Source organism: Salmo salar, chromosome 16 (assembly GCF_965601325.2).
Source record: "Salmo salar chromosome 16, fSalSal1, whole genome shotgun sequence".
Classification (NCBI taxonomy): Eukaryota; Metazoa; Chordata; class Actinopteri; order Salmoniformes; family Salmonidae; genus Salmo; species Salmo salar.
Window position 1 is genome coordinate 30,012,120 of NC_138306.1, and position 106,063 is coordinate 30,118,182.

Consider the following 106,063-nt stretch of genomic DNA (forward strand, 5'->3'; position numbering starts at 1 on the left):
TGTTTGCTTATATGCCCCCTTTATTTATCCCACGTTTCTGACTTGGTGTACAGGGAGAATACTGTAAGATCGGCCCGTGTTCTGAATTCTGTCGCTGTACATTTCAAAAGTGCTGAACAAATATTGACTACATCCGTCCTAGCTCACTCATTAATGTCTTAATTAAAACTATCTTGTTGTCCCCTTATGCCATAGTTTGTACATCTCAATTGTCAGTATAAACCACATTTGTTGAAGCAAGTCAGCCATATCAGCTATGTTTTTTAAAAGGCAGTAAATGAGGCTGAATGAACTGATTCGCTGCCAGACAAGGCTCCGCTGATAGCCATGTGTAGCAGTGGTAAGGATTCACTCCATGGTCCTGAAATAAAGCTCTGCTATTCAGACAGCTTTATGTAGGCCCTAACAGTTTGTGGGCACCGTTTGTCACCATTACAGTGCAATTAATGTATTGTTCAGTGTTTTGTAGTGCCTTTGCTGGTATGCTTCCAAAAAAGAATTGCCACTGAGCATTACAAAAAGCCACCATTAATCTAAAACAAATAGGTACCATGTGCCAGGCCAGCTTGACAGTGATATGATATATATTTTATCATGCCCTTACTAGGTATGTACTGTACATTAGGTTATAATTATTTTGTAATTACAGGTGAAGGCAAGACTATAACTTCCTGTAAGTTGAAATTCAGAGTTGCCTGAAGGTGATGAGATGCATTCTGGTTAATATTGGCACATGAAAAGGCATGCATGCATGCATTCTGCCCTTCATAGATCATACCAGTCTGTTTGGCCTTAATGGCCTGTTTGTTCAAAGAGTCTCCTAACGAAAGATAATCAAATCAAATTCAAATCAAATGTATTTATATAGCCCTTCTTACATCAGCTGATATCACAAAGTGCTGTACAGAAACCCAGCCTAAAACCCCAAACATCCAGCAATGCAGGTGTAGAAGCACGGTGGCTAGGAAAAACTCCCTAGAAAGGCTAAAACCTAGGAAGAAACCTAGAGAGGAACCAGGCTATGAGGGGTGGCCAGTCCTCTTCTGGCTGTCCCGAGTGGAGATTATAACAGAACATGGCCAAGATTTTCAAATGTTCATAAATGACCAGCATGGTGAAATAATAATAATCACAGTAGTTGTCGAGGGTGCAACAGGTCAGCACCTCAGGAGTAAATGTCAGTTGGCTTTTCATAGCCGATCATTGAGAATATCTCTACCGTTCCTGCTGTCTCTAGAGAGTTGAAAACAGCAGGTCTGGGACAGGTAGCACGTCCGGTGAACAGGTCAGTGTTCCATAGCCGCAGGCAGAACAGTTGAAACTGGAGCAGCAGCAGGGCCAGGTGGACTGGGGACAGCAAGGATTCATCATGCCAGGTAGTCCTGAGGCATGGTCCTAGGGCTCAGGACCTCCGAGAGAGAGAAAGAAAGAAAGAAAGAAAGAAAGAAAGAAAGAAAGAAAGAAAGAAAGAAAGAAAGAAAGAAAGAAAGAAAGAAAGAAAGAAAGAAAGAGAGAATTAGAGAGAGCATACTTAAATTCACACAGGACACCTGATAAGACAGGAGAAATACTCCAGATATAACAGACTAACCCTAGCCCCCCGACACATAAACTACTGCAGCATAAATACTGGAGGCTGAGACAGGAGGGGTCAGGAGACACTGTGGCCCCATCCGATGATACCCCCGGACAGGGCCAAACAGGCAGGATATAACCCCACCCACTTTGCCAAAGCACAGCCCCCACACCACTAGAGGGATACCTTCAACCACCAACTTACCATCCTGAGACGTGGCCGAGTATAGCCCATAAAGATCTCCGCCACGGCACAACCCAGACAGGAAGACCACGTCAGTGACTCAACCCACTCAAGTGATGCACCCGTCCTAGGAACAGCATGGAAGAGCACAAGTAGGCCAGTGACTCAGTCCCTGTAATAGGGTTAGAGGCAGAGAATCCCAGTGGAGAGAGGGGAACCGGCCAGGCAGAGACAGCAAGGGTGGTTCGTTGCTCCAGTGCCTTTCCGTTCACCTTCACACTCTTGGGCCAGACTACACTCAATCATAGGACCTACTGAAGAGATGAGTCTTCAATGAAGACTTAAAGGTTGAGACCGAGTCTGCGTCTCTCACGTGGGTAGGCAGACCATTCCATAAATATGGAGCTCTATTGGAGAAAGCCCTGCCTCCAGCTGTTTGCTTAGAAATTCTAGGTACAATTAGGAGGCCTGCGTCTTGTGACCATAACATACGTGTAGGTATGTATGGCAGGACCAAATCGGAAAGATAGGTAGGAGCAAGCCCATGTAATGCTTTGTAGGTTAGCAGTAAAACCTTGAAATCAGCCCTTGCCTTAACAGGAAGCCAGTGTAGGGAGGCTAGCACTGGAGTAATATGATAACATTTTTGGGTTCTAGTCAGGATTCTAGCAGCCGTATTTAGCACTAACTGAAGTTTATTTAGTGCTTTATCCGGGTAGCCGGAAATTAGAGCATTGCAGTAGTCTAACCTAGAAGTGACAAAAGCATGGATAAATTTTTCTGCATAATTTTTGGACAGAAAATTTCAGATTTTTGCAATGTTTCGTAGATGGAAAAAAGCTGTCCTTGAAACAGTCTTCATATGTTTGTCAAAAGAGAGATCAGGGTCCAGAGTAACGCCGAGGTCCTTCACAGTTTTATTTGAGATGACTGTACAACCATCAAGATGAATTGTTAGATTCAACAGAAGATCTCTTTGTTTCTTGGGACCAAGAACAAGCATCTCTGTTTTGTCCGAGTTTAAAAGTAGAAAGTTTGCAGCCATCCACTTCCTTATGTCTGAAACACAGGCTTCCAGCGAGGGCAATTTTGGGGCTTCACCATGTTTCATTGAAATGTACAGCTGTGTGTCATCCGCATAGCAGTGAAAGTTAACAATGTGTTTTCGAATGACATTCCCAAGAGGTAAAATATATAGTGAAAACAATAGTGGTCCTAAAACGGAACCTTGAGGAACACCGAAATGTACAGTTGATTTGTCAGAGGACAAACCATCCACAGAGACAAACTGATATCTTTCCGACAGATAAGATGTAAACCAGGCCAGAACTTGTCCATGTAGACCAATCTGGCTTTCCAATCTCTCCAAAAAAACGTGGTGATCGATGGTATCAAAAGCAGCACTAAGGTCTAGGAGCACCAGGACAGATGCAGAGCCTCAGTCTGACGCCATTAAAAGGTCATTTACTACCTTCACAAGTGCAGTCTCAGTGCTATGATGGGGTCTAAAACCAGACTGAGGAATTTCGTATACATTGTTTGTCTTCAGGAAGGCAGTGAGTTGCTGCGCAACAGCTTTTTCAAAAAATGTTGAGAGGAATGGGAGATTTGATATAGGCCGATAGTTTTTTATATTTTCTAGGTCAAGGTTTGGCTTTTTCAAGAGAGGCTTTATTACTGCCACTTTTAGTGAGTATGGTACACATCCGGTGGATAGAGAGACGTTTATTATGTTCAACATAGGAGGGCCAAGCACAGGAAGCAGCTCTTTTAGTAGTTTAGTTGGAATAGGGTCCAGTATGCAGCTTGAAGGTTTAGAGGCCATGATTATTTTCATCATTGTGTCAAGAGATATAGTGCAAAAACACTTGAGTGTCTCCCTTGATCCTAGGTCCTGGCAGAGTTGTGCAGACTCAGTACAACTGAGCTTTGGAGGAATACGCAGATTTAAAGAGGAGTCTGTAATTTGCTTTCTAATGATCATGATCTTTTCCTCAAAGAAGTTCATGAATTTATTATTGCTGAAGTGAAAGCCATCCTCTCTTGGGGAATGTTGCTTTTTAGTTAGCTTTGCAACAGTATCAAAAATAAATTTGGATTGTTCTTATTTTCCTCAATTAAGTTGGAAAAATAGGATGATCGAGCAGCAGTGAGGGCTCTTCGATACTGCATGGTACTGTCTTTCTAAGCTAGTCGGAAGACTTCCAGTTTGGTGTGGCGCCATTTCCGTTCCAATTTTCTGGAAGCTTGTTTCAGAGCTCGGGTATTTTCTGTATACCAGGGAGCTAGTTTCTTACGACAAATGTTTTTAGTTTTTAGGGGTGCGACTGCATCTAGGGTATTGCGCAAGGTTAAATTGAGTTCCTCAGTTAGGTGGTTAACTGATTTTTGTCCTCTGACGTCCTTGGGTAGGCAGAGGGAGTCTGGAAGGGTATTAAACAATCTTTGGGTTGTCTGAGAATTTATAGCACGACTTTTGATGATCCTTGGTTGGGGTCTGAGCAGATTATTTGTTGTGATTACAAACATAATAAAATGGTGGTCCGATAGTCCAGGATTATGAGGAAAAACATTTAGATCCACAACATTTATTCCATGGGACAAAACTAGGTCCAGAGTATGACTGTGGCAGTGAGTAGGTCCGGCGACATGTTGGACAAAACCCACTGAGTCGATGATGGCTCTGAAAGCCTTTTGGAGTGGGTCTGTGGACTTTTCCATGTGAATATTAAAGTCACAAAAATGTGAATATTATCTGCTATGACTACAAGTTCAGATAGGAATTCAGGGAACTCAGTGAGGAACGATGTATATGGCCCAGGAGGCCTGTAAACAGTAGCTATAAAAAGTGATTGAGTAGGCTGCATAGATTTCATGACTACAAGTTCAAAAGATGAAATGTCTGGATTTTTTATAAATTGAAATTTGCTATCGTAAATGTTAGCAACACCTCCGCCTTTGCGGGATGCACGGGGGATATGGTCACTAGTGTAACCAGGAGGTGAAGCCTCATTTAACACAGTAAATTCATCAGGCTTAAGCCTTGTTTCAGTCAGGCCAATCACATCAAGATTATGATCAGTGATTAGTTCATTGACTATAACTGCCTTGGAAGTGAGGGATCTAACATTAAGTAGCCCTATTTTGAGATGTGAGGTATCACAATCTCTTTCAATAATGGCAGGAATGGAGGAGGTCTTTATTCAAGTGAGATTGCTAAGGCGAACACCGCCATGTTTAGTTTTGCCCAACCTAGGTCGAGGCACAGACACTATGCTAGTGGCAGACTCCACTAAGCTGGCAGGCTTAGTTAGAGCCCTGTCTATGTTCGTAGATAAGATGAGAGCACCCCTCCAGCTAGGATGGAGGGGGCCAGGCTTGGTCCTGTTTGTGGGTGAGTCCCAGAAAGAGGGCCAATTATCTACAAATTCTATCTTTTGGGAGGGGCAGAAAACAGTTTTCAACCAGCGATTGAGTTGTGAGACTCTGCTGTAGAGCTCATCACTCCCCCTAACTGGGAGGGGGCCAGAGACAATTACTCGATGCCGACACATCTTTCTAGCTGATTTACACGCTGAAGCTATGTTGCACTTGGTGACCTCTGACTGTTTCATCCTAACATCGTTGGTGCCGACACGGATAACAATATCCCTATACTCTCTACACTCGCCAGTTTTAGCTTTAGCCAGCACCATCTTCAGATTAGCCTTCACGTCGGTAGCCCTGCCCCCTGGTAAACGGTGTATGCTCGCTTGATGATTCTTTTTAAGTCTAATACTGCTGGTAATGGAGTCGCCAATGACTAGGGTTTTCATTTTGTCAGAGCTAATGGTGGGAGGCTTCGGCATCTCAGACCCCGTAACGGGAGGAGTAGAGACCAGAGAAGGCTCGGCCTCTGACTCCAACTCGCTGCTTAACCTCTCTAGGGTAGGTGGCACCAAATCGTCCCACCTACGTAACAGCCAGTGTAATCCCGTGGCGCGTTATTCAAAAACCTCAAAAATGCAAAAACTTCAATTTTTCAAACATATTACTATTTTACACCATTTTAAAGACAAGACTCTCGTTAATCTAACCACACTGTCCAATTTCAAAAAGGCTTTACAACGAAAGCAAAACATTAGATTATGTCAGCAGAGTACCCAGCCAGAAATAATCAGACACCCATTTTTCAAGCTAGCATATAATGTCACATAAACCCAAACCACAGCTAAATGCTAAATTTCTCATAAAAAAGCGATAATATTCCGACCGGGAATCTGCGTTTAGGTAAACAGACGAAAGAAAATAAAGCATTTGGTCGACTCGGGCACGTGCCTAAGCCCATAGTACTCTGATCGGCCACTTGCCAAAAGCGATAATGTGTTTCAGTCAGAGGCTGCCTCGATATCGTTCAGCTTTTTCCCGGGCTCTGAGAGCCTATGGGAGCCGTAGGAAGTGTCACGTTAGAGCAAAGATCCTCAGTCTTCAATAAAAAGTGCCAAGATGAAACACAAATTGTCAGACAGGCCACTTCCTGCATGGAATCTTCTCAGGTTTTGGCCTGCCATTTGAGTTCTGTTATACTCACAGACACCATTCAAACAGTTTTAGAAACTTTAGGGTGTTTTCTATCCAAAGCCAATAATTATATGCATATTCTAGTTACTGGGCAGGAGTAGTAACCAGATTAAATCGGGTACGTTTTTTATCCGGCCGTGTCAATACTGCCCCCTAGCCCTAACAGGTTAATGGGGAGAACCGGTTGAAAGTTTCTGTCGGCTGAATGAGCGACACCGGTTGAGCATTCCTACAGCATTGCCCTCCTGAAGCCATGAGAAAGTTGTCCGGCTGCGGGGACGGTGCGAGGGGATTTATACTACTATGTGTACTTACTGGTGGCACAGACGCTGTTTCATCCTTTCCTACACTGAAATTACCCTTGCCTAACGATTGCGTCTGAAGCTGGGCTTGCAGCACAGCTATCTTCGCCATAAGGCAATCTTTCTCCTGTATATTATGAGTACAGCGACTGCAATTAGAAGGCGTCATGTTAATGTTACTACTTAGCTTCGGCTGGTGGAGGTCCTGATGAACCACGTCCAGATAAAGCGTCCGGAGTGAAAACGTTGAATGAAAAAAAAAAAGTTGAGTGAGGGAAAAACTAAAAATATAAACGGTAATTAAAAAGTAAAAACCGTAAAGTTGTCAGGTAGCAAAGTAAGGTTAGCAACAAAACGCACAGCAGCACGTAAACAAATCTACAAGTTGTGACCGGAAATGACTGCATGTGAGTGAATCCATTACAGCGTCATACCATTTCTCCTTGCCATCATACAGCTCATGATTCCCTGAACAAACAGCAAGCAAGTCTAGCTGGAATAGTCCCACACAGAGGACAAATCCTGCTGGCTTTTCTGGGAAAGAAAATTCTGATATTCTAATTAGCTGTAGGCCCAGATGACATATGAGTTGTTCATCCACCATCTCAGATTGTTCTGAAGTCATTTCTGTAGTTACCCACTTGGACCACACTGGTTGAATCAATGTAGTTTCCAAGTCATTTCAATGAAATTACATTGAATAAACGTGGAATAGATGTTGAATTGACGTCTGTGCCGAGCGGGTAGTAACAGATACAATTAGCATTGCTGAAATATTATTTTGTTGTAATCTAATTTGATCTCTGAGATATTAAGCTAATTGATTGCACCTAAATTGGCCATTTTAATTTATTGTATTCAGATAATATTCAATAAATATAGTACCCAACAACTGATTTGGACCATACTTCTTCCTACTGTTGGATTCGACATTTTGAACATTGAGATATTAAATAAATGACAGACAAGAAGCATAGAATATTAGGAGTGAAAGAGACTGGGTTTCATGTCAGAAGTTAATGGTTCTCTGTAGAAAGACAGATGGCTTTGGAATGTGTTGGGTGGATGGGAGGAGAGCAACGTGTTGATATAGGGGAGACAGATGGACATCTGTGGATTAGGTGAAGGAGGGGTTGAGGTCAGGAGGTGAAGTCAGATCCCCTGAAGGGAGTAATAAGGGTTTAGCATCCTGTTACTCTTTTCCTGTAGAACCATAAGATGTAGGATTGGAGAGAAGGAGGAGTGTCTTAAGTGGGATATATATATCTGTGATGGGAGAAATGTTGGGCTGTCTGAATTACAGCTGTACATAACCTTTGGGAAGAATTAAACTTGGTTAATGCTTCTCTAGTGTCCGTGAGTTATTTACTCTGAAAAGTAAGAACCTAACAGATGGCGCTGCGAGCAGGGTTCACCCCGATTTGTAGTCAAACCAAAGAGTCCAGATCAGTGGAGCAGAGCTGGCAACAAACAGGGAAGGCTAGTTCCTATATCTGTTTCCACTCATTTTGACATCTTGAGGAGATGAGAATTGTTGGCTGAACTAATTATGGGATACGGACCTGGAGAGCCTAAGTTTAATTCTATAGGCCCATTGTGTAACGACCGGTCGTAGCTTTATAGTAAATGGTAAACTCATACAGGCTGGTACCTGTAGGGTCATCCTAGGGGGTAAATACCTAGTAGGTTGGTTCCTGCTAGTACTATAAAGTCATTAGTAAATCCCAGTGGGTTAATACCAGTGATTACTATAAATATAGGGTGAGTCCAGAAGGTAAGCCCGCGGAGGCTGGAACCTGCGAAGGGTAAGTCCTAGGGGTTAAATTCCGGCGGGGTTGGTTCCCTGCACAACCTATAACGGGGTGAGAGCCTAGTTGTAGTAGCCATAAAAGTGTGTGTGTGAATGGGAGATTAGTTGTGTGCCCTGTTGGGGTGGTGAACCATGGCAGATTATGTGGAAATAGGAAGACAAGTGTGAATAATTTTGGTGATGTGTGTTATCAATAATAGGGATATTGGAGGACATACGGCACAAAGCCATTAAGTAATCCGTATTCTCCAGTAATAAATTCGTAGACGCAATGGTATCGGTTCTAATACAAAGTATTAAGTGCCGTGACCAATTAATTATTATCCGGGGAAGTGTGTAGTGCTATCTTAGAACATAGTTAATAGAAGGTGGGTAATATAGACGGGAGTGAAGAAATCTAAAATACCCTGTACACTGTCGGGAGTGTTTAGGGAATAATATCTATTGATATGGCGATAAACGGACCCGTTTCTCCCTGTAAAATAGAGCTAGCAGATTTTACTAAAGCCATAGAGGCGCTGAAAGAATCGCACGAGCATTCTACCAATTCGGCTGGAATATGGGAAAAATTGAGCAAATTAGATAACATTTTCTGCTGACTGAGAATTCAAATCTAATAAAGAATTCAGGGAGGCAATTATGACTTGGCATAAAGACATAAAACCAGAATCAAAAGCTCAAAATAGCAGCGTTTTGATGTCAGCATTCTATCAACAGAAATGCATCACGATAAACCCAGAATGAGTACGAGTACGCTACTACAGAAGGACTGAGAACGGGAGTGTATTGATAGAATTTGCATTTCTGTTTTGATGGCAGGTTTGAACCCTGTGATCAAAACGATAATTGCGGGGGTAGTAGATTTAATTCAAGACAATGTTTTGAGAGTGGAGTACAACTCCGCTCACCTCACAGATGTGTGAGGGGTTAATAGGGCCATAGAGAAAATCACTAACTATAGTTTCAATGGCCAGGATAAAACTAAGAAATGTAGCGAAAACACATCAAAGTGTAAGGGGATAGCTCCCTGTTTTAGATGTGGGACTATCGGGCATTGGAAGAATGAGTATAAGGTGATACTGGAACCTACTGCATTAGCAGGAAATGCCGCTATACAAGAGTTTGCATCTTTTTCAAAAGAGCAACAACTAATCGTTTTGAGATTAGCAAGAATGGAACTTTCACCTAGCGGTGTATAGTCTCTGTTCGATCGATAAGTAGTTCATCGAGATTACAGTTTCTATGTGATGGAAGACGTATGATATTTTAGTAGAGTGCCGATGGGACTTACAAATAGTCTCACTTGGTATCATTTTGCATTGAAACAATCGTTAAAAGGGTGTTAATAGTTGGTTCTGTGTTGGTACAATACGTGGATGATTTGTTTTTAGCGTCCAAAGACGAAGAAACTCATATGCGAGACCACACCACATTGGTAGACAATTTGGCGGAACAGGGTCATAAAGCTTCGTATGAGAAAGCACAACTAGCAAAGCAAGAGGCAACATATGTGGAGGTTTCAATTTCTAAGGGCAAGATACACATTACCCGGGATCGGGTAGAAACTTTAGGAGTTTTCAATTTTGTTAGACATTTTATTTCGTCATTCTCTGAAATTGCTGAGACACTTACTTTACCACTCCTATCTGAGTCCGAGCCATAAACCGGGGCCGGGGTGCTGAGAGCGCATGTGGAGTGAGCGTGGAGAGAGAACAAGCTCAGGTAAGAGACTCGTGTACGTGGGAGGAGTGGAAATATCTACTTGGATATTAAAATCGGGACATTATCAAGGGCCATGAAATGTGACAGGCAAAAGTGACATGTGCCGTTGGGAAAATGAACTGTAAACGATATCTGAAGAAGACACACTAGAATGATAAGTGCCGGGTGAAGGAAGGGGGGGTGGTATACGCCCTGCTAACTATTTAGACTGAGAATGCATTGAGATACTGATCTTTCTTTACCAGGCCACTCATGACAGGAAAACAGGGACAAAGGGGGGCTGTAATGAGAAGAGTTATGACCGGCAATAAAAAGTTGTTTATAAATGTATGTTCTAACAGGGATGATGTGTGCTAAGTTGATAAACTGGAATTTGAGCCCTAGACTCAAAGTAAGCACCTAGGTCAGTCATTCTAAATTTGGGTTGGATAATTTATAAAATGTTTTAGCTGTGATTGGGATACAGTGAGAGAGAGTTGCTAATGCATGATGAGGGGTGGGGGCGCTGATAACATTTATTTGGCAGAGAGAGTCTCCAGAAACGTATCTCTAAGTGTCATCCTGAGGGGAGGTGGTTTGTTTGGGGGAATCACTGGATGGTAGCTTGGGACAACCATGAAAGTTTTTTGTTCTTTTTTGTTTTACCCTGTATTCAGAATTTTTAGGTTACATTGCATCAATGAGTGGTGCTAAGTTATTAAACATGTACTTTGTTTCTCTTTTCTTTTCAAGTCAATATGTTTTTAGGTTTCGTAGAACATGAGGGTGTTCATTGTTCCAGAGGAGGGAATGATGTATATTGACTAACTGATTTGAGAATGTGTTGGTATGTTTATAACTGTAGAAAATGCATTAGGAGTATAGTGTGCTATGGGTTGATGTAATAATAGAGGAGTATCATTCCTAGAGACTGTATATTGTTACAGGAGATAGCTCATAGAAGAGGGACGACAGCTAACTGTACACAAAATGGGGATTTAGTTGAACATTACACATACCTAGATCATGGAGAGAGTAGAAGAGATACCAGTGGCATGTCAGACACTATGGTAAACTTTCAGGACACCTGTTACTCAGAGTTTTGTTAGGTTGGATATTATTCCCAACTCATTTTGTTTTTCTCCAATTTCTAACAGCCGGCGAACATTTGACAGAATGCATGCAGGAGGTATTCTCACGGCAGGCGCTGTAGGGACAGTAAATGAAGGAGCAATACTAGTAGCAAAGGATGCTATATTGATAGCATGGAATTGCGCAAATGAGTGGTATTGTGAGACTATAGTCATGGGCCATGTTGGAAGTAGCAATGGTTACTTTAGTAGCATTGTTGGGATATCAGTTTATGACAACTCATGTCACATAGATTGGTAACTGGTAACTGGGGGACCGATGGGAGGACAGGGGATGCGGTTATTCAAATATCACAAATTATGTTGTCAGGAAATGACCCATGTGTTGCTGTGTGCATATCCTTAGGTGAAAGCAGAGATGTAACCAAGGGCACGGCTGAATTCTGGAGATTGAGTGTATATCAAGAGACACCAGGTGGGGGTGTTGGAACAGCATTGGTTTGGGACACACACTACTCCGTACAGTACCTGCAGTGGTAAAGATCATCATGTCTCTCCTTGGGGGGTGCATAGTTCTCATGTGAAGTGAGGTACAGCTGCAAAATGGGTGAGTGAAGACACCATGACAGAGGAAGCAGAGCGAGAGAGAGAGAGAGAGAGAGAGACTAGATTCCACTAAGACATACAGATGGGTTGGGTCTGGGAGCTACTTTAAACATCATAGTTGGGTTGGGTTAGCTGCTTTATTGGTTAATGCATCATACGATAGAGTATAGAGGGGTAATTGTACTCTGAACAAAATGTTGAAGGCATTGATGTGAAAGCATATACAGTGCTGAGTTACCTCAAGAGGATGTAATGTTGATTAGGGATACACACTTGCATATCAGGTGAAATGGAGGAGATGGGGAACAAATGAAAATGACATGACTTGGGAACACCTCTCGGAACCTGGGGCCAGAAAGGGGAAGACTGGGTGAAAACACGAGGAAGCTTTGTAGAGCTTTAATTTTTGTTGAACCCAGCAGGAAAGTATGCTGGAGGCATGTTATATTTTGTGTGTCTTTTTGTTGCTTTCCAAGTCTTGTGCTTTTACTCTCTTATGAACCAGAAGGGGAAAGTGGAGAAACTAAAAGCTGCTCCATCTGCCATAGAACGAGAGAGCAGATTCAGCTGGAATGGCATTTTGCTGCGTGATCATAGTACGGAGGCCATAAGTCTCTGAACTTGTACACCTTACGGTGGCTGTTTGTTCATTGTTTGTTCATTTGTTTGTTTGTTCAATTCACGTTTTATAATCATTTGTTAGTTTTTTTTAATTCATGTTTTATTATCATTGTTTATCAATTTATTAGTAATTTCCAAGTTTATATTAATTGAACATTAAGATGCTATTGTTCAAGAGGAGGGTATGTTGGATTCGACCATTTGAACATTGAAATATTAAATAAATGACAGAGAAGAAGCATAGAATATTAGGAGTGAAAGAGACTGGGTTTCATGTCAGAAGATAATGCTTCTCTGTAGAAAGACAGATGGCTTTGGAATGTGTTGGGTGGACGGGAGGAGAGCAACGTGTTGATATAGGGGAGACAGATGGACATCTGTGGATTAGGTGAAGGAGGGGTTGAGGTCAGGAGGTGAGGTCAGATCCCCTGAAGGGAGTAATGAGGGTTTAGCATCCTGTTACTCTTTTCCTGTAGAACCATAAGATGTAGGATTGGAGAGAAGGAGTGTCTTAAGTGGGATATATATATCTGTGATGGGAGAAATGTTGGTCTGTCTGAATTACAGCTGTACAGAACCTTTGGGAAGAATTAAACTTGGTTAAAGCTTCTCTAGTGTCCGTGAGTTATTTACTCTGAAAAATAAGAACCTAACACTACCAATGAGTAATATATGAGGAATCCCCAAAAAATTGTCAAAAGCCACCCATGCCGCAGCTTCATACTACTTGTCAAACATAGAAAACTGATACTGTATACTGGTTGTTGGGGTGGGATTTGATTGGCATGAGTTGTGGGGGCTTCGTGGCTGGCTTTTGACCATGTTTTTATTCCTCATGTCTTACATATTGGTAGAAATTATTTTAGTCCACATCAGATGTTGGGTACCATATTTAATGAATATTATCTGAATCCTATAAATTAAAATGGCCAATTTGGGTGCAATAAAATAGGTTACATAGTTAAATTTCTACAAAGTAATGTTTCAGGACTGCCAATCTTACCTGTTTCTAACTACAGAAACAATTTCAAAACAATCTGAGATGGTGGTGTCATGGCTTGCTGAAATGACATGGATCGACTCACATGTCTCAAATGCGTAATAGCAGGTTATTTTGAGGAAGTCATTGTAGACAATTACCTAGGAGACTATGAGGAAGCCAGCAGGGGAAACACACTGTCACATTTGTTCCTGCCACACCCCCTAGTGGACATCCGGTGTCTCCTTGACTTGCAGCCATTCCCCCAGTACACTCTCTCCCTCTCCCTCTCCCTCTCCCTCTCCCTCTCCCTCTCCCTCTCCCTCTCCCTCTCCCTCTCCCTCTCCCTCTCCCTCTCCCTCTCCCTCTCCCTCTCCCTCTGTGTATGTGATTGTGTGGTTGGAGACAGGTGTGCTGGAGTCAGAGAAGATCCCCACCAGCTGCTACCCATTCCATAATCAATGCCTCTACAAATACTCAGTCCTGCCACTTCCACTCTGCCAGATAGTAATCTCCGTTCATTCTGCTGCTCTGACTCTGGTTCCTGTCTCCTGTTCCACAGCTCACCACCCTGCTACCCTGTTCTGGATTCAGCTCACCACCACTCCCTTGGATTCCCCTCTGGACCCGTTTACCCTATCCCAACCCAGCTCACTCCAACCTCAGCCTCCACATCTGGTTTCCTACAACTCAACTGAGCTTCCCTGGATCTGCACTCCATCTCTCCCTGTGTTACAATAAATACCTGGGTTCATTCATCCCTGTTTCCTTGTCTGAGTCTGCTCTTGGGTTCCCCTGTGCTGCTCTGCCTAACACACACAGACCTTGTCATTAATTCAAACTAAGCCTGTGATGGTCATTAAATAATCCCTGTAGTAGACAATAACCAAAAAAGTAATGATTCAGATAAAAGGGATTAGAGATAGTCGTAATTACTTGGATAAATTGCTGAAATCTGTCAGATGTTTACAACAATGTGTCAGTCAGGGCATGATATAAACATTTTTAACTTGTTTTTGACCATGTCTGGTTGCTTGAAACAAAGTATTTTGACTTCTGCTGGTTTAGTCTGTGGTGTGTGACAAATTCAAGCTGAGTCACATTTTGGAACTGAACTTAGTATTGTCTCATGAGTGCTGATCGTGTTGTTTAGACTTCCAATGTTTTTGTTTCCAGGAATGAAAGTGTATCTGTAAACTGAGGAGAGATTAGGGTGTGCAGTTTCTTGGAAAAGCCTGCATGTGCACGTCCTTACTAAGAACAGATCTCCAGAGACCTAGCCATGTGGAGCAAGGACATCTATGACATCTACAGTGTGTGGTGTTAAACAAACTGAAAGCCAACTGCTCATGCACACTAACTTGTTTTTGGGATTGATGTTCATAGTCACATACTCACATATCTCTCTCAAATGCAGTAGTTACATTTTTTAAATAAAAAATACATTCCCTGTTCGTCTTTTTGGTAGCCATTTCCCTCTTACAAGTACTACATATCCAGTCTGGTGCATAAAGCAGTGAATAACACCAGAGTCCTGCTGAGGCATGGTCTTTAGGGGGTCAGGGAATGTGACAGTGAGCTGTTGGGGCCACAGACAGATCCAGGTCTGCTTCATTAACCCCTGGCATGTTCCTGTTTGGTACCATCACACATCCAGACAGACAGGGGATACCAAGGGGTCTGGCACCAGCTTACCTGCCGTGCAGCCTCCCAGGCTGGTGTCTTTCTGTCTGTCTGCCCATGGGCCGGTCCCCTGGGAGTCCTCTGGGCTGAGGTGTGAGGGAGGCTTGCTTGTCTGGAGGGTCAGACCAAGTTTACTAGAACACTGCACACAACAGTAGTGAACTGGAGGAATTCCAGGGGAGAACAGTATCCTGGTTGGAACAGGTCTGTTTGTATAAGGCCAAACACATCTGTGGGAAGAACAATGATTTTTTGAAATGCTAGTAACTAACATCTACTAGTTGTATAGTCTGACATGCATACAGAACAATCCTCAAAACCATCAATAAGTCTCCAATGTTGTATCATGGTATTGTTTTCTTTGGACACAGGGTTATCCTCCTACAGGGGTTCCCGAGCCTGGCTGCAGTGCTGGGGATGAGGAGCAATGGAAGCTCAATATCTCTGATGAGGCCCTGCTCCTCAAGCAGAGTGTCCTGTGGCAGATCACCCAACAGCAGAGTATGATACTAGGCCAATCCTACAACTCTGTCATTACCCAGCACATCCCACAGAGAGGAGAGATCGCTATGAGGTCCCACAACTCCTTATGCTCTTTGCATACCAGCCACTAAAGCCCAATCACTAAATACGTTGTCACTGTGGAGCCCATTCAGAAGGATACAACTCAAATGTATGATTAACAGTGTCAACTAGCAGCAATGTAATACGCTTACAACAATGCTGTGATTCAGCCATTGCAACAGTATTTGTAGAGCTTTATTGCAATCAGGTGTGTTGAAGGCCCTTGAGTAGGACTTGCTGTACCAGTCAAAAGTTTGGACACACCTACTCATTCAAGGGTTTTTCTCAATTTTTACTATTTTCTACATTGTATAATCATAGTGAAGACATCAAAACTATGAAATAACACATATGGAATCATGTAGTAACCAAAAAAGTGTTAAACAAATCAAAATACATTTTATATTTCAGATTCTTCAAAGTAGCCACCCTTTGCCTTGATGACAGCTTTGCACACTCTTGGCATTCTCTCAACCAGCTTCACCTGGAATGCTTTTCCAACAGTTTCGAAGGAGTTCCCGCATATGCTGAGCTCTTGTTGGCTGCTTTTTCTTCACTCTGCGGTCCAACTCATCCCAAACCATCTCAATTGGGTTGAGGTCGGGTGATTGTGGAGGCCAGATCATCTGATGCAGCACTTCATCACTCTCCTTTGTGGTCAAATAGCCCTTACACAGCCTGAAGGTGTGTTGTGACATCGTCATGTTGAAAAACGAATGATAGTCCCACTAAGCACAAAGCAGATAGGATGGTGTATCGCTGCAGAATGCTGTGGTAGCCATGCTGGTTAAGTGTGCCTTGAATTGTAAATAAATCACAGAAAGTGTCACCAGCAAAGCACCCCCACACCATCACACCTCCATGCTTTACGGTGGGAACCACACATGTGGAGATCATCCGTTTACCTACTCTGCGTCTCACAAAGACATGGCAGTTCGAACCAAAAATCTCCAATTTGAACTCATCAGACCAAAGGACAGATTTCCACCAGTCTAACGTCCATTGCCCGTGTTTCTGGGCCAAAGCAAGTCTCTTTTTCTTATTGGTGTCCTATGGTAGTGATTTCTTTGCAGCAATTCAACCATGAACGCCTGATTCAAGCAGTCTCCTCTGAACAGTTGATGTTGAGATGTGTCTGTTAATTAAACTCTGTGAAGCATTTATGTGGGCTGCAATCTGAGGTGCAGTTAACTCTAATGAACTTATCCACTGCAGCAGAGGTAACTCTGGGTCTTCCTTTCCTGTGGCGGTCCTCATGAGAGCCAGTTTCATCATAGCGCTTGATGGTTTTTGTGACTACACTTGAAGAAACTTTCAAAGTTCTTGAAATTTTCAGAATTGACTGACCTTCATGTCTTAAAACCTCTCTGGGCTAGGTGGGACGTTTGCATCCCACCCTAGTCAACAGCCAGTGGAATCGTGTGGCGCGAAATACAAATACCTCAAAAATGCTATAACTTCAATTTCTCAAACATATGACTATTTTACACCATTTTAAAGACAAGACTCTCGTTAATCTAACCACATTGTCCGATTTCAAAAAGGCTTTACAGCGAAAGCACAACATTAGATTATGTCAGGAGAGTACCCTGCCAAAAATAATCACACAGCCATTTTCAAAGCAAGCATATATGTCACAAAAACCAAAACCACAGCTAAATGCAGCACTAACCTTTGATGATCTTCATCAGATGACACTCCTAGGACATTATGTTATACAATACATGCATGTTTTGTTCAATCAAGTTCATATTTATATCAAAAAACTGCTTTTTACATTAGCATGTGATGTTCAGAACTAGCATACCCACCGAAAACTTCCGGTGAATTTACTAAAATACTCATGATAAATGTTGACAAAATACATAACAATTATTTTAAGAATTATAGATACAGAACACCTTTATGCAAACGCTATGTCCGATTTTAAAATAGCTTTTCGGCGAAAGCACATTTTGCAATATTCTGAGTACATAGCTCGGCCATCACGGCTAGCTATTATGACACCCACCAAGTTTGGGGCTCACTAAACTCAGAATTACTATTAGAAAAATTGGATTACCTTTGCTGTTCTTCGTCAAAATTCACTCCCAGGACTTCTACTTCAACAACAAATGTTGTTTTGGTTCCAAATAATCCATAGTTATATCCAAATACCTCCGTTTTGTTTGTGCGTTCAGGTCACTATCCGAAGGGTAACGCGCGCGCATTTCGTGACAAAAAATTCCATTACCGTACTTAGAAGCATGTCAAATGCTGTTTAAAATGAATTTTTATGCTATTTTTCTCGTAAAATAGCAATAATATTCCAACCGGGCAACGTTGTATTCATTCAAAGGCTGAAAGAAAAAAATGGAGAAGTCTCGTGAACGCGCATCTCAGTCTCACTGTCCCCAGGCTGACCACTTACAAACTCTGCTGCTGTACTTTGCCCAGAGACAGCAGACACCCCATTCCACTTTCTGGCGGCTTTAGAGATCCAATGGAAGCCTTAGAAAGTGTCACATTACAGCACAGATGCTGTATTTTCAATAGAGATGCAACAGGACAACAAATTGTCAGACAGGGCACTTCCTGTATGGAATCTTCTCAGGTTTTGGCCTGCCATATGAGTTATGTTATACTCACAGACACCATTCAAACAGATTTAGAAACTTTAAGTGTTTCTATCCAAATCTACTAATTATATGCATATTCTCGTTTCTGGGCAAGAGTAGTAACCAGTTTAAATCGGGTACGTTATTTATCCGGCCGTGAAAATACCTAGCCCCAACAGGTTAAAGTAATGATGGACTTTTGTTTCTCTTTGCTTATTTGAGTTGTTCTTGCCATAATATAAAATTAACTCTATATACCACCCCTACCTTGCCACAACACAACACAACACAAATAGATTTTCTCAAACGTATTAAGAAGGAAAGAAATTACACAAATTAACTTTTAACAAGGCACACCTGTTAATTGAAATGCATTCCAGATGACTACCTCACAAAGCTGGTTGAGAGAATGCCAAGAGTGTGCAAAGCTGTCATCAAGGCAAGGGGTGGCTACTTTGAAGAGTCTCAAATATAAAATATACTTTTTTTTGTTTAACACTTTTTTGGTTGCTACATGATTCCATCTTTGTTATTTCATAGTTTGATGTCTTCACTATTATTCTACAATGTAGAAAATAGTAAAACATTTACAAAACCCTTGAATGAGTCTGTGTGTCCCAACTTTTAACTGGTTGGTACTGTATATGATGCGTGTGTCTTTGTGATATGGCAAACATAAGACGAGGGCCAAGACTTTGCTTGAAAGAATGCCTCTTATTCTGTTGTCAAATACCCAATAGAAGACATATAAGCATGTCTGAAATAATGTGACTGTGCTCATTAGCTTTAAATCATTAAGAACAGACAGATCAATGAAGCGACACGCCTTGATCCTGTCCACATTGAGCTCTGTGTCTTTACCGCTGTCATTAGAGGGATTAATACGTTGGATTTGAGAAAAAATCTGACTCTGGGGATCCATCTTTCCTTCTTACTACCTACCATGGGAAAATGTTGAACAAAAGACTGTCTTGAAGAAATAACCCACATTTTTCACGATGAGGGACATGCATGAAATGAAATATGACACTTTCATTACTGTTTCTTAATAGCATGTATCTATGTTTACATATCCTCACTTCACATTAAATCCTTACTTGCCTTGAACTGGTGGGATGATTAACGGAACAGTTATATTTCTTCCATCTGTCATGTTCGGCTCATTATTCTGTCTGGGGTAGGCTGGAATTTTCTCATCAACAGGGTCAAATATTCCTATATGTCCTTATATTCAGAGGATGTTGTATCTTGACAAGTGTTTGACTGGTGATTTAGATTGTAGCATAAGCTGCTACTGTATTGGTTGCTGACGTTACAAGAAGAGTAATTTACAAACTATACTGGACAGTCAATATTTATTCCAGTATTCCCATACATAAATTCAATAAGATGTCAATAACAAGGCAGTTAACCCACTGTTCCTAGGCCGTCATTGAAAATAAGAATTTGTTCTTAACTGACTTGCCTAGTTAAATAAAGGTTAAATAAAATTAAAATAAGATGACGGTATAGGGGTTTTATTCAGCTCATAGCAATAAAAAATGTTTTTATTTCATTTCAGTATAGGAATATAAACATAAATGTATACATATTGTCAGAGTCTAGGTGATGTGGGTAAGGTGGAGTCAGGCGCAGGACACAGAGATGAGTACTAATAGTAACTTTACTCAAAATCAATCTTCCAGCAAGGAGAACGAAAATCCAGAATCGCATAAACGAGACAACTGACAACAATAAACACGCACAAAACCATGATGGCTGCAGAGGGTTAAATAGGGAAATAATTCAAACGAAATGGGAACCAGGTGTGAACAATACAGACAAAACAAATGGAAAAAGAAATGTAGATCGGTGGAGGCTAGAAAGCCGATGACGTCGACCGTCGAACGCCGCCCGAACAAGGAGAGGCACCAACTTCGGCAGAAGTCGTGACACATATACTTATCTCAAGTGTTTATCACTTAAGCTACATCCCAATATTGTATTAATTTCCAGGAGCCTTGTCACTCATCTTGGTGACAAACAATATTGATATGAAAAGTGCTCATGTTGGTTTAAAAAAGTAATTTTTGTATATGAAAGTAATTATTAAGTGTTTGCCCTGCAATAGTTGATAATGGGTTAAGGATAATAGTAATTTGATCAAATATAATTTATCTCTTTATGAGCTAACTTTGGCACCTTTTCCCAGACGGCCACAGAATGTCACTGGACTGGTCACTGGCCATGATATTCATATGCATTTCTTTGCAAAAGTATTCAGTGTAAAGAGCAGCTACTAGACAGTTAAATAAAGGAATTGTTTCATTGTAAATAATATACAAGATCTACAATTTCTGTGGATAGTGTGCTCTCTCCAAGTCAGTCCTTTCCTGCAGCAGTCAGCCACAGCTAAAGCAATAACTTTGGGTACTAGTCTCCATTTCCCAGTAGTGTTAAGTACTTAAGTAAAAATATGTTAAAGTACTACTTAAGTCGTTTTTTACTTCACTACATTCCTAAAGAAAATAATGTAATTTTTACTCCATACATTTGCCCGGACACCCAAAATTACTCGTTACATTTTGAATGCTTATCAGAACAGGAAAATGTCCCAATTCACACACTTATCAAGAGAATATCCCTGGTCATCCCTACTGCCTCTGATCTGGCGGACTCCCTAAACCCAAATGCTTCGTTTGTAAATGATGTCTGAGTGTTGGAGTGGCTATCCATAGAAAAAATTTTAAAAATTGTGCCGTCTGGTTTAATAAATATAAGGAATGTAAATTAATATATAAGGAATGTACATTTACTTTTGATACTTAAGTATATTTAAAACTAAATACTTTTAGACTTTTATTCAAGTAGTATTTTACTGGGTTACTTTCACTTTTACTTCAGTCATTTTCTATTAAGGTATCTTTACTTTTACTCAAGTATGACAATTGGGCACTTTTTCCATCACTGCCATTTCCACAACTACAATGCCAACTGCCCCTGTTTCTGCCCTTCATTGTCGTGTGTTAGCCATAAGGCAGTCTCTGGATCCCTTTGTCACATACCAAGTCATGTCCTGATGCCAGAGCACAGACATCATACAACAACTCATGTCAGACCTATGCATACATTGATTACAGTATACAATGTCTTCCTCCCTGTGCCATAGTCTCACAGCGAATCCGTCCGTCTCCTGGCAAAAACTGCAGACATGCTTTTCACAATGTCTTTAATTCCAGCTTGCTTCTTGATGGCAGACTTGGACTTCCATATCCTGTCTATTAGTCCGTGAAACACCATGAGGACACTGTAGTAGTTCTCAGCAGCTGAAACCACATAGAACTGGCAGTCTATTGTCAGGGTTAGCATTCTGCCCTCCTCACTGAGGACTGTCCATCTGTGATTCAGGTCCCTCTTGTTGTCTACGATCACCATGGGCACCATGACCATGCCCCGGAAGTCCTTAATGGACTGGATCAGCTTGGTGACAGAGTTGAAGCTGGCCCTGTCACAGATGCTGTAGACCAGGACAAAACCGTTCGCCCACTGGACTTTCTTCTCATATGGGGAGGTCTCCATGGACAGATCCTGGAAAAGGTTAAAAGATATAAAAAATGTATAGGCTTGCTTGGATCAAAGAGTGATAGGTTATGTATTGGGAAAGGAAGAATCTTGGGATAAGTTAGTCAGTCCATGTAAGCCCTATTTCTCTGGGCCGATTGTGTCCAGTCATTGTGGTCGTGCATGGTGCTAGTAAAAGTGGACTCATTCATGCCAAAGACAACCAGGTGCTTCTCTGCAGTAATACTCACTGCAGTATGGGAAAATGGCAGCATCATAAATCTGTGTCTACCATAAAGGCACTTATAAATAAGCCTATGATTAACTGAAGTGCTCTGTATAAGATGCCAAATATACTGAATTCTTGCAGTCATTTCAAAGGACTGAATACAGTTTCAGACATCATGATGATGGCATATTATAACAGCAGGTTGGCGTGTCTTGACATGAGGCAGAACTGAGCGATTTTCCCTTAGATAAGTCAGCTGCAAAGTCAAATTTGTCTCTATTGTAAAAATGCATGAAAATAAGTTAGCTTTCTGACCTTCATTTAAGGTTAGGGTTAGGCATTAGGGTTAGTAGTGTGGTTAAGGTTAGGGTTAATATTAGGTTTAAATTCAGATTTTATGACTTTGTGGCTGTGCCTGCTATTGACCACTCTGCAGAGCTGCCTCTATAACAAGATTCATGATGAAACACACTAACCTGCATTATAATAGATTGAATGTTAACATTTCGTAATACCTGACAACATGGTGAATCCCAGATGTTAAAAGTTATGTCCCTTCCATCCATGACAACATTGTGGCTGTAGATTGATTCTGAAAGCAATTAACAGACAAATAGTAATTTAGTTGTACTGTATAGGCCTACAATAGTCAAATGTTAGCTTGATATTACAATATCTGGTGATGACAGACAAACAACACTTACCAATATTCCCATATTCTCCAATGAATCTTCTACTTAAAAAGCGGACTGTCAACGCTGTGAAACAATAATCATCATCATCATCATCATCGTCGTCATCATCATCATCCTACTAAGTATGTTGAGGAAAGGAATGGATCCAGTTAGAAATGCCAGAATGGTCCACTGACCATTGCACTGTAGACTTGAATACATTGCACAAAACGATAAATAATGAGAGATTTGGTCTCACCAGATTTACCAACCCTGTCTTTCCCAAGAACTACTACATTAGCGTCCAATTTTAAAGCGTTGAGGCCTGTCATTATTCTTTCTGCTGTTTATTGGTCCGACTGGCTCAAGACCATCTAAGATGTTGAATAGCAGAGAGGAGTTTTATGCCCCAAGGAGTGGTGCGCACACTTGTTAAGGGGGACATTCCGGACCATTCCATTCTGGATTTTATTTAGCATAGCCTAAAGACTGAAGAAAACTATTGTCTTAGCGTAAAGAATATCTAAACCTAACCCGACTTTTGAATAACCAACACATTTGCAGCACACGTATTTACAAAATATACCTCACATTATTTTTTAAGTTTGTGGATATAATCATTGTATCTTCCAAATGGCAATTACGCATACGCATGAGGATAGTGTCTGTTGAGAATTTGCATACAGTATTGGGAAAACTGTTGTTGTGCTTTACTATTGAGTGGTGTAAGATAAGGTCTGATTACTTTGCTACCAAAGATAATCATTATTTTTTTAAGGACAATGTCAAAACGTGTTTGCATGCAAAGGGTGAGTGGAAACTAATATTTTGCAAGTGTGTGTAAGTTATACAATAGGCCTACAAGATTGCATTTTATGTATACTGTACACTTACTATCTGAATATGATTATCTAAATGTAAATAATTGCGAAACATTGTTTTTGTTTATATGTAACTAGCAGCAAACAACACAATGAAACTTTTGAGTCGTTTGTAAAAGCTACAGTACTATGTAACCAAACGTGTGCTGTGATATTACAACCAACCACTAGATGGAAGCAGAACATTTGATAATTTTGGCATCAACAGGTATGACTGTAGCCCACTAGATTTTGAATGTTCTGGGAACTTTCACAGAACCAAATTTGGTTTGCTGGAAACACACTTTTCAAATATAACCTAAAGACATTACTGTGACTGACGTTTTTTCCCTTTTCTAAATGAAAAGTTGAGGTGAAGTATTTGCCATCCTAATTTAGCAGGAGTGAATGATAGAAAATAGTTCAGAAGAGTAACCAATAACCACAATTTGAGTTGTGTTACTGCTTTGTAATTGGAAGATATAGCTAATAGTGTATACTTTAAATGTATTTTGGTTTCACTTGAAAAGGGCATGATTTTTTTCTTAGAATAATAACAGGGCTCCTCCTCACTGACTGCTTTATAACATAAGGAAAGAATGTTGAAATGACAGGTTGTAAGAAGGTTTAGTCCTTTAGATCTTAGAGGTTTAGATTAGGCTTAGATCTTTGTTAGCTCAAATCACAAGGCACACTGATAGTTTACTGCAGGCTGACTGTATATACAATAATTCCATTATCAGAAAGCTGGGTAATGTGATATTAAGATACACTACATTACCAAAAGTATGTGGACACCTTCTCGTCAAACATCTCATTCCAAAATCATGGGCATTAATATGGAGTTGGTCCTCCCTTCGCTGCTATAACAGCCTCCACTCTTCTCTGAAGGTTTAACACTAGATGTTGGAACATTGTTGCGGGTATTTGCTTCCATTCAGCCACAAGAGCATTAGTGAGGTCGGGCGATTAGGCCTAGCTCGCAGTCGGCATTCCAATTCTGCCAATGGTGTTCGATGGGGTTGAGGTCAGGGCTCTGTGTAGTCAAGTTCTTCCACACCGATCTTGACAAACCATTTCTGTATGGACCTCGCTTTGTGCACGGAGGCATTGTCATGCTGAAACAGGAAAGGGCCTTCCCCAAACTGTTGCCACTGTTGCCAAGTTGGAAGCACAGAATCGTCTACAATGTCATTGTATTCTGTAGCGTTAAGGGTCCTATCCCGAACAATGAAAAACAGCTCCAGACCATTATTCCTCCTCCACCAAACTTTATAGTTGGCACTATGCATTGGGGCAGGTGGCATTCTCCTGGCGTCTGCCAAACCCAGATTCGTCAGTCGGACTGCCAGATGGTGAAGCGTGATACAATACTCCAGAAAACTTGTTTTCACTGCTCCAGAATCTAATGGCGGTGAGCTTTACACCACTCCAGCCAACGTTTGACATTGCACATGTTAATCTTAGGCTTGTGTGCGGCTGCTCGGCCATGGAAACCCATTTCATGAAGCTCCCGACGAACAGTTATTGCGCTGACGTTGCTTCCTGAGGCAGTTTGGAACTCGGTAGTGAGTGTTGCAACCAAGGACAGACGATTTTTACGCGTTAGGCGCTTTAGCACTCGGCGGCCCCGTTCTGTGAGCCGTTGTTGCTCCTAGACATTTCCACTTCACAATAACAGCACTTACAGTTGATCAGGGCAGCTCAAGCAGGGCAGAAGTTTGACGAACTGACTTGTTGAAAAGGTGGCATCCTATGACGGTGCCACGTTGAAAGTAACTGAGCTCTTCAGTATGGCCATTCTACTGACAATGTTTGTCTATGGAGATTGCATGGCGCTGTGCTCTATTTTATACACCTGAAATGGCCGAATCCACTAATTTGAAGCGGTGTCCACATACTTTTGTGTATATAGTGTATTTGGCTTTTTGTACATAGCAGTTACTTTTTTCTCTGCAAGTAGAATTGTACTCGGATGCATTTATTTCCCTTCCTTTTATTAGTGTAATGTAGAATGCCAATATTACAGATAAGATAGATGCTCTGACATAGTGAAAACGTCTGTATTATACATGTACATTTAGAAAACAGTGTTGTCTTTGATAATATGCCAACATTTTATAAAGCAAATAAACATATTCATATGATCCTTTCAATATGTTTGAAAGAAATGCACCATATTTGTCCACGCAAAGAAATCATTGTCGATCCCTTGAGATACAGCACCTTCGCATAACATATTGCTTATGAAATAAAAGCTCTGCAAATTGTTACATGAAAGGGAACCTTGCTGGAAATAGGCCCCTTAATACAACTGCCTTGTACTTTGATAGGAATTGTAAGCTTGTTTGAAAAGGTCATAGGCTAGCTGTATTAAATAGTCAAACATAATATGTAATATGCAGTTTTAGAATGTTACTTTCTTCAGAACTGAAGTATCCACACCTCTTGTCTTGGTATAGTTTTGATAGTCATTTAGAAATGAGGCCAACAGATGGAGTCAATCAACACAGAGCATGTCATTATGAATAATTTATTTCAGGTAATTAAGAGCAACATGTTATGGTCTGGATCAAATGTATTTAGTTTGAAAAAAGGTGTTGGAAATTAGATGATAGCCACCAGTTACCATGCATACTGCCACACAATAAATCAGAATACTTTAAAATATTAGCTCAATAAAAAATCTGATCGTAGTCTGTGCACTTAAAAAAGCAACGAGTACAAATGGATACCAAAAATAGGATCCGAAAAAATTATATTATACATACACAACTCTCGGGTATTTTATGAACGAGTAACTTGGTTTATTGGACCTACTGTATATGCTAACGATTACCATTGAGAATTCAGTTGCCACTGTCTTCCACCTGAAAACAGTTATTTCATTTCCCATGCTGTCAGAAGCCATAACATAGTTGTTATTATTATTGCACCTGTGTGTGAAATACAACACGGGTGTCAGAGGCACATTTGTTTCCCTGTCAGTGAAGTGATACATTCTTTCTCAGATGAAAAAGGGTCGTATTTAAGCGATAATGCCCAAGAAGCCAGTGTTTGGAGAATATATTGGCACGGCTGTTCGACTCCCGGACAAGTTCATTCTACTATTGGACAGCTGGAGATCGAATTTGAATATTGAAACAATGTTGCAAATGTCGACAGCAAGGTTTATGCAAATCTCCGCTGTTAAAAAGTAAAGGTTTGTCTAAAAGAAATGTAAGATAATGTTTAGATGCTTTTTATAGTGGAGATCAAGTTTAGAAGTAGCCTGGCTGGGCTGATGAGACAGTGGGTTGTGCAGTCAGATGGACAGAGTAAATAGGCATTTTAACGTCATAGATTTAGATTAGAGTCTGACAACATTATTGGCCTCTCATTGCCAATGCTGAATATTCTGTAGACAGTGGACTTCTGTAGTCAGTGGGTATTGTGCAAATAAAAAATATAGAAAGTCACTATGATTGTGTAATGACTTTATAATAACAAACCAATTATTTTATGAATGTTTCCTGAAATAGATTTCCATAATTGTGCATGCCACAGTCCATTTAACTGTGTACCCTGGGAGTATTAGTCTATTTTTGTCAGATTTGTCTCTTGAAGTCAACTGAAGTACTTAAATGGCATAACACTGATTATTCATTAGTGTGACAGTCATTAGGCACAGCCAAATGTGCTGGATGATGTGCAATGATTGGAATCTGTGTAGACAGCAAACTGAGGGTGAGGGAAAAGTGTGGAGGGAACTCGATTCATCTGCTGTATGGACAGTGGGTCTACAGTATATTCTCTGACCTGGGTGGCAGTGTTATTGTTGTATGAACTGATACTGTCTCTAAATGTTAAAGTAGGCCTACAGTCTGTGATGCTAAAATTGTTAATAACAACTGCAGTTAACTGTAGATAACACAGGCCCAGAAATAACAAAGGAAAAACAGACCCTTGGTCGTTAAATGTTGTATGACCTGTTTGAGAAAGCTATGTTGCAATAAAGACATGCATTGAATTTCAGATGGTAAATCCACTCTCAAAATTCCTCCCCTTACTTTAACAACACATTAAGAATGCTAAAAGGGGTTTTGACCATGCGTTTCTTACTACTGTATTCCTTTTAGACAGGTTTTATTTGGAATGTAAAAGACAACCTATGGCAACATGGTAATTTAGCATAGGGAAACTGCACGCTGTAAGCATGAGCTAATAATTCATTCATTGCTGTAAGTGCTAATGGTCCCTTATAGTTAACAGTACTTTGGGCAGAGATTAAAACCTCTTAAGGAACGGACCTTTTTTTTTTTGCCTAAAATGACATGCCCAAATCTAACTGCCTGTAGCTCAGGACGCACTTTCAAGTTTGTGGAAATGTGAAATTAATGTAGGAGAATATAACACATTAGATCTGGTAAAAGATAATACAAAGAAAAAAACATCCGTATTTATTTTTTATTGTTTCATCATCTTTGAAATGCAAGAGAAAGGTAACCATGTATTATTCCAGGTTAGGCGCAATTTCGATTTGGCCACAAGATGGCAGCAGTGTATGTGCATGGTTTTAGACTGATCCAATAAACCATTGTATTTCTGTTCAAAATGTTCTATCAAGTCTGCCCAAATGTGCCTAATTGGTTTATTGATTCATTTTCAAGTTCATAACTGTGCACTCTCCTCAAACAATAACATGTTATTCTTTCACTGTAATAGCTACTGTAAATTGCACAGTGCAGTTAGACTAACATGAATTTAAGCTTTCTGCCCATATAAGATATGTCTATGTCCTGGGAAATGTACTTGTTACTTACAACCTCATGCTAATCACATTAGCCTACGTTAGTTCAACCATACCGCGCGGGGAGACCGATCCTGTAGAGTTTATTAAAGAAGTAGTACAGTATTTTTCTCTACTTCTCATTATTTCTGACGTAACTGCTTTCGGCTAAAAGCTGAGAGAAGAGGTTGGATGTCTCCTGAACAGAAGATTGGTTGCTTTAATGACATATACAGTAGACCTACTGATTGTGGTTGGCTCCCTGTCCATGGGAAACTGCTGCTGCCGCTATTTTCCATTTCATAACCAATATACAGACGTACGGCTTAATAATACATTTATTTATATGGTAAATATTAAAATCAGTATGGTAATGTTTCTTTTTTCAGAGTTACATTTTTTTTTGTCACATACAGTATGCAACTGTCAACAGTGAGCACATTGAACATTGAAAATAGCACATCTCCATTGAAAATATGTTTTTATGTAAAGCCAGTTGACCGGAAGCTCCCTCCGCTGTGTGTGTGCTTATGCAAATAAATCTTCTTATGGACATAGCTCACACTTACTTTAAATGGTTGATAATTCCACTTATCCCTGATACAAGGGTGTGTTAAGAAACATAGAATGAAAAGGAAATGAAAGGCCAACAGTGGCAAGCAAGCCTGTATGAAATTTACATTGGATTTGTAATTCTCTCTGAAAAATCCTGCTGCAAATAAAAGAGACTAAAACTGAGCCAACTGCAGTTGTGATATGATGCCATATTCATTTGTTATTGGTAAAGCCTTGGCTTCAACAAAACTATTTCACAGTCCTGATGTTCTTTTGAAACCAAGCGATGCTAATTCAGATATCCCACATTTAACTGCCATTGTAGACTACTCACCTGACTGGCTGTGTCCAACCCATCCTGTAAGGACACTAGTACAGAGAAACCTGCAGGACACCTTACATTTACACAGACATTTCACTGAGAACAGTATTTTACTAGTAAAGTTATGTTCTGTCTTGCAAGTGATACTTTTGACGACAAAGGTTAGATATGCAAGAATCTGTAAAAATCTAGAATCTGTCGGAGTCCGGAACAGTGTGCTCTGTGGCTTTCTCTGTTGCCATAGATTAGATTGTATATTTTCATTGACGTTTTCAGCAGGGCTTCCTCGCCAGCCGAATTGCAGGAACCATTGATTTCTCTGAAATATCGCAATGCCTGTGCATTTAAGATAAATATGCGGCTAGGGAAAGCAATGTGTTTGCCCGTCTTTACAAACTGATCTAACAGCTGCCATAATGGATGGTGCATTATGCTGAATTATTGGACATGCACTATTTCACGACTAGCCAGGACAACTGAGTGTGGCTCCGTGCTATACATCACACCTCTGCTCGGTCCCTGACTGCACTGTACACAGGCAGAGCCATAAACTAGAAGGAGGGAGTTCTTTATCACTGCAGCCCTGGCTAGGGTCATTTGTTCTTCTGAGAGGTGGAGCTTCAGACAGGCTGAGGGAATGACAGCCCCACAGATCCTCCCAGGCCACTGAAGGGACCTTGGCTAAGAGATGCTCTGGTGACTGGTCTTCATCCATTCATAAGTCACAAGCTTCCCTCTTGATATATGTTTTTAGGATAATTTATTAGGCATTTGAATCTCATATACTGTAGGCTTACATCTGATTCCTATCTGATTCTAGCTACAGGCTTCCTTCTCCGGCTGTATTGGAGTCTAGCCAACAGACTTGCTGTAAAACCTTCACGCAAAATGTCATTTTTGCTGTTTGTTTGGTGATACAACAAAATCAGCATGAAGCCAAATATGTATCTTTGTAATTGTATTATTTCCTGATAAAGATGCTAAAATTGTTGGACTTAATTATGCAGTAAAGAATGTTGGAGTGCCTCTTTACAGACTTAAACCAAAGGACAGTTCTTCGGACCAGTTGTTACATTCATTTTTGGACTTATAAATTAATGATATTTACCCATTGACTATTGAAGAATATAACTTATAAATTCCTCATGAGCTTAGCTCACCTGTCATACCCCATCAGAACCCCAAATATAAGCTTGTTTTACTCCAAAGTTTGTAAATAATGTAAATGTAAACAAACACTTTATAGCCTCAAAACGTGGTTAAAACGATATTGTTGATCTCATGGATGGTCAGTTCTTGCATCCATAGTTCTGTCTATGAATTTGAGAATGGTTCCATTTCTCCAGGCCCATCCCTCAGCTTTTTATCAAAACAAGGGTCAGGGAGAACGCTTTCTAATTGTTTCTACTGCTGATTGCAGCTGTAAAGACATAATTCATCAGAGGCAGATGATGCCTTCATTAGACAGCTGCAGTACATGCAGGGTTGGATGTAAGGGAGGGAAGAGGAGGCTATTTGCATGTCATTTCCCCATCAGGAAGGAAGCTCTCTCAACTGGCAACTTCAGGATTACAGGCTGAGCAGAAAGGACTGGACCACCCTGTCTTTTCATATGCAGCTGAAAATAAACTACTGCTCCAAGAGGGGGGAGGAGACAGTATCTTCAGTGTGTAAATATGCTGTTCATGTGGCGATGAGTCTTTTATTATTTTCTGCAAAACTCCCACAGATGAGTCCACATATTATAATAGCTGAGGGATTCTGGTTGTGGGTAGGGTATTGGGTGATCTCAGAACCATCTACTTGATAGAATTACAATGGTTATGGTAAAGCTATTGTAAAAATGCCGTATAACATACTTACGATGAGTAATTTCAGCAATGAATTGTGATAATATGAAGTCAGAATGCATGAAGACTGTTGAACACTGCTTTGTTACTGATGTAGTCTTAAATTGCCTCAAGGAAATCCTCGTTCCAAGCTGTCAACCTCTCCCTGGCTGACTTCACTTGTTGCTTTTAGTTCAGTTACACTTGACTTCTGAAATGGTTGTTACTCAGGGAAAAGCAGCCAATGAATATTTTATGGCATAAATATGGTAAGTGTTTCATAATGGTCCCTAAACGGTCCCTAAAATTACCCATAATACCCTCCCCCACATTCCCTCTCAGGTTGCATTCCGTCAGATAGGCTGTGTGATTGATTTCCTGCAACAACACCTGTTTTTATTTTCAGTCACTCGAAACTAGTACTGTTTGACATTCTGCCAGTGTTGTGGAGTAGTGAACTACATGTAGTTCAACTAGTAATTTAACTACATTTTGTAGTAGCTTGGTGGTAGTTGAACTAAATTCTAATTTAGGTAGTGTTTTCAGTAGTTAATTACTTTTTTGCCATGTAGCGTGTAGCTAACTACTGGAACTACACACAATTTTTGGTGCTACAAAAAAACCCCCAGAAAATATGGGTGTAGTAGGCAAGAATTTCCTTTCTTTGTTTAAAGATCAGAACTGCCTAATTCACACTTGGAACATAGGTTTTGTGTGTAATAAGCTAAATTATACATTCTGTTAACAGCTGACTCCAGAGTGAGTGTTCTTGCAATTTGTAGCCTATGACATTTCAGATTTAGATATGATAATTTTCCACAAAGTAGTTTGGATGTAGTGAACTTCTTTTTCAAAGTAACTTTGGTTAAGTGAACTTAATTTTTGTTAAGGGTAGCTTTAGCGTAGCTTAAAACGTATTCTAGTGTGAAGTAACTGGTAGTTTGTGAAACTATATTTTCAAAGTAGCTTCACCAACACCACATTCTCAGTGGTGAAACCTAAACACTATCACTGAAACATGCATAGATGTTTGAAAGGTAATCAGGAGACTCAACACAGTCGAGAAACTAAAGATAGCTAACGCTGCCTTTTTCCCTAAATGTGTTCCTTCCCTGTCCAGCATAGAGAGATTTCTGACATGGTGAATAAAAGGAAGAGTCTCAGTTAACTAGCACTCACTAGATTATATAAGTCATGGTGGGAGTAATGAAATGTTCCATGTTGTCTTCCCAGTCAAGCACCACTGAGCCTGCTATTAAAACAGAGCAGAGGAGTGATTGTGGATGGAAGGCAGCCTGGCTCTTGTCACATTGTAAACAATGGAGGCTCCTTGCTCTCTTTCCATGCCTTCCCGTTTAGCTAGACAATCTTACTTAAGTGGTTTGGAATGGATTGGGTTGACAATCCCAGTGGTGTAAAGTACTTAAGTAAAAATATGTTAAAGTACTACTTAAGTAGTTTTTTTGGCGTATCTTTATTTTCACTATTTATATTTTTGACAATGTTTACTTTTACTTCACTACATTCCTAAAGAAAATAATGTAATTTTTTCCCACACATTTTCCCTGACACCCAAAATGACTCGTTACATTTTGATTGCTTATCAGGACAGGAAAATGGCCCAATTCAGAGACTTATCAAGAGAATATCCCTGGTCATCCCTACTGCCTCTGATCTGGCGAACTCCCTAAACACAAATGCTTAGTTTGTAAATTATGTCTGATTGTTGGAGTGTGCCCCTGGCTATTCATAAATAAAAAAATAACAAGAAAATCGTGCCGTCTGGTTTGCTTAATATAAGGAATGTCACAGCAATTCTGGGAGAGGCGCCACCTTCTGTGGACGTTGTGACAAGGAATGTGAAATTATTTATACTTTTACTTTCACTTTTGATACTTAAGTATATTTTAGCAATTACATTTACTTTTGATACTTAAGTATATTTAAAACAAAATACTTTTTGGTATTTTTCTGGGTTACTTGAGTCATTTTCTATTAAGGTATCTTTACTTTTACTGAAGAATGACAATTGGATACTTTTTCCACCACTGGACAATCCTCTCTGCACTGTAGTCATGGAGCTAGAGGCAAAGGGAGCACAGTCAGCAGCTTTGAAAATTCCATGAAAATTTATAGCAGATTTTCTGGAGTGAGACCCCCCTGAATCATTAAGCATGTTTGCCTCAAGTTCCCTCTTTTAGTCTAGTCTCCATTCTGAATGCTAACCGCAATCATACTAACTGGAAGTTTAGTCTGTGGGAATTTATAGTATTTCATTGCTAAACAAAAGTCGATTATACACTTCATAATGCCCCATTTCAAATCTACAATTACATGCTGATGCAAATATTAGTCACTTTGTGTTAGAATGTAGGCTTATTGTACATTGTACTGAAACTCATCTTGTGTCCACATGGAGGGATCAAGGTCTATTTCCATACATTAAGTGAAAATATGTTACAGGCTTGCTGTTACTGTGGCAATGTATCTACAGTACAACTCCTATATAGCCAAGTTTGACATCATAGTAACGCAATGCAAAAAATCTTGACACAGTGAAGTCCAGGAATAGCATAGCTAGTAGACATATATCATACATTTCCAGTTATTCTAATGGACTGCAGCGGAGCAAAATTAGTCAGTAAACCTCATGAAACGTTAAGCAGCGCACGGGACAGCTTGCAGGGTTTTGTGTCTACTGTGACAGTGGGCTTTTTGGATCTGGTGTCCTCTTAAATGGCTTTTCGACATTAATTATCACCACTCATGTCACACGCCAAATGCATACTGCCTGTCAGTTGATGACTTATAGACCATACACAGGACATGGAATCTTCTGTTACCAAGGAGATTAATAACCTTTCAAAACTCGACAACTTCACAATTATTTTATACCCTCTTATGATCTAACACTATATCGCACGTGGCAGTGATAGTTTGACACCTCTTCCCAGAGAGACCGTGAAATCCCACCCACTTGGTGGATAATGCCTTCAGTCTCACAAACAGCTTAGCTCTAAGTTCCCCTCTGAATCCCTTGGATGGCTGAGGAGACAGTTGATGTATAAGTCTGTTTCTCCTCATTTGCCAGTTCTAACTGTGCTCAGTGTGCCAGGTGGGGAGGGTTTAATTAAAGAGATTACTGGTCCGTTGAAATTAAAATTTGGGAATATGTCCAAACTCCATGTTGCGGAAATGTCGTTCCTGCAGTAAATGCCTAATATCCCTCTTAATCATTTTTATCCAGAGCTCTGATATACCATTCTGATGTCTCATTACTGCAGCCAAATGTACACAAAAGCAGAGAAGAGCAGCGTTGATAGGGACATCATTTCCCCCTCTCATTCTGCAGCAATTAGTGCACTTCAAAAGAGATGATCCACGGTAGTTAAGTCATAAAGCATGGGGGTTTTCTCCAAGGAACACTTACCTTTTACCTCAATAAACAAACCCTAGATAGTAATTTACACACATTTGTTTCTAATTAATTGCCTCTAAATGTTATAAGAAATACAACTGATGTATAGACTTCAGTCCAGTAATATGGATGTATTGCCACCTGATTCAAGTGGAACAGCCACATTAAGAGAGCTTTGAGGGCCTTGTTCATGCATCAGTCTTTTTTTACCATCACAGGACCAGAGTAGTGTCTGTCTGTATAATTCTCAGTGAGACAGTAATATATGACAGATCTGCAACCAATGTCCCTATTTGTGAATGAGGTTACAGCAATAGCTCTTCCAAAGCAGCCCTTTTTGCTATTGTTTTCACTGTGGCCCTCTGGTTATTCAAGGTACCGTACCAACAGGTTTATAATCTAGGTCCTGGACTTTCCTCTTAGCTTAGCAGTTCACTTTGACTCCTTACATATGCAGTTCAACTTGTCCTTCCAGTCCAGTGGCTTTGCATTTCATCTTCTCTTCTGACTGCTTCATAATATCATGGTCATTTCTCTATGCCATGTCTATTGAACAGGCAAGTGCTGAGCTAGAATGCCCACGAGCATTTGGCTATGAGCCAAAACAAACAAACACAAGCATTTTTTGACTATTTCAGCTGGGCTTATAGTACACCACAACCGTTGTAGAGTAAGTACAAGAACGAGGTGTTTGTGAGTGTAGCCTGAGAGGACTTAGTCAGGGTACAGTAGCCCAGCCAGATCACTGGGAGATGGGATGAGTAAACAGCAGGCCGCCCCATATCTGTGGAGCTGACCTGCATCTGGAAATAAGCACTGAATCCCTTAACCTACCCTGGGGAAGAAATCAGACCAGGTTGCTAGTTCATTTGAACTACAGGGTATGTGCCATGTTTTAAACACTCACATCAACAGTACAGGCGATAGAAGTTGAAAACCACACGCTGCCCCTTTTACTGATACTAGTCTAAAAATAGACAGAAAAGTCTCAGTGTGACATGGTTTGAACAAAGAACACTGACACACTATTTTAAGACAGGCCACAATCACTAAGCCTCCTAAAATGTTTTAAGTAACTCCTGAAGCTAAGCTGCAAATAGCATTTTACTGTCTTTATAATCATTGAGTATTTATGTGCCTCGCAGAACTCTCTGGTTTCTGAAAAAAAAAAGCTGAACTTCACATTTAATTGCACTTTTGGTCAGTACTGAATATTATACACTTGGGTACAAAGGGAGGGCAGCACACTGTTGTACTATGAATCTGATATTATTGTCTGCGTTATACACTGAGTGTACAAACATTATGAACATCTTCTCTTTCCATGGCAAACTGACCAGGTGAATCGAGGGGAAAGCTATGATCCCTTATTGGTGTCAATTGTTCAATACACTTCAATCAGTGTAGATGAAGGGGAGGAGACAGGTTAAAGAAGGATTTTCAAGCCTTGAGACAAATGAGACATGGATTGTGCATGTGTGCACTTCAGAGGGTGAATGGGTAAGGTAGTAGGTGCCAGGCACACCGGTTTGTGTCAAGAACTGCAACACTGCTTCCCATGTGTATCAAGAATGTTCCATCATTCAAAGGACATCCAGCCAACTTGACCCAACTGTGGAGTCAACATGAGCCAGCATCCCTGTGGAACGCTTTCAACACCTTGTAGAGTCCATGCCCCACCGAATTGAGGTGTTCTCTCACTGTCATGAGTGCTGTGGCAAAGGGCGTGCACACTGTACACCATGCACTCAGTGACCTTTTAATTGTAAGCTGCAGTCCACCGCCACTAGAACTCATTCCAGTAGTTGAAATACTGCATTTCAGCCCTGACTTGCTACACAGCAGTCTTTATACTTACACAATACAGATGGGGCCTTAACTGTTTGGTTTGTAAAGCAATACAGCAGAGTGATGTTTATAAAAATCCTGAGTTTGTCTAAGCAACGCTTTGCTGCAGGCAAAAACAGATCATAGTTGAATGTGCAATAATATACCGTGGCCAATGCAAGTCAGGAACATTTATATGCATGGGTATGAGTGTAGTTAAATGATCTTAGGGAGAAGGAGTTGTGGGGAGTTGGAGGCAGGTAGGAGTGATGCTGTGGGTTTCCTACTAAAAGCTTTGTGCTGGTTATCCATGGGGACAATGGGGGCCTGGGCCTGGCTCACTCCTCCCTCCAGGTGAAATTCCAGCTCTGCTGTGGAGCACTTGATTATGTAGTGCCTGAGGCCAGATTGGCCCAGTATCTCTGTGCAACGGCTGAGAGGGGGAGCTGTCATTGTCTGCGTATGAACATGCAATAGAGTCCATTTCAACGACAAAATAAAAAGCATTATAAAAAGCCACAGAATCTTAAACCTTAACGATCAATAAATAAACCTCAGGTATGTGACTAACTTATAATAAATATGAAATGCATCTTCTATTACTGCTCACGTTCTTTCTATGGAATGAAGAAATGTTTCAGGTTTTGTGATCAGTGACAGCGGATTGAAGCTTTGATGAAGTGTTTGTAGATTTTTGTTTACGAGGCATTGTTGTACAGTGGCTCCATTTGGGTCTGAGAATATGATATGTAGCTGGTAATAGCATCCTTGTGTTTGCTCCATGGAACACGTTAGTGTAATGGTACAGTAGATCCAGATATCTGGATTGTCATTAGTGAAGCCAGTGCTTGTGAACACCCAATATTTACGTTAATGCTCTCTGTTGACTGTCAGATGGGCTAATACAAATGTATAGTCGGGTCAAGACCTTGAAGTTTCTCATTTGAGAAAAATAAATAAACACTTAATTTTGAACAGGTTTATCAGTGTTGTTCATAACACTACACTTCCTGTTTTATGACATTGTCAAACATTAGTAGGGTGTGATTACCTTTTCAAAGAGGTGAAGGGAACTTTACTGACACTCCCAATTCTAAGATATTTGAGGATACCCTAGGATAGGGGGCGCCACAGCGCATTTTGAAAAAAAATCGTTCCCATTTTCAACGGCCTACTAATCAAACTCAGAAGCTAGGGCATGCATATACTTATTATATATGGATAGAAAACACCCTAAAGTTTCTAAAACTGTTTGAATGGTGTCTGTGAGTATAACAGAACTCAAATGACAGTCAAAACCCCGAGACCGATTGAAACAGGAAGTGGAATTCAGAACTGTGGACTCGACTTCTCATCTTTCCCTATAAATCACACCGTTAACCATGGTTCAGTGAGCACTTCCTATTGCTTCCACTAGATGTCGCCAGTCTTTTCACAGTGGTTTGAGCCTTATACAGTCGAAACTCAGTGAATGAGACGCGTTGGAAATTGCTCACAGGGGATGGGCCATCACCATTATGACGCCGGCGGCCATGTCTACCCCCACCTTTGGAAACGGTTTTAAAGCCAATGAAATCATCCCCCTCGAATCTTATTGGCTCTCTTGGTGTTACAGGCCCTGAAGATTAATGTTTTACAACGTTTGACATGTTTGAACGAACCTACAGGCGGGAGAATCTCATTTTATCCGGAACTTCAGCCCTGCGCTTGGAGAGAGCCATAGGACGCGCTACCAACAGCAGGCTAATGGAACGTGAAGTATGGACTTTTTTACCGAAAATACATCTGTTGTGGACCTGGGATGCTTTCTGATGAAGACAACTAAAGGTAGGCGATTATTGACAATATTATACAAGATGAGATGTGACATGCGATTGTTTCCAAGATGGCGCCGAACTCTGTATATTAGCTCATTTTCTGAGTATCGCATCTCCTTTTATCGCAAAGTGTGATTACCCAGTAAAGTTAATTTAAAATCTGGTATGACAGGTGTTCTCAAGAGATATTCATCTATAAATGTTAGATTGACAATATAAATGTAAAAAATCGTTATCGGATAGTAATTTAGGGAATTGTAGCATTGTTTACCGGGACGCATTTGAGGGGAAATTATTTAGTCAACGTCAGACGCCGATGTAAAATGCTGTTTTTATATATAAATATGACCTTTATTGAACAAAAGAATGCATGCATTGTATAACATGATGTCCTAGGGGTGCCATCTGATGAAGTTTGTAAAAGGTTAGTGCTGCATTTAGCTGTTTTTTGATTATATGTGATGCAAGTGGTTGGTCGGAAAATGGCTATGAAGCTGCTTTTTACGATGGACTCATCTAACATAATCTAATGATTTGCTTTTCCTGTAAAACCTTTTTGAAATCGGACGACGTGGGTCGATTCAGGAGAGGTGTATCTATAAAAAAAATATATATATATAAAAAAAAAAAAATTTTAATTATGATTTTTTTTTAATGCTAATTGGCGATATGATTTTTCGCTGGATTTTGATCCCGCTGACGGGATGAGACGCTGGAGAGGATATGAACACACAAGGTATGAGTCACTGCTTGTCTTCTTAGCTCTACAGTATGTGCTTGAACAGTCAGGGCATCAACACTGATGGAAAAAGCCCAGGAACCATTTGCACATAGATAACCCACAGTGCCTTAGGTCCTGCATGGTTCACTGCATTACAAAGTTCTCAGAGGGAGGCTGGGAGTTTGTAAGATGTCTCCTCCTAAAGAGCCTTGCGGGACAGAGCAGTCAGCCTCTCCTCCCCTTATCCCTCTCTCCTCAGCTGTCAGCCCGGTGTTTTCCTCTGCCACCATGGTAACCAGGAAACACACAAACAAACAAAAACATGGCGGCATGCACATGGAAAACACCTGGACTGCTGAGACTTTTACTGCCAACTTTATAGTGGAAATTGTTGACGAAAAAGGCACACCAGTAGCTGGTTTTAGATTCATCTTGGTTCAGCAGTTGGATCTATTTGACATAGTCTGCTGTATGCCTAATGTCTGGTTGTGCAGCACTTGCATATACTTTATTATGCCGGTGTTGAGAAATCAGCATTTGAGAAATCAGCACTTCAGAGGACAAACGTAACTTTGTTTGACATGTTTGCTTTTACATTTTCTTTGTTGCATATACATTGTACACACATTTTTCATACATGGTACTGTTTTTGCACAGTAGTTACCAAACAAAGGTTGTTTTTTTTATGTACATTACATATGGATAGAGAGTATGCAGACATTTCCAACATACATTATATATAGTGTTTTCAGTCATACCGATTACACATCATGATCCTTTAATCCCACCCCTCAGCTATTCTCATCTCATCACACATACACTATATATACAAAAGTATGTGGACACCCCTTAAAATTAGTGGATTTGGCTATTTTAGCCACACCAGTTGCTGGCAGGTGTATAAAATCGAGCACACAGCCATGCAATCTCCATAGACAAACATTGACAGTAGAATGGCCTTACTGAAGAGCTCAGTAACTTTCAACGTGACACCGTCATAGGATGCCACCTTTCCAACAAGTCAGTTTGTCAAATTTCTGCCCTGCTAAAGCTGCCCCAGTCAACTGTAAGTGCTGTTATTGTGAAGTCAAAATGTTTAGGAGCAACAATGGCTCAGCCTAGAAGTGGTAGGCCACACAATCTCACAGAACAGGACCGCAGAGTGCTGAACCCCGTAAAAATCGTCTGTCCTCGGTTGCAAGACTCTCTACCGAGTTCCAAACTACCTCTGGAAGCAACGTCAGCACAATAACTGTTTATCGGGAGCTTATAATGAAATGGGTTTCCATGACCGAGCAGCTGCACACAAGCCTAAGATCACCATGCACAATGCCAAACATCTGCCTGGAGTGGTGTAAAGCTCGCCGCCATTGGACTCTGGAGCAGTGGAAACATGTTCTCTGGAGTGATGAATCACGCTTCACCATCTGACAGACGAATCTCTGTTTGGCGGATGCCAGATGAACTCTACCTGCCTGAATGCATAGTGCCAACTGTAAAGTTTGGTGGAGGAGGAATATTGGTCTGGGGCTATTTTTCACGGTTCAAGCTAGGCCCCGTAGTTCCAGTGAAGGGAAATCTTAACGCTACCGCATACAATGACATTCTAGACGAGTCTGTGCTTCCAACATTGTGGCAACGGTTTGGGGAAGGCCCTTTCCTGTTTCAGCATGACAATGCCCTGGTCCGTGCACTAAGCGAGGTCCATATGTAACAGTGTAGGTTCCGTCCCTCTCTTCGCCCCAACCTGGGCTCGAACCAGGGACCCTTGCACACATCAACAACTGACACCCACGAAGCATCGTTACCCATCGCGCCACAAAAGCCGCGGCCCTTGCAACGCAAGGGGAACAATCACTTCAGGTCTCAGAGTGAGTGACGTCACTGATTGAAACGCTATTAGCGCGCACCACCGCTAACTAACTAGTCATTTCACATCGGTTACACATACTGAAATGGTTTATTGAGATCGGTGTAGAAGAACTTGACTGGCCTGCAAAGAGCCCTCATCTGAACCACATCAAACACCTTTGGGATGAATTGGAATGCTGACTGCAAGCCAGTCCTAATCGCCCAACATCAGTGCCCGATGTCACTAATACTCTTGTGGCTGAATGGAAACAAGTCCCCACAGCAATGTTCCAACATCTAGTGGAAAGCCTTCCCAGAAGAGTGGAGGCTGTTATAGCAGCAAAGGGGGGACCAACTCCATATTAATGCCCATGATCTTTGAATGAGATGTTTGACGAGCAGGTGCCAATTACTTTTGATCATCTATTGTATCTCCGTAGAACACCCTGTTTTGATTTCCAATTGCCATATACAAGCTACATGGTGGGTAATACCAGAATAAACATATATACATAGATTTTTTTATAATTATTATTTTAACTTATACATATGAACAACAACTTACAGACACACACAAATCAAATTCAAATCAAATCAAATGTATTTTTATATAGCCCTTCGTACATCAGCTGATATTCTCAAAGTGCTGTACAGAAACCCAGCCTAAAACCCCAAACAGCAAGCAAAGCATGTGAAAGAAGCACGGTGGCTAGGAAAAACTCCCTAGGAAAAACTCCCTAGAAAGGCCAAAAACCTAGGAAGAAACCTAGAGAGGAACCAGGCTATGAGGGGTGGCCAGTCCTCTTCTGGCTGTGCAGGGTGGATATTATAACAGAACATGGTCAAAATGTTAAAATGTTAAAATGTTCATAAATGACCAGCATGGTCAAATAATAATAATCATAGTAGTTGTCGAGGGTGCAACAAGCACGTCCGGTGAACAGGTCAGGGTTCCATAGCCGCAGGCAGAACAGTTGAAACTGGAGCAGCAGCACGGCCAGGTGGACTGGGGACAGCAAGGAGTCATCATACCAGGTAGTCCTGAGGCATGGTCCTAGGGCTCAGGTCCTCCGAGAGAAAGACAGAAAGAGAGAAAGATAGAATTAGAGAGAGCATATTTAAATACACACAGGACACCGGATAAGACAAGAGAAATACTCCAGATGTAACAGACTGACCCTAGCCCCCCGACACATAAACTACTGCAGCATAAATACTGGAGGCTGAGACAGGAGGGATCAGAAGACACTGTGGCCCCATCCGATGATACCCCCGGACAGGGCCAAACAGGCAGGATATAACCCCACCCACTTTGCCAAAGCACAGCCCCCACACCACTAGAGGGATGTCTCCAACCACCAACTTACCGTCCTAAGACAAGGCCGAGTATAGCCCACAACGATCTCCGCCATGGCACAACCCAAGGGGGGGGCGCCAACCCAGACAGGAAGACCACGTCAGTGACTCAACCCACTCAAGTGACGCACCCCTCCCATGGACGGCATGGAAGAACACCAGTAGGCCAGTGACTCAGCCCCTGTAAAAGGGTTAGAGGCAGAGAATCCCAGTGGAAAGAGGGGATTTGGCAAGGCAGAGACAGCAAGGGCGGTTCGTTGCTCCAGCCTTTCCGTTCACCTTCACACTCCTGGGCCAGACTATACTTAATCATAGGACCTACTGAAGAGATAAGTCTTCAGTAAAGACTTAAAGGTTGAGACTGAGTCTGCGTCTCTCACATTGGTAGGCAGACCATTCCACAAACAATGATTACATCTCATCTGCCCCGACCCACATGCTCACACCCCCATCCCTAGCGCCTGTATTATTGTTTGCCACTTGGCCTTTAATTGTACCAATTTGATTTTCTCCGTGCTATTTCAATATTTAAATACTAAATCGTTAGATTTTTCCATTGTGTCAATATGGAATAGATTGACTTCCAAGTTTTTAGAATAAATGATCTAATGTTTGTCTTTTGGCAGCAAATGGTTATATGCCCTTATATATAACATTCTGTTGGCAAGAATTTTGTAATCAGCATTAATACTCTTGTTGTATGCCCCTCCTATTTTGTCAACTGAAATATTTTAAATGCACAGTAATTTGTCTCTAACTTTGGCAGCATTATGCTCGGATGGTCAGTTTGGGGAATTTTACAGCACAAGCTGTAATTTCCAAGCCATTTTGCGGCCTGTATGTATTTTTGCCTCTAAGATATTTAACAACCAAATGGATGCTCCATAATCCTCATCTCATCTGTCACAGGATCCCAGCATCCCCCTGAAAATCTTCAGCCCCGCTCGCTCTAATGCCACAGCAGTTGCCATGGAGATGGCTCTAGGAGGGGATGGGCAGTGGTATAGTTTACAGGGACTTTAAGCTTCTCTTGTAGACACTGCTGACATATTCAATTGGAAACAGAATGTTGAGGTTTATAGTAACACTGTATAAATTATGCCCTTTTTGCTTCATTGAAAGTGTTATGCATATTTGCGGAGACTGTACAATCAGCCAGGTCGCCTATGATACAAGTCAGTATTCGATATCCATCCATGTCTGAGGACGTCGAGAGATGAAACCGGCCACTAGGGGCAACCGTGAGTGCTGTTACCTTCAAGTAGGCTTTGGTGTTGTGGATGGAGACGGTGGACAGTCATAAGCAACTGCCTCTAATTTCAAATGTTGCATGTTCAAATCCAGCGAGAGAAATGTATTTTTGTTTTAAGCCCATCCCAAACCTTAACCCTTACCTTACCCATTCAGAGTTAATGCCTAACCTTAAGAATTTGGTGTTAATGCCTTAACTTGACCCTAACCTTAAAAATTCTGAGTTAATGCCTAAACTTTACTTTGATGATTGGAACAACTTCAAACTTTGACGTTTGAGAAACATGGATGAACGTCTAATACTGATGTGAGACTGTGAGAGCTAGTTGGTACAATTATACACTGTTCATTAGTATATCTTACTCATCTGTGAATTCTAATGACAATCACATAAATAATATCAATACATTCCAGGTGATATTAATTGATGAGAGCAATATGAATGCATCTACATAATGGGTCCTGTCAGTCAAGCGAAATGATATGTGTGTTGAGTCAATGCTGTGTATGACACACCATCTCCATTGGAAATGGAAATCTTGATGTGTGTGGACACAGGAGTGGATTACTTGGAACCCAGAGACAGAAAGCTATTTGCTATCTCTTTGACAACTCTTTGTCACATCCTTTTCTAACTCACACAAGACATATGTGTGCCGTATGGAGCATCATCAAAAGGTTAATGATGTTATTGTTAGAATGTCTCCTCTTAACTCTCTGACTCTTGTATTCTTATACAGAAGAGTGAATATTCTAAGTGATATACTAAAATATTGTCTAGACCCCACATTGGGTTCTCTCAGAATAGTTGCTGTTACAGTTCATTCCATAGCATGTCAATCCCTGACTTCCATCTATTGTTCATCTTGTGCAATTGAATATAAAGCATGTACTTTGATTTACTCTCTTTGTTTTGTTGATTTGATTAATAGTGTAAGGACATGTTATGCCTCATCTTACAGGTATTGTAGTGGTTTAGGTGTGCACATCAACAACTGATGACATGAGCAGTGGATAAATGCTTTTGTTGGCACTATTACAGCCCCCAGGACTGTGTGTGAATAAGAAACACCTTGAGAAGCAGAGTATGTTTTGTGAACGCATCCACTTCTATGATGTCATATCTCCAGGGTCATGCTGATCCGGTAAAATACCCCAAAAGGCACTGTGTTAAATTGCCTTCTCTTCAGCATCATTCTGAGAGGTGCAGATAATGACGACAGTAATTCACCTGGTGCCACCTGAGAGCAGTCAGGGAATCATAATGCCTTACTTACCTACATACTTTATGGCATAGTTATTAAAATGTCATTTTACCTTTCAATGTTTAACACAAACTTCCATCAAAAAGAGATGAACACAAAAAATAAATGGTTCTATAGAGTACCAAATAAGAGTTATTTGGCTTGTAACCATAGTGGGACCCTTTTTGGTGCTTTAAATAAGAAAATGGAAGGTTCTATAAAGAACCATGCTCGTAAGGTTCTAAATGAAACCTGTATGGTGCTATAAAGAACCCTTTCCTAAAGTTCTATAAATAATCATAAAAAAAGGTTCTATATAGCACCAAAAAAGGGTTACGCTATGGTTACAACCCTTTTTGGGGCTATTTAGAATCCTTTTTTCTGGTTCTTTATAGAACCTTTATGAAGAATGGTTCTATAAAGAACATTTCTCAGTATCAAAGGTTCTTTGTAGATCCTTTTGAAGAGCCATACAGTGTATTTTGTTCTGGTTATCTATATTATATTGTTAATATTCCATAAGTGTTATTATTGTTTTAATTGACAAGTTGAATCAGATGTGTTAGCTCTGGAACAGCTGGGGGTTGCTGAGGAGAGAATAGAGAACCACTGACTTAGTCTACCGTTCTCAACTGACACATGGCCGTACGTGAGTATTTCACAAGACACCTTCACTGGTCATAGTCATATATGAGAGGTAATAGCATAACACAACAGATTATGTGAACTGGATTGACACTCTCACTCACGGTTGCACAAAAAGAGCCATGAGCAAACCAAACAAGCAAATATTCTAATGAGTCACCATCCCTACATTTTAATTATCACAAAAAGAGCAAAGAACCATTTTGTTAACAGCAAAGAACCATTGAAGGGCTCAAAGATGTATTTAAGTCATTATGGTTCCTCATAGAATCATCACCCTTCCCAAATAACCCTTGAACCCTCTTTTCTTAGTGTGTAGCAATGATTTACATTATGTTAAATTCATCATTTGAATGAAGCACATAATCTATGTGGTAACTGTGATACATTGAAGAGCACCTTACTTTGGCCCATATTGTCATAGATCATTAAAGTAAAATTCAATTTCAGGGCTCTTTCCCCATTCACACTCCAGCTGAAATATAGAGCCCATGGGGCACATTCGCCACAGCCCCCATAGCAATAACATAAGAGCAGTGATTGTCATTCACAGAATCAATGCATTGCAACCTATCTTGCTTTTTGGATTAATAACCATGCTGCCAAACAACTCTACACAAGTTAATAACAACTGTGTTTAGGAATTCTGGTTCTGTTTGTTATGTTTTTTTAAATAACAAATAATGACCAAGGATGTATTAATTAGTCGATTAATTCATTCTAAGTTTACAATTGTATGTAAAATCACTGTGTTTTCAGAGTACTTTGAGTATTTATTTAGTCATTGTTCCTCCCTTTCCTGCTTTTCCCTGATGGGACCGGACAGAAGGGCTGGGCTGTTCTTTGGCGGTCCGCCCTTTTACAAATCCTATAAATAACCGCTATTCCTAAGAGCAGCACCATTTTCCATTCATACATTCCTGGCAGTACCAGTCAAGTCCACCCACTCACTTCTGCACCTCCAACCTGACTCATGTACTGAGAAGACTGTTGGGAAAGGGTGTGTGGCAGGATGCTTGAACACAACACACACACAGGCAAATCGGCAGGCATACCACTTCCATATGCAAACAGACACAGACTCTATAAGCTTTTACATACTCTCACTCATTCATGAATTCATTTATTATCTTCTCTATTACATATATACATCTAACCACTAAAACAAGCAGCAAACAAGCTGAAAGTCTAACCCTTTAAAATTAGAGGTTGAATTACAAATGACAAATTGATTAAGTGACCAAAAAAATCAGTCAACCATGGATTGATTATTGACACACCAAATGATCTATTGGTGTCTTCTTATTGATTAACTGTAGTTGAATAATGTTGATCCTGACAAGTGAAATTACTGTCAGAAGCTAGTCATCGAACAACACTTGTGAGGACTCTACATGAATGAAAAACTATATGCAGAATAGTTCTGTTGAATATTGATAGATGTCCCACTTGATAAATATCCCCAAACGTTGACCCAGAGTTAGTGATTTAAATACACAAGTAATCGGCAATGTGCCAATAATTGGGCAGAGTTCATGAAATGTTTATTAAACAAGGTTAATCTTTCACCTGTGTTTTGTTTTAAATGATATAGCATTGCCTGAGTTCTCCTCTCTCTCCATGCCCTCTACACCATAACTTCATTTGAATTAATGGGCACCCAACAGAATATGATCTTCTGGTGTGCAGGCAATTATTAATCGCTGGCAGAAGCAAATTACCTTCCTCTATTCACCTCAGTGATGTTGTTACTCATGCAGAAAAAAGGGTAGAGGGAAGGAGGACATCCATGTGTTTTAATTACAGCATTGATTTCATTATTTGCAACATTTGCTTCAACGTGTTTCACTGAAAGAACTGTATACAGATTAAAATAAATGACTTCGCACTGTGAAATCACACATAGGCAGGCATAACAGTGGAACAGCATTTCAGTTGGACTGTGACACACTGTTTTAATTTACAAAATCTCACCTATAGAATTGTAAATTAAATTGCATACATTCCATTTGTATCTCGATCATTTCCTTGAGTGCTGTCAAAGGGTCAAAGCATTATTATTTAGGAACAGGCACACAGGAAAGCAATGGATATAAACTGTTGTAGAATGTTAATCAGCATTTGTATACTTCTCTCACCATGAAATGCTACTGTTGAAGGCCCTGCTTATCACATCCCTTACCAAAAAAACCATGAAAAGATCATGTGGAAAAAACGTCATGGGACCGATATTAGCTTTTTTGCGAATCATGTTCAAATCGTCTATTAGGGACTTTGTTGAGCTTCACAATCAATTTGAGATACTTTCAGATGATTTGGACATGATGGAAAAAAAATACTAAAATCGGTCCCACGACTTGAATGGGATCTGTACTATAAATGCTAAAACGTTAGCATGTGGAAACAGAGGCAGGGAAATGAAACCAAACCATTAATTGCTGTCATGCCTTGTCCATAGACTGCTTACAGGGTAAGGAAACGAATGTATAATTTTGCAATTTGGGTGAACTATCCCTTTAACAAGCACTAGTTAAACTGACCAGGTTTATGGAACCACCAACACTAAACTCCTATATATTTTCCCTTTGTAGATTATCACCTGTCATATGGCTCTCTGTTGGACACACGGATGTCCACTGCTTGTGGGCTTGGGTACACATAATGACAGTGTAAAAAGGTAGAGGTTAGAGGTTGCTGGAGTGTCAGATAAGAGGGTATTTTTTTGCTCATAGAAGGCCAGCTGTGATATCATTTAGAGGCAAAAGGTCATGGTTCTCAGTCCTGTCTACTTCTTCTCGCTTAAAGACCATTGACTAAGCTACAACTAATATAATCATCTCAGACCTCAGTTATGTGGGCAAACAGAATAATAGGATGGATGATTTAATGTGTGCATGTATATCATACAGGAAGGATTTGTTACGGTAATAGTTAGCATCATGAGGGCCATTTATTTAATCATGTTCACATTTTCTGTTCAACATTGAGTAATCCATAGCAACACACAATGTGTTGCTAATATCTTGAAATGGCCCTTTTGCTTTGAGCTCAATATGTGAAATGATTATTATTTTAAATAGGCCTATAAATTAGAATGAACAAATTTCCTATATCAACGTGTATGTTTTATAGAGAGAGTCTATTCGAACGCAAATTAGTTTAGAATATGGTGCATGCTACACATCGCCACGATAGGCCACGTCTCTTAGTGGTTGGAAGAGGCGCGGATTCAGAACATACTAGTAGGCTACACAAGTGGTGGAGGGAGTGAGTGTATGCTCGCATACTGTACAGCAGGCTACAAGGACCATGCCAAGTATAGCTGGAGCAGCGACGCCGTGGCAAGGTTCTTATCGATTCTTTTTAAAATCTATGCATTGTTACGCTTAACATTCGTAAACGAGCGTCAAGATTCGGAAAACATGTTATTTGAGAGAAAACCCAGCGTCTCTTATTCTCGTATGCATATGAGAAAATCGTCGGTGAGTTCATGTGTCTTATTCGACGAAGTGGACATTTTTAACGCTTGTGGAGTGGAAGCCCTTTGGAGTCTGGCTGTATATTTACAGTCATAGTTTGTAAGATGTAAAGCATAGGTTGAAAGAGAAAATAGACAGAGACCGTGCGTCAGACACCCACTGAATGTAGCCTACAGGGGAAACATAGTCGGTGTCTTCTATGTTTATCTCCGGGCTGGCCGGTTACCCTCTGGCTTCTGTTTCTCGCTGTGATACAAAATAGCGTCTCAAAAGGATGCAGGTGAAAAAACAAATGTGTTCGGACAGGAGCCCTGGAGAGGGCATCCGTAAAAAGTCATCATGCTTCTCAAACATCAAGATATTCTTGATATCGGAATGTGCCCTGATGTTGGCACAGGGCACTGTTGGAGCCTACCTGGTGAGTGAAACATTTTAAACTGTGTCATTGTCTGTCATGTCTCTCATGAGAACATCTTGCCAGACGCATGTTTTATATGCATTTTAGTATTTGGCCCATTTTATCTTAGCTATAACTCTATATCCGTGCCAGTACTGTGCGTGTAAGCAAAGTGTCTGTCATGAAACGTGCAACAGCTATGACATAATGAGATAATGTGTAGCTAACCGGTTTAAGAAGGCTTGACATCCACCGGTGTTTTTTTATACGCAGTAGCCAGTGCCCATACACATCTGGGAGATGCAACACATTTTCGCCTGGTTGCAGAGTTTAACATTGTCCATTTGTCAACAGCAAACATAGCATATTTCTCCTCTGTCAACAAAACAGTTGTTGATGATTTAATCTCCTAATGCCGCACCTAAATAATCCAATTGTCCAAAACAACACTCAGATTCCATAGAGGACAAGAATGAACAGGTGACTTGTTAGTAGTCTATGCGGCAAAGGGCTCCTATAGCTGTAATATACAGTAGTGTAATGTACTGCAATAACACCATTTATTCATGTAGATGAGTGAAATGTTAGGTCCCTACCTGTATTATCAGTGTCAGGCTTGAAAGCAATCCTATCTTGATTATGAAGAGCAGGCATGCCTATTCAACTCTTATCTCTAGTTCAAACTTGATGCTTTTGATATTCTGTAGGCCTACTTGGTTGAAGCTTTTACATCGTTTTAGTCCTGTAGGTCATCCATGCAGAGTTATTCAATGGGTTTATGGTGATCAACATTTTTTACCACAGTTCTCATATCAAATGAAAGAACAAATGATGGATGAGTAGGTTATTTTAGGTCACATGCTGGGCTAGTGACACTTCCCAGCGGAATCAAAGATGTAAACTGAAATGCTTTAGCCTTATTTGGAGTGGAACATGTTATCTGTTCTGTCGCACTGAACCGAAAGCCTCCTCCTGACCATGGGAATAGTGTTGCCTATGTGGATGAAGCATGTTGGTATACAGTCAGAATTTCCCCTGTAAGGAGAGGACTTTAAGCCAAAAGTACAATTAACGAGAATCCATCACATCCTGCTTTTGATAATGAGTTTAATGACCCCAAATGATTGAGTGGAATGTTTTCCCACGTACTTGGTACTTTTTTTTTTCTTTTTTCGATCTCTTTATTCTATTTTTATAACATGTTGTTGTAACATGTTTCTTAAATCTATTTGGATTGACTAACTTTATAACACTACGTGGATGTGAAGTAAAGTTCTTGTGAAATTAGGCCCTATAACCAGTAGTCTCCACCCTTTCTCTCTCACTTGGATTGAACATTGCAGTCATTTTTCTGTGATGTGTCTCTGCTATGTACACACTTGCCAGTCACAGTGGAAGGAATGGTTCTATCAGGACTCCTCTGTGATAATTGGTTCAGTCATGTCTCATTTCATTAAAATGTAGTTGAAACGGAATATGGCACATCTGCAGTAGTGCCTCCACGGGACTGATGGCTTTGTGTCCTTGGTTATACATAGGCACTTATAGCTTAGTTTAGCTCAAATGTTGACGCCTACAGTAGAACTGCCATTTAAAGCCCTGTTTCACTTTGACTATGTAAATGTTTTCAACTACAGTTTTCAGGAGGTTATTCTAAAGAAGGTTAACAAACATTGAACTAAAAAGGGTGTACTTTAAATTGGTAAGCAAAGATGAGTTGGTGGAAGGCTAGTCACTCAGCAGGTATGTCTGCTTGTAAAGTATACTCTGGGGGTCAGGCAGGTATTTGCCAATGATGGATCTGAGAGGGAAGCGCATGACTTGCCTAAGCAAACAGGACAGGCCTTCTGCATGCGCTATGGTCGTCAGCACAGGTAGTCTCTTTCACATGGCACCTGCTCCATTTGAATGGGCTGGAAAGCAGGCACCAGCTCCAGGGACAAGCTGATGACCCTGTCATGACCTCATTAGATGTCCTCCTGTCAGAGGTACTCTTGTGTCCATGATAGGATGAGGCGACTTAAAGTGTTTTTGTGCTGCCAGGCAGCCAGCCTGGAAGTCAGGGGTCGTGGCCTATGCTCTTGCTCTACGTTAGCAGCTTACAGTGGACGGGGCTCTTTTCCAGGCAACATAGTCTCTGGGTAAACAGTCAGTGCACATACCTGCATGGACAATTACTCTCAATGCTATGGGGTTGTGATATGACTGTCAGCTTCCCTAGTTCATTTTGAGAAGTATCTGGAAATGGTGTGTAGGCCTACCTTTAATTCTCAGTTCTCGGAAATTCAACTGAATGTGGTTTCAGCCTTTGTAGTCCCATGTTCTATGTTGTGGTAATGAGTGACAGCGGTGAATGTGTTTCCTGTTATGTGCTCCACCTACTCGTGGGAAAACAGGCTGAACTAGCTATGTATTTTATCATTTTCCCCTCATATATTTGATTTTCAAACCCAACTTAATAGTTGATTATGATAATTAGACACCAACTTTTTCGAGACTTTAATCCATTCAGGTTAGGTGTTAGTTAAAGTTTGTTGTTACTACCATGCAGTCTCCAATCTTGCAACTTGCAGATTGGTAAAGCTTAGAGAGTACAAACAGTCAGTGAAATATTTAATTGCCAAGGGATCAACTTCATGTTTTGGAATTAGATAGGATTTTGTCAGAAAAAGGCCTCTGGCAGACTCTGAATTGTCCTTTTGAAAGGCCTTCTATACAGAATAGGAACCTGAGATGCACCTCAACACTTTTATTTAGCAATCGGATGTTGTTATGTCTCATACTGTGCTTACACAAGCCTCATCCTCCTGTTTAAAAAAGGGATGTCTGTGTGGGGCTTGGTTCCTCTGAGGTAATGTTGAGGTGACAGTCACATTGTCTACAAAAACGCAGCCAGACAAGTTTGCATTGTAACCATGCTGCAATAAATAAACAAACTTTCGTGACTGATTGTTTAGTTTTTGGTTCAAGGTTCCAGGTCTATCTTTAACTAGCTTACTGTAGCCAGGGTTACTCTTCTTTCTGGAACTAAAGATATTTTTGTCAATTATTGAGTATCTCAGAATGCTGTGCCTACTCTTTAGTAAAATGCTTCGCTGGCAGAGTGCATTGGAATTTAGGGGACAGGTACTCTTCTAAATTCACTGCATTTTTCAGGGCTCACTAAGCTGTCAGGCCAAATGCTGCCTGAGTCTGGCCTGGGCAGTAGATGACATGACATGGTCTATCTGGCCTGGCTGCCATTCCTCTGCTGTGGTGTGGTGGTGAGGTGGAGGTTCAGTAGTCTGTGCTGGTGTCTGCTGAGTGCTGAGAGCTCCAGCTGTGCCGTGAACAGGTTGCATTGGCTTGGAATGGGCTCTGAGGACAGGAGCAAATGGTGATGTTTCCAACCCAACTCTTCACGCTTCCAGTATTGCTGGGAAGCCACGTTACATTCTCTGGCAACTCAGATGATACTGCAAGCCCATTTTGGACACCCATAGCATCCCTATTGCTGAGCTGTAGTTTTAGGAGAATAAAACATTTTATAATAGGCCTTGTGCAAAGGATGACATCACTACATTGTTCAACCTGTTGTTGTATTCACATTTACTCAAAGCGTAGCTAGTTGTATTAGTATAGTTATTACTCAGTCACACCAACTATTTAAAGTCATTTAAGTCACTTTGTAATCACAGAGAAAATATCATTTTTCCTGCTGGCATCTATGTTAGCTGTTATTTTCCTGTCTCCACGGGTCCTTAGAGGAGCTTAACTTAGCCTATTAGCCTGTTTGACATCGCTGTGGGAATGGAACAGGACCATGCCCTTTCAAGGGCATTTTGGGACACATCTGAAAATAGTTCGAAACATTTGTGAAAATGTGACGGTGGGATATGGCTCAGCAGTTGGTTCTCAGTCATTACAAACCCACATTATTTGTTATGAAATCCTTCCAGGCAATACTTAACAATTGAAGTAAAGGCAAACGAGGATGCTGCATGCAAAATTAGATACATCGGAGGATCCACACCTTTGAGAATGGGCAGCGTATTATACGTCCTGCAGAGTAAGGGATATTGCCCCTCTTCATTATGGTAGAGCATTTGTGTGTATTCCATACATGTCTGTTTCAGAGTCTTGTCTTGGTCTGTCCATACATCGTTGTTGCATGTACAGTGTTGATACAAATGTGTGGGTGGTTGGCTATGTTCTTTAAGAATCTTTCTACCCTATTAGTTGTGGGTGTTCCATATCACCAACTAGGAGGCAACCAATGCAGGTAGCTGGGCTTCAACCACATTCTTGTACCAAAAGCAGAAGACTCAGTTGGCCAAATTCACCAAGGTCATTTTTATCAAACTATGTACAGTCCTGAACCTGTGTGAAGTTGTTTTTTGTCATTCAGGTTGCGTTCATCATTGAAATCAGTGCTTTGTAAAAAAAAAAAAATGGTCATTCACTGTCTGCTTTCATGATAGTCTGTGATGGAGCGCATATCACATGAAGAAAATCTAAATGAAATGGAGATCAATTTGATCATTATATTTAGTTAGGATCTTATCTTATGAACTGAAATGCAATCCGTAATGTCTGACTTCCATGTATTTTACCAACAATGGCAGAGGGGAGACAAAATCCCCTGCTGCCCCAGCTTCCATCTAGAGACAGTGTTATGCTCTTATCTTTCACTTGCATTAAATGCTGCACCATTAACTCAGAGAGAGAGAGTGAGCGTTAGGGGAGAAGGCACTTTCAATAAAGCCTTGGGAGTAAGTGCTGCAGTGCCCAGCTAATGAAAGACAGGGATGGATCTTGGCAAACGGGATTTTACTCAGACCACAATGAGAAACATCTGAAGAGGTCTGTGAGTCAGTATATCCAAAGGAAAGGGATTATGTAAAAGGACACAACCTCAATAACATGGTTTTTTCATAGCCGTGCTTTATTTCTCTCATCTCTTGCGGTCTGTGCTACTTGATTCAAAATTCCACCATGCAAATAATATCCTATTTTCTCTCATTTGCATATACCGAAAGTTTGGAAACCCCTTGGCACGTTAACCCTTATTATTCCAATATATAGAGTTTTATTCAAAAATACAAAAATACCCTAAATACAAATGTATTTATTTTCTCAATGTTTAGGCCTACAGTCTTGGTTATTTGTTTTTAAATTTCAACTGTAAAATACTGCATGCATCTGTGATGTGATTCCTTATACCAAAGGCCATTCATTCAAATGCATCAAATGTTTCAAGTGATTCTAATTTTCTTACTCATGGTAAAACTGTAACCTATTTATTTAGTTGCTATTTGTAAGCTAGGTGTTTTCATGTTCCTCTCAATGACATAATTCTCAGCTAGTGTGAAAGCAATAGGCTTTAAGCCTGGTCATATTTCAGCCTCATAATGATGATACCCTGCCATTTACAAAGTTCATCAGTTTTGTGAAGTTAGTTATAATTGCCTTTTATGAGTAACATATTTCCTCCGCTGTTGCTTTCTCAGGTGAGTGTCCTGACAACCCTGGAGCGACGATTCAACCTCCAAAGTGCCGACGTGGGTGTGATCGCCAGCAGCTTTGAGATTGGCAATCTGGCTCTCATCCTATTCGTCAGCTACTTCGGGGCCAAAGCCCACCGGCCAAGGTTGATTGGCTGTGGGGGGATCGTCATGGCGCTAGGAGCTCTTCTGTCAGCACTGCCGGAGTTTCTAACCAAACAATACGAGTACCAGCCAGGGCAGACATGGAGAACTGAGGTGGGCAGGAATGGGTGCGCCAACAGTACCAGGAATGGTGGGCAGTACATAGAGGAGATGTGTTCCAACAAGGCCAACACCAACATGATGTACCTGTTGCTGATTGGGGCCCAGATGCTGCTGGGGATTGGAGCCACCCCAGTTCAGCCCCTGGGTGTGTCCTACATAGATGACCATGTGAAGAGGAAAGACTCCTCTTTGTATATAGGTAAGTGAGGTAGATGCATGAATACAGAGGTTTTCAAACTGGGGCCGCCGAGGTAAAATATATATTTTTTAAATAGGGACAACCTACAAATTCTCAAAACCGGGCATTCAGGGCACATTCCCATTGGTTTTGTTATAATGTCCGAGAAGAGGAACACAGCATGAGCTATGGAAAAATGCATAGAATTGCAGGAAATTAGCTTTAAAACTGAAAAATTGTCTCTCAGCTCCATGCCAAACTGTGTAGATTTGCTGGAAAGTAGCTTCAAAACGGCAAAATATTTTGTGTGGTCCTCTATAGCTCAATTGGTAGAGCAAGGCTCTTGTAATGCCAGGATAGTGGGTTTGATTTCCAGCACGACCCATACTTAAAAAATGTAAACACGCATGACTGTAAGTCGCTTTGGATAAAAGCGTCTGCTAAATGGCATATATTTTATTATATATTGAAATAATATTTATTAGAAGGACATTGTTATCACACTACCATTTCAAAATGAATTTGTTCCAGCACCAAGGGATTCACAAGACTACTTAAATTGGAACATCTGTATGGTGGAAGGACTAACAGCGGTTGTGTTTCTCTCACTGCGGGAAGGTGCCGTGTGTACACATCCCTGCCTCTGAGTCAATACAGTGTGAATGTATTCTCTGTGTTGTGCTCAGTCTTTCTTTTGTCCCCAAGCACAATCTGACCTAAGTGACCGCCAGGTGAGCAGATCTGTGAGGGGTTTATAATCTCAATTACATTTGTGCTTGTGTCACAGTCAAGTGCAGACGCCAGGGATGGAAAAGGAGCATTAAAGTGCAAAATATCTCCACTCAGCTGGCTTGCTCTCTCACGCAGGTATTTCACTGCTGACGTGGCTTTTCAAGGTTTTACAGTGCATTCAAAGCACTTTCTGAGATAACCTTAAATAGCAGATTATTATTTGTGAATGTACCTTAAGGATACTGTAAATGCCCATGTTTTGACATCATTGTTGAAGGCACATGATCACTGATGTTTTTCTGCCTAACTGTAAAGCTGGCTGGCGTACATTGAGCATTCAGAATGTGTGTAATCTTAACATGAGACCATCTTGTATGACCACAATTACACACCATGGCTTAATACTCCATTCTGATTGGCTGAAGGGCGAACACAGGGCATGTTACAGCACAGCCATTAGGCTAGATGCAGGCTGCTGGCTCAAATCTGCTGCAAGAGGAAGACCACCTACAGAGATAATTCACAGTCAGATGAAGCACAACTTATTTCTCTGACTGCAGCTCGCTTTGAAGACCTACAGTTGTCAAGGTGACAAATCTTTGAGGGATTATTGGACATTTCCCTGCGATATGTGCTCTTTCTTTTTTTATTATAATTATTATAATTATTATTTTAATTTTTTATTACACCCCTTTTTCTCCCCAATGTCGTGATATCCAATTGGTAGTTGCAGTCTTGTCCCATCGCTGCAACTCCCGTACGGACTCGGGAGAGGCGAAGGTCGAGAGCCATGCGTCCTCCGAAACACGACCCCGACAAGCCGCACTGCTTCTTGACACACTGCTCACTTAACCCGGAAGCCAGCTGCACCAATGTGTCGGAGGAAACACCGTACAACTGGTGACCATGTCAGCGTGCATGCGCCCGGCCCGCCACAGGAGTCAATAAAGCACGATGGGACAAGGACATCCCGGCCGGCCAAACCCTCCCCTAACCCAGACGACGCTGGGCCAATTATGCGTCGCCTCATGGTCTCCCGGTTGCGGCCAGCTGCGACACAGCCCAGGATCGAACCCGGATTTGTAGTTACGCCTCAAGCGCCGCAGTGTTTTAGACCGCTGCGCCACTCGGGAGGCCCAACATGTGCTCTTTCTTCTGTATTTTTTGTTGATAGTGAGAGAGAGAGAGCATTGTTAACCTGGTATATACAGTACCCAATTCTCATCAAAGCAGGCAGGTTTCCTATTTTGATAGAGGCATGGCCATAACTTGTTGTCCATGTATGGACATTAGTAGCCTTTGGTGGGATAGAGACGACGTGGCTTTGTGAATCAGCTACTGGCTGCATACGTGGCCATGTTTGATATCTCAGCAGTACAACAGACTGAAAGGACGGCTGAACGGGAGACAACCTCCGGAAACACTCACAACATTAGTAATGGGGATGACATTTGTTAGTGTAACTAGGATGTGATGGTCAAACTCAAGGATAAAGGCCTTCAGTGTCTTGTGTGATCTTAGGCCAGCAGCGTAGACCTCCCTAACTTTCATTCTTACTCATATGCGCTTTGTTTCAAGTCCTAGCTATTTTTCACAGGGAGTTATGTTTTTTCTAGAAGTGACAGAAACAAACAAGCACAGAACAAAACAGTGTTGACGTAATGTACAACTGCAGCGCCTTGTTAACACTGTACAGTAGGAAGTGGACTCTCATTGATTAAAGTTTGGCAGGCACAGAGGGAGATTTGGTGCTGTTCTCCTCAGATAAGCTGCAATGAGAGTTGGAGGAAAACAAGTGGTGAGCGTTGGAGAACAATGTGTTATTGAGTTGGGAGCATGTGCTCAGCTGATCGTTCTAATCCCCATGCTGTGGGCATGTCATGTGCTTGTAGCAGCATGAATGGACGAGATTGTCTGAATCTTTCGAAGATTTCTTTTCACATGCTGATTATGTATTCAATGATTGTTCATTAATGTTCACATCATTGTATGCAGGGAACATATACATTGTTAAGGTAATCAGAAAAAGTTTTACTTCAGTTGTATTTTTCCTTTGCTAAATATTTTTCAAACACTTTTGCAAGACACTCCGGATTCAGCATGACAGCATTGAATTTCACTGCCTCGAAAAACTGAAATACTGTAGATGCTTCTATATTTCCACATACAGAAATATACAAATATATTTAAAAAAAATTGACCCCAATTTCATGGTATCCAATTGGTAGTTACAGTCTTGTCTCATCGCTGCAACTCCCGTATGGACTCAGGAGAGGCAAAGGTCGAGAGCTGTGCATCCTCCGAAACACAACCAACCAAGCCGCACTGCTTCTTGACCCAATGCCCACTTAACCTTGAAGCCAGCCACACCAATGTGTCAGAGGAAACACCGTACACATGGCAACCATGTCAGTGGGCACTACACCCGGCCCACCACAGGAGTTGCTAGTGCACAATGGGACAAGGACATCCCTGCCGGCCAAACCCTCCCCTAACCCAGATGACGCTGGGCCAATTGTGCACCGCCCAATTGGTCTCCCGGTCACAGCCGGCTGTGACAGAGCTTGGACTCGAACCTAGAATCTCTAGTGGCATAGCTAGCACTGTGATGCAGTGCCTTAGACCACTGCGCCACTCGGGAGGCCCTACAGAAGTATATTATTGTTGACGAATGTAGACCAAACACACCCATAGACGTTACAACAACAACAAAAAATGTAACATACAGCACCTGCACTGGAGAAGGCTGAATATGTTGTTTTATATGGGCTTAATAAATCACAAAGGCCCACAATATGAAGGTTAATAGCTGGTGTTATGGTAGCCTAATTGATTCTGTATGTTTAATGACTAAAACAGACAGTCAGCATAGTGATTACCCTTTAGCCCCCTAGTCTCCCGCAGTCTGTGTGTCTGTCCGTCTGTACAGCCTGAACATTCTATTACATGCTCGTTATGGCAGATTTGACTCTTTATATTTCACTACTATGCATTAATGCTGTAAGGATAACCTGAATGAAGAGCCTCATATACTGTCCATAAAATGGATGGAGCAGTGCGGTGCATTTAAAGGGTTAAAGGGCATAGAAACCGTTGACAGAGGAGGAAGAGATGGTAGTAGGATAGGCTGTCAGAGAGCAGTGAGAGAGGATGGTACTCCTGCAGAACTATGCAGTGTGATCCTTGTAAAGGGCGAGAAAGTCATATGTACTATTTGAACATGTTAAAGAAAGCTGCTTGCAAGATTTATCACTGTCTTGAGTCTGTTCTCAGTCTGACACAACCAGGTTCATACTGTACATCAATGTGTCAGGAGACATGAATATTAATCTGCAGCTCACAGTAACACATTGCCTTGTCTCCTCGTAGTGCAGTGGGACCCAGTGTGTGAGATGAAACTATGGTGATTAGAATAATATACTACCACTATCACACCATTGGTAGAAGTCTCTGATCAGATGTATGTTCTGCTGTGATATGTTCATTTCTAAATGATCGATGGCAATGACACCACCTATAGCCCCAGGCATAGCCTATTGGAAATAGCCACCTGGATAAACTGTTGAGGTAATGGCAGGATGACATCAGTGGAAGGCCCGTGTAAATGTGAGAGTGTGCTATGGGGAAGAGAGAGGAGAGAGAGCATGGGGTTTGTAGGAGTGGAGCCATAATTACAGAGTGAGGTAGGAATGTCAACCAGCCAGCCGGGTCTGAGCGGCCCGACTGCACATGCATACCACATAGCTCTGTGAAAAACAACGCCTACTAACTCAGCGGCAGAGCTGGGCTGGCCTGTCGACCAGGCAGGAATTATAGTGCTTTAACAGCAGATAAAACGGATTCAAACTATGTTAGCATTTTCTATATATTCTTTACTTTGAGTTTTGTGATCGGTCACTGTTGAATTTGCAGGTCCAGTCATGTTGATCACTGAACATGGTATTATTTTGCTCAAATGTAATATTGAGGGTTGAAAGGATTTGTCTAGGAAGGAGTGAAATGGCTACCATCACGACATGATGTTGAAAGTGGTGCTGCGGATAAACACCGTGTTTTACGAGTTGATCTTGTTTTCCATGTCGTTTGGGCCAAAGGAAACAAATATGATTAGAGAGTTAGTGTCAACAGGATATCCGTCCATTCCCACTGCTCTATGATCCTTCACCTTCTCATTCTAACTATGGCTCTTCCCACAGGGCCTCAGGTTGCAAATACATACATACATGTATGAACTGACTGTAGCTTAGCAATGATGCTCCCTCCATAAAGCATTAACTTAACCACACCCATCCACCTCTCACAGCTTTTGAGGCTTTTTCCATCCTGGGTAATCTCCTGTAACACGAGAGGACCTAGATAAAGACTGAAAGGATCACATTAGTTTATTCAGTGTCAATGTATATATTGGATATGTGCTTTGTAAAAGGCTGTGTTTCTATGATATGGGGTCTATAACACATAGTTGTTTGATGATTGGAAAAGTGTTATCACTGCTGTCCATCTTGTAACTGAAGATCATATTAACTTCACAGGTTTCAGAGCCGTTTTCCTAGATGTGAGGGGAGGCCATAATAGGATGAACTCTCAAGCTTGGATCTTTTCGATGTTGTGTTTTTCAATTAATGCTGCATGCATTTTCATTGATAAAGATAAGGTTCAAACAAAATACTCTATCAGAGAGGTGTCGTGAAATGTGGCTTGTTGAAATGCAATTCCATTGCGTGTCAAATCGTCACTCTTAAGCCTATGTCACACGAATGCAATTTGGATGCACTTTCTGTTGCAGATGCTAGTTGTAATTGACATGATCTCAAGCAACTTTGCTGATACACGAAGAAATTCAAATGCAATTGAAATTGATTGCAACATCCAATCCTGTCAAACATCACATCATGGTTTCATAAATTATTTGTTTAACTAAACGATTGGTAATTGTAAAAGCATCGATATAGACAAAATGTTGACTGTACAATTTCGCTAGCTATCCAAAATGTTGCCTATTTGCCAACCATGTTTTACCAAGCTAGATTAAAATAAAAAGGAAAACGCTGCACACTTCCTCAGGCATCCATCTTCTTCAGCTTTTTTACCAAGCTACAGTGCCTTCAGAAGTATTCATACCCCTTGACTTATTCCACATTTCGTTGTGTTACAGCCTGAATTCAAAAGGGACATTTGCACATTATTCTTTTTTAAATTCTTCAAGCTCTGTCAAGTTGGTTGTTGATCATTGCTAGATAGCCATTCTCACGCCTTGTCATAGATTTTCAAGCCGGATTAAGTCAAAACTGTAACTAGGCCACTCACTCTTTACCTATAGATGTGATAGGTAAATACCTTTTAGAGTTTAATTCGGGAGATTGTTACATGATTAATTTAATCGGGTAACAATTAAACATAGTTCATTAGATAAATACATCTTCAGATTAATATTAAAGTCAAGTCGCAACAATATCGTTAGGGGATGAATCACTTCAATACATGCCTAAAGAGGAGGAAGGAGATGTTTACATATGAAGAACAATATGAGAACGACAAGACAGGTTTTTGTTTAATTTAAAACGTTCTTATTTAAAAACATATACAGTGCATTCGGAAAGTATTCAGCCCCTCGACTTTTTCCACATTTTGTTACGTTACAGCCTTATTCTAAAATGTATTAAATACATACACTACCCCATAAAGACAAAATGAAAACAGGTTTTTAGAAATGTTTGTACATTTAAATAAAAAACAGATACCTTATTTATGTAAGTATTCAGAACATTTGCTATGAAATTGAGCTCAGGTGCATCCTGTTTCCAGTGATCATCCTTGAGATGTTTCTACAACTTGATTGGATTCCACCTGTTGTAAATTCAATTGATTGGACATGATTTGGAAAGGCACACACCTGTCTATATAAGGTTCCACAGTTGACAGTGCATGTCAGAGCAAAAACCAAGCATTGAGGAAGAAGGAATTGTACGTAGAGCTCCGAGACAGGATTGTGTCGAGGCACAGATCTGGGGAAGGGTACCAAAAAAGATCTGCAGCATTGAAGGTCCCCAAGAACACAGTGGCCTCCATCATTCTTAAATTAAAGAAGTTTGGAACCACCAAGACTCTTCCTAGAGCCTGCCGCCCGGCCAAACTGAGCAATTGGGGGAGAAGGGCCTTGGTCAGGGAGGTGACCAAGAACCCGATGGGGCAAGGTTCACCTTCCAACAGGACAACAACCCTAAGCACACAGCCAAGACAATGCAGGAGTGGCTTCGGGACAAGTCTCTGAATGTCCTTGAGTGGCCCAGCCAGAGCCCGGACTTGAACCTTTCTGGAGAGACCTGAAAATAGCTGTGCAGCGACGATCCCCAACCTGACAGAGCTTGAGAAGAATGGGAGAACTCCTCAAATACAGGTGTGCCAAGCTTGTAGCGTCATACCCAAGAAGACTCGAGGCTGTAATCGCTGCCAAAGGCGCTTCAACAAAGTACTGAGTAAAGGGTCAGAATTCTAAAACCTGTTTGTGCTTTGTCATTATGGGGTATTGTGTGTAGATTGATGAGGAAAACAAACAATTTAATCAATTTTAGAATAATTCTGTAACGTAACAAAATGTGGAAAAAGTCAAGGGGTCTGAATACTTTCCAAATGCACTGTACTCTCCTGAGATATCAAGTCACTTCACAAGACAATTTCGCTCTTATATTGTACTGTATCTATGTAGTATAGTACTGTATTTACAGTATCAACATCCACCACATTTTGCGACACAATGTAGGTTCATGTTAGCTCTGTTACAAATGTCACTTCAGCTTTGGTTCTGTTGCAGTGGCATAAACCTCAGAGTGATTCTAGAAAGACACGTCAACATTCTGCTAAAATGTTCTGAATCCAATCAGTGGCTTCCGCGGGGCATGTTTAAAAGCTACTTAAACTCAGCACTGTTATGTCATCTTGAAGGATTAGATTCTAAATGGGTTTTTCCATCTCTGTGATAAGCTCCATGTTGAGAGTGCCCTAGCAACACCAGTTTGTTTTATTCTAAGGCAATAAACAGCATGGATTCATCAACAGGCAGCAGAGAAGTTCTCTTCATCCTTCTGTTCTGCGTGGACCTGCACTTCCACTAGCCTGATGGCAGGCTTGTCATCACCTGCTTGGCTGCATAATTCCCTGGATGCTTCAGAGGCACCGCTATAGTAACTACACACCAGTTGTCAGAGCACAGTGGCCTTACTGAGCCATGTCAATTGGATCTAACTGCACAGCAACATGGTAGCATGGCAGGAAAGCGCCTAGAAATTACAGCTACACATACGTTGGAAAATGAAATCATGGGAAGCAATCCCATAATGCTGTGTTTGAGACAATAAGAAGCAGGATACCTTGTACCCAAAGGAGCACACATGCTGGTAAATGGCAAACTGTACTACAGTGATTGATAAGTGATAGCCATTATTAACAGTGGTCATTAAAATAGGGCGGGCGTATAACATCATTATCATTCGTTTTACTCTGCTGTCGTTAATTAAACATAATGATAGCATTTATCAATGCTGTCTGCTGATGAAGCAAAACAAATGCCATGCAATGCAAGTCAGTCACCTCCTGTGCCCTGTATCAATGAAGCAGGAATAGGCTATACTATATAATGTGTAGCAGCTGCCATTTGGGCATTCCTCATGTTATCCTTAAGTTATCCAACACTATGATTTTACAAGCCCATCGTTTATACAGGAATCAGTACAACTGCCCATGGCACAACTTTGTTGATGTGTGTCTGGTTTGGCTGCTCTTAGTTAGATGTTAGATGGTGTCACTAAATTCCTTTGTGTGCTGTTAGGGTGTCTGGACACAGAATTGCTGCCTACTTGTTAATCCTCAGATTCTGTATGAGATGAAGCCTGGGATACCCTTTAAAAAAAAAACACATGAAAAAAATCATGTGAAAAACTCGTGGTTTTCGGAACACACTAGGGCTGGGAATTGCCATGGACCTCACGATACAATATTATCACAATACTATGGTGCCGATACAATATGTATTGTGATTCTTACAATTTTATATGTATTGCGATTCGATACTGCGTTTTTATTGTGATTTGATGTTCCAAACATTTTGCTACAGAGAGACAAGAGAGAGCATGAGAGCTGGTTTTGATCAGGGAAATAAAAGAGCTGAAAACATGTTGACTCACTGTTTAAAAAGAAGACGGAGAACAATCTATAGGATGAAAATTACCAGTTTTCGCGCAAGTACTACCAACTAGCTCTAGCTAATACTACCTACAGTAGCAAAAATACAAATAGAATTATTTTTTTATTTTTATGAACCAATACTTGAGTCAAATATCACTATAATATCATTGAAAAATAATATTGTGATATGTAACTGTATCGATTTCCCCCCCCATCAGTAGAACACATGTGTGAACAAATCACATGAAAAATGTCACATGTGAAAAAGGTGGTGTTAACATTTAATATATGTGAAAATATGGTTTCACGTGTGAAATTTAAGCTCAACAGGTGAAAACAGCTATTTCACATGTAAAACGTTTCATGTGATTTGTTCACACGTGTGTTCTACTGATGTAAGGGTAGCTGCAGCAGTAAGGCCGGTATCCGCTGTATGAACCTGCTTTCTGCTGTTGTCCCTTATGTGATACTACATTGTGTGAAGGCTATACTTTCTGAGTGGCCATGAATATATGACAAATGTGGGCATTAACTTGTCACCCAAGCAATGATGTCTCAGTGCTCTGTGTAAATTTAGATGAAGGTGAGGGATAAGAGCTGAATGGTTTCTTTATTCATTTATGCTACTATATCTTTATTGATGCCAATATAACACAGCACCTTTATTGCCAATGTTTATAGCTATGTATCTAAAAGATGTCCTTCAACATGCCTTAGAATTGTGCTTTAAAAGGTTGTCTGTGTGCCAATACTGGTATCTCCCTTGTAGCTCTTGCTAGTGCTTCTATCATTTGAGTTAGAGTCTAGTCAACCATGAAGAGTTACAGATGACTGACCAGAGCATGTTGCACTGGTGTTAACAGGTTGTCTGGAGCCTTGACCATGCCCTGCTCCCCTGCCCTCACCAGACCCAGAGCACTGAGCACTGACCCATGTATGTGCTGTCAAGCTGCTGTCCAGATGCCCTGGTATATCTCTGCTTTGGAGACTTTGAGCACTTTACTCAAAGCTGCAGTGTGGCTCACACTGCCAGATGAGCACCATGCATCCGTCCCTTGAATTCCAACTGGTCTCACCAGAGAGGGATGTGGAGGTTGAGTTTGAAGCCTCAAAATAGGTCAGACCTTTGAATGAAGTGGGTCAGTGTTGGATAACAGATGTGGCCCAGAGCCCCAGAGGGAGGCCTTAACACGTTAACACCAGAGCAGTGTGCTGCCTGCCACCCATGGCCTGCCTCTCAGCATATCACTCACTGTACAGTATAGGCCGCCATCTGCAGCACCGGAGAGTAGGGCCAGTGGCCTGGTCCACTGTCCGCACACTTCCCACCCATCCCAAACCACCGCACCCCATCTCTGGCCCCTACTGTATCTTTCTGAGCCCTGTTACTGTAAGACCCGTCCAGCTCTGTGTCTGAATGCTTAGGGAAGGTAGAGTGGATGTTTGTTGGGCTAGGCAGAGGGGTGGTCGTCATAACGTTCTCATCTCCCTCTCTATCTCCAGTCCCATCAGTAAACCTGTCACCATGCAGCCTTCTCAAGGCAATCTGGGTCAGGCCCTGTCATAGGGCTGGCCGATATATCAAATTCATTTGATTAAGTTGCATGTATTGTTTTGCGCGATATTCCAGATGCCTGTATTTAAAAAATATATATATATATTTTTTATTTCCGCTTGTTTTCATATTGTCTTTTTGGTCTCGTCTCCTTTCATTATTTACCTTTATTTAACTAGGCAAGTCAGTTAAAAACAAATTCTTATTTTCAATGACGGCCTAGGAACAGGGGGTTTCAACTTCCTTGTTCAGGGGCAGAGGGACAGAGTTTTTATCTTGTCGGCTCAGGGATTCGATTTTGCAACCTTCCAGTTACTAGTCCAACAGTTTAACCACTAGGCTACCTGCCTGCCGTCCTTCACTCTTTCTGTGCTGTGCCAGAGGCCTGCATATAATGATGAGATGCTCATGTCGCCGAATTAAAAATGGGAGTCGTTGTTCCAAAGGCGGGAAGGCAGTTGACAAGCTTGTGTCACCTGGGGGAAAGTGAAACCTCTCGCTTCGCTTCATCCTCTCTAGCTGTGTGCACCTTCCGCTGATTAAAAAGGGGACACGGTCTGGGGGGGGTTAAAGGGATAAAAGGGGGCAGAGGCAGATCATAAACACAGCAACATCAGCAAGCCATTGCCACGGAAATGCCTGTTTGTCTAGCTGGTTTTGACTATTGGGTTGAGATGCTCAGCCTTTCCCTGGCACGGCTGTCGGCTCTGGCCATATGCCTGCTGGGAAGGATGCAGCTGTCAGAGGGCTGAGGCTGATGTGAGAAGCGAGCCTCTGCTCACAACCCAGTGACACAGAGAAGTGTTCACAAATCACAGCCCAGGAACTGGCACTTCCGCTTTAGAAGAACGCAAGATCCACGCAGGCTTCTGGTTAGATCAGTTCTTGGATGCACAGTAGCTGTTTATTTTCTGAGGTTAGGTTGACCTTGTGGTTGGTGGTCAAAGTGTGCAGATTCACTGTCCTCTCCTGGCATTAACACAAATCCCCAACCTCATTGATTGAGTGGTCTGTAAGTAGTGGCTCTGCAGGCTCCAAGGATTACCCAGTAGCATGTTCAGCACTTCATCCCTGTATCAATGCTGACGTGGAGCGCAGGATAACATTGCCTAATTAAATGGACTTGAATCAATAGGGTGGGCAGTAATTATTACAAACAATCAGATGTTTGATTGAATCAACTTTTATTAAGTAGCCAGGCTCAGGAGATCCCTCTCGCTGGTCCTCCTGTATTCTGTTGGTTTTTAATGAATTCACAGGTGTTTCGTATGTGTAATCCCTATATCCGAGAAAAAATAATATGTGATGCAAAACCTGATGAACTGTAGGCCTATCTATTTTCCATTCAATAATGCCTTGGGGAAAAATATTCTGGCCTCACCACATTACAATATCACTTCCATATTTCACTTTCAAAAATGAGCTCACTGTGGATAGTCAATAGCGCTGAGCGCTCTCCACATTACAGATCACTGCCAACCTCTCCCTCTCCATTGAACAAGCCTCACATTTGGCAAACCTCATCAATTTACCCTCTTCCTCAGGATGCAGAAAAATGACTACTTAATTGTAATTTGTGGCAGATATTCTCTTGTCCAAGCAGCTTCATTATATTTTCCTGGTTGAGGAAGGAGGAGCCGTGCTGTTGGCATCTTTAGCCTGGTAATTAGGCCAAGCCACCTGCTGAAGGAGCTGCTACCAGCTGCAGTCAGTCACTGATCCCTTTACCCTGCACTGGCTCCTCCTCTCCTTCTATGTGGCAGCTGGGGGCACTCCAGTAGAAGAGAGCAGAGCGCTGCACCCCGCCTTAGCATCCCATAGACCGCCTGATGTTCTGCCCTGCCTGCCTCCACCCATAAGCACAATGGACACTGTGTGTGTCACACTCCAGGCCTTAGGAAAACATCTGAGTCAGCATAACAAACAGATCATACAAATTGCAACAAGGCCCAGCACAGGGTTGCTATGGATGTTAAACTGTTCTCTCTCTCTCTCTCTCTCTCTCTCTCTCTCTCTCTCTCTCTCTCTCTCTCTCTCTCTCTCTCTCTCTCTCTCTCTCTCTCTCTCTCTCTCTCTCTCTCTCTCTCTCTCTCTCTCTCTCTCTCTCTCTCTCTCTCTCTCTCTCTCTCTCTCTCTCTCTCTCTCTCTCTCCTCTCTCTCTCTCTCTCTCTCTCTCTCTCTCTCTCTCTCTCTCGCTCAATTCAATTTCAATTCAATGTAAGGGCTTTATTGGCATTGGAAACATATGTTAACATTACCAAAGCAAGTGAACTAGATAATAAACAAAAGTTAAATAAACAATAAAAATTAACAGTAAACATTACACTCACAAAAGTTCCAAAATAATAAAGATATTACGAAGTGCATATTAAATAAACATAAATATGGGTTTGTTCTTCACTGGTTGCCCTTTTCTTGTGGCAACAGGTCACAAATATTACTGTTGTGATGACACACTGTGGTATTTCACACAATAGATATGGGAGTTTATTAAAATTGGGTTTGTTTTCAAATTCTTTGTGTATCTGTGTAATCTGAGGGAAATATGTGTGTCTAATATGGTCATACCTTTGGCAGGAGGTTAGGAAGTGCAGCTCAGATTCCACCTCATTTTGTGGGCAGTTTGCACATAGCCTGTCTTCTCTTGAGAGCCAGGACTGCCTACGGCAGCTCTCTCTCTTTCCTTCTCTCCCTCCCCTCCCTCCCTCCCTGACCTGGTACTGACACAGAGGTGGCAGTCAGACAGAGTCCACCAATGTTCCAGTTCCACATCAATGCCCTGTTTGCAAACATTCTGAATCTGTTTATGCATTCTTACAACACAGAATGACTATAATTATCATTGTGAAAGGGCTCTAACCTAGCATTATTCAAATAATTGCAAATCACAGGCTGTAAACAAGAGAATATCTATTTTTTTATTTCTCAGCAGGAACGTGCACGTTTTGTTTTTAGCCCTAGCACTACACAGCTGATTGAAATAACCAACTCATCATCGAGCTTTGATTATTTGGTGACACAAGTTTATGATGTTGACTTACAGTGTTTAGAAGATAGAACTCTTCACACGTATGTAGGCAGACAACAAACAAAACAGGAACACACACACAGACAGTATGTACGCACACATAGACATACACACACATACAGTATGTACGCACACATAGACATACACACACATACAGTATGTACGCACACATAGACATACACACATACAGTATGTATGCACACACAGACACACACACAGACAGTATGTACGCACACATAGACATACACACACATACAGTATGTACGCACACATAGACATACACACACATACAGTATGTACGCACACAGACAAACACACACATACGGTATGTACGCACACATAGACAAACACATATTTGATTGATGCTAAAAGCATGAAACATGACGTATGACTCCTTTTTGAAATACCAAGTTAGGAACTATGTGGTTCAGTATATACTCTCCCAGATTAACACACAGGATGACACTTCAGTGACTCATTTTCATCTCCGGAGCCAGTGTGACTGAAGCGTCCCCCCAGTTCTTCAGCCGGGTGTGTGGATGAGACTGTGGCTCACAGAACATTATCCCTAACCAAACAAACAGAAACATTCTGGGAACCAATTTCTTAGCTGGGTATCGTCAATGAGGGGAGAGGGAAAGCTTAGGACTGCAAGCTATTGTCCTTAAATGGTCTCTCTGGTTTATACAGGGTCATGCTGCTGGTGTCAAGCTCTGTCTTCACCCAAACTGGATTGTTCAATGTTAATGACAATCCACGTTTAGAATGTTAACACGAAGGTGATTTCTAATCATAGCAAAGACTTGATATAGACAAAAAGTGCCTGCTGCTCTGTTTCTGTCTTGCTCTGGATCTAAGTGCTACATAATCCTTCTGTCCCTGTTACGTATTATTATTCTCCTTTAATGGAAGCCCCACACAAAGTACATCAATAGCCGCACATTGTCTCTGAATGACTTCAGTGGGCATGTTCTTTTATAGATCCAAAGAGCATTTATTGCCATGACAATGTCCTGGAGTGTGTCATGTGTCCATTCAATAAATTGCTGTTTTCAGCCTACAGCAGCTTGTAGTGTCTTACTTAAGTGATTTTGTTCTTTGTTGACATCCACACTGTCACAAGATGGTCACAAGCTATAGTGTTGCATCCCCAAAACAATGAAATAGGACTGATTCAAATAACATTTTATTTGTCACATGCTTCATAAACAACAGGTGTAAACTAACAGTGACATGTTTACTTACGGGTCCTTTTCCAACAATGCAGAGTTAAAGATAAAGATACAAAAATATAAAATACAAATAGTGACATAAGGAATAAATAAACAGTTAATAACGAATAGCAATAACGAGTAAAAAATAAAATGGCTATTTACAAGGAGTACCAGTGCCGAGACGATGTGCAGGGGTACAAGGTAATTGAGGTAGCTATTTACAAATACAGTACCAGTCAAACGTTTGGAATCACCTACTCATTCAATGGTTTTTCTTTGACTATTTTCAACATTGTAGAATAATAGTGAAGACAACAAACTATTAAATAACACATATGGAATCATGTAACCAAAAAAGTGTTCAACAAATAAAAATATATTATATATTTGAGATTCTTCAAAGTAGCCACCCTTTGCCTTGATGAAAGCTTTGCACACTCTTGGCATTCTCTCAACCAGCTTCTCTTGGAATGCTTTTCCAACAGTCTTGAAGGAGTTCCCACATATGCTGAGCACTTGTTGGCTGCTTTTCCTTCACTCTGCGGTCTAACTCATCCCAAACCATCATAATTGGGTTGAGGTCAGGTGATTGTGGAGGCCAGGTCATCTGATGCAGCACTCCATCACTCTCCTTCTTGGTCAAATGGTCCTTACACAGCCTGTTGAAAACAAATTATAGTCCCACTAAGCACAAACCAGGTGGGATGGCGTATTGCTGCAGAATGCTGTGGTAGCCATGCTGGTTAAGTGTGTAGGGGTAAAGTGACTAGGCAACAGGACAGATAATAGACTGAGCTGTAGCAGTAGCATATGTGGTGAGTCAAATCAAATCACATTTTATTTGTCACATACACATGGTTAGCAGATGTTAATGCGAGTGTAGCGAAATGTTTGTGCTTCTAGTTCCGACAATGCAGTAATATCCAATGAGTAATCTAACCTAACAATTTCACAACAATTAACTTATACACACAAGTGTAAAGGAATGAAAAAATATATGAATGAGTGATGGTATAGAAAAGACATAGGCAAGATGCAGTGGATGGTACAGAGTACAGTATATACATATGAGATGAGTAATGTAGGGTATGTAAACATATAAAAGTGGCATTGTTTAAAGTGGCTAGTGATAAATTACATCAAGATGGCAAGATGCAGTAGATGGTATAGAGTACAGTATATACATATGAGATGAGTAATGTAGGGTATGTAAACATATAGAAGTGGCATTGTTTAAAGTGGCTAGTGATACATTACATCAAGATGGCAAGATGCAGTAGATGGTATAGAGTACAGTATATACATATGAGATGAGTAATGTAGGGTATGTAAACATTATATGAAGTGGCATTGTTTAAAGTGGCTAGTGATACATTTATTACATCAATTTTTCCATTATTAAAGTGTCTGGAGTTGGCAGCCACTGAATGTTAGTGATGGCTGTTTAACAGTCTGATGACCTTGAGATAGAAGCTGTTTTTCAGTCTCTCGGTCCCTGCTTTGATGCACCTGTACTGACCTCGCCTTCTGGATGATAGCGGGGTGAACAGGCAGTGGCTCGGGTGGTTGTTGTCCTTGATGATCTTTTTGGCCTTCCTGTGACATCGGGTGGTGTAGGTGTCCTGGAGGGCAGGTAGTTTGCCCCCGGTGATGCGTTGTGCAGACCTCACTACCCTCTAGAGAGCCTTACGGTTATGGGCGGAGCAGTTGCCGTACCAGGTGGTGATACAGCCCGACAGGATGCTCTCGATTGTGCATCTATAAAAGTTTGTGAGTGTTTTTGGTGACAAGCTGAATTTCTTCAGCCTCCTGAGCAGCACCTCTTCACCACGCTGTCTGTGTGGTTGGACCATTTCAGTTTGTCCGTGATGTGTATGCCGAGGAACTTAAAACCTTCTACCCTCTCCACTACTGTCCCGTCGATGTGGATAGGGGGGTGCTCCCTCTGCTGTTTCCTGAAGTCCACGATCATCTCCTTTGTTTTGTTGACATTGAGTGTGAGGTTATTTTCCTGACACAACACTCCGAGGGCCCTCACCTCCTCCCTGTAGGCCGTCTCGTCGATGTTGGGTGGAGATGTTGTTACCTACCCTCACCACCTGGGGGCGGCCCGTCAGGAAGTCCAGGACCCAGTTGCACAGGGCGGGGTCGAGACCCAGAGTTTGGAGGGTACTATGGTGTTAAATGCTGAGCTGTAGTCAATGAACAGCATTCTCACATAGGTATTCCTTTTGTCCAGATGGGTTTGGGCAGTGTGCAGTGTGATTGCGATTGCGTCGTCTGTGGACCTATTGGGTCGGTAAGCAAATTGGAGTGGGTCTAGGGTGTCAGGTAGGGTGGAGGTGATATGGTCCTTGACTAGTCTCTCAAAGCACTTCATGATGATGGAAGTGAGTGCTACGGGGCGGTAGTCATTTAGCTCAGTTACCTTAGCTTTCTTGGGAACAGGAACAATGGTGGCCTTCTTGAAGCATGTGGGGACAGCAGACTGGGATAAGGATTGATTGGATATGTCCGTAACACACCAGCCAGTTGGTCTGTGCATGCTCTGAGGACGCGGCCATAGATCGTCGCCGGGGACTCCGGATCGTAGATCGTCGCCGGGGACTCTGGACCATAGATCCCCGCTGGAGGCTCCGGACTGGGAACCGTCGCTGGAGGCTCTGGACTGGGAACCGTCGCTGGAGACGGTGGTCTGTGTGGTCGGTGTCGATCATTTTGGGTTTATCGTCCCAGGTCTAGCATAGTATTTTGTACAGTGTTGCAGTATGTGTGTGTCTGTGTGACGTTTCCCAAATTGCCCACGCCAGGTCATTTGCTGAAAGGTATGATTATCTGAAAAGGTATGCTTATTATTTTTTTTTATGTATTTCAAATGTACACTTTTATTTTCCAGTCAGCTAAATAAAATACCAGACCGATCACTTCCACAGAAAGCCTCCATCCCCCTCCTCTCCTACTGACCTACACATTACTGCACAATAACTAGCTAAAACACCCTAACCAGAATATGACCATACCTGAGCAGCAGGCTGGTTAACATGCTGAAGGTTTGATGTGAGTGGGGTCTAGGGGGGCATCAGTAAGCAGGATGATCCTGATGTATTGTAATGGCATTTGACTATGAGTTGAGAGCCTACTTTAGTTCTTTGGCTTGTTATTTAGGTCAACATAGTTGTGGAGTGTTGTACTGGTAACATTATGACAGGTGATTAACATATCATCCCAAATGTGAAAAAGGTGTGTGGTCAACTTCAAAACAGGACAGTTAGGAAGTTCTCAGATAACACCTGAAACTCAACCTAAATCCTTATGTTGAAACAATGATACTGTTGCACAGACTATATGTATAAGACCATGTGTGTCTGGAGGCATATCTGGACACATCAGTAAGATACATTTGTCTGTGTTTAACTCTGTTTAAAGCAGATGCCTGCAGAACAACATGTTGACATTGTGATACACCATAGCCTGAAGACTTTACAGGCCAGGCAGGGTAATGCTGTTAGTTGTGACTGGTGGACAGGATGCAGATCGGGCTAGGCCTAATCCCCTCTTATACGGTGTACTCGATGAAAATAGACGTCCTCACCTAAGTTTACTCAGCGGGTTCGTCCGTTATTTGTCCTGTTTGCTTGGTCTGAGCTGTCACTGTTGACATTCCTTATGAAAAAATATTGCAGTCAGAGTGCCGTATAACTGCAGTTAGAGTGCCATATAACTGCAGTATGCTGCAAATACGGCTTCCAAAATAAAACAACAATTTACTGCGGTAATTTGGCAGTGTAACTGCAGTTACAGTGCAGTATAACTGCAGTACACTACAGTTATTCTGCAAATACTGTGTCCAAAATACCACAGTCAACTGCAGTTACTGCAGTCTTTTTTTGTAAGGGATAATACAGCTAAATGCACTGCTTTGCTTTTTACCAAACTACTGAATGGCACTCCCACAGTCTGTACTCTGTTGGACAGGTTGGTTGTATGTATGAAATGGTCAAGTAGGTTACAGAAAGGAGAGAAGCCATTTTAGCGACTGTGAGAGACAGAGAGTGTGGCAACTCTGAAGACCTATGTCCTTGAGCAGGGCATGAGATGAGCATCTCTATTCCTGTTATAATTACCTCAGTTATCCTTTGGGGTTGGTCAGGGGACCTTGCATAGCTAATGAGTTACAGGGACTCTCCTAATATCAATGAGATAGCTGGAAGCTGCTGCAGAAAGACAGAGCCCAATCAAAAATGAATGTCTACCAAACAGTGTTGTTGCTGCTGAATCACCTCACCAGTGGCAGCACATTCTCACACTCATTCCCATAGGAAGATTCAAGACAGTTTGCTTTGCTCTCATATCAAACAGCAGTAAAATGCTTTCATTAAGTTCTGATTACCCCTCTGTGACACTGGGATGGTGCAGCCTGCTCCCTCATTGTGTAGACAAATGTATTTCAGAAAAGACATATAGTATATTTCCTTTCAAAATGTTATAGTACAGTATGACTCAACTGCACAAATGTAGTAATCTATTTGAAGTCCCAACCAATATGGATATTATCCAGGGCTGTTTCTAGCTTTTTTGGGTAACCTAAATGAGATTTGATTGGACGTTGCATGTTGTGGATTCTACTATTCTAACTAACAGTTAGTTGAGACCCCAAAAGCGGTCGCTTATGTTGCTTATGTCTAGAAACGGCACTGATATTATCACACTATTCTAGGGGCTTGTCACGCCTGCTCCCGCTCTCCCTCTCTAGCGCTCGAGGGCGCCAGGCTGCCCTTCTTTACGCACACCTGTCACCATCATTACGCGCAGCAGCGCTCATTGGACTCACCTGGACTCCTTCCCTTTGTTGATTGCCCCGTCTATAACTGTCTGCTCCCCCGTTTGTTCCCGGTGTCTGCACTGATGTCATTATTTTTCCCCTGTCCAGACGCTGTTCCTTTCCTGTTTCATGTCCGTTGTTCATTAAATGTTCTCCCTGTACCTGCTTCCGGTCTCCAGCGTCGATCCTCACAGGGCTACCATTTGATAACCAGAGGTTATGGCATCACACCGTCTTCCACCTTCTTATTAATGAATGACACATTCAGAAATGATTGAATGTGGAGCTACTAAGACCACCGGAAGTATAAAAGCTTGTAAATGATGTAATGTGAAGATGATGCAGAGATGTTTGGAATTTTTTATGTCTTATGTGTTGAAGGTCAAGGAAGTCAGCTCAGAGACCCAAATGGTATCAACCCATGGTCAGAAGTGAAATGGAAAGTTGCTCTCTAAGGAATGGTGGGTTAGGGTTTCTGGGTGAATTGTTATACGCTCCAATATTTATTTGCCTCTGATATATTCTCAGGAGTGATTTTTAATCTATTTCTAATATTCCCATGGGAATCCTACATAGAAAATTAGAACGTTTAATTTGATACAGTATAATACTACATTTACCATAATAATGTATTGTAATAATTTCCTCATGTACAACAAAAGTGCATAAATAATATAATTAGTAGGGTATTGTTCTAGCAGTAGGCTTCTAATGTCAGCTACACTGTTTTTAGGCAAATATCTTCTAAGGCTGTTTGGGATATTCAATTAGCGCACAGTCAATTTTCTAACCAGCTCAATAGTGTGTGATTATATTTTTCCACTCAAAGGCATACAGTATACTCCCCATCTGACAAGAAATCAAAGTCAGTGTGATTTACATCTCTTAATACAGTGGTGAGCTCTGAAAACAGACCAATGTTTCACTAGGACTGATGCTGACTTAATCACCAGTCTGAATGGGACAGCCTCAAGCAACTGTGAAAACACCTCATCTCCTTAATAATCCAGGTTGAAAAGAACTGTAGACTACAACAACATTTATGTTACTAGCTTTATCGTTCTTGACAATACGCAGTACCTAAGATGTTGTAACGTTATTGCACTGCAATTTTGCTCTGTATTTTTGCAGCAGGACATAGCGTATACCAGGTAGAAATGGAGGGATTGAAGACAATTATTCAATAACTTAATGAAGGAGTCTTAATTTTATTTTAACATACTATATTTCATATCTATTTTTCTCTTATAATGTTAGAATTTGAATAACATTGGTGGAAAGGTTTTGTTTGACAACAGATAAATTCATAGGTAGGGCATTGTTGGAGCGCTAACATCAGCAGCAGTTGAATACAGAAGTTTGGCAACTGTCCATTTCCCATTTGCTTTGCCTTTCCTTGTTAGAAAAGCAGACTCATAATGTATTCAGTTACATTTCCCCCATCCTAGACTACCCTTAACAAAATGCCTTGACAGAACAATAAGGTGCAATTTCAGTGCACATTTAGCTCAGTGGAGAGAGAGGGAAGAGGAAACGGGTTGGGCAAGACCAGGGAGCACATTGTGTAAACTATATGTGACATCTCTAGAAAATATGGCGCTTTCTCTCTTCACATAGCTCAGCATTCCCCAGAAGTCCGGTGAAGTTGTGGATACCATTTTTATGTCTCTGCGTGCAGTTTGAAGGAAGTTGCTAACTAGCGTTATCGCAATTGCTAACTAGTGTTAGCGCAATGACTAGAAGTCTGTGGTAACTGATAGCATGCTAGTAGATACCAAAGACTTCATCATTGCACTAGTTAGCATTGGCTTGCGAAACTACTTCTAACTTACTTCATACTTTATGCAGACTGATTTTTGGGCTCCCGAGTGGCGCATTTGTCTAAGGCACTCCATCTCAGTGCTAGAGGCATCACTACAGACCCTGGTTTGATTCCAGGCTGTATCACAACCGCCCGTGATTGGGAGTCTTATAGGGTGACACACAATTGGCCCAGGGTCGTTAGGGTTTGGCCAGGGTAGGCTGTCATTGTAAATAAGAATTTGTTCTTAATTGATGTGCCTAGTTAAATAAAGGTTAAAAAAATACATTTTTAGGAAGTAGATAAATTCATTGCCTAGATCCCGAAGTATCCCTTTAATCACTCCAGGCAGCAGGAGTTCACTGTACTTAACACTCATGGCTTTATCTGAAGGTCAATAGAAAGTGATATTACTGAAGCAAACAATGTTACAGTAAACTAACATGTGTTTTGTGTCCACTCCGGGCAGTTGTACGAATGCCCTCCTGCCCTTCCTCGCCTATACATTGTGTTGTTTTTTGTGATACCCGTTCGGTGTATACCCTAATTCAGAAAGGTCTCAGACTCTGAAACACTGGCAGTTGGCACTAGCTTAAGGATGATCTCTGTCTCTGCCTCTCAATCTGGTACCATGTGAAATTGTGCTGGGCTGGGCAGGATGTTGCTTGGCCTCCCACGTTGCACGGCGTCCCCAAGCTCTAACTGAGCTCAGGAGGATTACTCTCCTGGATGCTTAGTAAACTTGAGCAGGATTAATGGAGGGAACAAGGATTGCCCTCTGCAGAGAGAGCAAGGCAAAGAAATGAACTAAGGCTAAAGGCATAAGCTCTACAGGCTATTAGGTTCAGCAGCCTTTATTATGTTCACACTTCCTTATATTTTTCCCCAACGTGTAGGCTAATGATCGCTAGCCTTTATTTAGAATATAAATTACTCATATATAATGAACAAAAATATAAACACAATATGTAACAATTTAGTTACAGTCCATATAAGGAAGTCAGTCAATTGAAATAAATTCCTTAGGCCCTAATCTATGGATTTCACATAACTGGGCAGGGGTGCAGCCATGGTTGGGCCTGGGAGGTCATACAGTAGGCCCACCCATTTGGGAGCCAGGCCCACCCACTGGGGAGCCAGGCCCAGCCAATCAGAATGAGTTTTTCCTCACAAAAGGGCTTTATTACAGACATAAATACTCCTCAGTTTCATCAGCTGTCCAGGTGGCTAGTCTCAGATGATCCCACAGGTGAAGAAGCCAGGTGTAGAGGTCCTGGGCTAGCATGGTTACATTTGGTCTGCGGTTGTGAGGCAGTTTGGACGTACTGCCAAATTCTCTAAAACGATGTTGGATACGGCTTATGGTAGAGAAATTAACATTCAATGCTCTGGTAACAGCTCTGGTGGACATTCCTACAGTCAGCATGTCGACTGCACGCTCCCTCAAAACTTGACACATCTGTGGTATTATTGTGTGACAAAACTGCACATTTTAGTGGCCTTTTATTGTCCCCAGCACAAGGTGCACCAGTGTAATGATCATGCTGTTTAATCAGCTTCTTGATATGCCACAACATTTCAGGTGGATTGATTATCTTGGCAAAGTAGAAATGTTTACTGACAGGAATAATAACAAATTAGTGAAGAAATATGAGTGAAATCCGCTTTTTGTGCGTATGGAACATATCTGGGATATTTTATTTCATCTCATGAAACATGGGACCAACACTTTACATGTTGCGTTTATATTTTTGTTCAGTATATTTTGGGTGGGTACACAACTCTTTGTCACTGCGGAATATTTCATGTCATACAGTGCATTTGGAAAGTATTCAGACCCCTTGACTTTTTCCACATTTTGTTACGTTACAGCCTTATTCTAAAATGGATTAAATAGTTTTTCTTCCTCATCAATCTGTACATAATACCCCATAATGACAAAGCAAAAAAAGTTTTTCAGAAATTTGTGCAAATTTATCACAAATAGAAAATGGAAATATTACATTTACATAAGTATTCCAGACCCTTTACTCTGTACATTGTTGAAGCACCTTTGGCAGCGATTACAGCATAGAGTCTTCTTGGGTATGACACTACAAGCTTGGCACACCTGTATTTGGGGAGTTTCTCCCATTCTTCTCTGCAGATCCTCTCAAGCTCTTCAGGTTGGATGGGGAGTGTCGCTGCACAGCAATTTTCAGGTCTCTCCAGAGATGTTAGAACGGGTTCAAGTCCGAGCTCTGGCTGGGCCGCTCAAGGACATTCAGAGACTTGTCCCGAAGCCACTCCTGCATTGTCTTGGCTGTGTGCTTTGGGTCGTTGTCCTGTTGGAAGGTAAACTTTCCCCCAGTCTGAGGTCCTGAGCGCTCTGGAGCAGGTTTTCATCAAGGATCTCTCTGGACTTTGCTCCATTCATCTTTCCCACGATCCTGACTAGTCTCCCACTCCCTGCCGCTGAAAACATCCCCAAAGCATGATGCTGCCACCACCATGCTGAACCGTAGGGATGGTGCAAGGTTTTCTCCAGACTTGACGCTTGGCATTCAGGCCAAAGAGCTCAATCTTGGTTTCATCAGACCAGAGAACTTGTTTCTCATGGTGTGAGAGTCCTTTAACGGGCTGTCATGTGCCTTTTACTGAGGAGTGGCTTCCATCTGGCCACTCTACTATAAAGACCTGATTGGTGGAGCTGGTTGTCCTTCTGGAAGGTCCTCCCATCTCCACCGAGGAACTCTGGATCTCTGTCAGAGTGACCATCAGCTTCTGGGCACCTCCCTCACCAAGGCCCTTCTCCCCCGATTGCTCAGTTTGTCCGGGCGACCAGCTCTAGGAAGAGTCTTGGTGGTTCCTAACATCTTCCATTTAAGAATGATGGAGGCCACTGTGTTCTTAGGGACATTCAATGCTGCAGAATTTTTTTGGTACTCTTCCCCAGATCTGTGCCTCAACACAATCTTGTCTCGGAGCTCTTTGGACAATTCCTTCAACCTCATGGCTTAGTTTTTGCTCTGACATGCACGCTGAACTGTGGGACCTTACATTGACAGGTGTGTGCCTTTCCAAATCATGTCCAATCAATTGAATTTACCACAGGTGGACTCCAATCAAGTTGTAGAAACATCTCAAGGATGATCACAGGAAACAGGATGTTCCTGAGCTCAATTTCAAGTCTCATAGCAAAGGGTCTGAATACTTGTGTAAATAAGGTATCTGTTTTTATTTTATTAAAATGTTTTAACTGTTTTTGCTTTGTCGTGATGGGGTGTAGATTGATGAGGAAAATGTTTTATCTTATCCATTTTAGAATAAGGCTGTAACGTAAAATCTTTGGGAAACATCAAGGGGTCTGAATACTTTTACGAATGCACTATATGTCACTAGCATACTGTACATACTATCCAATGCACAGAACATGGTACTGGTTTACATGCTACTGGATTGTGATACAGTACACTTGCGGCATGGTGAGTGCTTGTGTGTAGTAGAGGTCTTCATGGGTCCAACAGACCCGAAATTCAGAGATCCGACCCGGGACCTCAGACTTTTGTCTCAGATCTGGGTTGGGTCTGATATAATTGCCACAGGTCTTGGGTATGTGCAATTACAATTGATTTACTTCCTGGACTAGATTGGACCCATCCACTGTTAATTTAATTTGTGTGAGGTGATGAGAACTGCGCGAGCTTGCTATATGTGTCAGCCAATTGCAACTCAATAAAACGTATAGTTTACATTGCCTTGCAAAAGTATTCATCCGCCTTGGCGTTCTTCCTATTTGTTGCATTACAACCTGTAATTTAAATATATTTTATTTGGATTTCATGTAATGGACATACAAAAAATAGTCCAAATTGGTGAATTGAAAAAAAAAAAAAAAGACTAAAAAACGGAAAAGTGGTGTGTGCATATGTATTCACCCCTTTGCGATGAAGTCCCTGAATAACATCTGGTGCAACCAATTACCTTCAGAAGTCACATAATTAGTTAAATAAAGTCCACCTGTGTGCAATCTAAGTGTTACATGATTTCAGTATATCTACACCAGAGTCTGCAACACCACTAAGCAAGGGGCACCACCAAGCAAGCGGCACCATGAAGACCAATGAGCTCTCCAAACAGGTTAGGGACAAAGTTGTGGAGAGGTACAGATCAGGGTTGGGTTATAATTATTTTATTTTTTTACTTTGAACATCCCACGGAGCACCATTAAATCCATTATTAAAAAATGGAAAGAATATGGCACCACAACAAACCTGCCAAGAGAGGGCCACCCACCAAAACTCACAGACCAGGCAAGGAGGGCATTAATCAGAGGAAACAAAGAGAACAAAGATTACCCTGAAGGAGCTGCAAAGCTCCACAACAGAGATTGGAGTATCTGTCATAGGACCGCTTTAAGCCGTACACTCCACAGAGCTGGGCTTTACAGAAGAGTGGACAGAAAAAAAGCCATTGCTTAAAGAAAAAAATAAGCAAACGGCATGTTGGAGACTCCCCAAACATATAGAAGAAGGTACTCTGATCAGATGAGACTAAAATGTAGCTTTTTGGCCATCAAGGAAAACGCTATGTCTGGCGCAAACCCAACATCATCCCAAGAATACCATCCCCACAGTGAAGCATGGTGGTGGTGGCATCATGCTGTGGGGATGTTTTTCATCGGCTGGGACTGGGAAACTGGTCAGAATTGAAGGATTGATGGATAGCGCAAAATACAGAGAACTTTTTCAGTCTTTCAGAGATTTGAGACTGGACGGAGGTTCACCTTCCAGCTGGACAATGACCCTAAGCATACTGCTAAAAGCAACACTCGAGTGGTTTAAGAGGAAACATTATAAATGTCTTGGAATGGCCTAGTCAAAGCCCAGACCTCAATCCAGTTGAGAACCTGTGGTATGACTTAAAGATTACTGTACACCAGCAGAACCCATCCAACTTGAAGGAGCATTTTTTTTTTTTTTTTAACTAGGCAATTCAGTTAAGAACAAATTCTTATTTACATTGACAGCCTAGGAGCAGTGGGTTAACTGCCTTGTTCAGGGGCAGAAGGACACATTTTTACCTTGTCAGTTCAGGGATTCAAGCTAGCAACCTTTTAGTTACTGGCCCAAAGCTCTAACCACTAGGCTACCTGTGTGCCTTGAAGAACAGGCAAAAATCCCAGTGGCTAGATGTGCCAAGCTTATAGAGCCATATCCCAAGAGTCTTGCAGCTGTAATTGCTGCAAAAGGTGGCTCTACTAAGTATTGCCTTTGAAGGGGTGAATAATTATGCACACTCAAGTTTTCAATTTTTTGTCTTATTTGTTGTTTGTTTCACCCAAAAAATATTTTGCATCTTCAAAGTGGTAGGCGTGTTGGGTAAATCAAATGATACAAACCCCCCCAAAAAATCAATTTTAATTCCAGGTTGTAACGCAACAAAATAGGAAAAATGCCAAGGGGGGTGAATACTTTCGCAAGCCAATGTATGTCCAGCTGAAACTGGTTCTGGCTGCTAACCTCACGTGCTCCTGTTGCTGAGGAGAGAGAGAGACAGCGAGTGAAGGATCCTTGGCCTAGGCTACTGTTGATTGCGAAGATGGAGGCCTTTTTCATTGAAGTATTGGTAAAGTTAGAGGAGAAAGAGTATAGTCAAAAGAAGCTGACAAGGGGAATGTCCACGGGGACAAGTTTTAATATTGTAGTGGACAAAGCTGGACTGCATGTGTGCAACACGCTATTCAGGTTTGATGCAATTTTCTAACATTAATTTAGTTATTTTTGTAGTTTTTATTATTTGTTTTATCATTACTATTATTGTGTATCATTATTTTTATTATTTTGGGCTGTTTAAGAATTGTAAAAAATTCTTTAAATATGCAAAAAGTGTTTTGTTTCATTGTGTTGAGACATTTTCGTTGGCTAATTTAAGTTTGAACTGTCTTTTACATTATTTGCTCCGTATTTAGCTTAAGACAGGTTACAAGTAGGCCTGTTGTAAAATAAATGGCATTAGCCTATTGTTGTAATTTGTTGGGTAGGCCTACAGTAAGCACTTGCCTTTGTTGGTAATTGATTCAATATGAGCCTGTTCAAAACTTTTGTGATGATTTAAACCAGTTCTTAAATATGCAACACGTGTTTTGTTTAATTCTGTTGAGCCATTTTCATTGGCTAAATTAAGTTCCATCTGTAATGTTGTGTTTGCCGCAATATAATAGAATTACCAGTAGGCATACTATAGGGCTTCTCACACTCAAACCATGAAAAGAAAATACCAAAGGGTGAGATCCAAAAGTAAATTTAATGCTGCAATATAATAACCTGTTTGAATTTTCCCTATATACAATGACTTGACTTACTTTTGATATTACCCTAATAAAGTTAAGGAACTTTTGTGAAGCTTTGGTGTGGTATGGCTATTATTAGGCTTAGCTACTGCAGGGCTATGAAGGCCGTGCACACCGTGCACACTTAAGGTGAATAAGAATGTTTTAGGCATACCAGAGTTTCTCCTTTAATCTTGCAATATAATTATTATGTTTATAAAAAATATTCTGATCGAAAATTAACAAATTAGCCTCGTTCTGTACATACAGTTGAAGTCGGAAGTTTACATACATTTAGGTTGGAGTCATTAAAACTCCTTTTTCAAGCACTCCACAAACTTCTTGTTAACAAACTATAGTTTTGGCAAGTCGGTTAGGACATCTACTTTGTGCATGACACAAGTATTTTTTCCTACAATTGTTTACAGACTGATTATTTAACTTATAATTCACTTGGTAGCAATTTCCAAACGCCTGAAGGTACCATGTTCATCTGTACAAACAATAGTACGCAAGTATGAACACCATGGGACCACGCAGCCGTCATACCGCTCAGGAAGGAGACGCGTTCAGTCTCCTAGAGATGAACGTACTTTGGTGAGAAAAGTGCAAATCAATCACAGAACAACAGCAAAGGACCTTGTGAAGATGCTGGAGGAAACAGGTACAAAATTATCTATATCCACAGTAAAACGAGTCCTCTATCGACATAACCTGAAAGGCCGCTCAGCAAGGAAGAAGCCACTGCTCCAAAACCGCCATAAAAAAGCCAGACTACGGTTTGCAACTGCACATGGGGACAAAGATCATACTTTTTGGAGAAATATCCTCTGGTCTGCTGAAACAAAAATAGAACTGTTTGGCCATAATGACCATCGTTATGTTTGAAGGAAAAAGGGGGATGCTTGCAAGCTGAAGAATGTCATCCCAACCGTGAACCACGGGGGTGGCAGCATCATGTTGTGGTGGTGCTTTGCTGCAGGAGGGACTGGTGCACTTCACAAAATAGATGGCATCATGAGGATGGAAAATGATGTTGATATATTGATGCAACATCTCTAGACATCAGTCAGGAAGTTAAAGCCTGGTAGCAAATGGGTCTTCCAAATGGACAATGACCCCAAGCATACTTCCAAAGTTGTGGCAAAATGCTTAAGGACAACAAAGTCAAGGTATTGGAGTGGCCATCACCAAGCCCTGACCTCAATCCCATAGAAAATGTGTGGGCAGAACTGAAAAAGCGTGTAGGACCATGGAGGCCTACAAACCTGACTCAGTTACACCAGCTCTGTCATGAGGAATGGGCCAAAATTCACCCAAATTATTGTGGGTAGCTTGTTTACGGCTTCCCGAAATGTTTGACCAAAGTTAAACAATGTAAAGGCAATGCTACCAAATACTAATTGAGTGTATGTAAACTTCTGACCCACTGGGAATGTGATGAAAATAAATAAAAGCTGAAATAAATCATTCTCTCTACTATTATTCGGACATTTCACATTCTTAAAATAGATTTGTGATCCTAACTGACCTAAGACAGGGAATTTTTACTAGGATTAAATGTCAGGAATTGTGAAAAACTGAGTATAAATGTATTTGGCTAAGGTGTATGTCAACTTCCGACTTCAACTGTATATCTGTGCAGCAGATAAGTATAAAGAAATGCATGTCGGTGTCAGGAACATGGAGCCGGCATATCTCTATCTTTCTCTCGGTCTCTCTAGGGCTAGGCCTAAGCTTCTCTTCCTTTATATTTATTTGTTAAATATTCATATCATACAGTGGATACCTAGGCCAATATGCATGCAATGCCCTGATGCATTTAGCGCTCAAATCTCTGACAGCTGAACCGTGAGGTGGACAATTATTTTTTTTTAAACAATAGGCTATAAAACAATAGGCTATACAGTTTTGAATTTGCTACACATCGAAACATAATTCATATTTTTTTTTTAATTTGCTATAGTCCGTTTTTAAGGACGCGTAACTGTGGATCATTTGGCCAATATCACTTGTTTATTGATGGCGCTGGCAACGCCCAGTCTGAGGTTTCTTTTTCTCTCTCTTTCTACTCTCGGATCTGAACGGGTCTCTCGGATCCAAACCAGCACGGGACTGTTTGGTTCTGTTTTCAATGGGCCTTTTCGGAACGGGTCTGACTGTCCTTGGATCTATTCGGAATGGGTCTCTTTTAAAAAAAAATTATGCATATTGATTCAGGTGGGAAAGCCACAGGTCCATTCCGGGTCACCTGTGAAGACCTCTAGTGTGTAGGCTTATGTGTTTTATGGTTGCATAGCTTTGAAACGTTTGTCTCAAGAGGTTTCAGTTGGCTCTGGAGCACAGGCGGCGGTGGCACCTTAATTGGTGAGGATGGGCTCTTAGTAATGGCTGGAACAGAATTAATGGAATGGTATTGAACACATCAAACACATGGTTTCCATGTGTTTGATACCATTCCATTCACTAAATTCCAGACATTATTATGAGCCGTTCTCCCTTCAGCAGTCTCCTGTGCACTGGAGTGATGGTGCCAGGGACAGTGCAAGGCTGCTCACTATCTCTTTTTGTGGCCTGCATTATGGTTTAGCATAGATGTTAAGTTCCCTATATAGGAGACTTTGAGTGGTTCTGGACCGGTTCCGACGGAGATTTCTGTGTACAGCGCCCTCTGTGAACGTCTCAACATCAATTGCTTTAGATTCCTTAAAAGCGCTGGTTGTCCCGACTCATATGCACTATTCTTGCAAGCGCAGCTGTGAGGTTCACAAACACAGGGAATCGTCTATTTGAATAGTGAGCGACACGTCACATTTTCTGACCTATCCAGACAAAAGAACGATTTCCTGTGCCTGTGAATCTCGTAGCTGCAATAGCGCATATGAAATGGGAGACTCTAGCTGATGCAGCCATATCAGTTTCATCTGTAAACAACTGTAAAAAAAAAAGTTTGTTTAGGAAATCTGTTCCCAAATATTCCCACAAATAAAAAAAGCGACATCTGTGATCATGTTTCAATGTAATCAAGGTATAAAATTATTGTTATTTTCAAATACTTTATGGGCTTAGTTGTGGTCAATTTGCAGTGTACAAATTATTATAATTTTGTTCCGGCCCCCCGACCATCCACTCTGACAAAAATCTAGTTGCCTACACCTGCTCTACCAAATGTAATTCACAGGATACATACATTCTTGAACAAAATACAACAAGAAGAAATGTGTTTGTTTTGTACTTGTTCCATAACAGGACTGCTGGAAGAAAAGGGGATTTCAGACGCAATTAAGGGAAATACTATGGACGTTTACAAACAAGCCCATTTGGCTCTGATCATGGCCTTAATTAAGATCTATTTCATTAAACAAAAATGCCCATTACTTCCCTAGCATAGTATTATATAGCAGTTTTGTCTTAACTGCTTTCATGAAATCAATGGAAGTCTTTTTTCTAGTTTAAGGTGTGTCTGATTTTCATTCTCAATTGCGTGTACTGTTACCTCCCCATGCAGAGTAAAATGCTTGCTGTCACATTCATCTAGCAATACTCAGATCTAGTGGAAAGACTTGAGGTTTGGAAACATTTGAGCTGCTTCACCCACAAGATGGATGGGGAAGAACCAGAGGCCATGCTAAATGTAAAGGCATCCGCATGCTTCCCAGCTGAAACAGTTCAGGGAGTGAATTAAAGGAAGTGAATTAAGTACAGGGAGTGAATTTAATAAATAAACGAACATTGAACAAAACAAGAGTAGCGTACAGACATGAAAGAGATCAACAGAAACAATAATGCCTGAGAAAAGAACCAAAGGGAGTGACAGATATAGGGGAGGTAATCAGGAACATGATGGAGTTTAGGTGAGTGTCATGAGGCGCAGGTGCGCGTAACGATGGTGACAGGTGTGCGTAATAATGAGTAAACTGGCGACAACGAGCGCCAGAGAGGGGGAGTGGGAGTAGACGTGACATCGTGCATATATTAAGACAACATTTTGTGAATTTTTTGTTTGTTTTGGACTTCGGTGAGGGTTATTTTGGCTGTTCGGGCACAGTAGTGATTGTTCAATAAAGTCTTTGTTGTCGTTCAATGAGAGACGACTTGTTTTCATGCAAAACATTTCATTAAGAAATACTGCACCAAACATCTTAGTTAGATGTGAAATTGTGCAACTCAATTAATTACAGATTTCTTGAGTTATTTTACATTAATTCTGACTATTTTGACGAAGTGTATACCGGCTACGGCGTCTCAAAATGGACAAACAGTACTATTACCATTTTTTTATTGTTTTTCAAGCAAAGGTCTTTTAAGGGAGTAGGTGAGCACATTCATTCGGTTCCGGCTAGTTGCCAGCCGAACTGAAGCATGCTTACACCTTTACAAGCTTGTCAGTGCCCTAGTGGGGATTCTCCTAAATAAACCATGCAAAATCACACCTCTCCATATGGCCACACCACATTCATCATCCCACAGAGTTCAACCGGTAGACCTTTGAATTCTGAGCAAAAGCGAGAAAGACAAAGAGAGCGAGAGAGAGAGAAATGTAATAGGTAGAAATGAGGACTATCCACTTGACGTCAGGAATGGGGGAAAGGATCACTTGCTTTTCACGTACTGTCCTGAGATGACAAATAGAGTGAGAGAGAGACTATATCACTAAGTCAATTGTACAACATGTATCACATATAGGCCTCCTAGATTACTCTATGATCAATCACTTTGGCTCCAGTCTAGTACAGTATGTTGTCTATTTTTTCAACCAGCTGTAACAACAACTGCTGATCTGAAGCCATCTCTTACTGGGATTGGATAGCCTACAAGTCAATTCCAGTGAAACAGTAACGTATGCACCAAATCATCACTGGTAGCTTCCCCATGGTGTTCTATAGTAAGTAGAGGTCTTAAAAAATTCTACATGGAACAAACTATGCCCAAAATAGTACCTGAGTTGTAACATTTGTATAAAAACAGGAGAGTTAGCAAAGTAAGCAGATATACCAATGAAGTTGTTTATGCAGTCTGACAGCCTTTTTTAGGAGAAACTGTAGCATCTTGTGTATACATGCTAACTGGCCTGTTGTGAATCAAATGAATACTGTGCATGTGCTGTTTCAAGTGTTTCCTTAGAAACAGCGAGTGTTGTCTCCTCATAGCAACAACATCATCATTGCTCTCACTACAGGAAACCTCATAGAGGAAACTCAGTTAGTGAAATCACCTCCAGGAGATGACGGTTAGGGTGAGTCCACAACCACTCACAGGCTAAAAGTTTCCACCTCTCTTAAACCTGTATATAGCCATAATATTACATTTGAAATCTCTCTATTCCTTTGGAACTTTTGTGAGTGTAATGTTCACTGTTTATTTTTGATTGTTTATTTAACTTTTGTTTATTATCTATTTCACTTGCTTTGGCAATGTAAACATATGTTTCCCATGCCAATAAAGCCCTTTGAATAAAGCCCTGAGAAAGAGAAGTAGATGGGGGCTGCCTGCTTGTCCTCTGTTGCAGAGGGGTAGGCTCATGTGGTGCACCTTCCTGCATGGAGAGAGGAACAGGGCGTGTTTTTGCTCAACCTCAGAGTGAGATTCTTTTCTGACTGCTCAAAACAAATAAAACCACTCCTAGACCTGAGTATCTGGCCATCTCATGTCTTCCAGATAAGACTCCCTTGGAGTGCCAGATACAGTACTAAGAAGATCTTCTGTTCATTGCTATTTCCCTCATCTGGAACGGTTAAACCAGCAGGATGACAATAACATTTTTTCAATACAGGGTATTAAAACTGTCAGATGCACAGAACGCGTGGTCCTTGAAAGGTTGAAATATGTTAGGTTCATGACATGTACTGTGCACCAGATGTAGGATTGTTGAGTGTGATTACCAAGGAGACTGTACTGTGTTTCTGTAAGCACTCAGAGGCGGAGAGTTTGGTGGAAACTTTTAGCCTGTGAGTGGTTGTGGTCTAACCGTCATCCCCTGGAAGGTGATTTCCCTAACTGAATTTTCTCTATGAGGTTTTCTGTGGTGAGAGCAATGATGGTGTTGTGTTGTTGCTATGAGACAACACTCGCTGTTTCTAAGGAAACACTTGAAACAGCACATGCACAGCATTAATTTGATTCACAACAAGCCAGTTAGCATGTATACACAAGATGCTACAGTTTCTCCTAAAAAAGGCTGTCAGACTGCATAAACAACTTCATTGGTATATCTGCTTACTTTGCTAACTCTCCTGTTTTTATACAAATGTTACAACTCAGGTACTATTTTGAGCATCGTTTGTTCCATGTAGAATTTTTTAAGACCTCTACTTACTATAGAACACCATGGGGAAGCTACCAGTGATGATTTGGTGTATAAATTACTGATTCACTGGAATTGACTTGTAGGCTATCCAATCCCAGTAAGAGATGGCTTCAGATCAGCAGTTGTTGTTACAGCTGGTTGGAGAAATAGACAACATACTGTACTAGACTGGAGCCAAAGTGATTGATCATAGAGTAATCTAGGAGGCCTATATTACATTTACATTTTACATTTAAGTCATTTAGCAGACGCTCTTATCCAGAGCGACTTACAAAATGGTGCATTCACCTTATGATATCCAGTGGAACAACCACTTTACAATAGTGCATCTAAATCTTTTAAGGGGGGGGGGGGGGGGGGGGGGTTAGAAGGATTACTTTATCCTATCCTAGGTATTCCTTAAAGAGGTGGGGTTTCAGGTGTCTCCGGAAGGTGGTGATTGACTCCGCTGTCCTGGCGTCGTGAGGGAGCTTGTTCCACCATTGGGGTGCCAGAGCAGCGAACAGTTTTGACTGGGCTGAGCGGGAACTGTGCTTCCTCAGAGGTAGGGGGGCCAGCAGGCCAGTGGTGGATGAACGCAGTGCCCTTGTTTGGGTGTAGGGCCTGATCAGAGCCTGAAGGTATGGAGGTGCCGTTCCCTTCACAGCTCCGTAGGCAATCACCATGGTCTTGTAGCGGATGCGAGCTTCAACTGGAAGCCAGTGGAGAGAGCGGAGGAGCGAGGTGACGTGAGAGAACTTGGGAAGGTTGAACACCAGACGGGCTGCGGCGTTCTGGATGAGTTGTAGGGGTTTAATGGCACAGGCAGGGAGCCCAGCCAACAGCGAGTTGCAGTAATCCAGACGGGAGATGACAAGTGCCTGGATTAGGACCTGCGCCGCTTCCTGTGTGAGGCAGGGTCGTACTCTGCGAATGTTGTAGAGCATGAACCTACAGGATCGGGTCACCGCCTTGATGTTAGTGGAGAACGACAGGGTGTTGTCCAGGATCACGCCAAGGTTCTTAGCACTCTGGGAGGAGGACACAAGGGAGTTGTCAACCGTGATGGCGAGATCATGGAACGGGCAGTCCTTCCCCGGGAGGAAGAGCAGCTCCGTCTTGCCGAGGTTCAGCTTGAGCTGGTGATCCGTCATCCACACTGATATGTCTGACAGACATGCAGAGATGCGATTCGCCGCCTGGTTATCAGAAGGGGGAAAGGAGAAGATTAATTGTGTGTCGTCTGCATAGCAATGATAGGAGAGACCATGTGAGGATATGACAGAGCCAAGTGACTTGGTGTATAGCGAGAATAGGAGAGGGCCTAGAACAGAGCCCTGGGGGACACCAGTGGTGAGAGCGCATGGTGCGGAGACAGATTCTCGCCACGCCACCTGGTAGGAGCGACCTGTCAGGTAGGACGCAATCCAAGCGTGGGCCGCGCCGGAGATGCCCAACTCGGAGAGGGTGGAGAGGAGGATCTGATGGTTCACAGTATCAAAGGCAGCAGATAGGTCTAGAAGGATGAGAGCAGAGGAGAGAGAGTTAGCTTTAGCAGTGCGGAGAGCCTCCGTGACACAGAGAAGAGCAGTCTCAGTTGAATGCCCAGTCTTGAAACCTGACTGATATATATATATGTGATACATGTTGTACAATTGACTTAGTGATATAGTCACTCTGGAACAGGAAAAAGATCCTGCTGTACAATAGTGCTTTAGGGATACGTGCACACAGTAGCTCCCACTATGCACAGACGTCAGTTCAATGTCTAGTTTTCATTTGTATTTGGTTGAGTAGTCAACTAAGGTGATTTCAACGTGAAATCAACAAAACATTTCACCATGTCATTGGATTTAGGTTAAAAGTTGGGTGAAGAAAACACAAAATTCCCATATGTTGATGACTTTTTGCAAATCCAATCAGTTTTCCACGTTGATTCAATGTCATCACATAGATCTTTTGGGTTGAAATGGAAACAATGTTGATTCAACCAGTTTTTGCCAAGTGTGCTGTATCTATATTTGCCTTCAACCAACAGACCACGTTGGCCTTACCGCCAACCTTCCAGACAACCAGGGTTTGCCTTAGGTCTCAGGAAGAAGCAATATATTTTTGTTCCAGCTTGACAACCGTAAAGCGAACACACCAGACTCCCCTCTCTTCATCCAGACAAAGTTACCTGATTTTTCCTGTGTTATGACAGGAAAAGTGTGCAGTACTTTATTGCTGTGCATTGCCTTGCGTAAGATAAACATAGTCATTTATTGAGAGGATAACCTTATAAGCAGCAAAGTGAAACATATAGCCTGTGGGATATAATGAATAGGTGGGCAGTATGGTGGTGTGGTCAGGAAGCAGGGACTCATTGTCACTGTTCACAGGGATGTACATTATATACAGCTTTGATCTGAGCCAGTGTAATTAAGTGAATGATGAAACTGACTCATTCATTGGCTGCTTGAGGTGTATGCGTAACATCTGTCATGCTGACTGTAGCTGTGGTTCCTATCGGCAGCAGTGCTAAGGCCGACCCGGAGCCAGCACGGGCTAATGTCAGGTGGCTGTTCAACTTAATGGGGCTCCCGCTCCCTACCTCCGCCACCTCACTTTAATGGAGCACAACTGCAAAGGGAGCTGGGATAGCAAGGAGTGCTACTGCTTTTGAGTATCTCTGAATCATCCTAATTAGTCAAGCAGCTAGGGCCTAATGCCACACCCGCTGCTTAAGTGTTTTCAGTACTTGCTAGAGAGCATTGTTTCATGATAATCAAGAACATTTGTTCTTTGTTTCAAAATGTTCTAATTTAATTCCAGTAAACACATTGCTCGATTGAAACATTTTAAGGCTTAAACCCATAATGCATATTACATGTTTTGGGATTAAAAGACTTCTTACTATCTGTAACTTATTATTAGTAAACATTTTATTTTATTATTTGTAACAATAAAAGTGTATAATGTGACTACTACCATGCATTAGTGGGAAAGGTGAAACACACTCTGCAAACATACTGTATTTTGTACAGACCTGATGAAAATGAAAGAACCACACTTCTATCTTCTGACATTTACAGTATCTATGGTTTTTTGGCTGTGAATCGACTTGTGTTAGTTGAAGTGCTGCCTGTCTACCCACCTCCCATTGTCTGTCTGTCCGTCAGGCATTTCAAACAGCGTCTGCCAAAGCTCAGTATTATGCTAAGCAGGATTTTATTTCAGGAATGACATGACCATGGGCTTTGAGCCTCCCCAGCACAAGACTCGACTGGCCTGTGCCTGAGCCTAAGCCAGAGCAGGACTGAGGGGGATCAGCAGGAGGCTCTGGCGAGTGTCAGTTGGTCCAGGAGCATCCTTCTGCTCGTACCTAAGTTATCCATAATATCCAATGCCCTGTATAGCACTGGCTCACTAACACATTCAAATGTGTTTTTATGTTCCACTTTGAATGAATCAATTTACACTAAATGAGATGTGTTGAAAGGTGAAACAGGACATTTGGAGGCCAAATAGAGCCTCCCTGGTCCTCATGAGCTCTGGCCCTTTGTCTTCCCCTGTCTGTCTGACTCCCTGTGCCAGGCTCTCACTCTCTGACAATCAGCACTTTAATGAGGATTTGTGGTCACACAGTGTTGCTCCAGCTGGCCACGCTGTTAGACTCAGGCTTTTTTGGAGTAGGTTTATTTTAGTAGGTCAACTGAATCTTTTTCATGATGTATGTAGCTAGCGCAAGTATATATTTCTCTCCTTATTGTATGGCATCATCAGTGGGTTGATGATTGTCAAGATCTGGCTAGTTAGGATCAGAGGTGAAACACATATTCAAGTGCAGTTCAATTCATCTTCCTTAACGCTGATACATTTGTTTTGCATAATTATTTACATAGCATGCATTAAAAAAATCCGCTCTGAGCTTGCCTCATGCTGCCCTCTGGAAAAGGCTGTGGATTAGTGAACACGGTGCGACACCTTGTGGTTAAATTAAGAATTGTTACATTTCACCCAGGAACTGGTGATAACTTGTCCATACCTGTGTTGTCTACTGAACTAATCTCTCCCTGTCATCCCAGGGATCGTCTTTTCTACTCTGGTGTTTGGACCTGCCTGTGGTTTCCTCCTGGGGTCCCTCTGCACCAAGTTCTATGTGGACTTTGTCTTCATCGACACTAGTAAGTCACTGGGAAATACAACCTACCTCACCTCACACCAATACTGTGGAAAAAACACAAACAGAGCACAGACAATACAAAAACTGCATTAATTAAGAAGTTAAATGAACTAGCAATGCATGGAACTTCCTTCCATCTCATATTGCTCAAATAAACAGCAAACCTGGTTTAAAAAAAACAGATAAAGCAACACCTCACAGCACAACGCCTCTCCCCTATTTGACCAAGATAGTTTTTGTGTATGCACTGATATGTAGGTTACGTGTGCCTTTAAAAACAATGTATGTAGTTCTGTCCTTGAGCTGTTCTAGTCTATTGATGTTCTGTATTATGTTTCATATTTTGTGTGGACCCCAGGAAGAGTAGCTGCTGCTTTTGCAACAGCTAATGGGGATCCTAATAAAATACCAAATGCCAAATAATTAGAGCTAAGTAGTGTGTTATTCAAGGTTAACCAAAATAACATTAATCTGTAAAATGATTATGGGGAAATCACTGTAATGTGTGTTTGATGTTAACAATGCTTGTATGTGTTTTTTTCTGTCCCTCTCCACAGGTAAGCTGGACATTACCTCTGATGACCCTCGGTGGATCGGAGCCTGGTGGGGGGGCTTCCTCCTGTGTGGTGCCTTACTCTTCTTCTCATCCCTCTTCATGTTTGGCTTCCCCCAAACCCTGTCAGACCGAGAGAAGGACAGTGACGGTGGAGGGGAGAGTGAGCAGGCCATGCTCCCCTCTACCTCTCTGCCCCTGGACTATAATGAGATGCCCAAGTCCAGCAACGGGGTGGGACGCAACAACCATGAGCCCATCAATGGTCCCACCTGCTTTCAGCAGCTCAGAGGTGAGAATTGTTTTCTGTCCCTTTATAGTACAGTCGTGGCCAAAAGTTTTGAGAATGACACAAATATTAATTTTCACAAAGTTTGCTGCTTCAGTGTCTTTAGATATTTTTGTCAGATGTTACTATGGAATACTGAAGTATAATTTCAAGCATTTCATAAGTGTCAAAGGCTTTTATTGACAATTACATGAAGTTGATGCAAAGAGTCAATATTTGCAGTGTTGACCCTTCTTTTTCAAGACCTCTGCTTTCTGCCCTGGCATGCTGTCAATTCACTTCTGGGCCACATCCTGATTGATGGCAGCCCATTCTTGCATAATCAATGCTAGGAGTTTGTCAGAATTTGTGGGTTTTTGTTTGTCCACCCGCCTCTTGAGGATTGATCACAAGTTCTCAATGGGATTAAGGTCTGGGGAGTTTCCTGGCCATGGACCCAAAATATCGATGTTTTGTTCCCCGAGCCACTTAGTTATCACTTTTGCCTTGTGGCAAGGTGCTCCATCATGCTGGAAAAGGCATTGTTCGTCACCAAACTGTTTCTGGATGGTTGGGAGAAGTTGCTCACAGAGGATGTGTTGGTACCATTCTTTATTCATGGCTGCGTTCTTAGGCAAAATTGTGAGTGAGCCCACTCCCTTGGCTGAGAAGCAAACCCACACATGAATGGTCTCAGGATGCTTTACTGTTGGCATGACACAGGACTGATGGTAGCGCTCACCTTGTCATCTCCGGACAAGCTTTTTTCCAGATGCCCAGAGAAACTGACTACCCCAGTACTCAGCAGTCCAATCCCTGTACTTTTTGCAGAATATCAGTCTGTCCCTGATGTTTGTCCTAGAGAGAAGTTACTTCTTTGCTGCCCTTCTTGACACCAGGCCATCCTCCAAAAGTATTCGCCTCACTGTGCGTGCAGATGCACTTACACTTGCCTGCTGCCATTCCTGAGCAAGCTCTGTACTAGTGGTGCCCCGATCCCGCAGCTGAATCAACTTTAGGAGACGGTCCTGGCGCTTGCTGGACTTTCTTGGGCGCCCTGAAGCCTTCTTCACAACAATTGAACCACTCTCCTTGAAGTTCTTGATGATCCGATAAATGGTTGATTTAGGTGCAATCTTACTGGCAGCAATATCCTTGCCTGTGAAGCCCTTTTTGTGCAAAGCAATGATGACGGCACGTGTTTCCTTGCAGGTAACCACGGCTGACAGAGGAAGAGCAATCATTACAAGAACCACCCTCCTTTTGAAGGTTCCGGTCTGTTATTCGAACTCAATCAGCATGACAGAGTGATCTCCAGCCTTGTCCTCGTCAACACTCATACCTGTGTTAACGAGAGAATCACTGACATGATGTCAGCTGGACCTTTTGTGGCAGGGCTGAAATGCAGTGGAAATGTTTTTGGGGGATTCAATTCATTTGCATGGCAAAGAAGGACTTTGCAATTAATTGCAATTCATCTGATCACTCTTCATAACATTCTGGAGTATATGCAAATTGCCATCATACAAACTGAGGCAGCAGACTTTGTGAAAATTCATTTTTCTGTCATTCTCAAAACTTTTGGCCACGACTGTACATGTAGTATTTGTGCATTTAAATTAACACTTGTTATGCTATTGTATATACCGTATCACATAACTTATTCTCCATCTCTATCCCACCATGATTTGTTTGGCTATTATGTGCCCACACATAGTTCTATACAATACTCATGTCAATGGTGGAGCATTCTGTATAAGACCAAATAAACATAATGTAGTCCCCACAAACTATGTGTGAATTTAACACTCGTGCAAGAGAGTAGACACTAAATAGGAACGTTTACCCCATCAATGTTGGGGTAAATATCTGAGTATATGCTTGTGTGGATGTCACCAATCAACTGTATTACATGTAAAAACAGCTTTAACTAGCACCAACGATTCTATATGGCTAGCCAGTCTACCAGCTTAAAGGAACGGGAGTTAGCATTTAGCAGACTTTTTTATAATCCTGAAAAGGACAACTTGTAAATATTATGCAGCAAAAAAAGCAATATATATTAAAATCGGATTTTAATAACCACATTGTGGGCTTGTTAGAACACATAAATCATCACGGATTATACTAATGTCGATTTTTTTAATGCCTGCCAATGATGGTGTCCTTGCGCTTTCCCCCATGGTCTGCGTTTCATTGATCTCTTTACCGCTGTCACGGTTGTCGAAAGGAGGAGCGGACCAAAGTGCAGCGTGTGTGTCGTTCCACATTTTATTTTCACTGTGAAACTATGCAACACATAAACTAAAGAACGAAAACAACAAACCATGACGCAGAGTTGAAACATATTCAAACTCAAAAACAATGATCTCCAATTAGAGACAACGAGGACCAGCTGCCTCTAATTGGAGATCATCCCAAACAAAACCCCAACCTAGAAATACAAAACTAGAACCTGACAACATAGAAATAGAAAACATATGGAAAAAAACCTGTCACGCCCTGACCTACTCTACCATAGAAAATAACATCTTTCTATGGTCAGGACGTGACAGTACCCCCCCCAAAGGTGCGGACTCCTACCGCAACTAAACAAAACAACAACAACAAACCCCCACCCCAAAAAAAGGGAGGGTTGGGTGGGTAACTACTGTCTATGGCGGCTCTGGTGCAGTACACATAGCCTTCTCATCCCGCGGATCCTCCAACAGAGGAGGCGGCTCCGGTTCGGGGCGTAACCCCCACTCCGCCCGCTGATCCCTCTGCCACCGGACCGTGGATCGTCGGAGGAGGAACCGGACCGTAGATCATCGCCGGAGGCTCTGTGCCGCAGACCGCCGCCGGAGGCTCTGTGCCGCAGACCGCCACCGGAGGTTCTGGACTGCAGGCCATCGCCGAAGACTCTGGACTGGGGAACATCGCCAGAGGGTCCGGACTGTGGACCGTCGCTGGAGGGTCCGGACTGTGGGCCATCTCAGGAGGTTCCGGACAGTGGGCCGTCTCAGGAGGTTCAGGACTGTGGGCCGTCTCAAGAGGTTCCGGACTGTGGGCCGTCTCAGGAGGTTCCGGACTGTAAAACGTCGCCGGAAGCTCTGGACTGGGAACTGTCGCCGGAAGCTCTGGACTGGGAATGTGCACTGGAGGCCTGATGCGTGGGGCTGGCACAGGTGGCGCCAGACTGGTAACACGCACCTCAGGGCAAGTGTGAGGAGCAGGCACAGGACGTACCAGGCTGAATAGACTCACTGGAGGCCGGGTACGTGGGGCAGGCACAGGATATACTGGGCCGTGGAGGCGCACTGGAGATCTCGAGCGTAGAGCTGGCACAACCCGTCCTGGATGCTCAACCTAGCTCGACAAATGCGGAGCGCGGGCACAGATCGCACCGGCCTGTGAATGCGCACTGGCGACACAGTGCGCATCACCGCATAACACGGTGCTTGCTTCGTCACTCGCTCCCCACGGTAAGCACGGGGAGTTGGCTCAGGTCTCCAACCTGACTCTGCCAATCTCCCTGTGTGCCACCCCCCCAAAAAAAATTGGGGTGCTGCCTCTCGCACTTGCCTCGTGGTTGGTATAGTGCCTCGTAATATCGCCGCTCCGCTTTAGCTGCCTCAATCTCCTCTTTCGGACAGCGGTACTCCCCAGCCTGACTCCAGGGTCCTTTCCCGTCCATAATTTCCTCCCAAGTCCAATCCTGTTTCTCCTGGGCACGCTGCTTGGTCCTTTGGTGGTGGGAGATTCTGTCACGGTATTTGAAAGGAGGAGCGGACCAAAGTGCAGCGTGTGTGTCGTTCCACATTTTATTTTCACTGTGAAACCTTGCAATACATACACATAAACTAAAGAACGAAAACAACAAACCGTGATGCAGAGTTGAAACATATTTAAACTCAAAAACAATCTCCCACAAACCCAGGTGGAAAAAAACCTAATTAGAGACAACGAGGACCAGCTGCCTCTAATTGGAGATCATCTCAAACAAAACCCCAACATAGAAATACAAAACTAGAACCTGACAACATAGAAATAGAAAACATAGGGGAAAAAACCTGTCACGCCCTGACCTACTCTATCATAGAAAATAACATCTTTCTATGATCAGGACGGGTTTTTTCTCAAAACCGCAATAAAGATTTTAAAAAACGTAGTTTCAGATGCTGTTTTTTAAAGTGTAGACCAGGGTTCTCCAACCCTGTTCCAGGAGAGCTACCGTCCTGTAGGTTTTCACTCCAACCGTAATCGAGCCCACATGATTCTAATAATTAGCTAGTTGACAAGCTGAATCAGGTTAGTTACAACTGGGGTTGGAGCGAAAATCCACAGGAGGGTAGCTCTCTGGGAACAGAGTTGGAGAGCCCTTGTATAGACTATTCTCTGATAAGCCATCGGGGGTAGTGTATGATCAATGCTGTCTGTTATGAGAAAATGAAGGGAATTAAATCCTCTGCTTCCACAGATACTATTTAGCTTGTTACTAAATATGAAGAAAGACAAATATGCATTCCACATGAAATTACAAAATGTTTTCAGATTTTGATTTTACCCTTACACCAGTTACATTATAACTGGCAGAATATTTATTTCTAAAATATATCAGAAATAACAAGCGATAGTTAGACTTGTTAGCAGTTGTCTGTGTCCATGTGGCACTTTGAAATTAAGCATCTCTTCATCTTCTCTTCTCAGTGATCCCTAAGGTTACCAAGCACCTTCTGTCAAACCCGGTGTTCACTTGCATCACTCTGGCGGCCTGTATGGAGATCGGTGTGGTGGCTGGCTTCGCTGCCTTCCTGGGGAAGTACTTGGAGCAGCAGTTTAACCTCACCACCTCCTCAGCCAATCAACTACTAGGTGAGGGCCAGTGGCAAGCACATGCATGACACACACACACATACACACAGCCCCAAACCCCCTGGTGCAACACAGTACACAGGGAGCAGTACAGTGTGAAGCATCAGTACAGTATATGAGAAGGTGAAAAGGTTAACATATGGCGGTATAAACTCTCTTCAGGAATGACGGCCATCCCCTGTGCTTGTCTGGGGATATTCCTGGGGGGGCTTCTGGTCAAAAAGCTGAACCTCTCAGCGCTGGGGGCCATTCGCATGGCCATGCTGGTCAACCTGATCTCCACCGCCTGCTACGTCTCCTTCCTCTTCCTTGGCTGTGACACAGGGCCTGTCGCTGGGGTGACCGTCGCCTATGGCAACGAGTAAGAACAGCCTGTACCTACACCACTGGTTTAGCATATGTAATAGCAGTGCTTCTGTTGGGGGAAGGGTGTTTGATGAAAGTGGGAACAAGGTCAGCCACACACTGACTACAGAAACATTAGTCAATATACAAGTTACTTAAAATCTGTTTGGAAATAGCGCTCTCACTGATTTCTGAGATAATAGCTGAGATAATAACTTATGCTGTCTAGTTCCACAGAAATGTGATTTCCACCATTTAAAACCTGCTCAATTAGATACATAGTAGCTGCAGAAACTTTCAGGGACATTTATGTTCTGTTTATTCCTTTCTGATATGTACACAGCATAGTCTAAACAGCTTTCTCTATCTCTTTCGCTCTCGCGCTCTCCAGGACACTGCGGGTGGGCGAGAAACCAGAGGTCCCCTGCATGAGTAACTGTAACTGCTACACCTCATCAGTCAGCCCAGTGTGTGGCTCCAACGGAGTCACCTATCTGTCCTCCTGCTTCGCAGGCTGCACTACAACAGTAAGTACAGGCATCTACCCTGGAAGGCTTCCAGTCAGGGTTTTAAATGACTTTTGAGCATTTGAATAATAGAATACACAAGGTGTGATTTAGAAATGTGGTTGTGCATCAGTAGTTTTTCTCTTGTTATGTCAGTCACTAACAGTCACTCAATTAGCCATGTCAGCTAACAATTTTTAGATCGATAAGTTAGTCTTGCCAGCTATCTAAACCTGTAGTCATTATGGCCGAATACCAACTGGGCCCTATTGATTTTGTTAGTCACTCTCACTCAGATATCATATTAACATGGCATAAGTCCTGGCAAAATGTGTAGAATTGCAGGAAATTAGCTTTAAAACTGCAAACATGTCTCCACTTCATGGTAAAATGGATACAATTGTAGGAAATTAGCTACAAAGCTGAAGGAAAATTATCTCTGCCCCATGGCAAAATCAGTAGAATTGCATCAGATTTTTGTGTAAAATTGCCCAATTTCTCTCCACCCCATGCCAAAATGCATACAACTGCAGCACTTTTTCTATGCCTCATGGCAAAATTGCAGGAAATTTACTTTGAAACACAAAACAAATTGGCCAACCAAATCTTGCTTAGGGCACCCAAAAGGCTAGGGCCAACCCTGGCTACTGGTATAATGCATTTAGGTAAGAGAGTTAAGTAGTTTAACTGCACAAATACAGTACCAGTCAAAAGTTTAGACACACCTACTCATTCAATGTTTTTTATTTATTTTACTATTTTCTACATTGTAGAATACTAGTGAGGACATCAAAACTATGAAATAACACATAACCAAAAAAGTGTTCAACAAATCAAAATATATTTTATATGTGAGATTCTTCAAAGAAGCCACGCTTTGCCTTGATGACAGTTTTGCACACTCTTGGCATTCTCTCAACCAGCTTCTCCTGGAATGCTTTTCCAACAGTCTTTAAGGCGTTCCCACATATGCTGAGCACTTGTTGGCTGCTTTTCCTTCACTCTGCGGTCCAACTCATCCCAAACCATCTCAATTGGGTTGAGGTCTGGTGATTGTGGATGCCAGGTCTTCTGATGGAGCACTCCATCACTCTCCTTCTTGGTCAAATAGCCCTTACACAGCCTGGAGGTGTGTTGGTCATTGTCCTGTTGAAAAACAAATGATAGTCCCACTAAGCGCAAACCAGATGGAATGGCATATTACTGCAGAATGCTGTGGTAGCCAGGCTGGTTAAGTGTGCCTTGAAATGTAAATAAATCACAGACAGTGTCACCAGCAAAGCACCCCCACACCATCACACATCCTCCTCCATGCTTCTCGGTGGGAACCACACATGCGGAGATAATCCGTTCACCTACTCTGCATCTCACAAAGACACAGCGGTTCTGAAATTTGGACTCATCAGACCAAAGGATAGATTTCCACCGGTCTAATGTCCATTGCTCATGTTTCTTGGCCCAAGCAAGTCTCTTCTTATTATTGGTGTCCTTTAGTAGTGGTTTCTTTGCAGCAATTCGACCATGAAGGCCTTATTTACGCAATCTCCTCTGAACAGTTGATGTTGAGATGTGTCTGTTACTTGAACTCTGTGAAGCATTTATTTGGGCTGCAATCTGAGGTGCAGTTAACTCTAATGAACTTATCCTCTGCAGCAGAGGGAACTCTGGGTCTTCCTTTCCTGTGGCGGTCCTCATGAGAACCAGTTTCATCATATCGCTTGATCTTTTTTGCGACTGCACTTGAAGAAACTTTCAAAGTTCTTTAAATTTTCAGAATTGACTGACCTTCATGTCTCAAAGTAATGATGGACTGTCATTTCTCTTTGCTTATTTGAGCTGTTATTTCCATGATATGGACTTGGTCTTTTACGAAATAGGGCTATTTTCTGTACACCACCCTTACCTTGTCACAACACAAATGATTGGCTCAAACGCATTAAGAAGGAAAGGAATTCCACAAATAAACTTTATCAAGGCACACTTGTTAATTGAAATGCATTTCAGGTGATTACCTCATGAAGCTGGTTGAGAGAATGACAAGAGTGTGCAAAGCTGTCATCAAGGGAAAGGGTGGCTACTTTGAAGAATCTCAAATATTACATATATTTTGATTTGTTTAACACTTTATTGGTTATTTCATAGTTTTGATCTCTTCACTATTATTCCACAATGTAGAAAATTGTTAAAAAAAATAAAATAAAAACCTTGAATGAGTAGGTGTTTCCAAACTTTTGACTGGTATTGGAGATTGGTTGCACAAATCAGTTGACTGCATGTGTGGGGAAGGATGTGGGTACACAGACCCGCGAGCCACTGCGGTCCCTTATGAGTTCAGATCTTTTGTGCTCCCCACCCCTATCAAAGTGGCCCATCCCTGGGCTATATGGTCTTCATTGTTACACCTTGCTCTGTAGTCAGATGCTTATCCCTGTGCAATGAACCGAAGCCCCAACAACCTACCTATAGAGTGATGGGAGACTGTTTTGTTGTCTCTGTGTTAATCTGGTTTATTGTCACATAATGTAAGACAGTAATACTAATGCAGATGCATCTATTCTCCTGTCTTCAGAATCTGACAGGGTGTACATGTATATCCAGTGACAGCGAGATGGCCACAGCTGTCCCAGGGAAGTGTCCCAGTCCAGGCTGCCAGGAGGCCTTCCTCACCTTCCTCTGTGTCATCTGTGCCTGCTGCATGATCGGCTCCATGGCTCAAACACCCTCCGTCATCATCCTCATCAGGTAACCCCACTGGCACTCACCTTACCACCATGCTATAACTTTCCCAGTAGAACCCAGTCAACATGTAGAGAGGGTTTACATTACTCAGAGACAGCTCTCTCTTTCTTGTGTGTAACAAATACTGTTGTCTCCTCTTCCTAGGACTGTGAGCCCTGAGCTGAAATCATATGCTCTTGGAGTTTTGTTTCTCTTGCTGCGACTACTTGGTAAGTTACAGTACTGTTAGACTTGCATCTGAACTAGTCAGGTTGCACTATTACATTATTTGGTTTATAAATCAAACATACTGAGGTTTCAGATGCTACAGTATTGATTTCTCCAGCTGTAATCCTCTCCACACCTGTTCTGTAGGATTCATCCCCCCTCCTCTGATCTTTGGTGCTGGGATTGACTCAACATGCCTTTTCTGGAGTACAGAGTGTGGGGATAAGGGAGCCTGCCTGCTGTACGACAATATCGCCTACAGACATCTGTATGTGAGCCTGGCCATTGGTCTTAAGGTCACCGCCTTCATTCTGTACACCACTACCTGGTACTGTTTACGCAAGAACTATAAGAAATACATCAAAAATCACGAGGGCTATACGACACCAACCGAACTGTTCCCCTCCAGTCTCACAATGGACAACATGAAGGATGGGAGTCAGAACCCAAACAGGACAAAGTTTATATACAACCTAGAGGACCATGAGTGGTGCGAAAATATGGAGTCGGTTTTATAGTTTCTGAACCATCAAGAGGACTATCTGCTACCTTCATAATTCTCTTGAAGGATTATCGTCTTTCTGTCTTTATTTATTAAATGATAGAAGGTTTTTTATCTGAAGTCCTATTCAGGCCCTGGAAGACTGTTGCTGCTCTCTTCTCCAAATTGGTAACTTTTGATAGAGGCCATTTTGTTTGTAGAGGTGTTATCAGCGAGGATGTCGTTCAGTGCCAGTGAACTCTGTTGTGATTGTTAGTAGAAGACAACTACTGTCTGGTTCTGTCCTGCTCATAGGTGATTAGATGGTCAATATTATACTACTGTGGGCGCCATACTCGCTTGAGTATAACATGGATCCAGTCAGTGAAAATGACAGGTCCTGTTAGGTCAGTATTACTATGTGTTACATCTCGTTCCGCCAGGGAACTAATATATAAGTGTAAATGATTTGGTGTTGTGTAATTTACGTTTTATTTTGATGAAACGAACAGAGCACTTTCTCATGTACTCTATATAGTAGAGGAAGTAGAACGCTTATATAGGATGATAGTCTGAAGTTACTGTATGCTTTCAGTGTCAGAATGCAGTTCAGTGGAGGTAGCTGAAATGGTGTTAATGTCAGCATACATTGTACAAAAACAGTACTCTTGCTGGAACAGAAACACTGTTTTTGACTATGAACATAGAATACAGTTTGTCTTTCTATGTGTTATCTTATATTATTCATATCCATTTCTATCATTGTGAAAGAGATACTGTATATCTGTCTTTTTGCAGACTCATTTCTGAAGAGTCTTCAAGTTGTAAACATTTCTCTGCTTTTTATTTGCCTAGTTTATTAAACCCTAATATTTTTTAATATGAGGGATTACTAGATAAGAATATTATTTATGTTTTTTGGGGGGGGTGGGGGGGGGGGGCTTTTGGACCATAGTGGAAAAGCAAAGATTGGAAAATCAACAAGTATTTTTGTGTGTGTTATAATGACATACCATATCTCTTCAAGCTAAACCATGAATATTAAAGTTTATATATTTGTACTTGTGAGGTTCAGAATGTTTTATTAAAGTTAACTAAACTGAGATGATAATATAATAATTTGATATTTAATTATTAAAACATTTTTAGTTGCATCACATATCAGATGGGAGCCAATGTCATAACAAGAAAGGAATAAGAAACAAACAATGAACAAGAGCAAAGCAAACTAAAACAGGGCTTTTCATAGGGCAGCGTAACACTGCTTGTTGCTTTAGGCATGCAGAATCTGCATGTGAAGTCTCACAAAAGGTACTTGGAGTAATTTACATGCAATGGCTGATAATCCTACAAGGTAATAGGCATTCTTATTTTGTTATCCCTTGACATATTTATTTGAAAACCCTCAAGGCTTGATGGCACATCGAACTTCTTATTTTCCAGTTTCTCTACAGTTAAAGTTTTGGCATTGTCCCTTTTCTTACACTTTTTTGTATGGCAATATATCATTTATTTTACTCTGGAAATAAAATATTTTTCAGAAAATAAACCAGACATGGTGTCATTTTCACTTTATTTCTTTACAGAGAAAATGTATGTACTGACATGCACTGTATGCTTAGGCAGAGAAATGAATGATCTGTATATTTAATATGTGTCTAAAGCACTCAGAAATCAGCCCTCTTTATTCTGATGTCCAGGTCCTAAAATGATTAAAATACAGGTGTAGTGATTGATTTCAGTTTGTCAGAATATATTTAATAGCTTCCCAGAGCATATGTATGACCTATTGGTACTTTGTACTTGGTGTATGCTGAGTGTCTTTTGAAAATGTGAATGGACAATTGCACAGTGCTTTTATCTGATCAGCTTGGTAAATAGATTACAGTTATTATTGATATGGCTTAGATTCTATTTTGAGCCATTGCAGATGAACTGAGTTAACACTGGTGGAGGGGAAGAGAATGCAAGGCAGGAGGCTTAGAGCTAATCATCACTCTACACACTCTACACTCTACACACTCCAAAAGGTTTCTTTGGCTGTCCCCATAGGAGAACCCTTTTTGGTTCCACGTAGAACCCTACGTTAAACCCAAAAGGGTTCTACCTGGAACCAAACATGCTTATTCAAAGGGTTCTCCTATGTGGACAGCCAAAGAACCATTTTAGATTCTAGATCACACGAGGTTAGTGGCACCTTAATTTGGGAGGACGGGCTCATAGTAATGGCTGGAACGCTATAAATAGTATGGTGTCGAACTCACCAAACATGTTTTCCATGTGTTTGATACCATTCCATCCACTCCATTCCAGACGCTATTATGAACCCTCCCCTCAGCAGCCTCCTGTGTTCTAGATAGCGTATTTTTTTAAAGTGTAGCCATCAGAGCGTTTGGCAAAACAGTAGGACAGGACACAGACAGGATCTATTAGCCCACCTGGCTCTCCACTCCTCTGGCTAGAGGAAACAGGACAAATAGTCTTCACATCCCTCTACGTTTAAGTTGGAGACTTTCCATGTGTCCCGTGTGTGCAGTATTGTGCCTCTATCTTTAAAGCAGAAAAACATTGTGCTACAAAATGGCCTCACAATTTCAGTGTGTGCATGTTAATAGTTCTTCTTTGATAGCCCTTATTTGATAGCCCTTGATAATGAAAATAATAACAGAGGAAGTCGTAGAACATTGCAAAGATTGTAACATTATGGGATGTGTTTGATGACGCTTTCTCTCACACACACACACACACACACACACACACACACACACACACACACACACACACACACACACACACACACACACATATAGATAAACAAAGCAAAATGATTTGCCTGGTTTGATTTTGCAGCATCTTGAGACTGACATTCAATTATTGGTGATTTATCAAGGATGTATTATGCTTTCCCTCTGTTTCCTGTCTTTCTCTCCTTAGTATCAAATATTTCTTGCAGCCCTAATGCATTTTTAGATTAATCTGTATATTGCAAATCTGAAAGCACTTTTTCCACATGTTGAAGTGTTACAGCCTTA

General features: G+C 41.6%; 2 protein-coding genes and 1 long non-coding RNA gene across 4 annotated transcripts; 1 reads left to right on the forward strand and 2 right to left on the reverse strand.

Moving 5' to 3' along the window:
- Nucleotides 1-20,820: 20,820 nt before the first annotated feature.
- si:dkeyp-59c12.1 (Ras-related and estrogen-regulated growth inhibitor-like protein) lies at nt 20,821-23,048 on the reverse strand. Of its 2 annotated transcripts, none has more exons than XM_014149158.3 (4): nt 22,976-23,048; nt 22,747-22,800; nt 22,558-22,634; nt 20,821-21,840 (listed from the first exon to the last, which is right to left on the reverse strand). In XM_014149158.3, the coding sequence occupies exons 1-4, from the start codon at nt 23,046-23,048 to the stop codon at nt 21,424-21,426; spliced, it is 621 nt and encodes a 206-aa protein (XP_014004633.3). In that variant the 3' UTR covers nt 20,821-21,423. The 2 variants fall into 2 exon arrangements, with proteins under 2 accessions (XP_014004633.3, XP_045552753.2); XM_045696797.2 differs by having other exon boundaries at nt 20,821-21,810; nt 22,519-22,634.
- Nucleotides 23,049-39,404: 16,356 nt separating this feature from the next.
- On the reverse strand, nt 39,405-49,922 carry LOC145861098 (uncharacterized). The gene is made up of 2 exons (XR_014380875.1): nt 49,653-49,922; nt 39,405-41,752 (listed from the first exon to the last, which is right to left on the reverse strand). It is a non-coding gene; the product is annotated as an uncharacterized LOC145861098 (long non-coding RNA).
- LOC106573780 (solute carrier organic anion transporter family member 3A1) lies at nt 48,412-104,585 on the forward strand. Its single transcript, XM_014149134.3, has 10 exons — nt 48,412-49,077; nt 54,546-55,005; nt 92,981-93,079; nt 93,636-93,923; nt 98,589-98,753; nt 98,916-99,114; nt 99,490-99,625; nt 102,174-102,346; nt 102,488-102,552; nt 102,698-104,585. The coding sequence occupies exons 1-10, from the start codon at nt 48,934-48,936 to the stop codon at nt 103,066-103,068; spliced, it is 2,100 nt and encodes a 699-aa protein (XP_014004609.2). The 5' UTR covers nt 48,412-48,933; the 3' UTR covers nt 103,069-104,585.
- The last annotated feature ends 1,478 nt before the right edge of the window (nt 104,586-106,063 follow it).

Excerpts from the sequence above, each read along its gene's own strand:
- LOC106573780 (XM_014149134.3), top strand. The coding sequence starts at position 48,934 with ATGCAGGTGAAAAAACAAATGTGTTCGGACAGGAGCCCTGGAGAGGGC. Across the intron at positions 93,080-93,635 it reads CTTTGTCTTCATCGACACTA|GTAAGCTGGACATTACCTCT; the intron begins GTAAGTCACTGG and ends CCCTCTCCACAG. Across the intron at positions 102,553-102,697 it reads TCTCTTGCTGCGACTACTTG|GATTCATCCCCCCTCCTCTG; the intron begins GTAAGTTACAGT and ends CCTGTTCTGTAG.
- si:dkeyp-59c12.1 (XM_045696797.2), bottom strand. The coding sequence starts at position 23,048 with ATGACAGGCCTCAACGCTTTAAAATTGGACGCTAATGTAGTAGTTCTT. Across the intron at positions 22,635-22,746 it reads TGGAGAATATGGGAATATTG|AATCAATCTACAGCCACAAT; the intron begins GTAAGTGTTGTT and ends AATTGCTTTCAG. Across the intron at positions 21,811-22,518 it reads TTCAATCTATTATAATGCAG|AAGAAAGTCCAGTGGGCGAA; the intron begins GTTAGTGTGTTT and ends TCCCCATATGAG.